This window comes from Limanda limanda, chromosome 19 (assembly GCF_963576545.1).
Source record: "Limanda limanda chromosome 19, fLimLim1.1, whole genome shotgun sequence".
Lineage (NCBI taxonomy): Eukaryota > Metazoa > Chordata > Actinopteri > Pleuronectiformes > Pleuronectidae > Limanda > Limanda limanda.
This window is the reverse complement of record NC_083654.1, coordinates 16,870,380-17,008,927: the sequence shown is the minus strand read 5'-3', so window position 1 is coordinate 17,008,927 and position 138,548 is coordinate 16,870,380. Positions and strand designations below refer to the sequence as shown.

Sequence of the window (138,548 nt, the reverse complement as noted above, 5' to 3'; positions counted from 1 at the left end):
CACACAATAAAAAAAAGTGCTTCCATTTCATTTGCTTGTTTAGTCAACTTTCTTTGAGAAATTCTATCCACCGAACTCCAGAAACTTGCATCTGGGTCACAAAGCAGCTGCCTAGAGGAGGGTATTGTTGTCAATTTCTCCCTCAGAAATCTTTCCCCCAGAGCAACCTGACCAACAAAGGCAGATTCAAACCCTCTGGCCACGAGTAGAGGAAGATGTAAAACCATAGTCTGCAATTATCTCCATTTGTGAATCACTGTTCTGGCAAAAACAACTATTTAAGAAAAGGCCTCGTGGGCTAAAGGTCAGTTATTGTCTCAGGTCTTCACCTTAAAGTGTATAAAGCAGCCGGGATTTGAAAAGAGTTCCAAAGAGAGGGTGTGGTTGGAAACATGAGACCATAACAACGGAGCATAGGGGCTCCTGAAGGCAAATAAGGAACACAATAGCCCCAAAACACAACAGCAGAAGAACAGATGTCCCTTATTGTGTGCCCAGTCTGCAGAGTGCTCTGTCTAGGTGGAATTTGGGACATGGGCACAGCCTCCACTGTTAGAAGGTGAGGAATTTATCATGTAATGGCTGGCAAGTCGGGACATGATTCAGTCTTTTAATAATGTCTGGAAAAAAAACAAAAAAGAACGTCCTTGTGCCACAAACAGGCTGCCTCACCCCAACCTGTAATAACAGCATTACAGTTGAGCCTGGGATGTGCACAGAGGGTAAACACACCAAAGCCCTGTTTTCTGCTTTTGTCATCTGTGGGAAACAGTAACTCATACTGGGTTGTGTTGGATCTCATCTTTCCTTTCCAAGGGTGTGACTTCAAATGTCTACTTTTATCAATCCAAACAGCTCAAAAAGCTAAAAATTATTCAGTGTATTGTCCCAGTATGATGAAGACAAAAAACCATCAAATCATCACATTATAAGATAGAATCTGACATTGTTTTTTATTTAAATTGGTTGATCGATTGAACACTTTTCTGTCGACAGATTAATTAACTAAATGGATTAAGTTCTGACTGATTTAGTGACACATCTTGTTTCAATCCATAAGACTCGTTTTTCAACTGTTTATCCATAACATTTAACCAACGTTAACCTCAATCAACCAGATATGCAAGAATGCGGGCCAACATTTTAACTCCCTACTAATTTTAGTTAGCTAAACTAGCTGTTTATCCATGATATTTATTAAACTGTTTTACCTGTTCTCCCACAATCATTTTAAGCCAATTAAATTAACAGCTTAACAAAGACATTTAGCTAACTATTTTTAAACTTTAACTAACTGAATTAACTGTTTATCCGTGATATTTAGCTAACCTGTTTAATCAATAACGCCATGTTCAAATAACATGTGATGCTATGGGTAGAGCTTTAAAATGTATTATCTCAGGAAACATTCAAATGAGTTAAAGTTGTATCGGTTAAACTGGTTGGTGAAACAAGGAAGATTTAGCTTATCCCTGGTTTTGTGTGTTTGCAGTATGCTACAGATCCTGAAGCACATTTTATTTGCAACTCTCACATCCCTGGGTTTGTCCTCAGACATCGGAGTGAACACACCCAGTCCAGACAACAGGAGCCATGTGCAAACACATGCAGAGTTCAATATTATGTCAAACAGGATCTCATCGAGACGAGGAGTTGAAAAAATAGTTTGGGAATCTAGAAAAATTTCATGATTTCAAACTTTTCGAAAGAGAAATGCCACAACTTCTTCCCCGAGGCACTTTAAAAACACACACACAAACACCAAACTCCATGTACAAAAAAACGGATTTAGTCATCTGTTCTCACACATGTCGTTTTAAGGGTGAAGTTTCAACAAGTGTGGTTTTAAATTAAAGCGGAACATTCAATTTCCAATTGTATAAATTACAATTTTAAGTTCTAACTCACCGATGGCGAAGCAGAATGCCACTGCGACGAGCTGGAGGATAACTCTGTTCATGTTGGCGGATGTGAAGCGTTCGACTCAGACCGTTAGAACTCAAAAAGCGCTGCTTCTCCTCCACCCGCATTTTTATAAGCTTCCACCTCCCAAATGACGTCCCCGTGAACCAATCACAGCGAGACCACTTGTTTTTTTCCATCCCAATCTCTCCCACCTGAGCGTCATTCTTCTCCAGCTGGGACAATGTCTTTTTTTTTGGAAGTACTTTTTTTTTCAGGGGTTAAAGTGTGTGTGTGTGTGTTTAATTCCTCATCGTGTTTTATAATATTCATACACAGGGTTTTTAAATGTGCTTAAAAGAGATTTAATAATAATGTTGTTGTGTTTGATTCCCCATTTGTTTCATTATAATATTCATGGATAGCGTTGTTTCTATGTGATTTGATAATCATGCTGTTGTTCTTATAGTAATAATAATAATGCTTTATTTAGATAGCATGTTTCAAAACACAATTACACAGTTTACCTTCAAGTATAGTGTCTGTGTGTTGTTTAAATGTGATTTTACACTCAGGTTGTGTTTGATTCCTCATTGGGTCATTAAAATATCCATATGCAGTATTTTGTTGATGATTAAAAGTGATTTATAGAAATGTACAATATTCATGTATTGTTTTCTAGTGTTGCCACTCATCTGTAATCCACAGACATACCTATAGTACTCTGGTAATGTAGCTTCTTGTAGTTTTTGTCCTTCAGTGTAATTTTTATAAAGATCCTATTGTGCTTAAGTTTATCTCACATGTGGTAGGAAACTATAATTTCCTGGGACACTGCCTTGGTTTCTCAGAATAACATTCCTGATTGGTTCAGAAAACATAGACTAAATAAACCATAAAAGCAGTATGAGATTATTAAACTGAAACTTGTTTTTCTACTTCATTCAAGTTTGATTTGATTTGATCTAACTATGGTCCTACAAAACACACCAATCAAACCAATAAACCAATAATCAGTCTTAAGACAATAAAAACTCACACCTTACATGCAATTTTATAATATTTATATATTACTTTGGTTTGCAATGAGGAAGCTGTGACTTCCAAAATGTAAATTTATTCAAAGAGCTTTTTCAAGGAGAATGAATGTTAGAGGCAGAGTTTAAAAAAAACAACAAGTCTGCTCATTTTCATATTTTCCACACTGACAGGTGCTCGCTGAAAGAGGAGAAACACATTTCCTGAAAGAGAAGGCGATTCCTCTTTTGTTTACTGTAAACCTGGAAAAAAATCCCATCTCCTTGCTGAGGATTATTGTTTCTTTAAAATAATAAAACCACAAAAACACCAATGGAGATGACTCCAGCAAAATGTCTTTTTGCTCGTGAATTACTGGATAACCTTTACATCTTTAAGTCCTTGACAAATACTGAACTACTCCGGGAGGTTGAAATCACTCTTAGTCTTAACAACCTGTAGACATAACTTCTTCTTTGGTATTTAGCGGCCCCCACCTTAACTATATTGGTCATTGTCTTTGTGATCACTGTCATCTTTCATCTTCGTTCTTCTGTGTGTTTCCAGGTGACTGACGAAAACTCAAACACAAACCACGTCACGAAAGTAAATAACTCCTGCGAAGCATCTGAGATCAAACTCAAAGGGACACAGTCACCACTTAGTCAAACATTTGATATCCTTAGTATAATAATGTACTGCACCTGATAAACAGGTAAGTGTGAGCTCTGTGGAAAAAGCCCTGAGACGTCACACTCTAATTTTCGGCTGGCTTCATTTCAGCTTTTGAATATCATCCCCATCATCTGCAGGTTTTCCTCGAGGCGAAATGTCAGCGTGCCTGCACCTGAAGCCACAACACGACAAACACCACAACTGTATGAAGGCATCTGACAATATCTGTGCTAATGAGAATGCGTGGTCATTTACAAAGATAGCCCTTTTAGATATACTACAAATGTGTACAGGACAGTGCTGGTGCATTTTTACCAGTTGGTACTTTTGTCGTGTTTGTCCTTCTTGACCAACTTTTAGATCACTTCTCTTTTACTTTAAAGGGACGATACATTACACAGAACTGAGTTGAGATATAAATATTCCTGTCTGATGTTCTTCAGCTGCTTGAAAGTGATGTGAACATGCTCTCTATAATATTCGTAAATTGAATCATGAAATTAAAAAGCCCTTTCAAGTGAAAGAGCTCAATTCTTTCTTGTTCCAATCAATGACCTTCATTTGTGTGAAGAGTCTGAAAGTGTTGCTGACGTCTGTTTTGTCCCGATTAGAATCTTGAGTCTATGTAAAGTCCAGACTTAGTATTTGGACAGTGAACATGTGTTTGTTCGTCATTCTCTGACCTTCAGCACATTGCAAAGAATTAGAGTGCCTAGTCCACGTTTTTGTTTTATTAGGTCAACATAAAAAGAACAAAGTGGGAGATTTAACTGCGATGGTTGAAAGTGTGGTGCTGTTTACGTGCTCTGTTTGTCCATATGGGTGTTACATCTAAGTACCACACCACTCAAAGCAACTAAGGCCAAATGAGAGCTGCATTGTTCACACGCCTCAATAGGAAAATCACAATAGAATTCAATAGAGCACAAACCTCGACTAATCCCTATATATTTACTCAAGCTGCACCACATTTCACAAAGAGGTATCAGTTCAATCAAGGCCCATGAATTATTCCCTGGAAAATGAGTATCGAGAAACACCTTCTTCTCACAATGGTAAAGACACTGATGTAAGACATGGAAGGATCTGACCCCAAAAGGTGAAAGGGTTCCTTTCTGGCCCGTGTCCCATCCTCCTGAGTTTCATAGAAACACCTTCAGTAGCTTGCAATCCAGCTGACTAACAAACAAACAATCAGACGGGTGGAAACATCTCCTCCTTGGCTGAAGTTAATAGGCTCAGATTAGGCCTGGTGAGATTTTGGGCTTGTCAGCATGAATCAGCTAAAGAATCAGATATTTCCCCCAGGAGTCGGTAGAGAAGAATATATAAAGATAAAATGGGTAAAAATTGGATTTCAACTCTCTCCGTTGAATGATAATGTTTTTTGTTTTGTTCTTTAACTAGCAGAGATGTATAAATAAGCAACTGTTTGCATGTGGTATGCAAATGTTCTAAAATGTAAATGTGTGTGTCAACAGCACAGCTTAAACTCCTCCGTGTTATATCAACAAGATTACGAAGAAATTACAAAACAGATTACCAAGAAACTTGGTGTGAGGAAGCGGTTTGCATCAGGCGAGAATCATTTTGGTGCAGATCTTGATCAGGAATCCTTTAATTTTTGCCAGATGGGATGTTTTTTCAACGTTTTCATTAATTTCTTATGAAATGATTCATGGTTTTTGGGACTGACATCTATATAGGTTCTTTGGTGCAGATCAAAAATAAATATCTAGGTTGTGAATCATTTAAATGTGGTTTCCCGAGGAGAAGGTGGAGGTATGCGGTCTAGACTGAGTGATAATTATAACTGTGTCTGTTTCCCCTTTTTGTTGTTTCATTAAAACTAGACTCGTCTCTACTTTGCTTTGAAACCGAGGAGTGATGCATCTCAAAGAGGAAAAACGAGCAAAGTGTTGCCTCAAAACAGTAAATAAACACGAGCAGAGACTGAGCAGAGATTTCCTCAGTGATGCAAACACCGTGTGTCCTCAGGCATAACAATGCAGCTGGATGAGAACAAGTGTGTCTGTTTGCTGATGTCAGAGTTTGTTGTAGTTGGAGGTTATTGCTGCGAGCGACAGGGCATGTTTCTGCAGGTCCTGTCTCTCCTCCTGTGGCCTGGAGACGCTGTGAAGAAACAATCTCACCTTACCCCGTTTCTACAGGGCAGCTCTTGCACGAATTACATTATTCGCACGAGCGTGTCCCGTCATGCCCACAGTTTTTTCTCTGTTGGACTCCTGAGTGTTTGCAATCCACCTTGGAGTGAGACGACAAAGACGTTCAGTGAATGAGTGACTGAAGCCATTACTGGGCGAAGCCATCACTGAGTTTGTTTTTCCACATCAGTCACAAAGACAGACGTTTTCAGTGAGGCATGTTTGCTGTCTGTGTGTGAGCTCTTTAATGGTTATCTCTGCCTTTTAAAAGGGGGGGGGGCCGTGCTTCGGTTTCCCGCTGGAGGGGTGGGGGGGCGGTTTTGCAATGGCATCTTCGGAGTCATGGTTTTGAAATACTTTGCAGAGAGGGAGGAGGTCTGTGGTGCGGCCGGTGGAATGCCTCTATTGTTTTGCCCACAGATTCTGTGTGTTTCCCAACTGCTGTCACTCTGGAAGAGGGCGTGGGGGGGGGAGAACTGAGCTCAACTAATCCCAGTTTGATCAGTCACAGCTCAGTCAGCAGGAAACACACAGAGACAACCAGGGCGAGCAACAGTGGGAGAGTTAGATTGGCTACAAACAGTTGACGTTTACACTGATGAACACAAAAATAACATTTAATGATCAAACAAAAGCTGATACAGATATATAAAATACAAAATGCTGTACCTGTTTTTAAGTATTCAAAGTATGCATTAAGTATTAATCATTACAGGTGCAGTCAGTTGGTTTATGAAGGCGCAGGATTTGTTGAATGAGGTTTACTTGCATTTAAAAGGGACATTAACAAGTGCTACACCTGATTGTTTTCTACCCGAGCATCACGGTCTTTTCATAAATACCTGGGATCCATTAACAGCTTCACCAAACTACATCTGATAAACTGAGCTATTTTAGTTTAGACCACAGTGATGGAACAACCCCTGGACCTCAACATCACATCTGGGACCCAGTTTCCCTGCAGGCCTGTTGGAAACTCTAAAATCAGCTGAAGTGGGTTTATTTTATTTTTAGTCTGATGAGACCATGTGTTGATCTTTTTGACCAAACACAGCACATCGTCATCATAGTGGGGAATTCCCTGTTTCCCAGTGTGAACTCAGTGGTGGTGGCGTCATGCTGTGGGGATGTTTCTCTGCAGGGGGACTCCTCGGGGGGGAAACAAACAAGCTTGAGGCTAAAACAAACAAAAAGAAAAAAAAAGCAGGGAGGTCCCTCGGGCAAAAAAATCATCTGCAAAATACCTGCCACTTTTTTTTCAAGGAAGTCAGTGAACAAAGCCTGAAGCCGACGCTACACAGGAATGTCAGAGTCGAGATCTCAACCCAAACATAGAATCTGTGGCTGCTCACACGTGATCCCTGTGAAACCTGACGGAGCCGGAGCAGCCCCACACAGAGGAATGAGGAATCAGCAGCAACTTGCCTTGTCAAGTCAGAGTTGATGCTAATCTGAGAGTATAAAGCCTCTCAAAGCAGATTGTCTCGCACCAGCACTTCATTTAAAGGGCTGTGTTTTTGCATGTGAACTCCAGAGTACTGTAGTATCTGTTGTCGAGAGGAGCATCCCAACAAAACAGTCTCTGAGAGGAAGATGGTGTTATGTTCCCTCTGGGTGTGGCGACGTGTTTCACATGACTGCAGGATGAGCAGCTCAACTGAAGAGATTGGAATTCTGGAAAATCCAGAATCCAACACAGAGAACTCATCTTCCTGCTGACCATTAGAGGTTGAACTCCTACAAGGACTCTAAGGTCCAGGGTGTATGATCTGGGCAGAAGGTATCCATTGGTAAAAATTGAGCATAAAATAATCCTACTGATGTTTTCCCTCGTGTGTTTCACCCAGATTGTAAAAAGAGATTGTTTACCCTAGAATGAGCAGGTCCTCTCTATGGAGGCTGCCATGTTTTCATGGGGGGGGGGGGGGTTATTCAGCTGCAGCATGAAACTTCACCACTAAACATCGATGCAACATTACCTTCAGGGTAAACTCGGCTGATTCCTCCTCACTGAGCTGTAAGGAGTTGCTGAAACATGGGGAGGAGGTGGAGCGGAGAAGGGCAGGTCCCGAGCTGTGGTTTGAGGTTATCCTGAGTCACGAGGGATCCTCCTCTTCTCCCCTGTGGAAAAACTGACAGGGCACGGCCACATGAAGACAGCTCAGGCCTGCCAGTCATTTTTCCACATACAGGGAAGGAGGGAAGGAGCTGTTTTTATGAGTCATACCAAAAGAAGCCATATACCATAGTGCGTCGAGTCACAAGGTGTTTTCGGGGCTTAAACTGGATTAAAGGGCCGCATATTTCCAGTTTGAAAATGTGTTATCCAAATTTTTCCATTTTCGTTGTGCTTCTTTTATTTTATATCAAATGCCAAATGGACGCCCAATATTGAATTTAAAAATAATTGCGGATGCATGACTTAGATCTTGTGATTCAGTGTGTGCACTTCAGTGGAGCACGTTTGTTTTTGTGAGGGTGCGTGTTTGCGATTGCTGTTACTCGGAGTCATGTGAAATGTCACTGCGGCCACACCCAGGAGTCAGACAACTGTAGTTCCCCTGGTTACTGCGGTAACCTTCCTCTAAACTCCAAAACACACACACAAACACGCAACAATGCAGGTAGAGCTGTGTGTTTTGCATAAGTTCTTTTTGTGATTATAAATTTGAATCCTACTGCTCAGCGAGGTTTCTCAGAATATGAAGACAGAAAAAGTAGCACTCTCTACTGACACCATGTGCCAAGTGAGCAGAAATGCAGCCGTCAAGAAAATGGTACGAAAAGAGTATGAAAAGAAAATAGAAGTTTATTGAGAATTCTGAATCCTGCTCACCCACAGTCGCAGAAAGACGACGATAACACAAGCAAACTTCAGTTAAAACCATCTGGACACATAAATACATTTCCTCTTGTATCATGGAATCCAAAAAAAACAGAAAATTAAATCTATTCCAGTCACACAAAAGTAAAAGAGGAGAGAGAGAGTGAGTCAAGAGAGGCAGCTGAGCATCCCCCCCCCCCCCCCCCCCCCCACTGCTTCAGAAACAAAAACTGGCGGCTGGTGATCGGTCGGTCTCGAAACGTGAACATAAATAATGAGACGGCTGTGGAGAGACACCAGGAGGATGGATCAGTGCAGTGGTGGAGTGAGCGGAAGGATTCAGATTGTCTAAATTCCTCTTTCTCTGAGTCTCCTGCTTGATCTTTACACAACTAGTTTGACATTTTGGGAAAGCTTCTGTTTTTTTTTGGGGGGGGGGGGGGGGGGGGAGTTGGATGTGAAGACTGAGTCCACTCGGATCTGTCCCTTAAATCTGAAACCACCACCAGCAGCAAGTTGATTGAGCTTAGCTTTAAAACTGGAAACTGCTCGTCTCGGTTTAATTATTAAGGATAATAAAATCCAGCCAACACCTCTATAGCTCCATATAATTATTATATAATATATAATTATTATACAATATATAATAATTACAAGGGTTGCATCCTGTTAGTTTAATCTGAACTTTCACGGTTATTTCCCACAGAAGAGAAGTCAACTCTTTAAGTTTACTCACTTAAACAAGCTTAACCACCTGTAGACAGAAATTTGTCATTTGGGGTTTTGTACAAATTTGCTAAACATAAGGATGAGTTTTAAATCCCACTATTCAACACTTATTTAAAAACAACTAGCCTCACAAACGCTAACTGACAAATAGCTGATCTACGTTTTTTTGTTAATGTTAAACAACCGAGATGTAAAGAGTTAGCTGGTGAGCTTTAGAGGTTCTGACAGAGGGATTCTCAATCTATGCTAACTGGCCACTAGCTTCATATTTACCGCACAGACACAAGTGGTGTTGATCTTGTGTATATTCCCCAAAGGTCAAACTATAGGGAGGGTGGGAGGGAGGGTAACGATGCAAACACCGGCAATTCTGCTGCTGGAGAGTGAGGGGGGGCGTTTCTCGAAAAACAACTTCATCGCAGGTTATATTCACACTTCGGTAACAATACAGACAGTTGTTTGACACGCGTACAGACAGCTGGCGAAATGATTATTATTACTATTCAGAAAATCATATTTGCTAAATCTATTTCTACCCCACCTCCTCTGACAGCAGAACAAATTAAAAACTGCTTGTGCCTCTGGTAAAGCAAAAACAATCCGGGTGTTTTCTCTGCACCTTAAGGCAAATTTAACAATGTTTTGTGCACCAACACCACAAAACATCAGACAAATCAAATTTCACAAACGACCTTCTGAGAAAAAAACACCCGGTAGCACGGTCCAAACTGTCTGTGTGGGAGCCCGCCTGAGTGTACATGCATCGGGGGACTAATGGGGAGGAGGCTTTGAATGACAGAGGGTTTACCACCACAACCACCACCCTTTACCAAACTGTGCCAAATACAGAAAAAAAAAACACAAAACGGAGTCAGAGGTGAAAACTGACTCAGCCATTGCACTTTTGCAGCTTTCTGTCAAAAAACCCAGAACACAAAAACTTCTTCAACAGGGAAAAGTTCCCTGCAGAGCCACCCACGGATCAATTCTATCATGTTCTCCTCAGTGTGCTGCAGAGTGAGTGATGGGGTGCAGCGACGTGGAGCCCCTGAACTGTTCAGCTTCATCTTCCTTCACCTCCTGTTTTGGCACTGCTGAGTTTGGAAAGGTACGTGTATGGAATCCCAGGTGTGTGGTTGTATTTATTTTCTTACATGTTTGTGTGTGTGTGTGTGTGGCTGTGTGTGTATATTTGTTATTATGATCGTAGCTGTGCGTTGTTTATGTCTCGCTCACACTCAAAAAAATCTTTACACTTTGTTTTCATTTGCCCTAATCTAAACCAAAATAATACAGTCTTCAGGGTGGGGAGGGGACATCTGAAGAGCTCTAAAATACAGGTGACCCCCCTGCTCTTCGGACGATTATTCTTTGCTGTCATCTCCCTCTTCCTCTATGAAGGTTCCTCCTCTTCCTCCTCCTCTGTCGTTGACACACTAGCGGATGGCCTTGACAGGGCTCTTGAAACTGGAGGCGGCTTGCAGCTGCAGCTGATAGGCCATGGGGTGGATCTTGAAGCCGTAGAGTCTGGAGAGAGAAGAACATGACATAGACATGAGCGTATGTATAGGTGTATCACTGTTTATTTAATTTCAAAAACAGACTAGATGCAACACAAACATGCACAGTGAGACTAGTGAGCTTGTTGACACTGTTTAAGTGATGCATTTGCTCTCAGGGAAACCTTATCTGACCATCTTTTAATCTTTTGTTTCTCAAATGAGGTCCACTGCTGTTATCACCCAGATCAAGACAGACTGTGCTCTCCTAATTAAAATAAATGTATTGCTCTATTGATGAGCTGTTCTCAGTGTTGAAGCTTGATCAGTATAATACTTGAGGGAACGATCCACTGGGTTTTATTTCAGTTCTCTGTTCTGATGCCGAGACAAATCCACTGGAGATCAGTCAGATTCTGGCATTAGAGCAAGAGTTGTGAATGTGAAGAATCAATACCACACCGACTTTGTTATCCAAAACTGTGACTGAAATTAATACCCTCATTACAGCAACAGCTTAAAATGGTCAGTCATGCCTTTAAGATACAGCAGCTGAACAAACCTGGGGACAAACTGGTTGGCGGGCCTCTTCGGCCTGTACTCAGGGTGAACCATGAAGAGCATGTGGGGGAAGCCAGTGCCAAAATAAGCTCCATCTGTGTGGTGGTGCCTGGAGGATTTAGGTGTGTAGACATCCATGCATTTAGGGCAGTACAGCTTCACCATGGCCTCACCTGGGATATCCGACAGACCTGCGGAGGAGAAGAAACAAAAGGATGGGGAAAAAAAGATTAGATATGAATCTGCTTTACCCAAGATAAAGACTGTAGTAACACTTCTGGGATATTTCTCGTTCCTTCTTGGTATTTTCTATGTAAATTCGGATTTGAATAGTGAAACATTATTTCATGTGGAGGTTATTTACATGCATCAAACAATGCATGCATGCAAACATGCATCAAACAATGCATGCATGCAAACATGCTTCAACAAATTTTGATCCACTGATAAAACAAATAAATGTTTTACATATACAAAGACATGGACTGCGTGCAGTTGAATTCCTCTTTGGGACCATGTGACCACAACGGGAACTGAACATCTTTTACTGTCACATAAAACCACAGAATGTTAATACTCACCAATAGGAAGCATGGGCTGATTCTCACAGTAAACACGAGGGCAATAGCCGAAGTCTCCCTGCTGATACTTCTCCAACTGCAGGGAAGAAATAAGAATAAAAAAAATTAAGTATGGTGTCAAACCTTATTCAAGCCCTTCAAATACTCTGAAAAACTGTGCATCTGCAGCTGGAAAACGGACAATTTATGGGAAAATATCCTTCTTGATGGAAACCAGAGCAGTGGATTTTGCAGACGCAGTTGCTGCTTACCATCTGTGCGATGCCTCGGTTAGTGAGGATGTAGCGTGCGTGGATGAGGCCATACAGCATCTCTGCTGCCTGCTCGATCAGGTCACTCTGGTTGGGATTGTCCTCCAGCTCCTCGTCTAAACACAGAAGCCATAGAGGGGAGAGTTAAGAGATGAGAATCAAAAAGATAGGAAGCGCCGACAATAGAATCATCAATGTATATTTTAAAGAGCATAGACAACTCAAGCTTTATTGTGATCAAAAATAAACAGTACTGTTAGTTAGTGTGTGTAATAATCTGAAATTTAGAGAAGCAACCTGCAGTTGAATTGAAAAAAAAAGGCTATTTTCAGGCTAAACAGATGTCAAATTAACAGATGGCTCAAATCTCACTTGTGCAACAGAGCACAGAACAACTGATTAAAAGTGCAGCACACCTTATGGTCATGAAACGCCTGCAGCTCCAATAATACTTCATCTATGTTGAACGTTAGCTGATAAATAAGGATGAAATACATAAGTAGTCCCAATATACATGTTTTTAAAGCGGTTTAAAGTGTCTGTGTTTATGTTTGGGATGATTCTCTCTCATCTATCGACAATTATTCTCAGTGAAAAATACTGAATACACAGTTACTGATACTACGGACCTGGTTCGAGGTCCAGGATCATGTCCAGGGCCTGGCGATAGTGAGGAACCTGTTCATTGAGTCCTGTCAGGTTGAACTTGTCCTGGATGTAGTCTTCATCCACCTGTCAACAGAGAATGTAAACCTGATTACCTATTATGGAATTTGTGTCATATGATTGAGTTTTTCAACCGTGTGTATGTATAAATGCATAATAAAAGGGTTACTAAGCCATTTCTTTCATCATTTCTCCTGTGCATATATACACAATGAGAAAAAATACGCAATTCAAGTGGAAGAGAACAGTCATAAATCACAGTCACATACTGGAGCCACCCTATGCCAATATAAACTGAATGAATCGTTTGAAGTACTGAAATGAAATCACATTCCTGAACATACAAATATCTGACGCATGAATCCACATACAACTGATTGTAGGTTGAAAGCATAAACTCATTGGATGGTAATAAATGTTTAAAGAAACCTGTGGATTCTGACCCTAATCCTTTCTATTGACCGTCATCAATAGAAATGTGACTGTGGAGTGCAATACATCATAAGTTAGTATTAAGTTTGCTGTTAACTCACCTCACAGAAAAATTCATTCCCCCTCAGTCCACAGAACCAGGAGATCCATGACACTTCCTCTGAACTGCTCATGTCTGAACACCTACGACAGAAAAAGCAGAAATATGAGGATATGATCCAGGAATTAGTCAAAAACATCACAGCTGAAATGCAACTATAGACAGACGAGCATTCACTTAGCATGTGACAAATGAAAAGTACATATAAAATAGGGTGTCTATGAACAAATCCAAGGGGAAATACACCTGTGTATCGATTTTTGTGTAGATCAGTCAATGTGAACACGTTCCGGGGGTTTCGGGGGCACCGTTGAGCCATTTTGAAACGCCCATCGAAAATTCCTCCAGAATAGGTAAATTTTAACCACTTTCTTACTTTCTGCAAATTTTGGTACGAATTTGAGCATTGTAAAGCCCTCAAAAAGCCAATTAATTTGCCTGAATAAAATATCCTTACAATTTCCATACCTCACCTGCCAGTGACTGTCAGTGCTCGGGCCCTAATTATCAATTTAGTAAAGTAATCTGATGAATTTAGATGTGTGAATATAGAATAACATAATAACAAGTCTTGTTTTCATAATAAGGGATTTGTTTGGCTCCAAATATTACTGCAGGTTGTTTGATTGGCAAAATACGGATCTTATTTGCGAAAATACTCGTTATAGTTTTAATGTGTTTCTTACTTTTTTACCAAAATCACATTTGTTTATCAACAAACCTTATTTTCACATACAAGGGAATAAATTGCAGTTTTCACGTTGGTAGGGGGGGTTCTTTAGTGTCGTTGGTTAACGTGTGAATAATAGTCAGATTCATAAAACGTCTAGTTAGCAGCAGAATGAAATAGTTGCTAAACAGACCTTATGACGGCTAGGCTAGGCTAATTAGCTCGCTAGCGGTGTCCTCGCTACGCTGCTAGTTCACGTTGTCTCGACACACCGCGAACTACCACGGGTCCGACACGTTGGTTTTATACGCTAAATTATAAATAGTCTTCATAGCATGCGGCCACACACGACGACACACAGCTAATCGCATGTAACCGCAGCTAGCTAGCAGGGCTAACCTAGCTAACCCCTGCTAGCCGCTGCTAACGGCTAGCAGGAGATCCAATATGGCGCATCGGGGGGGGGAGCAGGCCCCCTGGGCAGAGACGGTGTCATGTTACAGCTCCGTGCGGTTCCGGGTTCGAACACACACACTCGGGTTCGAGGCTGATTCCGAAAACTCACCGACTTTTAACTCCTGAGCTCCAGCAAACCCCGACAGATGAAAGTGTAGCAGCTTCACCGGTGTAAATAAAATGGACTCCAGCCCCGGTTCACCCCGCAGCTTCTTCCTCTTCCTCCGCTCGGCTGCAGGGGTACCGGGCTGGCTGCCTGACTGCCGCCACCTACCGGTGACTCTCTGTTATATATACATGTTATTCTTAAAATGAATTCAACAGATTTTAATGATTTGTTCTTCCAAATAAAAACGTTTAACACTTCTATTGTATTTCTAATATAACGTGTGTTCTCGAGTTAGATTTGAAGCACTTTATCTGACTTCTTAAACTATTTTACATGCAAAACTTTAAGAGCTCTTAAATGTTGCTGTTTCATCACAGAGCAGTGGCCTTTATAGTCAGAGTGTCATAGTGTTTGGTTGCTTGACAGAAATTTAACTCTTTCCCGCATAATGCCAAATATTACATGGTTAATGGTTTTCATATGAGGAATATACTTTTATTTCAATTCCTAACTATTTTCAGAATGTTCACAATTTAAAATGGATTAATCAGGGTAATTAATAATTTAGGTTACTAGTAATCATTTGCAGTGATGTAAAAAGACTGTGATGGAACCATTAAACTACATTTTTAAATAGGACTTCAGATTTTGCTGAACTTCTAGCTGACACTAGACTGCAACATATTTTAGCTTCTGACTCTGTTTTGTTGTGGTGATAATTCTGTGTAGTTTGTGGTACAGTAACAGTGCAAAAGCTAATACTGAAAGCAGATCTGTATTTCAGAGCTGCAATGGTCCGTCGATGAACAGAAAATATTCAACACTCATTCTGACAATCTTAGCGGTCTGTCAGCAGCTTCTCATATGTGAGGAGTTGATGCTTTTCCGTCTCGTACGTGACTGTAAAGTAGATATTTTATGGTTTTAGGTTTCGAAAAAACATTTTTTTTTTCACGTTTTTACATTTCAAGTACAAAATCTACTTTTTCCAACTTATTTGTCCTTTTTCTTTTAAATCATTGTGACTTGTCTTTTGTATTTACATGACAATATCATGGTATATGCAGCAATCCTGAGATGAAATTCAATACTTTTCAAGACCTTTTTCAAGACCCTTCTAATATTTTTCAAGACCCCAGCGCCACTAGGAGCTGTAATCGGTTACATCTACATATAGTGGAATCCATCTGGATGCTGGATCATGATCTTGCTGGCTGCTGACCAGAGACTATGATTGCAGCAGGACTGCTTGACATATAGTATCGAAGTTATCGTTCAAAATGTTAACCCTCATCAATGCTGCTAAAAACTTTAATCCCGATGATGTTTTCCTACACTTGACATCTATTGCACTTCTGTCCGTCCTGGGAGAGGGATCCTCACATGTGTCTCTGAGGTTTCTACGTGTTTTTACACCTTGTTAAAGCCCTATGAGACAACTGTGATTTGTGAATATGGGCTATACAAAAATAAAATTTGATTGATTGATTGATTGACATTGGCGACACAATTGAGTTTGAGATTGCAAAATTAAATTAAGTTTGCCAGAACTTCTATGTAGCACTGTATCAACACAACAGAATTAATATAGGCCGGGAGGGAATAAATCTCAAAACAATAAATTGAGTTATTAAGCCAAAAGGCATAATTTATTTAAAACAATAACATGCTCACTCACTCACTCAAACATACAAACAACAGTGTCTCACAGGATTTGTAGAGATCATGGTGGATGGACCCTGGACCCCCACAAAGTGTTTAACTGACATACACAGGAAAACTAGTCTGGTATCTCACCTTAAGGAAATTACAATCTGCGCCATTCTCCCAGTATTGTGATATAATAATAGAACTCAGAAATGTACGCGTGTAAACTTTGAACATGGACAAAACTAACTGAGCTGTGGTAGTGCTCACTCCTTACAATTATGATTCATTGGACGTGAGAGAGAGGTGTTTTACTGTGTTTTACGCTTCTGCGCGCAGCGGTGGCGTGGCGACGTCACTCTGACGTCTGTACAAGTTTCAGCGGCGACAACTGAGTTAACGTTAGCAACGTGTCACGACCACCCAGCTCACAGTAGCCACGACACAGGGAAGACAGACACCGTCGGGCAACGTTCAACAATAACTCAAGTTTATTTAACAAATTAGATACAAACGACAGTCTCAAGACATGGTGCAGGCAGCCTTCCGGCGTCAGGCCAGAGCAGGGAAAAGAGAGGGCTTGGAGGTTCCGGGACACCGTTTAAATCAGTGGTTCTTAACCTGGGTTCGATCGAACCCCAGGGGTTCGGTGAGGCACTCTCAGGGGTTCGGCAGGGGTCAAGGCACACACAGTATAGCTCGGTTCACACTGGCAATATCTGGCCGTTTTTTTCGGCCGTCAAAAAATTGGCTGCAGACAATTTGGCAACACACAATTTTTCTTCGCTGTGTCAGATTGCAAATATTTTGTTGCTTAGTAAAAATTAGTTACACAAAAGAAATTCAGCCCACTCGTATTATTCGTGAAGTCCCCCTCCGCTTGGCTGTCATTGGCTGCAGCTGATCACGCCACATTGCTTAGCTTTGATATCTGTGCTGCAGGGAACTTGGTGCGCTCAGTAGTCAACTTGTGGCTGTTGTGATTGTAGGGTTGCAAAGGGGCGGTAAATTTCCGGAAACTTTCCGGAAACTTGCCATGGGAAGTTTAGCTTGGGAATTTTGGGAATTTTGAAAAATAAAAAAAAAATAAGCAAATTAAACGCTGAGCAATAAAAACATCATTCAAAACTCTATTTTAAAGATGTATGGAATGCAGCACACGCTGCACATTGAGTTTCAACCCTCCACTGTGCATTCTTCCATCACATGCACAGATAACTCCCAGCATACTTCACTCTACAGCAGGGCTATTGAGGCAGAATGCCACGTGCACTATCTCATGTGTGGAGACATTTCACCCCATCCAATGTAGAAGGAAAGGCTGTGTGCATTTGCAAATACTGTGCAAAGACCTATGTTAAGAATGACACAAAGATGCAGAAGCATATAGTCAAGTGCCCAAAGTTTCCTCAGGGCTCAAATCAGCCTATGACAAAACAAAATGTTTATTTTGTATATGACAAGGTAAATACACTTAGTATAAATCACCGACAACATTTCCAGTTTATTCCCTTTAATTCCCGTTAATTCCTGTATATTCCCGTTAATTCCCGTTAATTCCCGTATATTCCCGTTAATTCCCGTTAATTCCCGTTAATTCCCATGGAAAGTTTCCAACTTTGAATATTCCCGGAATTTTGCAACCCTAATTGTACGTCATTCAGCAGAGCCAGCTTCAACAGCAACTCTTCAGAACAACAACGCTCTAAACGTTTTGGTGATCCTTGAGATACTCACACCGTTTGTTACAACTTATTTTTGCGAGCGATGCTTTTCGGGGATGGTAGACATGAAAATTAAGAAAAGGAACAGACTTTGTTGTGAAAATGATATAAGAGTCGCACTTGCCAAGATGAAGCCGGGCATTTCTGACACTGTATCTGTAAGGCAACAGCAAAAGTCGCTAGTTGCAATAAATATTATTTATTATATTAGTTATGTTTTTGTGTGAAATTCCTGTTTGTTGGTTTTGTTCTTTGAACACAGTGATTTTGTGTGCACCTGATGCATGGTTAATTTTGTGCACTAACAAAATATATACCTATGTTTTAAAGAAATAATATTTTATTTGTCCAATTACGAAGGGTTCGGTGAATGGACTGATGAAGCTTGCAGGGTTCAGTACCTCCAATAAGGTTAAGAACCACTGGTTTAAATAGTGATGGCCATCACTTCGTGGCCATCACCTGGAGCCCCGCCCCTCATTACCAGGATCATTCCTGACTAGAGAAAGTTTGGTCCAACAAAGGCATATAGGCTACAACTAACTCCACAGTGAGATGTCAATGCTGGGGATAATTTCATTCTACACCCAGCACAGTCATGTCATATGGGATATTATGTTATATCAAGGCTGGGGAATTACGATAAGATAAGATACACTTCATTGATCCACACACTGGGGAAATTCAGTTGTTACAGCAGCAGGTCAGAATGAGGTAGACAAGAGAATAAATATCAACAACCCACTTAGAACAGGAAATAAAAATCAACCCTCGACAATAGCGTCATTAAATAAAATAGCTTACAATTATAATGCTGATATTATTTCAGTATATAAATATCAGGCACCTTTTAGGCATGTATATCACAAAACAGGCAGAACAAGAGATATATTTAATTGCTCAAAAAAAGTTACGATGGTTCGTTAATGGTTAGTCTATGCATACACCTCGAACTAGCTGACGTTATTGCTAATGTTAGCGCACTCAAATATGTTATAACTTAGGTGCAAGCTAAATTGAGATTTTACAGTTAAACATTATGCATTTTACAAGTAGGCCTAACTGACGCCAGCTAGATTTTACTTTACATTCTATTATGCTCTTATATTAGATTACATTCATCAAACAGTTGATAAATAAAGGGGGAGAGCACCTTGGCTGCATGCTTACAGTATTAAATGTTTATTATTTTTTCGGTATAAGATTCTTTGTTTGAATATTTTCATTTTGGACTTTACTTGAATGTGTGTTTTAGTTGTTCTACATAGTGTGTTTACAAAGTTAAGTAAAATTGTGTGAATTTTCTGCTTCTAAATCTTTTCTTTATTGAAGAAGATTGCTAACTTGTATACTTCTGCTTTTAAGTTTGTATTTATGGATGACTATTTAATTTCTACGAAGATTTTGCACATCCCAATACTTGTGTGTATGTATGTTTTGGCTGTTCTGTGTACTGTGTTTACAAAGTAGGTTTTCCTTTTTCGTTTAATAAAATGTTAAACTGGCAGAAACAAATTTTTTTTTTCTCGGGGGGGGGGGCATCATAAAGGAGTTAAAGAAAGAAAGTTAAAGAAAGAAACCCACAAATCACAAAGACTATTGAAAAAAAGACAATTCGTGGATGTTAAGTAGTAATAACATGATTATTACAAAAACAATTCATGGATGTAGAAAACTCAAATAAAAACATGTAATTTGATATGTGAGTTAAAACAATCAAAGTTTATCGATATACGAAATTCGTTCAAAGTCACAATTTTATTTTAAATAGAATATAAATACATAAATATATCACTACATGCAATAAAATATATTCATAGAAACACGGTATCATGAATGATAATATATATAAATACGTTTATTTTAATTCAGTTATAGAATTAAAGGATCACAGTGTAATAGACAAGGGGGAGGAGTCTGTGAGAGGCAGCCTATAAATAGAGGAGCCCTCAAGGCCAATTTATGCCTCTACTTCTTTTCTAAAACGGATAGATAAGACCGCCCTATCCGTCATGGAACGCCCTCTCCGAGCGCCTCGGAGAGCTTTTCGTGCACCTCTGATTTTTCTAACTGTCTGTGTTTATCTCGGAGACCCAACGGACAGACCTTGGCTGTGATTGGTCCGCGAACGACATCATTTCCGTATGACATCATTTCCGTATTTCACATTTCCGGACCTCAAACTTCCTGCTTCCTTCCCTGTCCCAAAAACCCAAACACAACTATGATTCTACGATTAATGTGACGCGTGTGTTAAGCCAGAGGAGTTGTCCGGCTGACGGTGGCTCGTTAGAGCACTGACGGCATGTGTGCACGGTCACATACGGTTATAACGAGCTTTCATAACGGCGCTAGCGTGCTAGGCTAGCGGGCTAGCCACCATGCTAACTGCGGTGGTAACGGTGCAAAAACCCGCCGTCACGACTTTAATTCCACTACTATCATGACACTGTTTCTATAATACCGTCAGGTTAGAAGCAAACACTGAATAGTAGTAGTTAGTGTCGGGAGTCCCTGCTGACTGTGTGTGGATGCTGGGGGGAGCTAGCTGGGAGGGGAGCTAGCTAGCTCCGTGTAGCCTCAAGCAGATTCAAGCTGTGGAATCAGCAACACAGTTCGGAAACAAGACCTGGGAACCGCTGCGCTAAGAAACGATAACAACAGCATTTTGACCCGCTGGGTGTCACTTTATTTAGTTCTTTTAGTTGCCATGGTTCAGTGTGTGGGAGGCCAGCCAACAGAGGTAAACAAACACACGTGGACTTCTTCTTCCGAGAAATGGGGTAGGCTTCTCTGAGCTCGTCTTCCGTTGCGCTACCTATGGGTTTGGCGGTGAATTGTTTTCAACGTACAGTCGTCGGAGAGGTAAAAATCAAAAAGACTCTCCGCTCTCCGTGCAACCCTCTCCGAGAAACGGAAACGTAGAAGCATACTGGAGCCTTCAGCCTCCTCACTCACTCTTGCTCCGAACGTTGTAGTGGAAGGACCTCACAGCTCAAGATAGAAATATTTAGCTTTTTAACATGCCTAATAAGACCTATTGGAGACATTCTTCGTGCTGGGTTTCTGGTTGTCGTCCTTGTCTGAGCGACCGTGTTCACTTGCACCATTCTCACTGCCAGTCTCTGAACCTCGCACCCTCCGTCTCTTTGGGATTTCCTCATACTCTGAACCCTCAGTCCGTGTTTCACTTCGGTTCCTGGCCCTGGCTGGATTATGGTGGGAACGATCCTGACAGTGCCTGCCACCAGGCCCCTCACCCTTGGACTCCTGGTGGTGGCTCTGACATTTTGAAAGATCTGACTTCTGGCGGGAAAACAGTTTACAAATAAACGCAGCTACTCGCGAGATGTGCTGTTCCCGTGTTGCGTTTACGTATAACCTTAACCCTTCGGAGAAAATACAGAGTATGTTTACTAAGGATCATTCCTGACTAGAGAATGTTTGGTCCAACAAAGGCATATAGGCTACAACTAACTCCACAGTGAGATGTCAATGCTGGGGATCATTTCATTCTACACCCAGCACAGTCATGTCATATGGGATATTATGTTATATCAAGGCCTCCTCACTCACTCTTACTCGGGGGGTTGTAGTGGAAGGACCTCACAGCTCAAGATAGAAATATTTAGCTTTTTAACATGCCTAATAAGACCTGAAGAAGACCCAAGAGGGTCGAAATGTCGTGACACGTCACATGTTTTCAGTTTGTTTCTTTGAGTTTTTGTGTTTTGATTTAATTTCGTGCAAAAAACAATAGTTCCAAGTTGCATTCTGCGACTTCTCAAGTATTCTCCTCACAACCCCCAAGGTTTTTTTTCCTTCGAGCAGGCAGCGCTTTCAGTTGTGATACCGACGCACATGTCCCACTGAACTAAAATACAAGTCCACGGAGCTGAAAATGTCTTCTGCAGTCGTAGTATTAGGGAGCTCTCTTGTGCAGAGAAATTATTCCTGCAAGTCACCGTCCCACACATGTTTCACGTATACAAGGTGAATTAATTGCAGAATAAACTGTAAAAGTTAATTTAAAGCTTTATTTTATATTTTATATAAATTTATATGTAACCTACAATAATAATAATGCTCATGTCTGACAGATGGAATAGTTTGGATGTGCATTTAAAACAAATTTCCATGACTTCTCAAAAAAAACTGACTAAAAGACAGCTGAAAACAGACGTTTATTCTCAGATGAAAACTGGTTTTATTATAAAATAGCACAACTTCAAAAAAGCGCACTATTTGAAGCTAGCTGTCCTCTACATGGAAGATTCAACAGCGACAAGCGCTACGGTCTCGCGCTCTGACAGACGTTGTCTGTGTAGTTCCTGCTATAAGCAAGGTGTTGGTTGGGACTCTTGTTTTGAAGTGTGAAGGAAATAAACGGTTGCGATGTCCCGATTCAATAACCGTCTCTCGTGTCATTCTTCGGCTGAGGCCTGACAGTAAAAGAGGAAAAAACCATCAGCTACACAAGAGTCTTGAATTTGAAAAAGATTCAAGACTTTTTAAGGGTCTTGATTTTCCCTAAATTTATATATCAACTTTTAATACTTTTCAAGACCCCGCGGATACCCTGAATATAAATGTAAGGATTTGATGCTATTCATTTGGCTAAAAATAACGAAAACTGAACAGGTTCAGTCTGTTGCTTAGACATTTAAAGACATTACATTGGGCTGTTGGAAATCTTTACAGGAATCTTTCACCATTTTATAGCCAAAACACTGAATGGATTTATCTGGAAGACAATCAGAAAGATCAATTAGTAACACTTGTTTTGTTGCAGCTACATTGTATTTACTTTAAAAGATAAATGTGAGGACAAAGCTCAATAGATTTCTTCACTTGAAAACATTTGGTCAAATAAAGGTATCACCCAATTAACGTTAATCATAGGTCGTTATACGTAGGTGTGCCACTGACTCCACCTGGTTTACACCTACAAAGAATTAAACCGTATATATAAGTTGAACTTGTTTCTAGACCTGCTGTGACAAGTGAAAACATGCAGTGCTAAAAGTTCACAATGTTCTACTTCACCTGCTGGAGAAGAATGAGACGTGCAAATTACATTTTCCATTAAATCAAAAGTAGTTTATTTAACATTGCCTTCTCTGTATAACTTTATTATAATAAGACACTTCTCTGCTTGTACATTGCTCCCTTGAACTAAAAATGGCAACATTTGTTTGTGGGAATGTAAGTTGGGGTAGACAAACTTAGATACATACCAATATACATACATGTGTGTATATTACAGTTCCATTAATAAAACCATAAATGCTAAAAACAGTTTGAACCACTCCAGGTACCTTGGTAATGCTGGAAACAAAGTACAATCTTTGAGTAATCTTTCTGGAATACACTACTTTTGTTTTCTTTTAACATGGGAACATACAATAATGCGCACATCAACATTAAGAGTTAAGGAGGGATGAAGGACTCTTTGAGCCAGTGTTAAGTGTACAGCTATCAATGTATAAACCAGTAACAGGCAAGGCAAGCTGCACCCATGGGTGTGTGTTCATGCTTAGAAGTCATAGTGAAAAATAAAATATGTCCAACTTCACTTGCCTGCTGAAGAATGTGCTTAAATTCTACAAAAAACTGGTGAAGTTCTCTACTGCGTGTTTTTCATTTGGATGAACATATACACACAGCTGAATGTATATATATGTGGATGTATTTAAGAAACGGCAGAATATCTTAATAATATTGGCCAAATCAAGTGGGGGCAAACAAGGCAGAAAGTGCTTGCCATTCATGTTAACCCTCTGGTCCCCACCCCATCCCGAGTAATTACACAGACACTGGAAAATGCACACATGCCGCGCACATGCCACACACATACACACTAGCACGCGCACACATATCATCAAATGCCCAACTCACAACATCCCAGAGACGACCTCTAAACTGTTGTCAGTAAACAAACAAACCCCAACTTACAGCAGTGTATAGAATTGGTACAGATGAGTTATTGATTTATTACACCTTGAATGTTGTCTCCGGTCTTTCTTTTTTTTGCCATTTTACGTCTTTTATGTGTGATGCAAACTATGTTTACACGTGTAATCCTACATCAATCCAATATTCCCTCAACACTCCAGGTTGGCAATTTTTCTTTGAAAACAGTGTGGTGAACAGCAGAAGGTGACACGTAGGTCGCCCTTTCAGCAAAGTCCTGAATTCAATTGGTCTGAGCTACTGGTTGCCACCGTGTACTGAGACAGAAATCCCGAGAACACACACTTCGAAAAATACTTCCACAGACAAGGTAGTCTTCCTCCTTGATGTGAGGAGTCTCCACTTAAGCACAGAGAGTGCGACCGGGCACGAGCAGAGGGGGTTGTAAAAGTACAATACTCAGCTTGGCTCTGTACTCTGGGCCCAGACAGAGTACCTGTCTTGTTGCATCACATGTAACTTGCCCAAAAACATTAAACACAAAGAAAAAGGAGGAAAAAAACCCAGCAACCATGGATTTTTTTTTTTTTATACTAAGGAGTGCTTATTAGAACATGATCAATTATCTACTGAAGCAAAAACAAATTCATGAAAAGTCAAACTTTTTTTAATGTATTCTATCAGGACCTACATTTTCATTAAACTCATTTCGCCCCCTGAAAAGATCAGATATTAAACTAAGAAAGGGGGAAATAACTGTTTCCATAAAAAAAATGTAAGTTACTGAGGAAATAATGGTTGTTAAAACAAAGCCATCACACTGTTAATAGTCTTCACAGGTTAAACAAAACTCATGAATGAGAGAGAGTAAAACCATTTCCCTGGGGGGGAGAGGTTGACTTTTGCAGACGCAGAAATTCTGCAGGCTGGGACGATGCTACGATGAGGCCCCGAAAAAAAAAGTCCCACCCAAAAAAAACGGACCCACCAATAACAGCTAATGAAATATGAGAGCAGGTCAAAAACTTGAAGGGGGAAAATAATTCACACCATCTTTTTTGAACAAGCAGCAGAGACATAGATATTATAGACAAATCAATACAGGTGTAAGTGAGCACTGAGCAGTAGTTATTCATGGGTCTTATCACAGTAATCAGACATACTTTACAGGAGACCAAAAAGTCTCCCAGAGGAGGAATAGGGGAATTTTGTAAAAAGGTTTTTTTTAATGACCTGCTTTGCTGAAGAAAAAACACACACCCCTGCCGTTTGCCAGAGGTTGAAGCTCGACCGACACGAGGACAAAGGGGAAAAAAAAAAATACTCGGAAACGAAACCTCTTATGGTACATTGTTCTTAAAAGGTGAAGCTGCACTCTTTCCCTTTGTGAGGCAAGTGATGCAGGACTGCACTACCAAATACCACCCAAGGCCAAAGTGTGGTAGAAATACACACATGTACATAAATATAAAAATTAGCCTGTTCCGAATCCATTTTGCCAATTTAATCCCACATTTTCTTTTTGCACCCACAGGACTGCATGTGTTCCATGTTTTTTTATTTTGTTTTTACGATGTCATATTTGTGCTTGTTTATGTGAGTATGTGTGGAGATCAGTGTGAACGTCTTTTGTCAAAACGACATGCACCTCCATCTCAGAACCTCATGCTCATTAAATCCAACTTCGGTGAGACTCTTGAGGGAGGGATGGGGGGTTGGGGGGGGCAAGACGGAAGAAACGGAGAAATTTACAATAACGGACGGTAAATAGTTGATTGATGCAAAAGGAAAAGAGATGACAGGGGAAGGTGGAGGGCAGCTAAAGTGAAGGTGAATACCATCTCCATGTACTGTACAATACACTAATGTGTTTAGGGAAGCCAACAGATAAACCATCAAATAATGATCAAAAGGGTTCGGGATGTAGGATGGTGGGTTTCAAGGTGGGTGGGATACGTCTGAAATGTTTTGAATTAATCCATCATTTCCTATTTTTCGGGGAGGGCCAGTTGCCGCGCCTCTCCCCGCGGTTGCCACCTCCGTTACCAGGCCCGCCTCCTCCACCGCCACCAGGTGGGCCACGTGGGCCTCTGCCGCCGCCTCCTCCACCTCCAGGGTTGACCCTCCGGTTCTGTCGCTCCATGCCAGGACGCTGGCTGGAGAAGCTTCTTTTATTCGCTGCAGGCTCTTTTCCCGCCATATCTCGATCGACCACAGCTCCTCCTCCGCTGCCCCCTCCTCCCCTTCCCATGTGGTGGTGATGGTGAGAGGAAAATGACTTCCCTCCTCCTCCCTCCCTGTCTCTGAACTCGGTGAAGTCGCTGCTCTCGGAGGCGGTCTCCCACTCCTCGTTGGCCTGGTCGGAGTTCTGGTTGGTGAAGTCAGGGGACTTTGCTCCATGGCTGTGGTGGTGCTGGGGGTGGGTTGTGCCAGCATTGCCCTGGTTGTAGTGGTGATGGTGGTGACTGTTTGAATTACCAATATGCCCTCCACCACTGTTATTGTTGGGTGTTACTGTGGCATTGTGGTTAGCATTTTGGGAATTGCCCGTTATGGGAGCTGAGACAGGGGCTCCATTACTGTCCTGAACTGAATTCAGGGAAGGCGATGAGGGCCTTCCACCACCGATGACCCCAACTCCTCCGTTGATTCGTGCAGCATTCTCTCGCTCCTTCAGTTTCCGGAAGCGAGGCGGCTTGTCCTGCTGATGCTGTGAGCGACCATGACGGCGGCGTCTAGGGGGTCGCTCAAACCCACTGGGAGGGAACCCACGGTTATCAGGAGGAGGGAGCGCATTTGGCCCACCAGGGTTTGATGTAGGGTTGGTTGAAGCTTGTGGAGCCACAACCCCTCCATTTTCAGCGGAACTTAATGTGGCAGGAGTTGTGGCAGGTAAAGATGGCTGAGGGGGATTGGTCCCCTGAGTTTGAGCTTGACTTGCATCAGCTATCTTGTCCTTCTTTTCTCCACCATTTCCTCCCCGGCCCAGGTCTTTGGGCCCAGAGCTTTGCGGCGGACCTTGCTGTTTCCGGCCTGGAGCTGATGGCTTTGAAGACCCACCATGAGAACCCGTGCTGTGTCCAACTCTGTGTCCTCCTGGTGGTCCTCCAACATTGCCACTACCTCTGTAGATGTTTCCTCCTCCACTACCTCCACCCCTGCCCCTCCTAGAGGGTACACCCCTGGGGGTGAAGACCCGGGCCTGTGAACCTCTGGGGGGTGCAGATGACATGGGGCCGCTTCCAGGGGTGTTGGCCTTATTGGAGCCATTCTTGGTGCTGGGTTTCTGGTGTTCGTCCTTGTCTGAGTGACCGTGTTCACTTGCACCACTCTCACTGCCAGTCTCTGAACCTCGCTCCCTCCGCCTCTTTGGGATTTCCTCATACTCTGAACCCTCACTCCGTGTTTCACTACGGTTCCTGGCCCTGGCTGGATTATGGTGGGAACGATCCTGACCATGCCTGCCACCAGGCCCCTCACCCTTGGACTCCTGGTGGTGGCCGCCACCACCAACAGATGGGCGGTAGTCTCTGCCGCTCCTGCCGCTCATTCTTCCACGACTGGCAGCAGTGGGCCCAGCACTGGCCGTGTAGGTGCCACGGAAACCACGTCCACGCCCGTAGAACTCTCCCCCTCGTCCGCGACCAGCTCTGTTGCCTTTAGCAGGAATTCCATGGTGATGGGGGGCGTTTCCTCCTTGTTCAAAGGAGCGGTCTCTGTCCCTTCTTGAAGACCCTGAAAATCCTGAGGAGTTGATATCTGCATCTTTGGGCCCTCTGCCCGACCCTCCTCCACCTCCTCCTGTGGATCGTTCTTTTCCTACATTCCTGGGTTTGGCTGTTTGGACAGTCTCGTCCTTAGAGGAAGCTGATGTGTTCTGGGAGGCTTCCTGCTTAATGGAGGACAGTTGTCCGCCATCTTGCTCTTTATCTTTCGTAAAGCCTGGGTTTGTTTTTTCTCCTCCATCAACTTCCCCTCCCTCTCTCTTGGTTTCTTTCAGCACCGGCTTCTTGATGGGGCCAGCTCTCTTGTTGCCCCCTGTCTGATTGGAGGATTTGTGGTCTGAGGGAATGTGGGAGGAGTCGTCCCCTCCACGGGAGTGGTTCCCACCTCCCGCATGATTGGCCCTCCTGCCATGATTGGAGCCCCCACCCATACTGCCGCCACCTGGCCGTGGTCCCCACTGGGTCTCTGTCTTATGCTCTCGTCCCCCTCTTTGGTTTGCTTTAGGATGTGGATGGTGCTGCTGCTGCTGCTGCTGGTGGTGGTGTTGCTGCTGCTGCTGGTGCTGCTGGTGGTGCTGCTGCGTATGACTGCCGTGATGAGCAGGAGGTGAACTGGAGGCCACTGAGGAATGAGGAGCATATGCTGGGCCTGATTTCTCCTGTTTCACATGGCTGCTACTACCAGCATTACCACTGTTGCTTCTTTCACTAAGACTGTGCCCGATGCCAGCCTCACCCTCTCTCTGAGATGGGTGATGATGCAGAGCAGCTTTCACACTCCCATCTTCCCTTACAGAAGTGGAGGAAGATGAAGAAGAGCAGGAAGATGAGATGGAAGGTTGTTGGAGAGGGGGAGATGAGTCCGTTTTCTTAGCAGTGGTCTCAACAACCCGGTCACGGTTGCTCTCAAGCTTATGGGGGTTGAGGGGGAAGTGAGGCTGCTGAGGGTGGTGGCCGTGATGGTGGTGGAGGTGAGAGTTGCTTTCAACAGGAGGGAGGTCTGCACGACCATTGCGATCATAATGCGGGTGTTGGGCTCCCCATCCCTGCTGAGATCCACGGTGATGCCCCTCATCCTGGTGGGTGAAGCCATGTGGCTGGCTTCCCCTCTCACTCGCCCTCTGTTGCTGTTGGTGGGGAGGAATCCTTGCACCCTGGTCAGCAAAGTTGCTATAATTGCCCCGGGCACCCATGTAGTGATGAGGATGGTGGCTGCCTCCTTGGTTGCCCACTTGAGCGCTGACAGGAGGAGGAGTCTGATTGGATGTCCCAGAGTTGGAGCTGGGCTGCTGGATGGGTCCCAACCCACCCTCTCGTATGCGGTGCGGAGGAGTGTCACTCCTACGACAAAAAAAGACAACAAAAAAAATCTAATAAATTCAAGTTCAACTGAAAACAGTTTTCCTCTTATACTTTAAAACTATGGTTTTACCCAATATATAATTGCAGCAAGTTTGTGTTTTCATACCTGGGACCTTTGGCCACATCATCTTCCTCCAAAGCCTGCTTCTGCCTCAGTGGGGAGGTTAGCCCACGACCTTCCACTGCGCCAGGGAATACCTCTGGCCCCCAGGCCAGTTTGGGATCCATAGGGGGGGTCCCCCGGTGAGGGTGCCCTGGATGCTGCTGTTGCCTGTCAAAGGGTTCTGAACCAGATCCCCCTGAATCAGACCGCTCCCGCGCAATGAGCCCTGTGACAGTGAAGGAGGTTTTTTGTAATGAATATATATATATATATATATATATAAACAGATATTTTACACATTATATGTTTGATCTAAATTATGTTAATGTGGAATTCATCAATAATATTAAATTTTTCAATCACCAAGTTTAAATTGTTTTTATCTCAAAACATTATTTTATTTCAAAGTGATAATGCCACTTCTACTGACCAGATGGATGCATGCCCGCTGAATAGTAGTCCATGGGTGGAGGGCGACCCTGCATCATGCGTGGGTCCATATATGGCATCATCATCCACCGAGGGTCAAAATTCATTGGCAGGGGTGGAGGTCGAACCATATTGGTGGGCTGATACATGGGTCCACCCTGCTTGGGTCCAGGTCCTGGCTGCGGAGTTGAACCTGGTGAAGGACCCTGTGGAGGCTGCGGCTGAGGAGACAGCTGGCTTTGTGACGCCTGGCTATGCTGCTGCTGCTGCTGCCACTGCTGCTGCTGCTTCAGGAGCTGTTCCTAAAGAGAAAAACATAGATTTAAAGGTCGGGAGCACAGGTGACCACATACATAGCTCCTTTATCTACCTCAATACAACATTTAAACCAAATAATGTCGAATTCAACAACTGATGTGTTGTAGGTACAAATCCCAACCTGCTGCTGCCTCTGAAATCGAGGTGGAAGAGACTTCTGGTACTTTGAGTAACCCTGACCAGTAGGACCACCAGCTTGACGACCTGCTGTCCCTCCGGTATTCTCAATCTTCACTGGGTCAATTCCTCTTTCACTTCCAGTTCCTGCACGAATGTGAGGAACACCAATGCTCTCTTCCTTACTCTCTACTGGCAAAGGTACGTCCAGTGTGGGCTGCTGAGGCTGTGACACAGCTGGCTGTGGACACGGTTGTGCATCTAAACAAAGAAAAAAAAGGTTGTGAGTTTGAATCAAGGGTCATGATACCTTGTCAAGCACAACTGGTGTTAAGAAAGCATCATTGATCAAGTGTGCTTGCGTAATTCACCTGCATTGGAGTCATAGCTGCTGTTGCTGCTGGCTCGCTGTCTCTCACCGACTCCGGGACTGGACACTGGTTGGACAACCAGCACTGGAGCCTCCTCAGGGTCCACACAAGGGGACGGTGGCTGGCTGATGTTGGGGGAGGAGGCAGATGCTGAAATAGATGGACATGGGCTGCCTGCTGTGGCAGCGGTTGAGTTTTCATCAAGGCTGGGGGTTTGACTGCTGCTACCACCACCTCCCGTGTTGCTTCCTTGCTGCTGTTGCTGCTTCTCATCCAGCCTCTTAAGCTTCTCGGCACAGGCTGCACGTCTCTCTTCCTCCATCCTACGCTCTTCCTCATCACGTCGGCGACGTGCTCGCTCTACAGCAGCAGAGATCTCAGAGGAGGACTGCTTTCTGCGCTGACGCCATGTCTCATCTTCATCCTCGCCCTGGGCGGATGGCTGGGAAGGAGGAGTCGGGCCCCCTGCTGCAGGCTGATGCTGGGTGGTGCCAGGTTTCCCAAGGCCTACAGGAGCACCGTGGTTTTGGGTCCGGTCCTGAACATTTAGACAATACATGATGTTCAATTAAACGTATTCAACTCAAGGTTAGATGAGACAAATACAATCTTGTTGAGGAAAATGCAGTCGAATGATAACACCTACTGAAGTAAAACTCAAACGCAAAAAGAGAACGTAAACCTAAAGATGACGATTCTACTAGACTTTGTGGGCGGTGGATGAGATAATGATATAAATGATTTGTCTATGAGGCCCTGTCCGGATGTCTACCTGTCGGTAAAAGGAGTAGGGCCCTTGTCCGAGGAGCGGCCCAGGTGGGGGGGAGGGCTGCTCCCGGAGACCACCCAATCCAGGCCTGCGCCCCTATATACAGGCAGACACTATTAGCCATGTTCCACCACAATTATCTACACTGACAAAACACACACACACACAAATGTCTTCCCACAAATAAGCTGAGTTGACAAGATTCAACTTTCTACTTGACAGAGCGTGAGTCTGTCTAGACAACACCTTTTATACTAGTTTTCAACACACTACCTGGTAGTTGGAGGGCGCTCCCTGGCCACCGTAGCCACTGCCTCCCTCCTCGGCCCTTCCTGGCTTGCCGGAGGGAGGTTGGGGGCCATTGTCTCCTCCACTGTCCGAGGATCGAGAGGTTGCAGAGGGACCTTCCTCGGACCTCGACAGCTCACTGAGGTAAATACAGAAAAAATATTTTATAACAAATGAAAATACTGCTTGACATATGCCACATTTTAAGCCAGAACCGCATTTTTGGAATGTATTCACTCTAATTATACCACATACCATTGGTCGTTCTTGCCCTCAGTTCCCTCCTCTTCTGCCTCTTCTTCGCCTTCGTCATCACTAAACTTCAACTTGGCAGAGTAATCAATTTCCTCATGGGCTCCTGATGAAGCAAAAGAGGCAAGAAAACATCAGAACCATGATTGTACTACACATCCTACATGGATGTGCATTAGTGCATTTATTTATTCAATAAAAATGAACCTCCTCTGAGGTGGTTGCAAAACCTGGAAATAGTTTGTTTGTATGGGCAGGAAACATTATAGGCAAAAACAACAGCAACATAAGAATGGATCAATTGCACTCACTACCACTATTATCAGCTCCTCGGTGATTTAAAATGTACAAGCACTAAATGTACTTGCAATGCATTGGGATGGTTAGACTATCAGATTGTAATGGGGCCAAAGACGCACATGTACAACAACGAAGAAAGTGGAAGTCTCTTCAGCACAAGCTTATTATAACTGTGCTCTAAATCAACTGACAATGTTAAACCCATAAGCAAAATGTAGATTTGTTCAATCGACATGCCAAATATGGAAAAACACAACTAAATGAGGGTAAAATGATTATTTCTTCCTAATTCTGTTGCATTATACTATCAAATGAGGTTAAAACTTTAATTAGCATCTTCTGACCTGCCCAGCCCTCATCTCCGTCGTGGTCCAGCTCGTCAAGCTCCTTCAGGTCATCCTGCTTAAGGATGGGTGGTCGCTTCACCACATCTCCACCTTGTTCTCGTTGACCACCTTGGCGCTGAGCGAACCTGAAAGAGGGGAGAAGGGTCTTTGTGAGTGATGTGATGAAGATTCAGAAGAGCCTCGTCTCATTCCCACTTTGACAATAGGCCTACTTGTGAAAGAGGTAGATACAACTTTGACAAATTATTGTAGCTGAAATCATACCTTGGAGGCCCTTCCCCAGGTTGCGGGTACCTGTAGGGCCCTTGAGGGCCATAAGGGCCTGGGAAGGGCATATATGGAGGATACATCTTGAGAGAAAGAAAAAAAGAAGCACAAAATTCAGATACCGTTTCTTTTACATTCTGGGCAGAAGAAGAGAGAAAACAGGAGGAAACTTACGTAGGGAGGCATGATCCCTCGATATTGGGGGAACCCAGGCCCCACACCGGGCTGGGGCAGAGGCAAGGCGGGGTTGCCTGAAGGGTTCCTAGGTGGCCCAAGGGTCCCATCCATCAGCAAAGCCCCACCAGTGCCACCCTCCGCTGCCCCCTCCCCACCCAGGGCTCGGCCCCCACCGTCCCGCCAGCTTGTAACGTCTGGATAAAGTGAACACAAAAGAGGACAGTGGTCAGTATAGCTTATGAGCCTTAATAGAATAAATTCACCACCGACTTTTCAAATGACTGGCTGATCAAGTCCAAGCAACACTCACTCGGGGGGCGGAGGTTTGGTCCGGGCCCACACCACTGATCTGCAGTGCCCTGTTCTTTGCCAGCTTTGTCCTGGTCGCCAGCCGCCTGCAGGGTGGGAAATTCCTCGCGAGAGAATGGCGACTGTTGGTTTAATACCCTTCCACCTACAAGAAGAATAAGGTTAGACGGGGTGAATATGATTTTACACTCAAGGTAGATAGGTAACACGAAAAACTCAATCCAAGAAAGGTATGAGAGACACAAAAAGGAAGACTCACCATCCCCTTGTGTTCCAAGTGTAACACTGGCCTGTGCCCAGGACCTTGCCCCTACGGCCTGGGTTGAAGCTGGGGCCAGAGCCTGAGAAAGAGAGTTGGAGGGAAAAACAAAAATATAAGAAAATATTCTTTGGGATACTCGTCAGCTATGAATGCTACAACGTTTTTCTTTTGTTGTTACGGTGACTGTCGGTACCTCTGAAGCTGGCGGGGTTCTCGGGCGGGTCGGTGCAGGTGTCTGTGAATCCACAGGCTGCGGCGATTCCGGCTGCGGTGCTGACAAGGCATCGGTACTGAAGGAAAGAAAAAGATATTTGAAAAAGGGACAAACAACAGAACAGCAGAGAGCAACGAAGAGAAAACTGGTCGAAAACCTTCTGCTGTCCTACTGTGTGGATAACTTCTAAGAGGTGAAAGTCTAAAGATGATGTTGGACTCAAATTACTAACCTCTTTGGGTCTGCTTGTTCCTGTTTGCTTGCCCATCCTGTGCCGTCTTTGGGAACGAGCGAGACGTTTGGGTCGTTGCCTTTGTTCTCTGCCTTCAGACTGGGCAGGTTGGCAGGGGGTGGCATACGCCGTGCGGAGGCAACTTTACCAAGAGATTGCAAGCCATGGCGGGGGGGAACTGACGTGGGTAGGAGAGAAGAGGTCATTAGCACAGATGGAAACTTGACACAAGTCAAATCTACTTGGTGTACAGAGCAACTAGAAATGGCATTTGTAGCTTGCCTCACTGAAAAATACAATTAGGGACGCATGAATAATGAGTAAGAAACAATTCTAGATGTTAACACCCATCAGCAAGCCCACTTCAATTAAATTTCATCAAGAACGAGAAAGAGACGTGACCTTTGCAAGACATAAAGTTTCCTTTGATCTAGGAAGACTGACACTGCAGGAGTGGAGTTGTTTGTTTGCGGCTCAGCATCAAAGGATTCATGGTCCATGTATGTCCCCGTTACAGAACATCGTGTTTTAATGGCGTGTAATCAAATTTTGACGCCACGTCCGTCACCAAAAATCCGTCAGTCAGTTTTTATCTCCATCTTGTTGTGATGACACTCATCTCAATTTGAAGTTGATCCGATGAAAACCCTGGTACAAGTACATCAAAGTAAAAATGTTGAATATGTCCAAAATGGCCACTAAATGCAAAATAGCAGGCTTCCTGTTGTGTTTTTCCAATTGCACCTGATGACTTTTTTGTTTGTCTGGTCATGATACACCTGTATATCGATTTTCGTGAAGACCAGTCAATGTGATCACCTTCCGGGGGTCTCGGGGGGCACCGTTGAGCCATTTTGCGATGCCCATTGAAAATTCCTTCAGAATACGTAAATTTTCACCACTTTCTAACTTTCTGCAAATTTTGGTAAGAAGTTGAGCATGGTAAAGCCCTCAAAAAGCCAATTAATTTGCCTGAATAATAATAATAATAACAAGATAAATAGGTAGATAAGGTGCAGTGGCAAGATGATGTAATAGTACTGATGATATGATGGTAATGTTATTGTTAGACAGTATATAAAAATAGTACAGTATATATAGTATATAATATAACATAATATATGATAGTAATTATACCAATATAATAGCAGTATATAGTAATAATGGCAGCAACAGTATATATAATAATAATAATAATAATAAATACACCTGTATATCGATTTTTGTGAAGACCGGTCAATGTGAACACGTTCCAGGGGTCTCGGGTGTCTCGGGGGGCACCGTTGAGCCATTTTGGTAAGAAGTTGAGCATGGTAAAGCCCTCAAAAAGCCAATTCGTTTGCCTGAATAATATTAATAATAAATAATCCTTACAATTTCAATAGGGTCTCACCTGACACCTTTGATGTCAGTGCTCGGGCCCTAAAAAAATAAAGTTTCCTTTGATCTAGGAAGACTGACACTGCAGGAGTGGAGTTGTTTGTTTGCGGCTCAGCATCAAAGGATTAATGGTCCATGTATGTCGCGTTACAGAACATCGTGTTTTAATGGCTTGTAATCAAACTTTGACGCCACGTCACGGACACACCGTGTGACTAAAAAAAAATCCGTCAGTCAGTTTTTATCTCCATCTTGTTGTGATGACACTCTTCTCAATTTGAAGTTGATCCGATGAAAACCCTGGTACAAGTACATCAAAGTAGAAATGTGGAATATGTCCAAAATGGCCACTAAATGCAAAATAGCAGGCTTCCTGTTGTGTTTTTCCAATTGCACCTAAGACTTTTTTGTTTGTCTGGTCATGATACACCTGTATATCGATTTTTGTGAAGACCGGTCAATTTGAACACGTTCCAGGGGTCTCGGGGGGCACCGTTGAGCCATTTTGCGACGCCCATTCAAAATTCCTTCAGAATACGTACATTTTCACCACTTTCTAACTTTCTGCAAATTTTGGTAAAAATTTGAGCATAATAATAATAATAACAAGATAAATAGGTAGATAAGGTGCAGTGGCAAGATGATGGTAATAGTACTGATGATATGATGGTAATGTTATTGTTAGACAGTATATAAAAATAGTACAGTATGTATAGTATATAATATAAAATAATATATATTTATATATGATAGTAATTATACCAATACAATTTCAATAGGGTCTCACCTGACACCTTTGATGTCAGTGCTCTGGCCCTAATAATCCTTACAATTTCAATAGGGTCTCACCTGACCTTTGATCAGTGCTCGGGCCCTAATAATTGGGATATTGATGAACAAAAAATGTGAACGCGTCTTCCAATTCTGAAAAGTAAAGCTGCACTGAATATCAGAACGTCTTTGAGGCTTAGAGAAACCACAGCGGTGCATGGCTTCACTGTGTGGGAGGGGGAAGTCTGTAGTTTGGAAACGGGGACAGCTGCTTAGATCTCGTGGGGAGCTTCTGAATAAAACATATACAGAAGTCAAACAGCGTCCACAAGTAAGCCTCTGTCTCAGGTCAGGCCCAGAAGCTCGGAGGCTCAGCTGATATGTCAACGCTCGAGAGCCAGTCACCCTCCAGGCTGTGCATTTTCCTTCATGTATGGCTTCACAGACAGTGTTTTATTTCTCCAAGACACAGGTGTAAACGCCTTAAAATACGGACGTTAAACCTCCCCGATTCCTGAATAATATTACTAGTACCAGCAAAAACGGGTTGGCAGGCAGTCGAGCGATACTGCAGATCATGCATTTGCTTTATTAGAAGTCAGCACCAGAGCTATTAGGGAGACAGTAGGCTACTGCCCAAAGTTGCAGTACTTGGTGGCAGACCCTGAGGAAAAGACAGACACTGAACCATTACACTGGATGCATGTGGTGACAGTGAAAGTTTGGATGTAACCGAACCGAGGTACTCACCAACAGGCTTTTGTGTTTCAAGGCTCTTTCCTTTGTATGTATCAAACAGGTTGAGAGACGCATACTTGGTTTTGCCTTCCTTCCCCTTTGCAGTTTGCCCAGAGCGCTCTGACATTGCGCTGTCCGCTCATTGAGTATGGTGAGCCCTGAGACTGGGAGAGAAGGAGAGGAAGAGATTTTTAGTAAAAATGCTGATTGTATGGTGTGCATTAAAAAAGAAATTGTCTCACACATCAAAAATGTATATTGAACACAGGATTCAATGACAATATTCTGTTCAACAACAGAATCACAAGACAGGCGAGTCTGTGAAACATGAAATTCTGCAACCACTATTCACCACAACTATTTAAAATGCAAGCATATTTAAAACATTTAACTGAGGCATCAGAAGATGATCTCCAGCATTTCAGTAAAACTGAAACCTAGGTGAAATAACCAGGTAAGTTTTTCTTTATTCAATTATGGACGAGATACACAGGAAAGGCAGAGGAGAGCCAGAGAGGACATATGCAGCAGAGGGCCTGTGATGGCTTTGAACACAGGCTGCTGCAGAAGCAAGGACTTAGCCTGGACACATGGTGCACATCTAGGTAAACTACCTGCGTTCAACTTTATCCTGGCTCTATATTCTTTTTTTTTTCTCAGCCAATCCATAGTATTTTTTGTTTTGGTGTGGCATCGATAGGGTCTGACTTGTGATGTTAGTGGGACAATCTCGTCAAAATATCAGAAACATTACATGAATTTGATTTGTTACATGTATGAGTACAAAGTGGCTCACTGAATTGTTTATATTTCCACAAATTGAAATGGAATGCCTTCTTCCAAAATAGCAACTCAGCATGTGAAATTAAAACATTGGAGTATATTGAATAGTTATGTTAATGTCCCCAGGTATCAACCTAAGGGCTATTTTAGTAGACAGGGCTGACTTGTTGCACAAAGCCATTTATTACACCCATGTACATTGTTTACCTAAAACTGTATCATTCTGATTCCATGATTATTACAGGCACACAGTAAAATGCTCATTGTAGTCTGTACGGGCGGCGATCATGGCAGTCGCACAAACATTTGTGCATTTTTGTACTAAATAAGTTATGGTTCTCCTACAGCTTCACATGTATTTTGTTGGCCATTCTTTTAAAAAGGCCTGTTATCTTTACGCTTATTGTAGCTGGGGCAAATTCAGCATTATGTCATTATAAATACAGTTAAATGTGAGCAGCCCCAGTGCAGTGCATGACTAAACACCTCATCACTGAGAACATGGTACAATAGAAGGGAAAAAGCTGAGCTGCGGTTTCTATGGCAACACATTATAAATTATATTCCTCTATGCTTTGCCTTGAGACAGTGTTGGCTCCATGGAAACTACCAGGGCCTTTGGCTTGAACTCATCACACCAATAAAATACACTGCACTGACATCTGTCCAGTTTAGAATAATTTGGCTGCCCCCCCCCCCCCCCACACACACACACAACTCCACCCAAATCCCATTACACACAATTACTGAGGAGAGGATTTATCTAAAATTGTTGTGCTACAAATAACAATTTCATTCAGCGGCTTTGAGTGAAGTAATGAAACGATGTGGGCCAATTTGTGTGTGTGTGTACGGTCTTTGACTAGAAGTATGTACATGAACTATAGAGCTCAACAAAAGACCTCTCTCACAACAGCCCTGTGTTACAGCTTCTCGTGTTGTAGTGATGCGTGTCCACACACATTAATATCTGGACACAGAAAGTATTGATGTACTCCCGAGTTGTGTCCGCTCCATTATACTCCAGTACATCTAAATAACAAATGAGGCGAGTACAGTCGTGTGGATGTGATGCCCTCCCAGGAAAGGGGCATGAAACCACAAATCAAAAACGATGAAATGTTAATACCAAAAAGCAAATGTGCATTGCATTGATGTGTGAGCTGCACACATTTCTGCAGAAGCTGAGCTGCTTCACATGGGGACAGCCGGGCAGCAGCAGCAGAACTGTGCCTCAACAGCCAGATGAGATTAGAAAATTAGGTCGTGGGACGGTTGATCAGCTTCATGTTGTATATGGGGGATTAACTGGGGACCAGCAGCTCCACTGCCAAACCACTACTGCAGCAGCAGCGTCCACCACAAAGGGGGCCACCCTGGCACAGCTACTGGTGATGATGGGCACCAAGCAACCCCACGGCTAGCTGCGTGCTAATGTTGCAGTAAAATCATTAATGGTGTGAAAGCAGCAGATGCAAGGAGGGCATTGAATAAAGATAAGTTCCAAGCTGCAGACTGAGGCTCCTCTGCTGGGGTGCTAGCTAGGCAGCAGGGGGCTAGCGCCGGGCCTCGGACTGCGATGGATTCCATAACGCATCTCTGTTCACTTATGTGAGTTTGGCTTAGCATGTAGCTCCTTTAACGTAACCCGCTGTGAATCTCTATATAAAGATGTGTAATGGCGGGTTGGGTGCCCTGTCCCTACATCCGAGCTGCGGAGCTGTGGCTTCGGGACATCGCAGGAGGAAAAAAAGGAGATTTTTATAGGAGAGGACAAAACAAAATGGCGCTGGACACAGGCCCCGTGCCCCTTCACGCTAGCACAACCCGGTTGTGTAGCACTGGAGCCCGCACGGCCACACACAGCTGATATTTACAAACTCCAGCAAGTAGAGGCCAAGTGGAGATCAAAGCTGTGACGTTTAGAAATCCAAATATACGACATTAGCGAGCAGCGTGTGTGAAACTGACGCTGGAAGCTAACGCGACTAGCCTCCATGCTAACGCTTAGTGTGTAGCGTTATTCACACACACCAAGCAACCATATGTTATAAGGGCGATTTAAACCACAAGCTAACTCAGAAAGGCTTACATCACAAAAAAAACACAACACATGAGGTTATCCGCGTTACAATTACCACTACATCCCTAAGCAGACAGCTAGCCCAGGCTAGGCTAACAAGCTAGGCAAGCCCCTAACGTTAGCTATAGCAACAACAGGCGAAACAAAAATAACACAGCCCGTCCTCAAAACCCATCATCTCCAGTTCGGCTAAACCAGGGTCCACTGGCCGAGGGTACTGGTAATAATTTGAATTTTGGAGAAAAAAATATGGAGTGGAACTGGTCGGTGTTCAACAAAAAGCATCCCGGGCACTGACCTGGTCTTGTCCCGACTTGTCTCGAGGTTATACCGCAGAGTGAGCTTAGCTTATGCTAGCACGTAGCTTTCTAGCGAGTGACCCAGCTCTAGCTAGGCAGCGTTATCCTGCTGCATGGCCGAACAACACAACACAACACGGTCATTACGGTAACAAACACACACAATAACACACACAAAAGAAGCCCCCCCACACGTCACGACCACGGGGGTTCACACAGGAGAAGGGGATCCACTTACTTGCTGCTCCCGTTGCTTTCGTTATCCCCCAGAAAAATAAATGAAAAGTGGGGAAAAGTAAATTGTGATCCTCGACTCGATCCGTCACCTGAAGAGCCGTCACCGGCTACTGAGGAGTTCCGTGGGGTGGGGGGGCCCTGTGGGACCGCTGCTGCACGAATAAAGCCATTTAATATTATAAATTAATATATATATAAAGTCACAAAAACAGTCTGGATTAAAGCCTCAACATCCACTGCATTGAAAGGTGACTGTGATTTAAAAAGAAATCCCACTTTATCTACTGTATTTGCACACCAGTCATAAATATATATTGTTTTTTAATAATACAAATTAATTATGTTTTGCACATTTTATGATCAGGAAAGAAAAACTCATGTAAACACAGCAGGGATTTTTTTCTTTATATGATTTGTCTTTTTTAAATAGACCAAGAGATCATCTCAGGTCACATGAGCTGCACTGTACAATATATGTCTGTTCTGAAAACGAGAGAATTCAAGGGAAACTGTAATTGATTTTATCCAAATTTATAGGTTCTAACATCAGTGTTGTGCAAAATCCCAAGGCACTAAAAATAAATCCATGATAAATAGTATAAGTATTTCATTTGTGAATTGAGGAAAATGCAATTATGGCCCTAGTGCTTTTTAAAGACGTTGCCCTACTTAGCTCAATGCATCTTTGTTGTGTTGTTTTCACAGATGATTGTCAGTACCAGTACACGTCTGCAACTTATTACTATAACAAGTTGTCTTCAGGATTAATACAGTTGCAGCGTACTGTATTGTGTATTAGATCTGTATTCATATTACTCATGTTTTTATTTTTCAGTGAACTTTATGCTAAATGAGATTCACAATAAAAGTAGACAAATGCGATGTTATTACCCTATGACTTCACATTAGCATTAGGTCTCCTAGTTACACAACTTTTCATGGTTCTCAGTTGGTTGTCAGCGAACTTATCACATTCAAGCGGCCTCAGTTCACATAGTCCCAGACCGACTCAGTGATCTTAAAGCCAGGGCTCTGGGGAGGCCTCTGTGTTCTTCTAGTCCCTGGAGACACCTCATTATGACTTTGGCTGTTTGTTGTGCTGCTGTAAAAATGAATTTGACACTGATCAGACTGTAAAATCGGAAGGCCTCATGAAATTATAGCAGAGTGACATGTAAGGAAAAGAGGCTGCAACAGTGAAGTTAAGTAAAGTATAAGTGAGATTTTTGTATTCTTCCCTCCCTTGGTATTTCACCTCTTTTCTAACAAAACATATCCTGGGAGGTCTTCTCCGTTTCTCATCATCTGTCCAGAAACAACGACACTACAAATATGTCTCAGATGAGAAATGTTGTGAGTGTTGATGTGGTCTTTATTGCACTGTCACTGCTCATTAACATCATTAGACTCCTTTGCCTGAAGCATCAATGGCAAGAGGCTCATTACAAAACATCCGAATACACTGGAGTGCAGAAGAGGATACATTATGTACTTTCCCATTCACTCCCGCATTAAGTCAGACACACAAGTGTAGTCTCAAACACACGCAAAAATTATTTTAGCAACAACAGAACCAGTTAGAGTCAGAATGTCTTCATTACACACTCACATCTACAACATTTTTAATTTCCCATGATTAAAAGCACATACCCACATATAATTTGATTTTGATTGATTGGATTTCTTAAGGAGAAAACTGTATTATGTGAGAAAATAGGAATCATTTCACACCAGAACCAAGGAACGAGTAACACTTTCAATTCATAAGTAACAGATGATCCATCCCAGAGATGTTTAAAAACAATTTCAGAGTAGCGTCACTATCCATGTTATTAGACCATGAAGATCAAACACTTTGTCAAAAGTATAACTGCATGGAAAACTGGTGAAAGAGTTACTATAGGTATTGTGCAATATTTAAAATGAAGCTTCAAAACAGACAAAAGTTACACTATTGTCTGAATTATGTATACACTGGTGTTTTTTGGTCTGTACATTATTTTTACAAATCTATCCCTTTATCGTTATTTCCCCTTTGTCTTGAAAGAGGGAACTCAAACCGTGATATAATCAACCGTGGGAATATTGCAGTATGGAAAAAGAAGGCATTTTCAGAGTTCATCATGTTAGACATTCGTAGTACATAGTACAGATTGTATATTAAGATTGACGACATGACATCTCCCTGAAAGTGAAGCCAAACTGAAACCTGGCTGCAGTGCACGTCATTAGTCCCACCTCCTCTATGTTAGCAGATAGGACACGGACCAAATAGATTAAAAATACAGGTCAAAAACATTTTAGTATGATGGATAAACACATTGTTCCATTAAATTTGGCTTTAATTAGTTAATTGATGCTATAAAAATGGGATGAAATGTAGTGATTGGTCCGGCGCATTTATTGCCACTACAGCTCCATCCCCTGATCACTACTGCACAAACTCTGGTTTGTTTCTATCCGGGACATTTTGGCTTCATTTCTGGATAGTGAAGATGCATCGTCCATCTTTCGATACATTAATTTAACTTCATAATCAGAGTCTTAAACGTCTACTCTTTTCTTCCTGAGAGATTCGCAGGAGCAGACAACCTCTTTCTGTTTCCTTTTCCCTTCAGTGTTTGAATTTGAGAGACAAAGGAAAGATGTGAAAGTTAAACACTTGTGTAAAAAACACATCAGAAATGCATTTTTCACCCAAATCAAATCAAGAGTAACTAAATCAGTCTTAATTTGTTGCACCTCATGCTTGATTTCTAAAGTTGACATCCTTACCTCCTATTCACAAACTTTACAGGCCACCGTACAGGTGGATCTTGGCGAACGAGATAGTCTCGTCAATGTCTTTGTGGCCTTTCTCGTAGATGACGAAGATGTACTTCTTGTCCTCGACAGAACCGCTGTCCAGCGAGGTCATGCAGGAGTAGCCGCTCGGCCCCTGCCATATCTGGAATGAATTTCTCTCCCAAGAGTTCCCATCAGTCAGCGACCAACGCAAGGTTAGGTTAACTCCTGAGGGGGGAGTCAATCAAGAAGACATTAGAGCTGAAACGATGACTCAATTGATTGATAAATTAAAAAAACACCTACTACAACTTTGTATCCAAAAATCCAAAATAAACATTCTGATCCCTAAAATGTGCTTTTCTTGGTTATGTGTCATTGTAAACTCAGTATTTTTCTTAAAACCTAGTGTCAAACAACATTTTTACATAATGGTACTACGCCACTTTGAATTAAGTAAAAGACACGAGTGCTTCTGGGCTTGAGGAAGAGATCCAGAGTCTCGGTATCAGTGATTCTTACTGTGGTGCTCGCTGGACGGGTTGACGAAGAACATCACTCCCTCCTTCAGCAGCGCCGCGGCTGCCACGGCAGGATCCACCAGTTCGTAGTCGAAGTACATATCGTCGATGGGCAGGGTCATTCCCCCGTCACGGCTGCGCGCCACTATGCGACACCTGCAGTGGTAGTTGTTCTGGTTCCGCACGTTGATGACGATGCTGCCGTCCTGCATCTCCACCGGCTGCAGGAGCACGGAGAGGGAGGAGAATCTTTAGTTTGATAGTGTCTGACATGGGAGTAATAATCCGTTTTTTTCAAAGATATTTTTGGGCACGTTGGCATTTTTTGATAGGACAGAATTAAAGCGTGAATTGGGGGGGGGGAAGAGCGGGGGAGACATGCAGCAAAGGGCGGGTGGAAATCAAACAGCTGCTGTAGAACTTTGTTTTAAACGGTAGGATTGATAAAAACACACACTGACTGATATTTGAGGTATCATAACTGCTAGATGTTTTGAAATATCAGATCTGATTTTTATTTTTCGGCCACTAGAGAGCACAAGAGCTCCACAACAGGCTGACAGATAAAACAGCCAAAATGAAAAGGTATCACATCAGAAACGATGCTTGAGTATCAAATTAAAGTTTGATACTCACTTAACTTTTTTCTTACACAGCTATTGGAAACTCTTTCTAAAGTTTCTTGTAAACTCCAGCTACTACTGAGCAAAGGTTAACCAGTGACATCAGAGCAGCAGGAGAGAAAGGTTATTCTGGTTTTAAGAGTGATGCCACTCACACAACTTCTTCATTTCAGCATGTCGGGAAATTTAATCATCTATTTGTATTGTACAAACGAGTGCAGCCACATTAATAGAACAGAAAAATATATTAATTCTCATTTTATGCTGCTGGAATAACTGGAGTATTACTGTTTTGACAAGCGAAAAAGCTTTAACTCGATTTGGAATTGCTTCTCAGTCATGATTGAGCTGGAATCTTATTGTCTGTGTGACTATGGAGAGAAGTGGCCGTGAGAGTTGATGGATGGTCCTGAATGTTAGATGAAGCCAAAGGATGAAGTATATTGTAATTCCTTGGAGCTTTGTAAACAAATCTTAATTTTTTCTTTTCCTTCATGAAGGAATCAAGACTGTTACCATCACCACATGGTTAACGAGCCCTTTTCCCACACGGTACCTGGCACTCGTCAGGGTTGAAGTCCTGCGGCCTCTTGGGCTGGTTGAAGGGGATGCTTTTCAGCGCGGCACCGTTGGTCCAGTTCTTTCCATGGTTGTCACTCAGGATGCAGAAAACGCCGTCACCCTCTATTGATCCGTGACCACAAACCACCAACCGGCCTTTCATTGGCTCACGACGCTTCTGTACAGAGAACGACACAAAAGGGACAAAGAACTTAAAAAACTACAGAAACAGCAAAAACAAGGGCATGATTAAGTAAGAGCAGCATTTCAATGGATGGGATTGTGGGATGTCTAAGTTTGATTCTGATCCAAATCTTACCCTCTCCTATCAATATCCTTGTCATCATTCACACAAAAAAAATCTAGATATATCACCCACTGCCACGACTTTTCCCTCCTGAGAATCACATCACTCTCTCACCTGGAGGCCGGTTCCTGGCCCGGGAGCAAAGTTCGTGACTCCGATCTGGACCGAGAGGTTTTTGGGCGAGCCCCAGCTCAGGCCATCGTCCTTGCTCTCCACCATCATGGTGCTGGCGGGGCTGCAGCGGTACAGGTGGAAGCAGACGGTGTAGATCAGGATGACTGTGCGCGCCTCCTCGTCCACCACCACGGAGCCGAGGTTCAGGCCGTCCAGGTCGGATCCATCGTCTATGATGAACGACATCGGGGACCAGGTGGCTCCTGGAGAGACGATTCAGGACGAAGAGAGAAGGAAGAGGAGGAGGATTAAACATTAAACCAGCTTTAACGCTAACTACAAACTGCTTATTGTTAAATGTAATGTGAATATTTCTCTGTAGACATGTAATTAAACCACTCTGCCTGCGTTGTGTGTGCAAATCAAACAGTTTCTGATTGTCGCTGCCTCCAGGGTCGACCTGCCTTTGTCTGTGGAGCGCTTCATCGCGATGAACTTTGACCCGTAATCGCTAGCTGATGCTTTCCTGCCCTCAGCGAAGGCCAGCAGGCTTCCCTTGGGGGTGAAGGTGAGCAGCGGGATCCTGAAGGTAGACACGGAATCCTGGCCACTCACCCACAGCACCTGCTCGTCCACCGCCAAGGGGTCGATCTGGACGGAGACATGGAGAGAGAGGGGAGATGATGACTAATGGAAGTTGTTTACCGCTGTTTTCAAACTTCCCCATGTTACTTAAAACCTCACGTTTCTGTTCCTTCTTTTGCCACGACTGTTATTCAAGCCGTTTACGTCACAGCAGTAAATACATATATATATATATTATATACTGTATACATATCTACAGTGGAGTAAGTCTTGTCAAGCAGCTTTGTCCCAATTGAGTAACTTTATTGACAGGACGAAACAAACACTGAAGGTGTCAGCACTTCCTGTATCGTCACAAACCAAACAATCAGCTGATCAATCAATATATTATACTATACTATTATTTTAACAGATGTAAAACATGTACGCAGGTTAAAAACAACACATACTAAAAGGTGCTTGAACTTACGTGAACCTGATAATAATATATGACGATGTTTACAAACAGCCTCGATGCAGGGCTTGTTACTCGTAATGGAGTACTTTTACAGATGAGTAGAAGTACTTTTACTTGATTCAAGGGTGTGAATACTTGTTGTGTGTGTGTGTGTGTTAGTGTGTTGTGGTACTTTACCTTGACAGCGGCACAGGGAAGCAGAGGAGCAGAGAGAAGAAGTAAGAAGAGAGCAGCCATGTTTCATCTGCTCTTCTCTTCTTCTTCTCGCACCGCAGCGAAGACAAGAGCTGCTGAAATAAAACCGACTGAAACCGAAACAAACCGACTAAAAACCCGGAAACGCGACTAAAAACGACCAAGAGTAAAAGACGAAACAAACACAACAATGTTTTTACTGCAACATCAGCATCTGGCTCAGGTCACGTGACCGGCCATCTTCGGTCACGTGACCTGAGCACCGCTCCTTACCAAAATAAAAGACTATAAACAACGGAAAAGAAGCATTCACAATAAAAGGACTAAAAACTGACATAGAAATATTAAAATTCACAGCCACACTTTGATTTGTATTAAACGAAATTTATGCCTTACAAATATGTCAAGAATATTGTTTTCTATTTATTAAATATTTTTATTGATAATTTCTCCAGAGCAAAAAAAGAAGAGAAAACTACATTACAAGAAAAGTGACTGAGAAACCAATATTGGACAACTAAGAGCAAATACATTTCTATTAAATATAAACGTTGAGACAATTAAAATAGCATGTATGTAGGTGTTCCCTCTTTGAGAAACATGTTTAGACTTATTTTAGTGAGTAAGACATTTTAGAAATTGTATTTTATAGTTGGTACTTTCCAGGGTTGAGCAATTCTGGTTTTAAATGTTTCACCACACTAGCAGGCTTTATTCATGTTTACAAGCTTTATCATGGTTTAACCAAATGCTACATTGCTGTTGTCATTTTTTTATATTTTTCAATTCAAATTCAGATCAATCCACTTCAAAAACGTTGTGCTTTGATGGTCCAGGCCACATAATGCAAACAACAGTCTTTTGATCATTTGATGTCACATTTACAACTCTAAATTCCAGATCACAGCCAAGAAACACAATTTGAGCAGAATCAGACTCAACATGTATTAGTAGACGACAGCTACACAGGAATCTTCTCAACGACAAAGTCCTTAAACCGCTATAGACAACCGTTGGGAGACCAGCGCTTCACAGTAAAAATACTTCAATACTACAACTTTGTTACAATGGATCACCTGCGTTCATCCAACACGAAGAGGACCAACAGAGAACAATAACATTAATAAGCTTACAGACTGTATCCACACGGAGGCAGACTTTTCCTACAACAACACCCCAGCCACCCACATCACTGCTGTACACACTCCTGCTCACTAGCATTTTGTTTTCATGACCGTGCCTGACTTTAATCTTGCTGGGAGCCATTTCCACTGTGGAATTTCACAAAATTAAATCTCCACCTTAGAGACGTTTGAATTAAACTCTGAATAACATTACCTGTGATAAAGAACAGTCAAAACAGAGTTTTAGTATTTTACTCTACTTAATTCAAAAAAATGTGATAATTGTTCTGGGAAGTTCTTGCTCAATCCAGAGCCTTTATAAAAACAGTAAGACAAGCGTATATGTAAAAGTTCAAGTCCTTTGTTTGACCCCCCCTGATTCAGAACTACTCTTTGACTTAACAAGTAATAGCTAACGTGTAACAGTAGTAAGTAAAGTAAATCTGTGACTTGAAAACGAACTCTATAAATGTCAATAAAATATAATTTCATCCGCCATAAAACATTTTCACTGCAAACATGCACCTATAACCCAAAGTTTAACCTCGAACACTCACTCAAAATGACTAAACAAGGATAAATAGGATTTCATAATGAACCTCGGCATATAAAAACTGTTTGAACTGACAATGTCCTGCCCTCTCTGTCTCTATCTCTCTATCTCTCTCTCTCTCTCTCTCTCTCGTGTTATGTGTCGAGCTGAGAACCACAAACCACATTCCTGCAGTCATGAGGCCGAGCTGATCTGAGTCACACGCTTTAGAGAGAGAGAGAGAGAGAAAGAGAGAGAAGCAGAAGCAGGGAGGAGATATTAGCAGATACATACGCCACAGTCTGTGAAGGCTGCAACACAGCATATGTCGATGCTTTCAAGACAACAACTGTTTATGTGGAAATGTTCCCTGGAGACACGTGCTGCACAGGGACCACTGAGGGAACGCAGGCATCACAGCTCTGTTGACAAGATGGTTTTTCATCTGAAAAGCAGGTGAGGATGTGTTTAATCGTGTAAATGTATGAAGTTATTACTCTCTTGTGTTGGTTTTGGCTTCACTGCATCACAACCTCACTGGTGAGTCACATGGAGACACAGAAGTTAGTTTTCTTTCAGGGACTTTTTGGCTTCCCCTCTGTTCTCTATTATATCCAATAAGAACTTTTTTTCAAACACTTGTGTGGTTGATCCGTGGTGAATCTGGCATCACTGCTCAAAATGCCTCAGTTCAGTCTAATACAGACAAACTACAGTTACAAGTCAAATTTACAATTAAGTGTGCAGCAGTGGGCATGAAGGTGGCATTTCATGATAACAGACTGTGAGTTGTTTCTTTCTGATAAGCTGACACACACACACACACACACACACGCACACACACACACACACAACTAAACATAATAATTTCTTGCAGGTGCAGTTCTTGTGAGTATAGGCCTGCAGGGATGAATTGCACCACTTTATTTACAGGAAGAGAAGTGAAAGCAGCAGCTGATAGATAACAGCAGAGGGAGAGTATTGTGTAAGAGAGAGAGACTCAAGAGAGAGGCTGAGACATCATGACTGCAGCGAGGGGTTTTCACACTCTGGTGCTGGCTCTGTCGCACGTAGACAGGCGGGTGTGAGGTGGAGAAGAAGTCTGTATATGTGCTGCATGTGAGCTCCTGCTCAAGTGCATAGTGACACAACAATGTAAACCCACATGTACTTTATTCCATTAGAGACTAGCAGCCTCAATGACTAAGCCATCGCAATCACCTTCCCTTTCATTTCAGTGAAGCCCTGAAAACAGGAGTGATGTTGCTTCCTGCATATTTTCAGACATTTCTGCAGCCATTTCGATAACGCCCCTGTTAATTATAGAGATAAAGGGTGTGGTGTATTTGAAAGGGTTTCTACAGGGAGATCACACTCGTCCAATATGAATATTCTGTTTCCTCAACTGTGACACGACCAACAACTCTTCAAGGAAACATACACATATAATCCTGTCAGATACAATGTACCCTCACTGGCCCCAGACACAATGTCCAAAATTTGCTCCTCTATATGAATCATAAACTTAAAACCATATTGTTACAGCTTCCATAACTGAGTTGGCTGTGTTGCTGCCGTCTGGTTTGCATTGTCACTATGAATTGGCTTAGTCATTTGTTATTTAATCGTCATGACCTCAGGCTGCTCCTTGTTTGGAAATCTTGCGAAACACAATAATCGATATGTGTAAACATCTATTTTATTTTATAATAAGGTGGAGACGTGCTGTGTCACTTGCCAAACATTTATAATCTCAACTTGCCATGTCACAGTCACATGAGAAATTATTTTGTGTGAAGTCATGAGCTCTTGTCGGTCATTAGATCCTCTTTTGACCATTGGTGCTGTTATAATTGCAAAGTGATGCGAGACAGCTGTCACATGCCAGCGGATCCTCTTTCGTTCTGATGTAATTACAGAATTTTTAGATTTTACTTTAACATTTTCACCAGCACTGGACTGAGGAGAACTGAAACTGTCAATCTGAGCAATTCAAGTACCTACATAAAAGTATTGGTGTGATATAAACTGTGCTGGTACAGAGTTAGTACAAAACATCACACCCTAATTTGATCTAAAGTGTTATCTAGTCATGAATTGTTCTCGTGCAGCCACTTCCTAATTTGTCAGTTTTATTACCACAATGGCTGTTTTTGAATGAAATTGTTCTCGGTGCTGTAACACGATGAACTGATCTTCTCCAGGGTTTGGTGACCTGTGAAGCGATGGAGGACAAAACACAAGGTTGTCCGGTGACGGAGGAGAATGAGGTGGACGTCCAGATCGGACAAACTAAACCTCCACCACAAGAAAACAACAACAGACCAAGCTGGTCAAACGGTAATATCCTCACACATATTACTGCTCTGTGTCACATTTTTGACACGATCAACTGAGCTGTGGTTCGAACGTGGCTCTTTAATACATAATCCCCTACTAATATGCATTACATTATATAATGAGCTGTTTTTCAAGTATTCATGCACAATTCCCTAGACTTTGTTTGTACTGGGAAAGACTGCTTGCTTATTTTACACATATCCCTTTTGTTAACAGTTGGTTGTTAATGGCTGCGTATCGTTTTACATGTATTTGCATCTGCCTGTTTGCCCGTCTGAAGTTTTACATGGACTACACAAACCTCTTGTCAACACAGTCCACAAAGTGTTTAACACACTCTTTCTTTCACTCGTTTATCCTCAGGCCAGTGTGTTCTGTCCGTGTCGAGCTGCTCATCGTTAAACCCCAGTTTTGATCTGTCTCAGTGTCGCGCCAAACTGGAGAACACTGGCTTCCAGGTCAACACCCCCACACACACACACACCTGCACACATATCCCAGTAGTTGCTAAAATAAGGTTACTAGAGAACTATATCTGACCCTGAGGTTAATTTGGATTTTTTACTTTATTTCCCTTTTTCATTCTGTTAGATTCCAGTGGCTGACATGGAAGATCCACTGAGAACAGCTCTGGATGTTCCCTCAGTCAGGAGATACATGGTTTTTAACTCTGCTTACTTTCATTTCATGATGGCACCGGTACGAACGTCCGGCTCTCTACCTCCACCTTCTGACAATTATTTTCTTCTCTTCTTCTGCAGTTCTTACTCTCACACTACACGTCAGTGTTTTAACATTGTACTTCCCTAAAATTTGTGGACAGTTATAAAAAAGAATATCCAGTCTCTAGTTCCTAAGGTTGTGTAAATCCCCAAAATTCTGTTTGGCCATTTGTACTGACTTTGAACCTTGTATAACCAAGTTATAGCTAGTTTTACAATCGGGGGGTTATTTTCTCACACTGTAGAAGACATGACGTAAATGTTACTTAAAAGGCAAAATTTATGATAAAACAAAAGTATGATTGTGTTCTGCTATGAAAAGGTGTTGCCAAACATCAGTAACATGAATGTGTATTTACTGGATTGTCTCGATTGTGCTATTTAGAAAAATACATAAATGTTTCACATATTTACATTCCTGATGTAGCTGAATATTTTGTGCTTTTGCTCTCATGGTTGTTGTGACTGTTGACAGCCTCTTCTCCTCCTCCTCTTCCTCTTCCACCAGGTGCTGTATGTTGTGGTGTGGTGCGCCGTGTTCTCCACCCTCCACCTCTACATCACAGTCAGCGACTACTGGGTTCTCTGTCTCTGTGTCAGCTTGGTCTCCATCTTCCTCACCACTGCCATCATCTTCATCCTGCACCAGAGTAACAAGCAGGTACACAGGGATCTGTATCCACATGAATATTGGCCTTGTCATACACAATGTAAATGTGAGATTCTTTCAATTCTCCTCGAGTGGTTCCACTGTTGAAATAATTTATTTTAAAAAATATGCGTGTGTTTCTGTGTCAGATCAACTTGAATTTAGACGTGCGGTTAATCCAGGTGAATGAGAGGATGGTGAAACACAAGCTGCTGGTGGCCGTGGCCGACTGGGTCACGAGCTGCACCGGAAACATGCAGGTTGTTCTTCTAAATTCATCTGACACTGGGAGATTATCCTAGAGAGCAGCTCCAAAAATACATTTAAATAGTTTTACTCATTCTGTTTCCATCGCTCTGTAGTTGTACTTTGTGTACTGGGACATGACGCGCTGCCTGAGGGCCCTGACTGAGGCTTTAGAGGACCGCAGCTTTGAGGCGAATAACATCCAGGTGAGAGAGTCTGGAACATCCGTCGCTCTGTCTGCTCTCTTTGCTCATTTCACAGCTTTCATTGTCTGTGGAGGAAGTTAAAACAATTCCATCAATTTCACACTTTGACTAGAAAAAACTGAAGAGGAAAATGGGCCACCTCGTCCTCGTGACTGATGAGCCGGCTGTTGACCTGGAGGTCGGCGGCTCAGACGTGGAGCAGCAGGCCTCAGAGGAACAGAGGCCTCTGCTCACGCCTGACGACCAGGACGCGGGATGCAGTACCTCATCCAGCCAGCGGGACGGCACCAGAGTCACCATCAACTACAGCCTCATCCCAGACCCATCGTTACCTGCTCAGGTGAGAGAGACGCGATACTGTGGCTAAGACTAGAGCCAGAAGTGGGAGGACTTGACTGTTTTATGTTTAGTTTAGCTTTATTCTAAAAATGAATACTTAAAAATAACAGTAATACACCTAATAAGCACCCAAAAATACTTTAATAAAAATAACTTTACGATAGTATGTAATACAGATTGTATCTTCACCAAGCAGCTTTGGTTTACTCATGGTATTAAATGTTATGTTGTCATTCCGTACACTTTCTTTTTTATTGCAGGCTAAAGCCAACCAGCTTCTGATGACGTACAGCGCAGCCTATGTGAAGCTGCTGGTGTCCGAGAGGTTGTCGGGACCGTCACACCACCGCCTGCGCTCCCGGAGGAATCACTGCAACCTCGCCCCTCTCTGCCTCTGCCAGTTCATCAAGAAGAAGATCCTTCAGTAGCAGAGCGGACCTCAAACCACACACCAAAGACTCTTGATCTGATAAACTGTGACTTCTTCCGGAGCAAACATGGCTGAAAGACACTCTGTACTCGTGATTCCTCTCTTCTAAAAGTCTGGCTTCTGTGGCCTGTGGGCTGCTGGGCCTGTGCCGCTGTCTTCACGCCAGCTCTGTGTTGGCACCAGCTGGATATTTGTCCATTTGCAACCTGCCAAATGGCGTCACACTGAGAACACATGCAGATCAATCCAGCTGCTGTAAAGCAATATTTGTACTCTTGTATACCCAACAAAAAGAGGCACTGGGTACTTCTGTTTAAATCACTTCCATGAACAATTAATAGATTATTGTGATTTGCAGTAGATTCTACAGCATCTGTCTTTATGATTGACTTGGGGGGAGTGGTAGAATAAAACTCTTAAGAATAAACTGTGTATAAAGATGGAGGACATGCTCGTTTGTACTTTATACTTCTATCATTCCCTCTAAAATGCTGTAAAGTAGATGTACCTACAAATTGTACTTAAATGCAGTAGTTGTGTGGATGTACTTAATTTCACTTCACCACCATGATTTGAGTAGTTTTTCCACCTCTGCTTGGAGGGATGACAAGTGATTAAGAGTCAATGGAAGGATGAAGGGAAATAAAGGAGATCCCCTCGATGCAGGTGTGTAATGACGCTGAAACAACGGGTGACGTGGATCATTGGCTTTAGTTTCCTGCCCCCATGACCTCAAATCCCAGGGAATCGTCTGCGTTTGCTTTGGCAGTTTCACACCTTTGGTTTTCACGTGTGCAGGTTAATTGGTTACCGGTGCATTAGAGTTTGCAGGAGGCCGGATATGTATTTCCCAGCGATCCTAACAGTGCAGCCAAGACGACGGCCCAGTGAGGGATCCGCCGGATGACGCAAACACACACAGCGAGACCACCGGCGTGCCCGAACCACGGGGAAGTTGGGCTCTGTGTGATGGAGGCGAGAGGCGTGCATTGTGAGGCCAAGTTCAATGATCTGAGAGACGCTGGCTCTCCTTGGGAGGCTAAATGGCCATCTGTGATCCTGCTCACTCAGACTGGCTCCGCTCCCACCGTAAGGTTCTCAATCCAACCTGCTCTCCGCTGGCCTGACTGTCTGGGTCCATACTTCACCTGGTGACATTTAAAACTGGCTGTAAGGGGGGAAAAAACTACAATATCTGTACTTTTTAAAAGTCTTGATAATAGACCGTTAAAAGCAGCTAATGTGTACATAACAGAAAGAGAGAGAGATAATATATTGTTATTTATAGGGGGAATATATGAGGAGGCTCAGCTTGTAATTTAACTTATAATATTCATTATTGTGCATCAATTGGATTTTTTTTTCATTCAGATGGTTCTGCTATAATTAAACATTTAAATATTTAAATTGGAAAAATTATAATTGTACAATTGTATAAATCAAAACGTTTTTTTACAATAATGATATAACAGTTTTAGAAGAAAAGGTTTTAAGCTGGTTCAAACTTATTGAAATTAAGTTGGGCTTGAAATTTCTAAATTTACTGCAGGAATTTTGAGTTTTTCTGTTGTGAAAATGTGAAGGCTTAAAAACAAGTGTCACCATAATGTGGAGAAAAGAAAACACAAACCTGTGAGACCTTCTGTGATTCAACACAAGATAGTGAGAGATGCTGCAGTTCACGTTCTGACAGACAGAGGAATGAAGAGAGAGAGAGAGAAGAGAGAGAGAGAGAGAGAGAGAGAAAGAGAGAGACAGATAGACAGAGAGATACAGAGAGAGAGGGAGAGAGAGAGAGACAGAGTGGGAGAAAACCAGGGCAACTATAAATAGCCCTTCAGTGATGAGTGGAGAGAGAGAGGCCACAGAGAGACGGAGAGGATGGAGAGAAGCTGAGAGGTGAAACACAGATCAGAGGAATGAGACGCCGCCGTCGCCGCCATGTCGTTCACAACCCAGAATGATTCTTTATTCATTACAACTGAAGTCAGAAACAACCAACGCATGTGCAAACACAGCCATGAACATAATCAGAATAATGAACCCCAAGAGAACCACACGTACACAGGTAAGTAGGTTTTGGCTCTTTGAAGCAACCCGTCGCATTGACTGTACAAGCTGGAAAACTCAAAAGAAGAGGAAACGAGAAGAGAATTAGAAGTTGTGTCAGAAAGCACACAGGGAGACACAGGCTGAGGATAAACTGAGCAGGACTCTGTTCCGCAGACTCACTGACACAACCTTCTGTACAATAATAATAATAATACTAAACAGCACAGTGCTTCATTTACTCCTATAACACTGAAATATCAACGTGTCGATCATACGGGGGCAGGACCTGTATTTATCAAACGGCTTAATGTGAAAATTGGGCTTAATTTAGATGATCAAAGTACAAATTCACTTTGACTTCTGCTAACAAACCTAAAAAAAATACTTCTTTCCCAGTCAACTTAGTTTAGCACCAGGGGGAGACAACAAACCTGGTTCAATTCAGATCTGTAGCATCTCTAAAGCTCACTGTATATATACTGTATATGTTCACAGTACTCACTGTATATACATGTTTGTATATATTGTGCACAACTGCTAAGCCAAACCGACTTTTTCCCACTGTAGGTTCATGTTTAATCAAAGATATTGGAATGGTGTCAAACTTCTCATCCAACCCTTTGCAAAAAAAAGTAAAGAAGCAGTTTTCCTAAAATGTCAAACTATTGATTTGATAATAAAATGTTACCAAACTCATTTTCTCTTAAAGTTTGAGCCCTACAGAGTTTTCTTTACATACTCGATGTCTGTATGACTTATTTATATATCAGGCAATAAAACCTGTTCAGGAACAAGGTCATCTTCATGTTCTCCCAGTTGCTTCCTGCTGTATCCAGTTTGGTTTGTTACATCAATATTTATATACACAGTAATATAAATATTTTAGATTGTCGTTACTTTAAAGATATTAAAGCTGAAAAGAATCAGACGAAAGGAAAATGTACAGAAAAAAAAACAAAATTGTGTGTTATTTGCTGCAACTGATGTGACAGTTGAGTGACAGCAAATCTTCTTCTGAGCAAACATGTCATCAATCGAGTGATCGACTGAGAGTTATTCTTAGATTCTCTTCAATGTCTCGTTCTTTGCACCTTATGACTGAACATCCTTCTTACCTATAAAAGTTTGATAAATAAAAACCTGGATGTGTTCAATGTACTTTTATACATCACTAATTAACAATGACGTAATAATAATAAATATATGTTAAAGAATAAACTGTGACTGTATTCATACCGTCTCTAGTTATGTTCACTGTCAACAAACGTAATCTTTTCAATATACTGTATATGTATAGTTATTTTAAAAATAGCATTATCATAGGGAGCAGACAGAGGAAAGGGAGGATGAGAAGAGATATGTCAATAGGTCCAATAACTCATGTGGACAGGGAGAAAGACGGAAAGAGAGAGAAAAGGAACCAGGGGAAAGATTTCATCGAGCAGAAAGTGCTACAATACAATATCAGGCATTAGTATTTTCTCTCTCTCTCTTTTTGGAAACATTCATGTTCAGTTCTCCCCCGACCCCCTGAAACCTCACCAAACAGTTCATACTGTGACACCGCTGGCTCAAACAAATAGAGCAACGCTATGGAAACTGTGCTCGTACAGGAGGGGGGGGGGGGCCAGACGAGGTCACGTGATCTCACGGCCGCACATCCAGCCTCAATATTCGGGACAAAACGGAAACAAACGAAGGATGACATGCAGGGTTATGTTGCCTCAAAGAGTCTAATGTTGCACTAAAGTCTCACACACTGTGTCGGAGATTGAAAAAGCAAAGAGATGTGCAACACAAAATAGGCCGACACACTTCTAAACTACTATTTTCCATCCCAAGAGTCAAATATTTGTCATCTAAATCGTCTCTTTTTCTCCTTTTGAAAGTTCAACACTTTGAAAAATACTGTACCACACACTAATATAAACTTTTAAGAAATATTCCCAACAACAGCAGCCGGGAGACAAGCTTTTTCTTTTTTTTCTTTTGCACCGAAAGCCCATTAGCCTAAATTTATATTGATCATGCACTATGAGAGCTATGAATCTAAGCAGCTGTGTCATCTCGGTTACTATAAAGTGCAACATCAACATCATAAGATATCAAATCTAAGCCAAATCAAACATGTAGCTGCAGAGAACAGTCAGTGTGCGGGTAGATATTGAATAAGTTAATAAATAAAAGCTTTTAAATAAATGAACAGACACAGAAGTCATAAGTTATGCATGATATCATCCAGCTTAAATGTCCACACAGACGACAAATGCAAAATAAATACTGTGTGTGGTCAGCGAGTCACTTTGCGAGTCCATTTGTTGTGTTGAATGTGTATTGATCAGCCCGGCTGACGCTTTAAATCCATTTGACAGTCTCTAGTTGTATCAGCGACAATAACACTACTCGGGAAAACAACACTACTTCAACATGGCACTTTTTTTTTCGTTTTTAAGAGGACAACATGTGTAGTGACTTGTGTGTATTTATCCTAAAACACCTCTTTGAGTGTGTTGTCTTCTCCTGTCGAGGCTCAGGGCAGAAACACGCAGTGGCCTGTCCGCTCGTCTTACTTACATCAGGCCCTAGAAATTAAATAGCGTCAAATGAATTGTTAATACAAGGAGCTTCGTTTCCCTCCTGCAGCTCATGTCAGCGGCTGCACACAATGTGGGCCTCGGCTGACAGCTGCTTGTGTTTGGTTTGAATGTCAACTGTGATTGGTCGTTTTTATTTGGTCGTTAGGTGTGTGTTTGACGGCAGCAGGTTAAGTCAGAGCTATGTGTGTGTGTATATGTGTGTGTGTGTGTGTGTGTAGCTGTACACAGAGGGCCAGCGAAGCTTTAGCAGTTTTGAGTGCATTTTTCAGAGCTCCTATATTCCACCAGACAATTAAGAGTAGTCAGCTATAGCTAATTTGATGCCACGATTCCCCCTCGTGAGTTCTACGGCTCCCAGTCGTCGTCGTGGTGCTGGGAGGCGATGATCACCACCACGGTGAGGATGGTGCACAGCACGATGGAGGCGATGCCCACGGCCAGGCTGATGAAGGAGAAGTTGCGTGCCTCTCGAGAGGCTATCTCCGCCGTCACCATGTCCCCTCTGGCTATCGCCGTACGCACCTATAAGGGATGCAGGGAGGGAGGGAGGGAGGATGGGGGGGAGACAATTAGATACTGTGTTACACAACAGGAAGATGCAGTGGGGGGGGCAGGAGAGAGTCTGAAACGTGAATGGATCGATTCCACTGCGGCGCAGGCCCGAATGTGGGGAGGACGGAGCCCAGAGATCCTAACAGGCCATAACAGCCTACATGTCCAGTCTGTGATAACAACTCGTCCACGGCTCGGCCCGGTGCGTCCACACCCTGTCAGCTCGGCTCAGCTCAAAGCCAGCTGAGAGCGCCCAGAGCAGAAAATCCATTCTGTCCCGCTGCACCCACAGTGGAGCGGTTACATAACGTGCTGTGTGTCATGTGCATGTTGGTGAGTTGCAGCCTGTCACTGCAGAGGTAAACAGCAGAACACACGAAGGTTGAGAGACACCAGACTGAGCTTTCTATCATCATCCTCCACTTCAGTAAAGGGCTTGTGCTCGAGAACACTCTGCAGCCGCGGTGGAAATGCAGGAACTCCGGGTGTAATGATGCTGCAGCTGCAATTCTTTTCTTTTTTTGCACGTCTAATCGAAATCCTGACGCTCGCAGATTTTGCACTTTCCCTCTAAACTGTTCCCCTGATTCTGCATAATTTAAAAAAGGTGGTTCATTCACAGTTCATCTACAGCAGATTCAACTGTAAACAAGCAACTCGTTCGCTTATTTCACAGATATTTTCTAGTCTTTGTTGACAGAGATGGAAAAAAAAGAAAAGAGAAACCTGTCACATCCTGTTTCCACACTCGCTTTCAGGGATGAACGATCTTTCCGAGCATCACATCATTCACATGCAAGTCTGTGGGTTTGTTTACGACCGTGAATATCTGCTGTGTTTCTTAATTGACATTTATATAACGCAGGGGTCCGTTTAAATAAGAATAATCTCTTTAATTTACCTGACGTCTATTTATTCACTTCCCCTGAGTTCATCTTGATGATGTGACTAAATTTATACTGTGGGTCAGCAGCAAATAAAATGACACCAGGGTCATTTGGATGCATTTGTTTTGGACCTGCCACTCGACAGAAGCTGCATCAACCCGTGCACTCCAATTCAGAAAATGGGGAACATGAATGATTGGAGTAAAGCTTTAGGAAAAACATCCAAGAAGACACTTCACTCAAAACAAACACTGTGAACCTCATGGTGGCGCTAGAGGAAAGGATGTGTGATCATCAAAGTCACAGGGAATTATCCTCTGGGGACCATGAATGTACAAAATGTGAAATTTCAGTCTGGAAGTACAGTGAATCAACAAACACAATTTTTTGCTTGATATTTAGCTGGATAAAAGTGTATTTATTCTATGTCATATCATAACATAACTTTAAGATGCGTTCACATCACAATCTGTGATAAAATGCGAAACATTATGATCTCTGCCTGGGAGGTTATGTTTTCATGTGTTTGTTTGTTTGTTTGTTAGCAACATTACACAAAAACTCCCGACCAGATGTGGTACATTTTTTATCCCTTTCTTTGACATTGTGAGATGGTTTGTGTTTTGATCTGGCATATTTAGAGAACTGATATATATGAGCAGGAGCAGTTTGATGCAGCTTGATTTGATTTTCAAAGAACAAACAGATCAAGCATGTACCTGCACAGCTTTGATGATCGCGATGATGCCTGTCGGCCAGAAGCAGCAGACGGTGGTGAGCACGGCGATGGGCAGGTAGTCGTGTGGCGGCCGGCGGTCCATCAGAGTGATGCCGGGGGGCATTTGCATGGGATGAATCTGGCCCGGTTGGATTCCTGGGTGGCCTCCTCCTGCTGGCATGTAGGGCTGACCCTGAACGGAGAGAGAGAGAGAGAGAGAGAGAAAAGAAGACAGAGATCATAAGTACATCAGCAGATTAGAAAACACTACACAACACAAGAAGAAGGTGATGAGGAAGAGGGCGGTGGGATCAACCTGCAGAGCTCAGACGTGGCCACCATCTTACGTTGTGTTAGTATCTCGTGAACGCTCATGGTTGAAATTATTGTTAATTGCCAGACTCGGGAGGAGAAATCTGAACTTGCATTCTTACCACAATCCCGTAAGAATATATGTGCATGAACATTAAATATATATATTGCCAGGAAATGAATTTCATTAAAATAAATTAAGACTTATAATCACCTCTGGTCTTTAAATGAGGACACATGTTTGCACTAAAGCAGTTACACTTTAATTAGTTCGATGACTCACATTCACTTTCCTGTGCCTAATTTTACCACTTTACTTTTACTCTAGGCTACAGTCGTGTAAACACATGATTCAGAATGAACAATATGCAGAAAATGAAGGGAACAAAAGATGAACTGATCCTTTCTGCCGAAGCGATACCTCCTCTTTGTTCAGCAAAAGGCTGATAATGATTGAATTGTTTCAGTCATTGTTTTGGGGATTGTTTCCCTCTGATGGATGTGACGAGAGAGAGAGACAGGGACCATCATTCAACACATTTCCCACAAGTCAGATGTGAACTGGGGATTGTGCAGTTTTTGATCGGTGCGTTAATCCCTTAATGACCTAATGATCTCATTTTAATAGTTTTTAAACCCAGAGTGGGAAAACTCTGTCATACACAAGCATAGATTTGAGAAAAGTAAAAAATCAACACTCTTTCAATGCAGCAGAAGCATCTGTCTAGTAAATTATTATAAAACTATGTTCCCCGTAAAATAGTGTTAAATAAATAAATAAAAAACTCCATCCATCAGACCTGAGAGGTAACAGCTATTATCTGTGATGTGCAATGTACAGGATGCTGACTGTCTAAACAGAGACTGGTGCAATCCTGCAGCAAACTGATGTCAGACCTGGGAAATAGTTTGAAAAACTTGTCAGTGACTCACCGACGCCATCGGGTAGATGGGTACATAAGCTGTGCACGGCTGCAGCTGCATCGGGTAGCCCGGGTGGAGGTATCCGACGGGCGGGTGGGACATGGGGCCTCCGGGTCCCTGGGTCTGCACGGTGTAGCCCTGTGGGGCCCCGTGAGGCCCCATCGGGCCGCAGTGGAACTGAGTTTCCTGGAGGTAGCCCTCTGAGCCCGGGGGAGGGGGTGGCGGAGGGTAGCTGGGCTGGGTGCCAGGCGCTGGAGGCATGTTGGGGTGCTGGGGTAGGTTGGGGTCCTGCGGGCCGGAGAGGTACGGAGGAGGCTGCATGGTCTGACGGCCAGAGTCATCGAGACCTGAGCCAAGAAGAAGAAGAAGAAGAAGAAGAAGCAGGTAGGAGAGGAATCAGAAATAGAGCAGAGGAAGAACAATCAAAGACAGAGAGGAGGACATGTTATCTAACGCGAGTGCGGCCACACGTTTGTCCGCATGCTGGATGTTCTATGTCTCATCTCACTGTTGAGAAGGAGGAGATTACACAATAACACAGACCACAGCTCCTCAGCAAGACTTCAAAAGACAACCAGAGGGGAAAAAAATCATATTTTCCAGCCTGTGTGCTAGTGATGACAGTGATTGACGTTTTCACTTCAAAAGAGAAAGAGGAGGAAGAGGCCTTTTTCTCTTTTTGTCTCCCTTCAACACAATCTTCATTACCGCTGAAGAACTTCCACTGATGGTCCGATCTGCTGCTGGACGTCCCGGCAGTTTGTTCAACACTGAAAATGACTGATGGAGGCGTCGTGTTTTCACGATGGGGATGCGGTGCAGGGAGCGGTGATCCATTCTGACAGGGACATGAGGAGGGCGGAGGGAGGAAGATGGAGATAGATGGAGGTGAGCATGAAATGAGAGAGCGGAGAAGGAGAGCAGGAGGCGGTCATGAGAGCGGAGCGGCTGACTGATGAGGGCTGACGACTTGTGCTCCGGGAGCGGCTTTACGTAACAGAACCCGACTCCGTCACGAGCAGGAAGTGGACCAGAACAGGCAGAGAGGGGAGGAGTGAGCACAAGGGGAAGGGGACACCTTTAAAATGTTATAACAACAGGACGGGCAGCTTGACAAACATGAGACAACGTTAATATGGAGTGAGTGACCTGGTAGTTTCAACCCAGTGGCCATGATACACTTTATATTTACATTTGGAGAAGTGTTTTCATTGAAAGTGGAATAAAGATAATTAGATATGGATTAATACTGAGGAAAGAAATGATGGTTTAGAGGCTTTTCAGGTGAATCCTGATCCAAATGAGATATTTTGATATTTGATTTTAATTCACTAATGAGAAAAAGCACCAAATTATATAAAGAAATAGCTCACTGAAGTATTTCCAACCTAAAGGGCGGCCAATTACGAATACGATTGAAACCACTTCAATCAGCCCCTTTTTAATTTAGCAGCTTGAATCACAAAGTTGTTTTAAATCCAACATTTTTACACCTCTGACGACATTATGTTTACTAATCTTAATCCAGATTGAACTGGAAATCCAACTTTCCTCTGCTTCATCTCATCTTTATTCATTTATTAGTTCCTCGGTCGAGAGTGAACATCAAATCTAGAAGCGGTGAGATGACAAGACAAGATGCGTCTTCCGTCTTCAGAGGTTTATTTTTGTTCTTGTGAATAATTTAATATTATTACATTTGGACGAGTGCAGCCACTGATGATGGGTCAGACGTAGATATTACTTTGTTTTATGGAGCCAAAGCGTTTTGTAACCATAGATCTTGTTGTTGGGTTTGACAAACTGAATGTGGATAAACAGGAGGGAAATGGACAGATTAGATAAGAGAAGATAAGAGAAGATAAGATGATTGCGAGAGTATGTAAAAACTGTGTTTGTACATACATTGGGATAAACGGAAGGATAGATAGATAGATAGATAGATAGATAGATAGATAGATAGATAGATAGATAGATAGATAGATAGATAGATAGATAGATAGATAGATAGATAGATAGATAGATAGATAGATAGATAGATAGATAGATAGATAGATAGATAGATAGATAGATAGATAGATAGATAGATAGATAGATAGATAGATAGATAGATAGATAGATAGATAGATAGATAGATAGATAGATAGATAGATAGATAGATAGATAGATAGATAGATAGATAGATAGATAGATAGATAGATAGATAGATAGATAGATAGATAGATAGATAGATAGATAGATAGATAGATAGATAAAATTGGTGGATCAAATTATATATACTTTATATATATATTATATATGTATATAACCATAATGTTATTCCACATTTCCACTGAATACTAACTACATAATAGTTTTATTCCAATTCAAGGTATCAACATTATCGTAAATATTTTTTTATTACTGCAATTTATCATAAAGTGACCTTTTTAATGGTGGAATAAGACTGTATTTATTTGGTTTATCTAACAACAGTGTTTACAGTAAATGTTTTGCACCAGATAAATCAAGTTGCTAATTTCCATCTGGTGTCCTCGGGCGTAATGGAATCAGATTAACGACGAGATTAGTGAATGTTCTGCTCCATCCGGTCAATTCACTGCACTGCAGCACTGGATCAACTTTAATTAATGTGTATCAATATATTAAATCTTAACTTTGACAAATGATCCTCAGAGGTGTGTTGATGTGTGTGTTGATGTGTCTCAGGGTATTTTCAGATGTGAGGAGCAGGGACTTAAATGATTAATGAAGATTAGGATTAAAAACCCGATGTTGAAGATGAGTGACCAGTGTGGACATTTAAAGAACATACTGGCGCCATTTAAGGGCCTTTACTCCTAATTCTTCAGGTTTTCTGTCTCACCAGATACTCAGCTGCACTCAGGATGATCTGCAGGTGTAAATTCCCTGTACCACAGAATACAGTCAGTACACAACAACTACAATTTAACTTAAATTCTACGATCGATGATGTACAGGCGACATCATGGTCCAAAAACTTCATATGCCTGCTGCACACTGGACGATTATGATTATTTAAATGTGGGACACCGCTAACATGACAACCTTTTATTATCGTGAGACACACGAGACAATCCAGTCGAGACGCAGGACCGGACACTTGGTTTCTAAACAACTTCTAAGCTGCCGCTCCACAGACTTCAAACTCACGTGGTCCTCAGATCTCAAACATTGAGGTGGACTGTCGGCGTCATCATCTGGTTTAGCTTAATGTCTGTAAGTCTTGTTGGACACATTGAACAAACGCTCACGCTGCTGCCACTATTCCACAAGTTTGTCCACCGGCCACAGGAGACAAAACTCTGATCCATTGGGGACACGAGCTCCCTCTTTTTCACTATTGTTGGTTTCTGCTAACTCTCCCAAACGCTGTTCCCTTTTCTGTCCAGGACGTAAATATACAGGAGCTTTTGGCAAGATAATCGGAATAATCAAATTACCCTGTACTGTGCAGCAGGCATAACGAGACACAGTGTCTTAAGCTATCTGCCAATACCTTTGATTTTAGTCCAGATTGAACTGGAAATCCAACTTTCCTCTGCTCCATCTCATCTATATTAATTTAAAAGTTCCTCGGTCGAGAGTGAACATCAAATCTAGAAGCGGTGAGATGACAAGACAAGATGCGTCTTCCGGTTTCAGAGGTTCATTTTTGTTCTTGTGAATAATTTAATATTATTACATTTGGACGAGTGCAGCCACTGATGATGGGTCAGACGTAGATATTACTTTGTTTTATGGAGCCAAAGCGTTTTGTAACCATAGATCTTGGTGTTGGGTTTGAAAACTGAATGTGGATAAACAGGAGGGAAATGGACGGATTAGATAAGAGAAGATAAGAGAAGATAGGATGATTGCGAGAGTACGTAAAAACTGTGTTTGTACATACATTGGGATAAACGGAAGGATAGATAGATAGATAGATAGATAGATAGATAGATAGATAGATAGATAGATAGATAGATAGATAGATAGATAGATAGATAGATAGATAGATAGATAGATAGATAGATAGATAGATAGATAGATAGATAGATAGATAGATAGAAAGACAGACAGACAGACAGACAGACAGACAGACAGACAGACAGACAGACAGACAGACAGACAGACAGACAGACAGACAGACAGACAGACAGACAGACAGACAGACAGACAGACAGACAGACAGACAGACAGACAGACAGACAGACAGACAGACAGACAGACAGACAGACAGACAGATAGACAGATAGATAGATAGATAGATAGATAGATAGATAGATAGATAGATAGATAGATAGATAGATAGATAGATAGATAGATAGATAGATAGATAGATAGATAGATACAATTGGTGGATCAAATTATATATACTTTATATATTATATATGTTTTTAACCATAATGTTATTCAACATTTACACTGAATACTAACTACATAATAGTTTTATTCAAATTTAAGGTATCAACATTCTTGAGTCTTGAGCTATCTGCCAATACCTTTGATTTTAGAGATTAGAAATTAAAGGGTGTGGGGTTGGGTGGGGTGGGGGGGGGGGGGAGTCCCTGTTGCCTGGGGCCCCAAAGTCCCTTGCAGCGCCCCTGGGCTCATTAACATCCCAACACACATCTCATCAGGGAATCAGACACTTTCCAGTTTGAATAGTGACAGTCTGAAACACGTGATGTCATTCTTATTCTTATTATTATAGGCTGTTAAACACGCGCACAGTGGGGGGTCGTGCACGCGCAAAAAAGGACACCCACACTAACGTCAGGAGAGATGTGCGTGGGCTCGTGCACGTAATGATGATGATGATGAGGCACATGGAGAAAAAAGAAAAAAGCTATGATAAATTTAACATAAAATGGCTGTAGTTTGAATTCCAGATGTGAGTGTTTTACATGTTATTCAGACAATATGTGTTATGATGAATGGAATACACAATTAGAGATTAATGACAGATATGGAAAGTGTGAAGGTGTGAGTGTATTGTTGTGGATGAGAGGCCCTGTGGTGGCTTCTCTCTGCGGGCTGCACCCACACACACAGCGGCGCTTCGTCCTATAGGAGCAGCGCTGCTGTGCGGATGGAGCCGGAGGTTGATGCAGATGACAGACACACACACACACACACACACACACACACACACACACACACAGACACACACACTCACAAAACAAGGATCTGATGTGAATGCACGAACCAAACAGATGGAATCAAACTAGAACCCATTTCCACAGATTCTTCCCATGCAGAACCCACCGTGTTTTTCTGATGACATGATCTTCTCTCCTCCTCCTGTGAGCGGATGTTTTTTTTTTTTTTTTTTACTCCAGCTGATGGATACAACAATCCTCCTCTCGCTCGGTGATGCAGACTCTTACTCCAAACAATCCATCCTCAGCACGTCTTCATCTTTTAAAAAAAAATTAAAAAAACACCCCCCCTGTTCATTATAGGCTAATAATACTGATCATAAAGCAGCGGCTCCAGGTGTTATTCGTGCGTAAATCCAGATGTTGTGCAGCGGCTCAGTCTCCTCCGGCTTCCTCCAGCAAGGCTTCTCCACTAACGCGTCGCCTGTACATTGAATTAATCAGACACAAAGCTACCGTTGTCTTAAAGCGACAGATTCACTGACTGACTGAGGGAGGGAGGAGAGGACGGACACACACACACACACACACACACACAAGCGGAGGCTGGAACATCACTGCTCCAACACAACAAAGAAAGAGGCAGCCTCTCCTTCTCATCTTCCCTTCGCCTGACGTGTCACCACCTCTGGTTTATTCATGTTGTCCTGACATGGCTATTTTCCTGCACAGGTCAGACACCTTAAAGGGAAGACACTGGGGATGATGCATGTTTTTTTTTTTTTTTTTTTTATCTCTTATGATTTAAATATAGACATAAACCATATACGCCTGGGAGAAGAGAAGAAAAAGCTAATTAACGAGTCAATTTAGTATCTGATCATTTCATATTTGACTTAAAATCTAAGGAAGAGATGGGCCAAATGCATCAACATGAGAAAGAAATAATAAATGTATTCAAATTTCTCAGGATAACCCAGAATCACCTCCCTGTGTTTGTATGCCTCCGTTAACCAGTGCAGATTCAGTTTACATAACTTTTTTCCAGGCTCATATGAGGACACAGTGACCTGCTAACCTCTGAAATCAAGATTTGAAGAAATTCCCATGGGATGTCAGGTTCAAGAGGCTAAACTCATGTTCTGTGAGGCTACCACAACCTTGACCTTTGACCTCCAGAATCAGTTCATCCTCGAGTCGAACTTAATGTTTGTACCAAATTCGATAGTATTCGAGTCCCTTGTGGTTTTGCTGAGATATCGTGTCCACAAGGTTAAAAAGAACAACGCTTTATGAGCTCACAGCGACCACGGCCTTTGACGACCAAATTCTTATCAGTTCATCCTTGAATCAAACTGAATGTTTCTACCTAGTTTGAAGAAATCCCCTCAAAGTGTTCTTAAGATATCATGTTCACAAGGAATGGACAGACGGACAACCTGAAAACAAAATGTCTCCTCCCAGTGGCCGTCAGCGCAGAGACATAAAGAAAACAACACATCATATGAAGTTTTGTTTAATACAGATTTTACTACTGTACAATAAATTACAATCCAGGGTTTCATTCCTCGTGTCATCTGGCCTGTTGGTTAAAAATCATTCATTTCTTCCTGGTAAGAAATTTGTAATGTAAACATCAGCATGTATTGTAGGCACACACACAAACACAGCACGTGTCAGCAGAAACATGATAAGACACACGCCACCTCCTCACACCTCCCACATTAAGACACATCCGTCCTCGCTCTCACCCGCCTCCCTCCCTCCTCTCAGTGGGTGTAGAGGGAGGCGGTGAAGACGATGTCCCTGCGGATGGCCAGCGAGGCCTTCTCCATCTTGCTGCCCAGGACGGAGTCTCCCACGATGCGGGCGGCCTGGCGCACCTCCTTCAGCACCTCGTCCAGGCGCTGGATGCAGCGGACCACCGTGCCCTCCTGGACGTCGGTGAGCAGGGCGATCTCTGCGAACGGCTGGTGGGGGGGGGGCGAGCGGCAGCAGGACGGGACCATGTGATGTAACACAAGAGGGTTGTGCAGAGGAGGAGGTTAGGATCCGTAGCATTATGTACTTTCAGAAGAAAATTTGAAAGAACTTGAGATTTTGTCATGATTTAAATTTTGCTACTGGGTCCAAACAGAATTTAAGACTGACATTTTATCGACTAAGCAATTGAACGATTAATCGACGGTTGCAGTCTTAATCCTTAAACTACCCGATTACCTGAATAATAATATCTGATCACAAGCCTTTTCATTTAAATCTGGTATTAAAAAGCTTCTCTGGGATGTAGTCTCTGTCTGCTTTGTTATCAGACCGGAAAATGGAGGCAGAGCTGGACTAGAACAAACATGGTGTCTCCCGTGTGAAGAGAAGTGAGGGCTACAGATTCATTTGGATGATGAAACATAGAATATCCAGACGCAGGTGCAACGCAGGACTCGCCCGTGTGCGTTGGAGAGGTGGCAGCTGGTGTGTTCATCTGAGTGTGAATTTACTTCTATTTCACAAATCGTCACCGTCAAGTGTTAACGCGTACGTGCGAGTCCAGCGAACACGGGGTCAAAATCAGGTGACACATAGCATCAAACCTCACCATGCCTCTGGCCCAGCAGTACACCACCTCTGTCAGACCAAACTTCAACTGGCCTACGAACTCCTCGGCCGTCTGCGTTATCCCACATTCCCTCTGCAGCTCTCCGATCCGCTGGGCCACTGCAAGCACCCGACCGATTCCCTGAAAAACAAGCAGATAGAGAGAGAGGCAGGGGCAGTGGGTCAGACTTTACTTGAACAAGTTGCCCTTAAATGCATCACTCACGCCCTCTTGGTTTGAGCAGGAAATCTGTTTCACCGAACGTGCCGTGATGCGTCCGGGCTTCTAGGACTCAGCTCGGCTCATCACTAATGCAAAACCTCATAAAGCACTTCCATGTATCAGGAGGCGTTTTGAGCACGCACTTACACAACACCGACGGATTTAACAGAGACAAGATAATTAATAAGTAAGTGACAGTTTGGATTTTGTTGGGATTGAGTGCCATTGTCCTTTCTGCAGGGCGAGGATGTTATACATCAAATCTGCACAATGTAATACGATGTGAGCGTGTGTTTGTGTGTGTGAGTCACCAGTGGGGGAGGCAAGAGTGTCAGGACACACACATCATGCTCACTGCTGCTTTAATATCTGTGTTTTTATTTTATACAACACAAGAAAACACCAGCTCCTCCTCACCTCCTGCAGCGTGGTGGTAATGTGCGGCTCCACCTGCGTCTTCTGTGAGAAGATCAGACAGGACAGCAGGGCGGCGCTCTCCTCGGGCGCCAGCGGGCTCAGGACGTTCTCGAACAGCAGCTCGGTCAGCAGCAGCTCGTGGCTGCTGATCTGACAAGCCACGCGGCCTTTCAGCTGCACCGCCCCGCTGCTGTCCACGTACTGGAGGGACTGAAGCACCTGGGGGGGGGGGGGCAGCGGTGAGAGGTACGTCACACACGTGCAAGTCACAAGCGAGTGGGAAGTTAATGTGGCGAGAACATAGACTGCAAATAAAGATGGACGAAATGATGGCTCCCCAAAAAGTGAAGCCAAAGCGTCTCGACCTGGTGGCGGGCTGCAGTATGGCTCATGAACCCCTCCTCCTCCATGTGAGTGGAAGGGACATGGGCCAAAATAAACAGTCAAATTAGATGGTTTCTATCATTTTAGGTGGTTCTCATCACACAGATGTATGTTTAAGGGTTAATTTCCCAGTAAGGTAGTTATATATTATATTTGATGCCACAAAAATGCGGTAAAACGTCATGATTGACAGCCGAGACTGACTCGTGATTGGTCGGCGAGACCTTGCACCCGGATCTGGGAAACTTTGGCTTCACTTCTGGGTAGTGGGAGAAAGAGGAGACCATCTTTACCCACAGTCTATCCGCAAGATTCATTCTGTCAACAAGTCCCAACACAGATTTTTCAATTTAAAATCACAGAAGACTGGGAAGGTTTGAATGGAACCAGATCATTTTAGTATTGTCCCTCAAAATCAAAATACTGTATTAGTAAAACAATACACAGATGTTGCTGGATCTCGACTGCAGCTCTGGAGGTGACCTGGCTTTAAAAAATACAAAAAATGCCCAGACAGAAAAAGATCATGACAGTGAGTCAGACGTCTGATCCAAACCTTGATCCTCTGGTGGTATTCAGGCAGCAGAGACAGAGACTGGTCTGACGTCAGGAACAGGAGCCGGTCCAGCTCCTCCTGCACACTCATCCTCGCCGTAACCCGAGCGAACTGAAAACACACACACACAAACACACACAAGCCGTGATCACCTAACTCGAGTATACAAACAGCAGCACCGCAGCGCTTGACCTGATTTCAAAGCAACGCTGCAATTATGGCGAGGGAAAGGAAAACGCTCTCTATTGTATTCCCATTGTCAGCATAGGGGAGTCTCTGTCTCTATTTGTTACATAAACCCACTGAGGCCTATTACTGTAAACTAACAGCTTGAACTGAGGAATGTACGGCTCCAACCATCACGTTCCACGACCTACAGAGCTGTGAAGAGACAACGTAAAGCCACGGCTACGAGAGGAGACTGTGATACAGCAAGGAAAACCTTGTCTTGCAAGATAATGAGCTTGTGTGAGTGTGTGTGTCTGTGTGTGTTGGCTCAAGTGACATGCTGTTTCCTGTGAGAAATTGATGAGCTGCACCTATGAGCCTATACGGGTAATTATAGAAACAGCCGGCTGTGATTCTTGCATCTTCTCTCCTAAACGAGGCTGCCGGGAAGACGGCGTACACGACGCAGAAATCCTGTGGCTGAGTTTGATGTTATTATTGTGATAGTAAAGGAGAAATGATGGAAGGATAAAAGGAATCTGAGGGAGAAATGAGAGGAGGCATCAAAAGGGGGCCGATTGCAAAGGAAGTGTCTTGTGTAGGGGGGTGAAGTTAATTAGCTGCATGAATAATGTGCCACCAGCCACACAAAGGAATGTGCGTCTTTTATAACAAACAGTGAAATGAAACACCTTCTTCATCATTAATCTGCACAGCACGCCTCAAAAACATATAAATAACTCCCCCAAGAATTCAAAAGTGCAATTATTCTGTCGACAATTAACAACAAACACACACCTGCTCTGCGAACGTGGGCGTGTGGATGCAGTTGAAATCTTTGAGGCTCCCCTGCAGCACGCGCAGCCTCAGTGTGTCCTCCACCACGTGCACGCTCTTCAGCTTGAGGTCGTTCACGGGGTCCAGGGTAGCTAAGCCACCAGGGCTGGCCTCGGCCAATCGCAGGAGCTCCTGGGTCGCCGTGGAGATGGCTTGGCCGGGAGGGTCGAGTCTAAGGGACAAGGCGGAGTGATGAAGACACAGAGAGAGATGTTTGAGGAAGAGAGCAAGAGAGATGACCTCCTTTTATACTGTGAGAGAGCTGACTGGTCTGATTCAATGACAGTTAAAGTTTTATGATAAACATAATGGACAAGAAACGGTTTTAATAAAGCTTGACTGTAGAACTGAAAAAGAAATACACAAAGCTAAATTATTAATAATCAGAGGATGATGATCACAAGAATCCAGGGTAAGAATATACACAATCCCATAATATAGTTGGTTGGGTTTGTGTATATAGTATTATACATGGATTTATAAATGCTTTTTTAATCCCTAAGGAAACTTACACACCCAGTACCCAACAATAAAAAAGTATAGTTCAATACAAACCAGTGGAAATTTCTTCTGAACAAACAAAAGTGGATTTATAATGTAGAATTTCTGCATTTCCTTCGCTTTGAATCCAGCAGTGTTTACATCAGTGTAAACAAGCTCCAGTTGTTTTCATTCACATGTAGTTTGTTTTGAACCATTTTACTGCCACCACCTGTCAGTCTGTAGAACAGCATTGGTCGTACAGTATGTGAATCATACATGTTTTCATGCATGTGTTTTTTGCGAACCCATTCAACTCACACCGGGTGGTGCACTAGATTTTAATACCAACTTTCAGCTGATTCCCACACACCTGAATCGTGGTTGTTGCCTCTTGCTGTAGTTGTCGATGATCCTGTCGGGAATCACTTTGAGAGTTTTCACTGTGATGGCTGAAATGTCCAGGAACTTCAGCTTCTGCACCGTGTGGCTACAGGGACCTTAGGGAAACAGAAAGCAATTGTTAGTTGCTCTAATAATCGCAAACTGCTCTGTGGAAACATCATGTGTGTGGGTGGTTTTCCTGAGTGTGCAATTAACTGAAAATTGACCAACCTTCAGGTATAAAAAGAGCTGTGTTGTAGAGGTGGGGTAAAGGGCTGCCACTGTTGCCTTCTCCTTCCTCGTTGCCTTTCTCACAGATGATGAGAGCTGTGAAGGTGCGATTCACAGAGTCATTGGACACCTGACACGGAGACAAGACCGGACAGACGAGTCAAAAAGACAGACCAAGAGAAAGAACAAGGGGAAACAGTCGCACAATCATCGTGGATGGTGTCATTCAATCTCTGAATTAAAAGCAGTTCTTCTATTAAAACAAGCTGAAGACAATAGATTAACTTGAAACATTCCTGAACAATTGAAAGATCTAGCACAGTGGGCCCTACAACATATTTTCACATTGCAAACCTACCTGTAGCAGAACTCCCAACGCGTTGAGATGCTGTTTGTTGTTCACCACCACGACCCGACCCACAGCCAGAGCTTTCAGACCATTCACAGACTCCAGAATCGCTTGCTGCCACCAGAGGGGAAATGGATGATAAAGCAGCAGCGGATAAAAGCTGAATGCGCTTGCAGCTCATTGTGTCTGCTTCCGTACCTGCAGGGCTTCGGTGGTGGTTCGCAGCTCCGTCACTGTGTGGTAGTAAGGCATCAGGTCGGACAGCTGGCCCTCCGTGTCCAGGGGAGGCAGAGAGGACAGCGTCTGCTTCAGCTGGACGATCCTTTTCTCTTGGGTCTGGAACGGGAGGAAGAGAAGAAGAGGAAAGGAAACACAAAAACACAGTTGTCAGTTGTCGTGACTCTGAAACAACACAAGTGAAATGCGCAAAGAGGAAGAGGAGGACAGGAAGAGAGGCTTTTCATTTCTTGTTCTCTAGTCTGAGTTATTTTTAACTGCATGCAGTGTTTCTTTGTAGTGTTCTTAACTTAATTCCACTGTTCTATGACAGATCTTCAGAATACAGCTAAGCATTTATAATCAGATCTGTTTTGCTGGGGTCAGTGTGTTTACCTGAGTGTCTCTGTGGTTTTCAGAGAAGCTCCTCCTCATCATGTCAGTCACTCGGAGCGCTTCCACTCGCAGCAGGTTGAGGATCATAGTGTAGGTCAATCTGAACTGCGACTGGAGGACAGTAGGTTTACCCTGAACCAGACAGAGAGGATGAGGACAATTACTTTACAATATTGCTATTGCAGGTGTTTTCCTTTTCTTTGAAAATGATGATGAACATAAAGACTGCTAGAGATATCAGAGTACAGATAAAACAACAAATTCCTATCGGGGATAAAAAGAGGTTTAATTCTGTGGAAGGGCTCGTTTAAATTAAAGTGCTCCTCTGGAAACAGCCACAGAGGGAGAATGAGTTAAAATAGCTCACTCAACTGTGTAATTAAATGCTAAATGAATATACCGATGTGCAACTCCCACCTTACAACACAAAGATTTAATATCAAACCGGCTGAGCTATAAACATGTGGCAGGTGGATGTTACAGTTCAAACATGGCGGGCCTCACCAGCATCATGACATGCAGGTCTGCCATATCATGGACACCAGATTTACACAGAATGATGACGGTGCCTGTGGCGTCCAGTCCTCTCCTCCCGGCTCTGCCCGCCATCTGAATATACTCCCCTGAAAGAAGAGTTAAAAAGAATAAAAACAGTCAGATGTTTTTTTCTGATGTTTTACTCGACGCTAATTGATCCACAGCGATGAAAGAGCATAATAAATGAGGATTCTGATGAAAGAGAGGAAACACAGACAGAAACACGGGGGAGAGCAACAAACCTGGCAGCAGATTCCTGAAGCCGGTGCCATCGTGTTTTCGGATGCTGTCGAACACCACGGTCCTGGCGGGCATATTCACTCCCATTGCAAATGTCTCAGTGGCAAACAGCACCTGGGAGAAGTAGGGAAGATGCATTAGACTAGTTTTATCACCAAAGTAATGGTGCATTTGCAGAATGAAGCTTAAAAGTGGTGAATGGAAACATCTGACTGACTTTGACGAGCCCTCGTGAGAAGAGCATCTCGATGACCTCCTTCAGTATCGGCAGGATCCCGCTGTGATGGACTGCTATGCCTCTCTTCAACAGGCCCCTCATGAGCAGGATCTAAACACGGCATTTTGTGTTAACGTCACATATTGTGGTTGATTTACATACTGACATGTCTGGAGATCATGAAAGAAGAAGAGTGTCCAAGCCGTTCTTTACCTGAGGCAGCTGCCTGTCTCCTCCTCGCAGGCGACTCACGCTCTTCTGGAAAAAAGAGTGGATCTCTGCCTTCTCTATGGACGTGGTCATGTCCATGGAGTCCAGAGAGCGGGCGTTCTCGTCACAGCGCGTCCGAGAGAAGGTGAACGCCACCACCGGCGTCTGCTGCCGCTGGGACAGGAAGTGCAGGAGGGTGAGCCACACCGCTCGGTCCTGGAGGGGGAAACGCAGAGAGGAGGAATGAAAAGAAGACACACAAGTTCATGATGTTAGGGGAGAAAAACTCATCTAAAAGCTGTGAGGAGATAAAAAGAAGGGATTACCTGACTGGATGAAGTGTTTTGAGAAGTATTTTTTGAGCCAAATGATTGGGCGTGTTTGCTGGTTCGCTCCTTCTTGGCCTCAATGGCTGTATAGTACCTGAAAAACAAATACACGTCTTTGTCAGTAAAGAAAAGACATCTACTAATTCTCCAAACAGCTGCGGATAGTAAAATTGTGGTACCCTTTGGTGAGGAAGTTTCCTACAGCATCCATCAGCAGGAACATCTCTTTCTGAGTCTTGGTGCTGTTTCCTGTGTACAGATAATGCTCCAGAGGCACAGGTCTCTTCATTGTGCTGATCACGTAAATATGTTTCTTCTTAATACGACTGGAGACAAAAGTTTGAGAGGGAAGAAAGAGAAATGTTCAAAGAATACACAAATGCATTTGTTATTCAATTGCGAGCTTCAGAACAGATACACAAGATGGAGACAGGTGCTTCACAAAGGGCTCTTTAATATTCATTGCTTCGGGAACCTACCCGATCCACTCGCTAAACTCGAGAGCATTTGGCACCGTGGCGCTGAGCAGAATGATACTGACGTGATCAGGAAGCATAATCAAAACCTCCTCCCACACGACCCCTCTCTGGGAAAAACAAAGAGATGATGAAAGAGGAGAGAACGGTTGTTATTCTTTATTCTAGCAGCTTTACAGATTATTTAGGATTAAGCAGCAGGGACTGTTCCTGACCTCGGCGTCGTTGATGTAGTGAACCTCGTCGAAGATCACCCACTCCAGGTCTCTGATGACCTCTGAGCCGTTGTAAAGCATCGACCTGAGCGAGGAGACAAAGACTTTAGAAGCTCGCTCGTCTTGATTTCAAAAACACAAACTTGTGACATTTGTTGCGTATCGGCCTCGTACCTGAGGATCTCAGTGGTCATGATGAGACACGAGGATTCAGGACTGAGCTGGACGTCACCCGTCAGGAGTCCGACGTCTTTGAAGGTGGCTTTAAAGTCTCTGAACTTCTGATTGGACAGAGCTTTAATAGGGGACGTGTAGATGGTCCTATCAGAAGACGGTCAGAATATGATTGATGCACACAAACTAGATTTCCCACAATCACATAAAAAACTTAATAATTTTTATATTGTGCTTTCTGTCTGTCTGATTGCTAGCTAGTGCATCGCTAAAATAACTTTCTCAGAACCATTAATTCACTGTTTTTCTAACATTTCATGTTTTGACTCTATGAGAGTGTTTAGTAAATTACTTATTGATCTGTCCTTTCTATTGGAACTTGTTCTTTACAGGTGGCATAAGAAATAAGGAAATGTTGACTGATAGTTTTCTAAATCCAGATTTCTTGTTAATGTATTCATTCTTGTTTTTTCTTGTACAGTTCTGTTGGGTATAGAAAACTCTTGTTTATATCATCTCATCACAGTTGTTGTGCCTGATCCAGAGCTGTTTAACAAACCTGTGTGGCCGCACACGCCTACATGCACAGCCAGCGCAGACTAAATGAACTTGTACCAGCCAATACACACCTTGTCATGTGTTTCTGGGAGAGAGCGATGGCGTACTCGGCCACCACTGTTTTTCCAGCTGACGTGTGTGCAGCTACAAACACAGAGTCGTGAGCCTCCAGCCGGAGCACAGCCTGCTTCTGGAAGACGTCCAGCTCGAACGGCCACTGGAGCAGAGGACGGCAGCGAGACAGATTAGTGGGAGCTCCGACACCGTGAAAAGTGATTTTCATGTAATAATTCATCACACAGAAACACAGAGAGTTAGAGGGACAGAGAGGTAGAGTTTGTTAACAGAGGAACGACACCCACATCGAATGCTGGGTTGGGGATGCGCTTATGGAAATCTTCACACGGTGAAGTGATGTCGACAGGGATCGCCCATTTCTTATTTTCCTCCGGCTTCTCTTTTGGCTTTGATTTGCCATCTTGTCCTTTCTGTGAGGGAGTGGAGGATGACTCAGCGTCCTGAGGACGGAGGAAGAAAACCAGCTCTAAACATCCTTGGAATTTAGATCACACACAAAACAGCAGGGATACGACACTGGGTTTCAAATGTGTTGGGAGATAATAACAGGAATAATATCTAGATGAAAAACAAATCTCCTGTTTACGGACGTATTTCTTTATGTAACATTTCTGTCTCTTAAAATAAAAATAGAGGACTGCACTATATTAAACCTGTTTGCATGATGAAAACATGTAGAAGTATATTGTATTTTTATTGTAAAGGCAGGGTTATTAACTCCTACTGACTTAATGACACATTTTAAAAGGTATGTTCTCTTTTTTCTGTCTTTTTCACTCAACCACAAATATAATAATTTAAATACCTTGATGCCTAGGTCTTCAAGACTGTTAGTTCGGGGGAGTTTAGGAGCCTCTTCACCTCCTTTTCCTTCCGCCTTCTCCTCTGCCTCAGGTTGCCAGTCAGCAATGCCATCAAATGTGGACAGGAGGGACAGTAGGTTGACCTCTGGCTTTGCCTTTTTGGCATCTTGATGAAAGAAATTCCCAAAATAAATAATAAGGAATCATATTTTGAACCTTGTAAGATATTTCACCACAGGACAACATGATATCTAACCTTTGTCAGTGAAGTCCATCCCAGCTTTAAGACCGGGTGGAACTCTGAGAAGATCTGTGAGGGAAAAATGAGAAACAAGACCATAAAGAGTTGAAAAATCAAGAAAAATGTGGATATACTTTTACAAGATTTCAAATAAAAATTAAAAAATCACCATTTTCAAAGTCAATGTCCTCCTCCAGCTCAGATTTCTTCTTGATTTGGTCCAGTGTCAGCTCCTCCATTCCTCCTGTGGAGAAGATCAACATAAAAAATATATTGCTACATAATAAGGTGTGTTGCTGAGGAACAAAGGAAGTAAAGTGTTAACTTTCAGGTTTTTTGGAGAAGCGATTATCATAAAAATCTACAGAAAATGTAATGAGATTCCTCCATTTATTTCATCATGGTATCAATGATTTCTTATTGACCCCCTTTGATGATATTATCTCTGCAATCCCACTCAGGCTTGATGGACACAGCACCAGTTTGTAAGAATCTCTTCTACAGAAGCAAAACTTTAATTACTGAAGAGAAATCTCACCGGGAAGGAAGGGGTAGTTGGTGTTGCTTCCTCGAAGGCTCTCTGACAGAGGCCCGGGTTGGCGTTGAAATGACAGTGAGTTTTTTGCTGAGAGACCGGTGTTCTCCAGTAGAACCTAAAAGTGAATTACAGATCATATCTAAGTGGTAGTTGAATAAGCATTTGCTTGCAGGTTTACTATTTCAATGTGACACTGTTCATAACCAAGATTTTCAGATAAATAACATGTAAAACTTGGAAAATCTGATATCTCCACATTTGAGAAGCTTAGAGAAATTACATTTTCCAGTTTTTCTTCATAAATAACTATTTGTTTCAGTTCTAGATGACATTATGCTTCTTTAACAGTTATAATAACAGCAAAGTGGCAACAGAGGACGAGTGTGTTTGTGAGATACCTCTGTGAAGTCCTGTAGCATCCCTGTGGTGGGATCTCTGACAACAGAGAGACCAGAGTGAAGCGGAGACTGAGCGCACTTGAGTAGAGAATCAACGTTAGAGTCTCTCTGAGTCACCCTGTAGAAGAAGATACATCGTTAGATACATGTGATTATCAATTCAGTTCAATAACAACGATAGCTTATCATTATCTAAATATAAGTAGAGGAATCTCTGTCTGTATTTTTGATTTTCTCCACAATAAACAAGTTGAGGTACGTTATTGTGGCTTTTTCGAACAGTAATAACAACATCATAGACAAATACGTACTTCAGGAACTTCTGGAAGGCGAAGTCTGTGTCGTGTATAGGAAGCCAGGAAGGGTCCCGTAAAAACAGTTTCTCCACTTCTGTCTCCAGGTTCAGGCTGGTGGGGGGGAGCCCATGAGGCAGCTGAGGAGGCAAAGAGGAGATATTCATAAACTGAGGCAAAGAGGCTGAGCATGAAAACCAACATCAGTTCAGTTCCTCCTGCTTTCCCCAGTAATTACTCTCAATCATCTATTTAATGTAAAATGCACGAAAAAGGAATTAAAATGTGTCTAAAATAGAACAGTTTAGAGAAAATATATCTGAGTAACACTGGTGGACAGTGTTTTGTATAAACAAGTTCTGAATAGGATATGTACTATGTAAATAATGATATCTTGCTCTGCCAAATTACACAAGACAGGTTTAACAGTCTATATTCTTCATTTAACCAGGAAGGTCCCATTGAGACAAGATGGGCCAGTTAAAAAGTTTCATGTGTAAATACAAGCAGGGACAAATAACACACAAACACTGCCAACAGATCATGAACATAGATGGGAAACGTATCAGGAATCAGTGGCATAGAAATGAACCATGTAAAATAAAACTCACACATCAAAAATTACTGATAATGTACCATTAAATCTGATTTCTAAAGATTGTTTTAAATGTGGCGATGGAGGGTTTAGATTCCATTCTTGTCACAAATCACAGTTTTGTGTCACAAATTACAGTTTGTGACACAAAGTGAAAGCACACACTGACCGTGCTGTGTGGGGGGAGAGGCTGCCCGGGGAGGGGGTGCGTGAGGAGCTCGAACCTGCCGGAACAGCCCATCTCCAGCAGGGACAGCGGCAGGTCCATGGGGCCCGGGGGGGGCACGTCTGCAGGGGACAACAAAGACACACACACACAACGGCAACACAATGAGTTTGAATGGACACACAACCCGGACGCTGCACAGTGAGAGACACTAACGCAGCCAGTGGTTAATTAGATAAACATTAAACCTATTAGACATTAAATTGAATGTGGTAAAGATGAGTGGAGCAACAACACAACACTGTGCTCACCACACAAGTGCAAGAACACAATAAAGGCCCTCGCCATTATATTACACCATTGTATAAACATGTGTGTGTGTGTGTGTGTGTGTGTCTGTGTGTGTGTGTCTGTGTGTAGTGTGTAGTGAAGGACTGATGTGTATTCATTCACAACAACTCACTGATTCTGTCCATGTCCCTGCTCGAAACCGGAAGTGAAAAGTTGCCACAAACTAACGGGGGGAACCTGACGTCGCAGCGGAAGTTGTCAAAATCGAGAAAAAAAAAAGCGGAAGTCAGCAGTAAGAAAACTGAAAAACATTAATAAATAAACATTTCAAATGTTTTTTTTTAGATTTTTGGGGAATTATGTTTAAAATGTGTAATAAACTGTTGTTCTAAAAATCGATATTGTTTTGTGTGCGATTGTAAAATGGGGGGGAATAAGTTGATGTAGTCAGTAGATCTGACGTCATATTCAAGCGTCGGTGTTGTCGCCGTGCTGCAGCGTTTGGTAAGTGAATTGAATTAAAAGCTTATAACTATTTAATTAAATGAATTTAACAGGATATATTGTTTCATTGTGACAAGCTGGTGATTTACTATGTGTGTGGTCGCGTCCCTTTGGTTTCCTTCCGGGATGCAAACCCATGTTTGGTCTCTGGCTAGCTAGCTAGTTAGCTTATCTGGGCTAGCAGCATCTGGAAGTAAATAAAAGAAGCTCTACTGGTGTTTGTTTAAGTGGGAAATAGAATGTAGTGGTTTCCAGTTGTTGATGCAGTTTTCTGTGTTGCAGCGGTTCGCATCATGGTGGTTTTTCCGAGTTCACTGACGGAGGAAGAAGAGGCCCTGCAAAAGAAATATGCAAAACTGAAGAAGAAGGTAAAGAAGCTGAAATACAAGTAAAATGGAAAATACATTGATCATTGAATTAAAGTGGTTTTCAGAGACGTTGAACTATGGGATTCTTTAATTGAGGGCAACAGTAGAATTACAGAAATTAATGAAATCATAATGGATTAATATTATTTTATGAATTTTTTTTCCATGCCCTATTCGTTCCATGCTTGAGATTCAATAGTTTATTATCATATGCACAACAATAACATTAAGCCGTCGCTGTCAATGAAATGCTTGAGTCACAGGCTGTCTTCTAACAATGCTCAAGTAATTCCAACCGAAAAAATAAAATAATAATAGTATAAAATAGAATAAAATAGAATATAAAAAATTTAAAATAGAAAATAAAATATATATATCTAAATATATATATATATACAGCTGAAGAGAAAAAAACAATAGTGCAATAGTTCAAAATTGTGGGCAGTCATGTCTTTATGACCAATATACAAGTTTGGAGACAGTAGATGTGTCTCAAAAGACGTCAGTGGAGTGGGAGTGGGGTTGGGGGGGTGTAATTGTGAGAAGCAAACCATTCTGTGATAGTGCTTGATAATCTTTTGATTTTAAAACCAGTAAGAACAGCGATTAAGGCACACACACAACAGAGATCGGGACAGAGAAAGAGAGTTCATGTGGTACCAGTGAGGAACTTTGCTGCTACATTTAGAAATACTTTGTGTATTATTATTATATTACTTGTTTTTTCATTTGTGGCTGTTTCATTTTCTCTTAAGAAAAAGGCGCTGCTCGCCTTGAAGAAGCAAAGTTCCACCAACCAGACAAACCAGGGTGGCTTGAAACGAAGTAAGTTCATTCGACTTGACTCAACACAAACTAAACATAACCTACCTTTATACAGCATATATACTTGTTGAGACTGACCTTTTGTCTAGATGTGTCACGATTACAATAATTTAACAGCATGTGTGTTATGAATTGCTCTTTAAACTGCTTCATTCTACTCATAAACAAGGTGTAGTAAACATTTATTAACATGGCGTGTACAAAACATCTTGCTCCCTGATTTCTTTCACTCCTTTCTTCATCACAGCATTGTCAGACCAGCCCGTCGTTGATACTGCGACAGCGACAGAACAAGCAAAGAGGCTCATCAAGTCAGGAGCCATCAGCGCCATCAAATCAGAGAACAAGAACTCGGGCTTCAAACGCTCTCGAATGCTGGAGATTAAACTAAAGGTAGAATGTGGTTCAAAAGCAAAAAAAAAGTGTTGATGTTAAATATTTTCCTTGCTTTGTTTTGGCGTTTTTGTAATTATTGCTCTTTATTTGGCACAGGACCCTGAGAAAGGCCAAGTTCCTGCTTTCTTACCATTCCAGAGGAGTTTCTCTGCGGATGAAGAGCCACCTGAGGTAAAGTATCCATTTAAAATTATATAACATGATCAGGAAATGCCTGTAAGGGTTGAGGAAAAGTCTGTACAGCTGTATTGAGCAGACACCAAAGGTATAGCTTATTAATGATATCTTATTTGTGCTTACTCTAGGCTGGGAAGAGATCCCACAGGAAATCTCTCTACGAGAGGTAATGTGCAAAATCCACGATTAATACAAAAAAGGACCAGTCATTATACTGACAGTGAGTATATTTGAGTGTAACATCATTTCTCCATATGTCCCTGCAGCTTTGTCTCTCCAAAAGAGCGATACCGGGATGAAGAAGAGGGAGGCGGCAGTTCAGCCAGCCGCGATGTGGACAGAGACAGAGATAGAGACAGAGATAGAGATAGAGACAGAGATCGAGACAGAGAGCGAGACCGCGAAAGAGAACTGGACAAAGAGCGAGACAAAGACAAAGAGCGAGACAAAGACAAAGTCAAACAGAAAGAGAAGGATAATGACAAAGAGAAGGAGAAGGAGAAAGACATAGAAATAGAAATAGACAAAGACAAAGACAAGGACACTGTCTCAGACCAGGAAAGGGACAAGGAGAGGGAGAGGGAGAGGGATAGGGATAGGGAGAGGGAGAGGGATAGGGATAGGGAGAGGGAGAGGGAGAGGGAGAGAGACAGGGAGAGAGACAGAGATGGAGACAGGGACAGGGACAGAGACAGAGAGGGAGACCGGGACAGAGAAAGAGACAGAAGCAGAGACAGGGATCGAGATAGGGAGAGAGAGAGAGATGGACCATTTAGACGTGAGTAAACAATTTTGCAGATATCTCTACTGGGAGAACGTGGGTGTAGTGTGGTGGATGTCGAAGTCGTGCCAGGACACACACATGATTTCTCCCTGCCTCCCATGCTTTCACCCTCAGGGTCCGACTCGTACCCAGAGCGGAGAGGAGTGCGGAAGGGGAACACGGTTTATGTTTACGGCTCTGCACTCGTCGAGGACAGCCTGCGCTCAGCCTTCTCTCAACAAGGAAACATCATCGACCTCTCCATGGACAACCCGCGCAAGTATGAACCCATTAAACAAATCTGTGTGCACACACAGACCATCTATCAACCTATCTGCTGTTCTGATGAGGATAATGTTTATAGTATATACAGTATAACAATACATCATTCCACAGTGTGATTATATAAGATAATGTTCTTCTCTCTTTCTGTTTCTAGTTGTGCATTTATCACATTTGAGAAGATGGAGTCTGCAGACCAGGCTGTAGCAGAGGTTTGTTCTCACCCATTCAATATGAGAAGAAACTGACAATTACACATTTCTCCTCCCTCTATAAACAATGTTTAATTTTCTAAAACAAAGCAACAACCAAAATCTGAATCCGTTCAGACAGATTCAGATTTAAAAAAAAAATGAAACAGTGGAAATAAATGTATAAAAGTGAGACACTGCATTAAGCATTTCAATATAACCTCATTTCATGTCATAAAACCTTCAGACACAGCTCAGTACAGTACAGAACTTAAATGAGCAGATATTTTTAGGTTCTCAATCTGTTACATTAACCTTTTGCTGTGAATCTTTCTTAGTTTAATTTATATCAGTGCTTTTTGCTGGTTTTGTTCAGAGAATATGCAACACCTCATTTTTTTTCATATGGTCTGAATTCAGTCATTAATGTATATCATATTAGTTTCTGTGATACTTTTACGCACCAAACAGTAGAATTTATGATTTAGTTTTTATTTTATTATATGTACATTATATATTTTAAGTTATATATTATGTTAAAATTAAAGTGAGTAATTAGTAATTATACATTAAATACCCAAGGACACTAAATTTACATTCACATTAATATTATTAAATGTATATTTTACACCAAAAATATTTTTTTAATAGTCCCAGTTTAGAATGAACTTTCATGCCCAAGTCATTTTTTCCATTGAATTTATAAGCATTCATGAAGTCCATTTATAATAATATTGATTTAGTTTTACTGTAGTTTTGAGGAAGCTCAGCTCATCTCGACTGTATATGAAATCAACCTCCCTGTTTTCATCTCACAGTTGAACGGAAGCACGGTTGGAGACGTTCACATCAAAGTCAGCATCGCCAGGAAGCAGCCCATGCTGGACGCTGCCACCGGCAAATCCGTGTGGGCTTCGCTGGGTAAGAGCCACACTGTTATTGTTTGTTTGGACATCGATCAGACTGCACAGCCTGAACTAACTTCACCACTGCTCTCTCCTTTCACAGCTGTGCAGAACAGCACAAAGGGCTCCTACAGGGACAAGAGGAACCAAGTCGTGTACAGTGAGGATTTCCTCTGATGAAGAAGAGAAAAGATTTGTTTTTGTATTTTGGCAAGTTTCTTTTAACAAACTGTTTCTGAGTTGTTTATGGTGCTAGTTGTCGGGAAAATACAAATCGCCTGTAGCCTGTTGGAGAATAAAAGTGTATTTCACATGATTTGTATGTAATGCGGTTTGTGACAGCTTTGGTCTTAAAACCCAAGATATTGATATGGAGCAAAATAAATAGTATCCATACACCGATACCGAAATGAGAATTCCATTCATTATCAAAAAAAACAGTCAAAGTGGGAAATATATCCAACATCAATTCCTAATACATTGTTTTCAAAACCTCTAATGCACAAACAAGCGTCCAGATATTTACGGCTACTGTAAATTACAATAACCATAGGCAGCATGGTAGAGTACAGTGTTAATTGTAGGAAGGAGCTGCAGATAAATACAGGTTATGTGTAAATACACAATAAAAAATAAAAAACGCACAGTTCGTCCCAGTGATTTTCTTTTTTTAAGGCAAGTTTAAAACAAGAGTTGGGCTCAGTCTGATTGACTGTATACAGATCTTGTGGCTGTCAACAGTTGCTAAGAAAACAAAAAACAATCACAGCATTTTCATTGTTTTTGATGGAAACAGGCACAACATGAGACATTAACCTTCTAACAAGTTATGTCCCAAAGGAAACATTTAGCTTTTTAAGTTGTCGGGGTCACTACTAAAAAAATCAAATAACCACAGAAAATTAGACTGGTCTGTTCCTTTTGACATGTGGATATGAAAGTGTAAACTGCCATGGGGGGGAGCAGGTACGTGTATATGGCTTTAACTGACAGCTATATGGTCCTGTGCTTACCAGACTAAAATCCATAGAACCTACGAGCATATAAAATATACTCCAAATGAAACCATCAGACGGTTCATGACTGTATTTTTTTCCAACATCATCTAAGAAAAGCACATGAGATACTGTTTGACATTGTAGAAATAACGATGGTGTTAACCGTCCTGCCCCCCCCTCAGGCACAAACGACAAAGTCTGTCGACCACAGTCACAGTTTTGATAAGATGTCTAATCAGGCATCTTTAAGTGGAAACACGTGTGGGAGGACTGTGGCTGTGTAGCTGCTTTCATGTGCACTGGGCCATGCCAGGAAATTATACATGTGAGTAATATCAACATCTAACGAAGAAGAGATATGTGAATTAATGTATCTACACTCCTCTAACAGTGTAGATACATCAGTGCCCACAAACACTGTTGTTCACAAACACTAATGTTCAACTGAGATTCAAGTTTAAGATCATATTCTGAATTTATCTATTCTTACAAAGATTAAAATGAGTGGGCACACTATGAAATGTCACAGAAGGAAACGCAGTTTAATGAAACTGAGAGCAGCTGGATTCCATTTCTCTTTTCAGTTTCAGGCTCATTTTACAGTTCATGTTGACTCAGAGCCGCTACTACTCTCATACCACCTGTACTTTTCCTACAATAATGATCCTGCTCTGCTTTGGCTCGGTGTAAACCCACGTCTATCACCTTAAACATTTCATGTAATAGGTTCTTTCATTGTCACAGTCTGTGATTTTAAAAGGCCTCAGAGTCAGTGATTTCTCCACTGGACAGCACCTTAGTTGAGACAATTTACTGTGTTTAAAAAATTTGGCCTATGACGCCTGTTCAGTCACCAGACATTCTTGTTCCTCCTCCCGTATTCTCCCAGCCGCACCTCTCTCCCTCTCGATCTCCTCCTGCTCATACAGGGAGTTCTGCCCGGTGGTTTTTCCGTGTTGCTCCTTCAGGTGGCGCCGCAGAGCGGGCTTGTGAGCGAAGCGGGCGTGGCAGTAGGCGCAGTGGTGTGGGCGCTCGCCACTGTGGAGGTTCATGTGATCTATGAGTGTGGATTTCTGAGTGAAAGTCTTGTAACACAGGGGGCACTGGTGGGTTTTGCCGGCGCCCCGGTGCACGGCCATGTGCCGGGTGAAGTTGGCCGAGTGGTGGAAGTGTTTGCCGCAGCAGGGGCAGACGTACAGCAGGTGCGTGGAGCGGGAGTGGACGGCAAGGGAGTGAGCGGAGGGGAAGGTCATGCCGCAGTGCTCACAGATCACAGGCCCTGACACGCTGGACGTGGACCCCACAACTGCCACGGACTCGTCCCCTCCTTCATTCGTCAGCCCTGAACTCCCCTCACCGGCGCCACTGCTCGACTCCTCCAGAGAATACTGGTTCAAACTGCTGCCGGCCAGTGGTGAAACCTTTTCTCCCTGAGTGTCGCCCACACTGAAGTCTAACTGTGGGAGGTCGACTGGTAAGTAACCTCCTGTCTTCAGCCCTTCCTGGTTGTAGTCCAGCCCCATGCCCCCTTCGAGTCCAGCCGTGGCCAGGTACCACAGATCCTGTTGGTGAGCCATGCCCAGAGGTCTTTTCTCTTGAGACGACGCCCACTTTCTCCTCTTTAAACCCCTCCCTCTGCCACCCCCTCTGCCTCGTCCATTTTTAGGGTCGGCCAGTCTGCGTCTGAAAGCACGGAGACCCTCCATCGAAAGGCCCCCAGTGCTGAGATCCACTTTGGTATGATCCAATTCGTATTCACTGCCTTCTCCTCCGATCACGCCACCATCTGTCTCTGGGAAACAAGCATCTTGAGTTCCATCGGAGGGAGCTCCCGTCTCCTCCTCCCTGTTTCTGTTCATCTGCTCCTCTTCGGAGATATACACTCTGAACATATCAAAGTCCCCGGGTCTGGCCTCCTCCTCCTCGTCTGATCCATTAACCTGGAACAGAGTTGAAGAGTCAAGACTGTTAAACATCTAAAAACAGAGCACAAGGCGACATCTCCTAGTAACTTGTTGTGTCAGACCGACAACAATATGTTAAAACAGCAAATCTTTGCACTTTTTTAAAGATACATTACTTCCAAAGGTTAATAGCTTAAAAAAATGATTAACCCAATTTTTTGATGCACAAGCAACTGGGGATTCTAGAGGTGCTCGGACAGGACACCGGCCAGAAGCTTCTTAAAGTAACATAACACAGAACTGAGAACTAAATATTCACTTCTCTGAATAATGAGATAAAGAACCGACCAAATTCTGGTTTTCTTTCTCACACACCTTAATACACGGGTCATCCAGAACAGGGCTGTCTTCGCGGTGTTGACTGCTGCCCTGAGCGGACCTGTCACCGCTGTTGTCCTCCATCGACCGTCCTGCTGGACTGTGTGGGTCCACGGGGGAGGGACGGCTGGTGGGGGGGGATGACATAGTATAAATGCTGCCACTGACGATCACTGGTTGAGACAGACTCTCCTCTGCAGTCGCCTAGAGGATGGAATGGGAAATCATGTCAAGACTTCTCCAAGCCAACAACAGCATAGATGCATCACTTAAAGCTATGAGAGTGTAAATACACAAATTCTTTAAAGATTGGTGATGAACTGCTTATGTACAACTTGAGCAAACACATTTATTTCCCGGCACTGTACAACTACTGTAGATCCTGTTCTGGGTTACTGACCCTTGGTGGACTGGGGTTCTTTAACTGGATGTACTTCTTCAGAGCCCCTCGGCAGTGCTCCACAATATGCTCCATCTGCAGATAGCTGGCAGCCGTCAGGTAGTTCACGATCTCCTCTGGGTTGAACTGCAGTGTGCCAGTGTAGCAGGACTGGAGCAGATCACACACAACCCGAGCGCTATACAGCATCGACACCTGGAGAAAAAAAACAAAACACAAACACATAAGCGCCTGAAATGTTGAAGAGAGACACAATTATGACAGCATTGACAGTAAGTGCTTGACACATCTGCTGACCTGAAGCCTCGGGGACGGGTTGAGGAGGAACTGGTCCCTCAGGAAAGGCGAGCAGGCAGCAAGCACCACCTTGTGTCCTTTGAAGGTCTGGTTGTTGCTGGCCACAATGGTGATGTCACAGAATTGCTGGCGGAACCTCAGGGAGTTCATGTGCTTCAGGGTCTTGTCCCCGTGACCCGGCAACCGGAAGCAAAGCGTCTCCATCTTACCTGGGGAGAAATGGGGATTTGTGTCAAAAAGTATAAGATTAAAAGCAAACACAGTAATCTGATTGAAGTTAGTTCCTGTCTGCCTTCTGTCTGGCCTCACATGAACTCAAGATTGCACTGAAGCAGAACCCTTTTTACATCAAGGCAGTTCCAGGGCTGGTTCGGAGCCAGTGCCTCAACTCAAATCAGTTATTTGTGTTTTTAAAGCCAAACAACTGATTCCCGGACAGAAACATAAACAGTCTAGTAATGACTGGAATAATAAACAGGCTCCTAAAAACTTTGAACCAAATCCAAAGCAGCTCTGCACCAGGTTCACTTTGGGCTAACACAGTTGATATGAAACAGTGCAAATAACATAATTATAAGGTATAAATAATTTGTGATAGTTAGTTTATAGAGGTGTTTCAAAGTATGTGTTGGATGTTTTTCATATATTTTGTTTTCTCTATACTAGGCAGTTGCTCAATCTGAAGATCTCATCCGGTTTTGCAACTTGAAAAACCACAAACAGTCACAATCAAGATCCAACAAGTGCCTAGCAGAATGAGGACAAACTGTGGAAACAGGAACCAGGGGTTTGCCAATTTGAATCTGTTAGCCTCGTAACAAGAGAGAAAGGATATAAACTAATCAGAAACAATTTGGGTAATCAATCATTCTGATTTATATCTATATAATCTAGACTTTCAATAATGAGCTGTAGAACAAGACATTATTCTGGGTTCAGAAAACATCACCAGTTTAGCAACAACAACACACAAACACCAACTCTGTCTATTGTTTATCAAAGGCCTGGAAAGAAAAGTTTCAAAAAAGAAAGAGGTTGTTGGCCAATTGGAATAAAAGTTAAAATTTGTGAGTGATAACACGCTCGTTAAAAGAGTGAAATGATATCAACGAATCAGAAACCATTTGGCGAATCACAAAACCACAAGAACAAGCTTTTGCAACTATGAGAGTAAGAGTAGACACATATGAAGTCTTAAAAATTGTAATCCAGATATTAGATGGTATGCACAATAAAGTAAGATAAACCTTTCTTAGGATTTGAAATACTACAGCAGCAAGAATCAAAAATATGCATAACTAAGTCATACTAAGTGTAAGGATAATAACAGTGTAGCCTCACTGTACCACGTTTTTTTAAAAGTTAGCATACGTCTGCTAACAACAAACGTGTTTCAACACAAGTGGCGCCCATAATAATAATAACAATAATAATAACAATAATAATAATAAACAAACTAACACGATGCTCTTTAGCAGATAGGGATGAATGTAAGAAGATAATAATCCATCGTCACACAGACGACTCTTCTCCTTGTGGCCTAGCGAGCCCACTGGTCAGAAGCTAACAACGTCACTAACTAGTTAGCTAGTTACTGACCTAACTGACCCACCGTGTCCTCCCTGTGTTGTCGTTAGATGTCTTCCAAAAGGGGGACGAGTCTGTCTCTGTGTCTCCGGGGGACGGGGACAGTCGTCAAGCTGCTTCCTGTTGTCTCATCCCTGTCGCCACTAGCTTGTCCCTCCTCGCCGTGTGTTTACTTTTTGTGTTGGCCTCTTTGTGAAACCCGGAAGTAAAGGAACTGATGGAAGGGGAGAGTGTGTGTGTGCCTATGGTGTGTGCAGGGGAGGGGGCGGGGCTTTGTACCATGACGCTGGCACGTTATTTACGTCGTGACCGCTCGTCGGGAAACATGTCGGCACCTGAGACAACGACAAAGGTAGAAAACGCATCACTGCGACACGAAGCTGCGGGTTCACGAACCCGGGCGGGAATCGAACCCTTCACTACGCAGCGGGTGACGTGGTGCTAACCCCGCTAGCTAACCTGCGCGATGCTACATGCTCCAAACAGCCTCGTTTGTCGCCTGGGAGAGCTCTTTGTTGCTAGCTGTGCTAACACTGGCTAGCCCGCATTAGCATTTCACAGTTTTAAATTGTTTTCTCTCCTCGTAGTTTGGGGTCTTCACTCGTTTTTCGCGATTCTTCTGAGGTTTGCGTTCGCTGCTCCTCCGCCATCAATCAATCAATCAATCATATTTTATTCGTATAGCCCATATTCACAAATCACAATTTGTCTCATAGGGCTTTAACATGGTGAGACATCCTCTGTCCTTAACAGTCTGCAAGAGTAAGGAAAAACTATTAAAACCCTTTAAACAGGGTAATAATACGTAGCCCCTAAACCTAGTACAATAGATGTCAAATGTAGGAAAACATCAAGATAAAGGTTTTAGCAGCATTGATGAGGGTAAACATTTTGAAGGATAACTTCAATACTATATTTCAAGCTATATGTGATTCATGAGCCATTGGTTTGCAGCCTCCAGCAGAAAAAGAAGCTGCTTTATACTTGTTAATTGCATGAGTGGATAATCAGATGGGTTTGAGATCGATTTAAAAGACATCCAACAGGAGTGTCACGCATAAGATGTCATGCAAATGTGGTTTGTTGTTGTTGAATTGTGTATTTCTTCTTGACAAGCCAGTGAGAAAACAGTAAATTAGCTATAACAGAGATTTGAGCTAAGCATGATGTTTGACCAGTTATATATTGTGTAGGTTTCCTATGAGTTCCATGTACTTCTTAAATAAAGTAGATCACAGTTCTGAAGTTTGTGTTTTACTCTGAAAAGATTACACATCTTAAACAGCAGCTCTATTAAAGGCTGGATGATATTATATCCAAAACTGATATAAAAATAAAACATTTTATGTCAGTCTCGATTTGGACAATTGTAACATAACTGTCACTTATCATTTCTTTCCTGAATGAAAGTTGACTTTTTAAACTCCACTTTATGAGCAGAGAATGTCAAACACTTAATAAACAGCAAAATATTTAATACATCTGACACATTGCATAAGAATTACATCTTTATATATTGAACCAGTGTTATATTGCTTTTGATGAAAATTATATTGAGATAATTGTTAATTTAGTTTTATTGCCTAGGCCTAGCTTAACTGTCTCACATTCTTGTTTGCTGGAACTTGAACTGCAGAAAATCAGATTACATTTTGTATCCTTTTATTATATATATTAAAATATTCAGCTGTCTGTAGCCCTGACTATCAGATACCATTTAAAATAATTGATGAATATTTCCTGACATGTTTCCCTGTTGCGTCTCCACCAGGAGCCTCCTGAAGGAAATGACTCTGAATCACCAGCAGAGTCGTTAGCTGGACCAAGTCAAGTCAAGGAAGGTGCGTCAACGTCTCATGCATAAGGGTTAATACTGATGTTTACAATATGTATATTTCATGGTGCTGGTCTTCAAAAGTCATGTAGAAACTTAAATGTTTCACAGATAATGCAGCTTCCACCACAGCTGCTGTCACAAAGAGGACAGAGCACATGGGTGGTTTGTTTTCGACGATGTCATCATCACAACTGCAGAGTAAGGACGCCTCCCTGAACAAACCTGCTGCTGGTGAGACTTCCCATTTAGCGTTTTATTGATGTTGCAGAACTTGTGTCTCTCTGAGTCACCTGATCTAATGTCATTGGCTATTTTGACCTCCCTTCTTCAGGCCACGCAGCAAAGTCTCTTCTTTCTACGTCCTCCTCTTCGTTGTCCTCCTCTCCCTCTACGTCATCAGCGCTGTCCCCTGGCCGAGCAAAGATGAGCGTTTCTGGACCCGGTAGCAGTAAATCCCTCCTGCCACCTGCGCCCTCCCCCTCCTCTTCCTCCCCCTCCTCTTCCTCCTCTGCCACAGCCTCCTCGTCTCCCTCCGTCTCCCCGGCCCCAACCAAGATCCACCGAGCCCGCAAGACCATGAACAGGCCAGGACCAGGACAGGTTAGCCTCTTTCATCTCCAGCATCTAGCTTGCATTTCCATTGGACAGGTTAATAAATATGGTAATTTGTTTAGATTTCTCTTTTAGCCATCATCTGACATTGCATCACCCCAATGTCTTGATTCTTGAACCGAGCAACACTCTTGAAGGTGTGTTGCTGTTAGAAAACCCTTCAGTCACTGACAGAACGCACAGTAATGCAGTGGTTCAGGTTTTGTCTCTAAACTTTTTCATTATCTTTTGAGTTGATTATTGTTTTTATTCCACAGATGAGTCATGGTGAAGCACCTGCTGCATCTGTTGCACCTTCGGGATCCTCTGCCTGCCTTCCCTCTGACTCTGAAATAGGTCAGTAGCTTGAGAACATTCATATCAACTAATATCTGCCTGTGTAAAATAACCCCATTGCTGTGAATTAAAATGACTCAGAGAACCTTGTTTGTATTAGAACTCACACTGTCATGGTTCATGGTGCTTTGTGGTGTTTCCAGTCACTGCAAAAAGGAGAAAACTGGATCATTTATCGGAGAGCATCGCTGAGAAGTCTGAGAACATTCCTGAAAACACTCAAACTTTGGTAAGAGGATGTTTTTTCAGGTGTATAACTTACACTCTATAAGATTTGTTTTCGGTTGTTAATCTCGGCTTTTGCTGGTGTATGTTCTTATTTCTTTGACCTAGGAGGAAACGACATTCCTTAAAAAGGTAGAGTCCGTTGCCAAGAGTACACCAGTGAAGAGCAACGGCAACGTGGAGAAGTCTGAGGAGGAAGCAGGAGCCAAGAAGATGCAGATTTCCACTCTGTCCACACGAGATTCAGAAAAGGTGTGGAACTTAATTTACATATTGTCCCTTAAAACAGATAACACCTTATCAACACAACGTGCCTGTTGTTTAGCATTATTTTGTATTTTAAAAAGTAAAACTCATTATTAGATTTGTTTATTTTATAGTTTGAAGATGTTGGGGGAGAAGAAAGGCAGCACACTACAGACATAGAGGGGTCAATGAACTTGTCAGATCATGTGAGTGATTCTATCTTTTTACTACCATGATAATTACTTTCTTATCTCTTACTTATTTATTTTGTTAACACATCACGCACTGTTTACACCTGTAGATGTCACTCTCCACCACCCTTCTACTAGGCCCGTAACTGGATCATCTCACACTTGTTTAAAAACACATATCACATGTTTATATTCACACACAGACGTCTTCCCTTACAGAGTTCAGAGTCTGAAACACAGAGAGCTCTCCGGAGAAGAAATGGGAACGAGGAGTCTTCATGGACACGGTTGGACCAGGACAAAGAGAGAAACAGTGCTGATGTGGACGTGGTGGAGACAGTGGGGGGTGTAGGGAGGGCTGCAGAGTACACAGAGGTTCCCTTGGGTGCCCTGGACATCGCTGCTGCCGACAGTCTGACTCTCTCTCCTCATCATGGTACGTTAATGACATAGTTTAAAAGAAATGGATGGGACATTTCTATTTACTTGAATTAGTGTGATTTTAGAAATTGAATGATTCGTTGATCGACTGAAAAATAATCTCTAAATTAGCAAATTATTTACAGTTTCATTTTATTTCAGGAAAAAAGCCAAAAATTTTGATTTCAGCTTCTCTAATGTGCAGATTTGCTGCTTTTCGAATTTGATTTGTAACAGCGACCTGGAGTTAACCTTGATTGTTGGTTTAAAGGAATACAATTTAAAGTTGATCAAATAAAAAAAGGCATTTGTTTATCTCATTCAGTCTCAAATCAACAGCTGCCCTAAGAACACAAAGTAATCCCATGAGAGATGTAACTGTCCTGCTCCCTCTGCAGACGGCAGCGAGGCAGGAGACACGGAGCGGCTGGAGGAGCTTCCTCTGTGCAGCTGCAGGATGGAGGCTCCACGGGTCGACAGCTCCAGCCACCGAGTCAGCCGACAGTGCAGAGCAACCGAGAGCATCAACGGAGAGGTGTGTCCTCTTGTGTATAAGTATCTGCTCTGAAAGTGGCCTTTTGAATTAGGAAACATGACATGCATCGTGTGTTTTGATGGTTTTTGAAGATAATCAAATGGTGAAGATTTAGATTTGCATTGCAAAACATTTTTTTCACCTTTAACAGCTCAACATGTTTTGTCCACCTTTGTTACTCTCACCATTCTGATGGAGATATATGTACATTACTGATTACTGCAGTAAAGTATTCTCCTAATAATATATCAGAGGCTGGAGTATCACAGTTGTTCCAACACTGCCTTTGTACAGACAGAGGGGTTGTAAGTAATATCAAGCTTCAAAGCATAATTTATTTTCATTGCTTCAGGAGAGCTGGGAGTGTTTAACTATTGCTTCATCCCTGAAAGGTTTAGTCTGAAACTCAGTGTGATGTCTTTTATTTCCAATGTCCAACCGTGTAATGTTTTCTCTCTTGTTCTCTGTTTGCCAGCTGAGGGCTTGTACCAGTCACACTGTTAAAGGGGAGACCATGCGTCCATCCAGTCGAGTGCCCCTCATGGTGCTTTGTGACGTTCATCGTTCACACATGGTCAAACACCACTGCTGTCCCGGCTGTGGATACTTCTGCATAGCGGTGAGAGTTAAAACCACCTGCTGTCATTATCAAAAATACTCAGCGCCGTGTGTCTATCCTTCTGTCATTGTCTCTTTTATCCTACTTTATTCTCCTCATTATCCCACCTTCAAATCCCAAATCTTTCCCTCCTCCAGGGTACGTTTCTCGAGTGCTGCCCGGATCAGCGTATCGCTCACCGCTTCCACCGGGGCTGTGTGACGGTGCTGAGCGGCGGGCGCAGCAGGTCCAACGGTGGCGGTATGCTCTTCTGTCCCCACTGCGGTGAAGACGCCTCAGAAGCCCAGGAGATCACCATCCCCTCCTTCAGCTCGTCCACTGCCTCTGCAACCACCGTGGTCACCATGTTGGCGTCCTCCACCACCACCCCGTCCCTGCCGCCGTCTGTCCCCATGGCCCCCTCCCTCACAGCCTCCACCGGGGGGATGAAGGACGGGAAAATGCCCGAACGACCTGTCAGGTTAGGATTCAGTGACTCATGAGAGAATTATTGACTCCATTAAGCTGTAAACGTTTTAATTAGCTAAACCTTTCCCTCATTCGTTGCCTCCTCTAGTGCTCGTATGCGTAGCAACGGTTTGGTGACGCTGGCAGTGGAGCAGCAGCAGCCTCCACAGCCTGTCGCCTCAGCAGCCACCGTGGCCACCGTCCCCCCAGCAGAGGAGGGAGTGGACAGCGTGGGGCCGTCTCTCTGTATGCCAAATGGGAAACCCATCAGCCCCAGTGCACTTCCACCTGGGCCCAGCAGGGCGTCGCTGCAGAAGGCCATCCTAACACAGGACACAGAGAGGTAGGAGTTCAGATTTGTGTAAATATTTCTGCTGTTTGCTTTAGCTCTTCCAACTGAAAGGACATGTTTGGATCAGATGTTTGGATCAAAGGGAGATGATCGGACTATTTCAAATAAAAATGTTGTTGCTTTTGATTCGCCAGGAAGAAGAAACTTCGGTTCCACCCTCGCCAGCTCTACCCCGCTGCCAAGCAAGGAGAGGTGCAGAGAGTTCTGCTGATGCTGAGTGAGTGCTGGGCTATGACCTGTACTTTTCTTCTGCTGAGCGGCACCTGAATGTATCAAAGAGTGTTTTTGTGATGCGTGTTTGCGTGTGTGTCAGTGGAGGGTATAGATCCAACGTACCAGCCTGACTCTCAGAACAGACGCTCTGCTCTACACGCTGCTGCGCAAAGAGGTCTGCTGGAAGTCTGCTACATGCTGGTGCAGGTGAGAAGTTCTGTGTATCATGAGAAGAAAGTCTTTCATATTATTATTAGTCATTATTTTTTGTCACGAGGCTGCAAACAACATATATTTGGTTTATTGAGAAACACTTTCTCAGACTCCAGGGTGAGATTCTTATTTTGTGTGACCATCACAATATCTCAAGCTTTTGATCGAAGATGACTTTTAATTCTGTCCTGACAGGCCGGAGCTCAGATCGATGCCCAGGACAAAGACATGAGGACTCCTCTTGTGGAAGCGATCATCAATAATCACATCGAAGTGGCTCGCTACCTGGTCCAGAACAGTGCCTGCGTCTATCACGTTGTGAGTGTCTGAGTAGTGCACAAATTAAAACAAAACGAGTGTGAACTTGTAGATAGGTTTCAGTCTTTTGTTAATGTCATTAATTCATCAGGAGGAGGATGGATACACGGGACTCCACCACGCAGCCAAACAGGGAAACCTAGAAATGGTCAGCATGCTGCTGGAGACGGGGCAGGTGGATGTGAATGCACAGGTAAAGGAAAAAAGATTATCGGAAGCAGAGATCACACCGACTGATGAGAGGCAAGCGTTGCCTAATCTAGATTTCTTTGTGGTTTTCAGGATACTGGTGGGTGGACGCCGATCATTTGGGCCGCAGAGCACAAACATCTTGATGTGATCAAAGTGCTGCTCAACAGAGGAGCTGACGTCACCATCAATGATAAGGTAATATGATAGTCCACACTGTAGACTGTTAAGATGAGCATGCCTACTAATATACACTAACCAGAGAAACTCCAAAAGCTATGTAGACTGCAAGGGTTGTCCCTGTTGTCTTGTAGTGATGGAGACAAAATGGATGTAGGTGTATGAAAATATTTCAGGTTATTACTTTAAACAGTCCCCGCTTTCCCTCCAGGAGCTGAACGTGTGTCTCCACTGGGCGGCGTACGCGGGGAACGTGGACATCGCGGAGCTGGTGTTGAACGCTGGTTGTTCCCTCGCGTCTGTTAACATGCACGGAGACTCGCCGCTCCACATCGCCGCCAGAGAGGGATACTTAGAATGTGTCACGTGAGTCAATCACAAGCTGTACAACTAATTAATGTTGCAGTTTTCATTATTTTTACCCTCACTTCAGTGCCAAACTAATACGGTTATGTCTGTTTGTTTCTGCAGGTTGTTCCTCTCCAGAGGTGCAGATATCGACGTCATGAACAGGGAAGGAGACACGCCTCTCACCCTGGCACGGGTGGATACACCAGTGTGGGTCGCGCTCCAGATCAACAGGAAGCTGCGGAGGGGAATAACCAATCGCATGCTTCGGACTGAAAGAATCATCTGCAGGTAGGCTGTGTTGTGTTTGCAATAATGGCATCGTGCTATGTAACCAGATTTGTTCCCTCTTCTTGTTTCTCTGATATTTTCTGAATTGAACTCCTGTTTTTTTTTGTCCCAGTGATGTTGCCCAGGGCTACGAGAACGTACCGATTCCCTGTGTGAATGCAGTGGATGATGAGGGCTGTCCTTCAGACTACAAATATGTTTCAGAAAACTGTGAAACGTCAGCAATGAACATAGACCGCAACATTACACACTTACAGGTAAAATCCAAGTCTTGATTGAACCTCACTATCCTGTTTTAACACAAACAAACGCCATAAATAATGTTCTGTAAAAATTCCATCTTGTGTATTCGATTATCTTTTCTTCAGCACTGTAGCTGCACAGACGACTGCTCTTCTAGTAACTGCCTTTGTGGACAGCTCAGCATCCGGTGCTGGTACGACAAGGTAAATAAAGATGTTGTTTTAAATCCGTTTACTTCGAAAACCTGTAGGATTGCATTTGAGGATTTTTGTGTTAGGCCTGAAACAGCAGAGTAAAGTCTGATATCTGAGGGGCCTAAAAAGTGGAATTAATCTCAACCTGCTTTTTCCTTCTTTCTGTTCCCAGGACCAACGGCTGCTCCAAGAGTTCAACAAAATCGAACCTCCTCTCATATTCGAATGCAACATGGCGTGTTCCTGTTATCGGACATGCAAGAACCGGGTGGTGCAGGCCGGCATCAAGTAAGCACATCTCATGTAACATAATGGTCATCAGCCATGTGCCATATAAGGTTAAGATATTCATGCTCTGTTGTTATTATCAGCAGCAGGTTTAACTGTTTATTCTTGACTCCTTTTTCCCTCAGAGTGCGTCTTCAGCTCTACAGGACAGAGAAGATGGGATGGGGGGTCCGAGCTCTGCAGGATATTCCCCAGGGAAGCTTCATCTGCGAGTGAGAAAAACAAATCCACTACAGGTTGCTTTTTTATGTGGAAGGTCTGAGGTTAAAAGTTTCTGTCCTCTCTCCACACAGATACGTTGGGGAGCTGATCTCTGATGCAGAGGCAGACGTCAGAGAAGACGACTCGTACCTGTTCGACCTGGACAACAAGGTGATGACACAGAAAACCGTTGAGGAGCTCGAGGAGTCAGCATATTTCCTGTATAACCAGTAAAGACTAACCAAACCAGACCTGATCCTGGGGAGTCGACTAAAAGATGAACATGTTTAGTCTTGATGCTCAATTACCAGATGATATAAAATGCTTTTTTCCAATATGTTACTCTGACATGACAGAAAAAGCAGACATCAGGATGTGTATGTTTTTTCTGACAGGTTTTTGCTTTTTTCTGTGTTTTTTTTCTGTGCAGGACGGGGAAGTGTATTGTATCGATGCCCGTTACTACGGCAACATCAGCCGCTTCATCAACCACCTGTGTGACCCCAACCTCATCCCAGTGCGTGTGTTCATGCTGCACCAGGACCTGAGATTCCCCCGCATCGCCTTCTTCAGCTCCAGAGACATCCTCAGCGGACAAGAGCTCGGGTGAGAAGTCGTGACATTTATGATCAACATATTATCATCTGCATATTCTTTTATTCTTCTTTAATTTCATATCCATCCCTTTTTCCTTTTCTTCATCATTTACATTTGCGTTGAATTGTGGAAACGTTGCATGTAAAGTTGTATTTGTTCTGAAACATAATTCCCCTGGAGTCTAATCTGTGTTGACTGCTCTTGTCTGTCCCATTAGGTTTGACTATGGAGATCGCTTCTGGGACATTAAGAGCAAGTACTTCACCTGTCAGTGTGGATCAGAGAAATGCAAACACTCGGCGGAGGCCATCGCCCTGGAGCAGAGCAGGCTGGCCCGGCTGGAGGCCTGCCCAGACTCGGGGGCTGACTGTGGGATGTCCTTTCTGGGACACTCTTAAAACACTCAACCACGGGCCCTTTGGATTGGCCTCTTCATCTTTTTTCTTGCGCACATTGGCAGTGAAAAAACACCATTATGTTTTTTTCACGTTTAAAATTCTGTATTTGATGCATGGTGCTGTTTTTTCGACTCATGATATTTCGGTTGAGGACATGCGCCTGAACCTTTTTAACGTTGTGTGTTTTATGTCTGAAGAAATCAAGGAGGTCTCGTGATTCTGTACGTACAGAATTTTTACTGTATCTCACTCAACAACAACATTTGCCTTGACACAAAGTTTGTCCATTAGGAATCCGCCATCAAATAACATGTATTTTCTGTTGTGCCAACGAACACACAGTTTTCTTGCCACAGTACAGTGATGAGTCGGCCTCCAGCTCGTACCGGACTCAATGAGGACCTGAGAGATGGTGTTGTTTTGGATGACTGTGTTAGCTATATTTTCTTTATTTTTATATATTTGTTCCTTTTGTCACATCTAGTGTAATAAATTAGCTCATGAGTTGATCTTTGGGCTCTTGTAATAAGTGTGTAAGAAGTGACGGTTCTTCTTTCCTTCAACACAGCTGCCATATGATTTGAACGGTATTTAAAAATTCACCTTATGCTGTGTAATATTTATGTTTTATATATCATCAGGGTTTAAAATATATTTTGCCTGCAACTTTCTGTAATTATATGATACCATAATAATAATAATGGTGTTATCATATGATGCCACCAACAGGGGGCGTGTAAAGGCCTCAATCACAGCAAGAGGAGAGGGAAGATGCACTGCCCTCTGTCAGAGATCCAAGTAAAAGGAAGAGGTCTCACTCTGCTAGTGTTTATATCATAGTCGAATATAAAGATGGACGAAAAAGCGGGTCCCAAAAGGGAAGCCAAAACGTCTCAATCGTCCTGAATTTTCATCAGGATTAATAAAGTTCTATTTTATCTTACAATAGGCTTTGTTATAAAAACTGTTTGGGTGTATAATAACTAATATATGCTAGAATGATATAGATGGGTTGAAGGAGTAAAATTAAACGGATGGAAACATGTCAAATAATGAACTGAAAATAGAATACAGTACAATAATGATATGACCTTAGAATTAAGAAAAAGCCATTTGTGAATATTTTCATTCTGGATTTAATAACTGCCATATACAACATTCACAAATGCCTCCAGTAATTTGTAACAAATGTTACTGCACCTTTTGGCTGTATATAGTTTTATTAGGGCCCGAGCACTGACATCAAAGGTCAGATGAGACCCTATTGAAATTGTAAGGATTATTTATTATTAATATTATTCAGGCAAATTAATTGGCTTTTTGAGGGCTTTACCATGCTCAACTTCTTACCAAAATTTGTAGAAAGTGGTGAAAATGTATGCATTCTGAAGGAATTTTCAATGGGTTGGGCAAAATGGCTCAACGGTGCCCCCCAGGACCCCTGGAACGTGTTCACATTGACCGGTCTTCACAAAAATCGATACACAGGTGTATCATGACCAGACAAACAAAAAAGTCTCTAGGTGCAATTGGAAAAACGCAACAGGAAGCCTACTATTTTGCATTTAGTGGCCATTTTGGCCATATTCCACATTTTTACTTTGATGTACTTTTCTATTGAATTTGACTTCTTTATACTAAGTTGCACTATTGAGCTGAGCAGTTCCTTCTTGTCCAAAACCTTTTCATTATAGGCTACTTATGACCCACTTGAATATGACAAATAAATCCAAACTTGAGTATATATATAAGTATCGTTTGATATTTCAAGACTTTATTTGTCATGTGCACGACAATTACATACAGACTTCCTCTCACCATGCTCCAAAATATTTAGAAAGCAAAATCAAAAGGAGAACATGTAAGTAATACTGTTGTTGGTATGTTGGCAAGTATTACAAGGTAGTATTTATAGAAGACCTTAGTATTTTGGGGGTTAAAATAAACTGATCATTTCATCCACGAGTGACTCCTCTCGCCGGGGGACGATCTCCGGTTCAGGTGCACGTCCCTCGGCAGGTAGGTGCTCGGGTGACGTCACTGCCTAGTAACGCGAGTGGGGGTTAAACCAGAAAGATTCTCTCTCTCCTCCCTTAGTTACGATGCATCCGGAGTTCGCTTCAGTCTGAGGTGCGAGGTCCTGACGGAGGAACAGGTGGAGGCAACATGGGCAAGAAGCAGGAGAAGAGCCCGGAGCCAGAGTACGGTGAGTTCCCCGGTGACTCAACAACAACACAACACAACTAACTCACAACAAAATCTCTGTGTTGTGCCACTTTGAGTGTTGTCAGACGAACTGTGTTGATGTTTGTGTTGATGTTTGATTTAAAGTGTTCTTTAGGTTAACTGTCATCGCTACATTAGGTCACATTTAATTGAATTTAATGCTAAGTCATTTTAACTTGATGTAAACACAGTGACAAAGTGTCCATGGCTAAAATAAAAGATTCAATTCAGTTCAATTTAGTTTAATTTTAAACACCAAGTCATAACATATATAGGTAATCTATAATTAGTATTTGATTTATAAAAACACCCAACACAATTCATGTAATAACCAGCTTATTGAAATCTACATTGATTACACCACTGGTTTAATGTTAGCAATTTTTTTTACATCGCAGAGACACAAAAATGACAATAACCGCAAATAAAAATGGGCGCAGATGGAGATAGTAGATTAAGAACGAGTCACTGGCCTCAGGCACAAAGTCCAGTATCTTCATCAACCATTTCCATTTTTCACGTATTTAAAGGTTCAGTGTGTAGAATTTAGTGACACCTAGAGGTGAAGTTGCGTCTTGCAGCTGAATACCCCTCACCCCTAAATTAACGTTCAAAAAGACAATCACAGTGACACAAGATGGTAACGATTGATATTTGCTTATTTTCACATTGGTTTTATCATTTTCAGTCATTCCATTTTTCGTTTTCAGCTTCTTAAATATGAATATTTCTGTTTTCCACTGCCAGAAGATGCCACCTTGGCCTTTGGCCTTTTTCACTATTTTCTGACATGATAAAACAAATATTGGTTGCAACTTGTTAAATTCCTTTAAGTATTTCATATTCTGCCGAGTTTATGTCATAAATGACCTTCACGGTTTCCCACAGTCGAGGTTCTTGGACAGTCATGAAGCTGTCACCACAGAATTTCTTTTTTTATTGTTTGATGAATCAGTACTGAGTAGTGTCTTATTAATTTTCCATAATGAATCAATCAGTACATAAAATGTAAGAAAACCTGCCAGAAGGTTCATGTATTTTTTGCTTTGTACATCACTTTAATGATTATCTGAAGAGTTGCCGATTGATTTTGTGTAAATCATTATTCACCTCTTGTTTTGCCTCAGAATCCCAGAGGTTTTGAATAGTTGCTGCTGTGATATACACAGATTACTTCTTATTTCACATCATGCTGGTATAAGTACAAGTTTCCCACTGGGATAGAGAACACCAGTAACATGTGGAACAGATCACTTCCACTTGTAGTTCTGTGACCGGTGCCACTGGTGATGCTGAGACGTTTCAGTTGCTTCTGTGAAGATTTAGTGTCGTGTGTACAGCAGATCCCTGTTGGCTCTCTGTGCTGTTTGTGTATCGATGAAGTCTATTGACCGTCTGGGAGGGTTCACAAGGCCACAGATAACAAACCCTCCCTGGGAGTAAATATCAAGTCGGATTTCACGTCTCCTCAAATAACTTATGAAAGCTCCTTGGAACTAAGGCGATGACAAGTGTCAGAGTGGACTGTTTGCTAATCGTGGCCAAACTGTGACAATTGAACCTCTGTTATTTTTTAACGTAAATTCACCGTCTCCTTTAGCGCATCGTATGTTTTCTGATTAGGAATCTGCTTCCTCTCTACCAGCCTTCATGAGGAAGTCAAAATCCCTTTAAATGACGCGTGTTTGGAGCAGTTACACATTTCAAACCTTTTGTTTTTCCTGTTTTGTTAGTTAGTGTCGACACTGAGCATCAGGAAAGGACTGAGGTTGTGTTTGTTGCAGCAAATCATTGACCAGAGAATTTGGTAAAAAGCTGATTCAGGCCTAAGGGGACGGGTCTGATGTTTAAAACACAGGCTTGTTAATAAAGCTAATAAACCACGGGAACTCGTAGACAGTTTACTGCATACATGAACAGACTCTACTTCTATTTAGAGATGAATCAGCTAATGTTTGTCGAGATGTTTTGACAAACTTTTCTTGGTTGTTGCTTTTTCTTTCTGTCACATATGCTCATAATCTGAATATTTTGGTTTAGGAGATTTTGAAAACAACGTCTTGAGAATGAAATGGTGTTAGTAACATTTTTAGCTTTAGTTGCAGCTCCGTGTTATCTGAATGTTTACAGTGATAAGAAATCCTTTCTGCTGCTGTCAGGCCTGTTGACGTGTTAAACACAAACAGAGTCACAGAAAAGCTTCAGGAGTCAGATCACTCACGCCTCTCAATGAATGTGCCCCTTACCCTCATATACTTTAAACGACTGGCTTTATTTCTTTGCTTCAGTACTAATTAACTAGGTTGTCATTTCTTTTTACAGACGTATGAGAAAGGGTGTGGTTTGTCCATAAACCTCACGGTCGTCACAATATTCGATCCATTACGTTTTCAGTCTTGGACCTGTTTCTCTGCTTTCTGTCACAAATGACTCGGACAAAAGAAAACCTGTTCCCTCTCCTGTGTCCCTCCTCTGTAGCCAAGGTCACCTGATGACCTTCACCACCCCCCGCTGTCATGTAGGAGCTTTTGCAAATCCCAGTAATAAAAGCAAACCTTTGTAGGGTTCAAGGTTTAAACTTTTGATGAGAGCATAAAAACAGAGAAGTGCTTTATTTGTCCTGCACAGTGAGGCATTTTTTACAGCGGTTTCCTAGCAGAGCTGAAATCCGACACTGGCGTCATAACATGTCTCTGGTCACTTTGTTGTTTTTATACTTACTACCTACTTCCTTATGGCTCTGTCCACTGGTTCCTACTCTCCTCCAAATTAACCACTTTTTATACACACATCCAATTCTCCTACTGCACCACTGCTCCATGTAAGCAGAGTCTGGTTTGATCTGTGTCGGAGTTCTTTGGTGCTAAGTTTGTGTACCAGCCTGCATGTGGGACTGTGTGAGTCTAAGGACACAGACTCTCTGCATCCTGTTTGTATCCTGATGTGAGAGTCGGCTCGCAGTGTTGACACAGCTTACATTTGCTCTTATTCAAATTACAGCCGGTCCAGATAACTCCGCTCCAGCCTCAGTGAGAAATGATTATAGTCGGTGAGCTGCCTGGATAAATGTGCGTTCCTGTGAACAAATAAAATGAACGGAGCACGTTCCAAATATGAAAGAAATATTATTTTCCTCTCGTCATACTGAAGAGCCAATGTAAATGTGTTGCTGTACTATTAAACATAAATGAGAAACAGTATTCATAGACTTACCACCTCTAGATCAAAAGAATAATCACAAGTACAGTAAAACACATTCTACATTACAATGATTTGACAATTTCAAACCAAAAGTAGCAGTAGAAGTGTTCGTTAAAACGTTTGTGGATGTAAATCAGAATTGTCAGATTTCTTTTTGATGTGATTGATTCGGCTGTGTTCTTCCTGTCTGTCGGGATAATTCACTGGAGGCTGGTTGAGCCTCAATGATCCGACTACAGGAATGTGGTCAGTTGACAATCTCTTCTGAACAAGGTTTTCTAATTGGCACACAGTTTTTCCAATTCGTGTCTCTCCCTCGTCTTAAAGGCAATTCTTTGAATTCAAATTTCATTCAAATATCACTGAGCCACCAGTGAAATCCTGCTCCTCCACTCGCATCCTCTGTACCTTCGTCACTCAGAGAACGCACATATCCACCACGGCCGCTGAATCACCACAGTGCACGTGTATCGAGGTCAGATACATGGAGATCATTATGCAAATCTGCACCTGATTAAACCTGTCCTGAGGTATGAGCAGTGGACACAGGCCTGATCTCTGCATTATGTTTCAGCTCATTCCCCAGCCTTCCAGCAAGTTTCAAGAGAATTGGAGCACCTTGTTGTGTTACTGGATTTCATTGTTTGTTCTTCTGGTTTCTTGAAACTCTCTGTTCCAGGAGACAATAGGGAGTCATTTCTTTCCTGTAATGTAGCCGCCTCTGACATACTTATTATATTGTAAAGCTCCGGTGAGCAGCCAACCCATAAAAAAATACATGGCTCCTTCTCTTAAAATGTCTTGTCATTAAATCACTGTTCATTAACTCCAATAAGATTCTTTATTGCTTAGAAACAACCTGTCTTTGTTGACAGATTTTTCACCTAGTTCTTTTTTATTCAACATTTTAAGGAGTCCCTGTTTTCCTGAAGTTTTACATTTTTGATTTAATACCACCAACATATCTACCCTTTTCTTGAGGGGAAATTCCAGTGAGGCAAACCCAAGTGATTAACTTAAGTGTCCCTGACGATTAAATAAAAAATAAACACGCCAGTTACCTATTGATGACGCACCCCTAGTCAGTCAAGGTCACAGTATGGTTGAGATTAAAAGAGTTTTATGAGTCTGAATAAAGTTGTTTCTTTTCTTTCCCCAGGAGAACCTGCAGAGTTTGACCCGGGCTTCAATGGACCCATTCAGAAAAGGTGAGCGAGCCTCGTTGGCCACTCGCCCAAATCAATCCCAAATCCTTCTGGCTCTCGGGTTTCTGATGCCCTTGCTTCTGTCTTTGAGTTTCCACAGCTCGACATTGTGTTTGCTAAATCTCTGTTGACGGATGGAATCAGGTTTGTCGCCCCCGAGGCAAACCTCCCTGCAAAGCTCAGGCAGCTCACTGACACCTGCTGCTGTCTCTGTTTCTCTCCATCAGAGGATGCACCGACATCGTCTGCTGCGTCCTGTTCATGCTCGTCCTCCTCGGCTACATAGCGGTCGGGATATTAGGTAAGACACTCTTGCTCAGCATTTAGGGAAACAAGGTTTGTTGTTTGCCAATCCGGTTGCTCCATTAAAACCTCAGACAGCGTGAGGTTTCTTTGACCTCACGCTGTGGCCTGGTTGATACTGGACACTTCTCCCCCTCTTTCTCTTTCTCGCAATCCCTGTACTCAGAATTTAAACATGTCCATTTTACCTGTTGATTAGATTACAGGTTTCAAGTTTCTACATTCGTGTCTTTAATTGAACGAAGCCGTCACTGCTGTAAGTTGTGTACAAACAGCTGATTTTCCGGCGAGCTCTTTATTGCCTTGTTATCAAACTCATTCCATCACTCGGAGCACTGGCTCTTATCTTGGGTCAACAGACGGCTGATATGCGAGGGAGTAATGTGGAAGAGTTGAAGAGTAACAATCAGCTATTTCCTCTTGTGGAGGTCGATCAAAACCACCGGCTGGCAGTGGATTAGTTGTGGTTGAGTGGAGGAGTCTACTAAGGTTCTGGATTTATTCCTCGTTAGCAAATGTTATAAATAAATGTGTAACGAGGAAATAGTTAAGAAAAAAAATATATACTGCTTGATTTATCACTTTAATGTGACAGAGGCTTGTGTTCCACTGCAGAGAGCAACAGGTGTGTGTAAACCAAACTGCTTAGAAACATGAGAGGTGTCACTTGTTGTGCCCTCTTGTGGTCAGACTGAGATGTGGTTTTTATAATTTTAAACTGTGAATTGTCAGTGTTGCATCAAATTGTGTGAACAGAATAGTTATTAACTATATTTAAAACTGCAAATATTTGTATCACATACTTTATTTTGACAAAAGTTAAACATTTGGCAACCGTTTGACAACCGATGGAAATTATACTGCTTATTTTTTGTTAGTATGTTGATAATGTGGGAAACAAATATCTGAATAATATTAAGAAAAGAAAAGAAATTGATGTTTTAAAAACTGGTACATGGAATTAAAACTAAATACAAATAGACACAAATGTAGTTGTATTTCAGCTACAGTTCAGTGAGAAGTTCCCAGAGTTTCATCTTTAACGTCATTGTCTTTTGTTCTTCGCTTCTTATCACGTGTTTGTTTTCTGTCTTTATCAGCTTGGCTCTATGGCGACCCCAGGCACGTTCTTTATCCCAGAAACTCAACGGGCTGGTTCTGTGGCATCGGGCCAAATAAGTAATTAAATCCCGCTCTTACCTTTTCATATGATTTCATTTTTTTTTTTAACAAATGTTAGATGGAATAAATATGCCTATGTCTGACTCTGTGTTCCCCCTTTAGAGACAAACCCAACTTGTTCTACTTTAACATCCTCAATTGTGCCACATCTCTCAATGTCATGGCAACTGCTCTCAATGGTTTCCAGTGTCCGACCACACAGGTAGAGGAGGCTGCTGGATTTTCAAGTTTGAAATTACATTGAACAATTTACTGGTCTCTCTCAGCGTGACAGAAGTTATCTTTTTTGTGTCATTGCACATAGGTTTGTGTGGAGGAATGTCCCAACGAGTTCTGGGCTGTGCCGATAGGGTCGTATCTTCCACATGTACCAGCAGCAACTGTCTTCAATCAGAGCCTCTGTGTGCCATCTTTAGATCTGGCAAATACTTCCCTGGTGAGTCCCATTCTGCTGCAATTCTACACTCTGTGTCTCTGAAAGTCCTTAAAGCAACACTGTGTATCTCTTACTGAGTAACGGCGCCCTCTGCTGCCTCATGTGTTGATTTAGTCGGATTTAATCTGTGGTTTTCATGTAGAGAAAAGCCTCTGAATGTGTTGACAGCTGCTCTGACTGCATAGTCCCACTCACTGAACTCAAACACAACTGAGCGGTGGATATTACCCACGATCCCGGCTTCCTGAATCAGAAGAGCTGCTGCTGTAATGAATCCACCAAATCCTGCTTAAAATTCTTAATATTTAAAAGTTTCCTGCTAAATATTGGAGATATATGCTGTTTTTTAATGACTTCTATGTCTTTTTAACTCAGCCACTGTTCAATATTACTCTTGAACTTGCTGGACTAGATTCTGCTGCAGACAGTTACACAAATCTCACAGGAGATTGTTTCCGCTCACTAAACGTTATATAGATGTTTTTTTGTTCCTGATATAAAAGCTGATAATTTTAACATGATGATTTAACATTTTTACAGAGTGTTCAAGCCATCGTGGACCAGGAGTTGTGTCCATACTTCTCCATGCCTACGACCTCTGGTGATTGCATCTGCTCACACACACTAAAATGAAAACACTTTTTATTTTAGTCTATTAACTGCTGCTGAACATGAGATCTATTGCTGATTAATTATTATAACCACTGATTGAAGTTTTTGCTTGTTTTCTCTGCTCCTAGTTCTGGGAAGGTGTTTGCCTGATATCACCAAACTGGCCGATATCCCTGGGGAATTTTCTAATATTCCAGGTTTGCCCTCCTCAGTTAACGACACTATCAACCTCATCAAGAACGGCACTGGGTAAGATGCAGCGGATCCAGACCTCTTCATATTCAATAAAAAATTACTTCTGCACTTCAACAACTCGTATAAATAATCTAGTTACTTTCTTCTCCTCTTCACCAGCGCACGGTCAGTAGCTTTGTGAGTTTTTGTGATTCCCTGTAGTGTAGCCGCTGGTTGTAGTTGCTCCCAGATGTCCTGCTTCCTGTGTGTAATTCAGATGCTGTGTGAAGCTTTTTCTTTGGACTTGCAGTGTTAGAATAGTTGTGGTAGTAGTACTAGTCCTAGTCCCAGTAGTAGTAGAAGTAGTAGTAGTACATGAATGTGTAGTTAACTTCTCCCTCTTTCTGTGCCTGGGGTTATATTTATCTTTATGGTCCGCATGTGAGCTGGAGTGGAGAGAAAATTAATTTTTGGTAGTTGTTATAGTCGTTGATGTTGTTGTTTACTGTGTGATGACCACGTGTTGCCGTTTTTGTTAAACTCCCATTTTCTTTACTAGTACATTTAATTTGGTAGCTTCCAACAATAGAACTTATTTAAAGATGAACGACGCGTCTCCCCTTCCTCCCACTATCCAGAAATGAAGCCGAAACATATGCGTTATGATATCATGTGAATTTTGACTGTTAACATGGAGGAGGTGGGTTTTGTGACCTATACTGCAGCCAGCCACCAGGGGGTGATCGAGACACTTTGGCTTCACTATTGGGGAACCGTCATTTCGTCCATCTTCATATACGCTCTCTGTTTTTAACTAAAGAGTTTTTCTTAGTTTTTGTTTCTTTGCACTTGAACTGTTTGGATGGAAAACCGTCACAGCTCACTTCGGCTTGTGTGTTCTCATCAGGGACATTGTGAACGGCTTCAACGCCCGAGAAGTCGGTGTCCGGATCTTTGAGGACTTTGCATCCTCGTGGCCGTGGATCCTCCTGTGAGTTGCCTTCCAGAACTACACCTCACACTGCCCCCTACTGACAAACACACAAATAGGAATTAGAAAAGGCTCATAGATTACTATAGGCTCTTATTTTCAAAGTACATTCACCTTTCATTTGTAGCATTTGACCTACGCTTCTGTCATTTGTGGAACTTTAACCATATTATTTGATCCTGTCTTATTGTGTATTTTTGCATAACTTGTCCATCCTCCTCTTGTCCACCTTCTTGTCTTCCTTCTCCTCTCTCCTCTCAGTGGTCTGGTCATAGCCATGTTTGTCAGTCTGCTGTTTCTGCTGCTGCTGAGATTCACTGCTCCCGTCATGGTGTGGGTGCTCATCGTAGGAGTCCTGGCAGCTGGAGCTTATGGTAAACTTATCCACCGGAGAACTTTGAACTGTTTCCCACATTCAAGCGTTATGGTTTTTTTTCGGACAAGCGTTGTTGTGCTGTTTGTTGAAGCCTGAGTCTTTGTCTTGTAGGGATTTGGCACTGCTACTGGGAGTATGATAACTACAAGAAAATCTCCGCCACCATCTCTGACATCGGTTTCACCACCAACTTCAACGTTTACCTACAAGTCCAAGAAACCTGGCTGGCATTCTGTGAGTTCAAAATGCTTTCAATACAATTGGACTTAAGCTGAGTGGCATTTAAAAAACATATATATATATATAAAAAAATATGCATTAGAACAAAGATGCTGTACTTTTGAGGTTTTTTCCACAGTTGAACTGCATGTGAGTTTGGTGCGTGGTTAAATATGACATTCTCCTCCTCCTCCTCCTCCTCCTCCTCCTCCTCCTCCTCCTCCTCCTCCTCCTCCTCCTCCTCCTCCTCCTCCTCCTCCTCCTCCTCCTCCTCCTCCTCAGTGATAATCGTATCTGTGATGGAGGCGATCATCCTCTTGACGCTCATCTTCCTGCGAAACCGAATCCGTATTGCCATCGCCCTCATCCAGGAGTCCAGCAAGTGAGTGAAACTATATCTGTTAAATGAATACACACTTCAGAACTCAAGCTCTCAATCTTGATCTTGAATACGTACTTAATCGTTAAAGGGAAGTTTTTTTTTATTATATTAAGAAGAACCAACAATCATTGGCACTTATTTATTATTTGTCATTATTACCCTCAGATTGATTTGTATCTTGAAGATGATGTATGACGTCATGCTGTGTGTGTCCCCAGGGCGATCAGTCACATGATGTCCGCACTGCTGTACCCTCTGGTCACCTTTGTCCTCCTAGTGGTGTGTGTTATTTACTGGGGCTCCACTGCTTTGTATCCTTTAGTGTGTTTGTTTGTATATTTGTGTACGCACTGTTGATAAAACACCATTCAATCGCCTCAATAATCAAAAGTATCAGTTCTTCCCTTTACAAACTAATGTATGTAGATATTTGGCCACGTCAGGAAGTCCAATCTACAGAGTTGTGGCTCTCAACTCCTCAATGAGTGACTGTAAGAGTGTAAATGGCACAGAGGACTGTAACCCTCAGGTGAGACTACAGAACATGAGACAAAGTGATAATATCTAGATTTTCCTCTCATGAAAAACTGATTTATAGCTGTGAAAATGTGTGTGTGTCCAATCACCTTAGCTAAGAAGTTCTGAGTTGCTCACTTTTCCATCTCCTGCCCTCAGAACTTCACCTTGTCAGATTACCCAGGCTGCCCCTCAGCCAGCTGCATCTTCATCAAATACAACAACGAGGGTCTCTTGCAGAGGAACCTCTTCAACCTGCAGATCTACAACGCGGTGGCTTTTCTCTGGTGTGTGAACTTCGTCATCGCCCTGGGGCAGTGCACGCTGGCTGGGGCCTTCGCCTCCTACTACTGGGCCTTCAGCAAACCAAACGATATCCCCATGTTCCCTGTGTGGGGGGGCTTTATACGCTCACTCAGGTAGGTTCACGTGTTGCCGACACATCAGACACAATCCACCATTTTTTAAGCTGTCTCGTCCAATTCTCCTAATGACTTGATTATCCCACATAAGGTAAATACAGAAAATATAAACTGTTTTGATCATTTATGCATTTGGACTGTACTGATATCAACTTCTTTGCTTGTGTTTTGTGTTTCAAAACCTGTAGCTATTTAAATGTTTCACCCAAAAGACATACACAATAAGTTACAGGATGTGATGGCTGACTGCAGTTCCCTCCCTATCTACTAGGGGGCACTATAGACCTGCAGTTTACAGTTTACACAGCAGTTTGGGAACCAGACTCACTGACTCACATATATAACTGTCTTTTTATATGTCAGGTACCATGTTGGCTCTTTGGCATTCGGAGCCTTGATCCTGACCCTGGTGCAGGTAGTGAGGATGCTTCTGGAATATATTGACCACAAAACAAAAGGTAAAGCTGACGGACCTCGTTTTAATAAGACGATGTTTGAAGTCAACTGGTAATCCAATGAATTATGAATTATTATTAAACATGATGACACCCTTGTCCTCCAGCGGCGCAGAATCCAGTTGCACGTTTCATATTGTGCTGCATGAAGTGTTGCTTCTGGTGTCTGGAGAAGTGCATCAAATTCCTCAACAGGAACGCTTACATCATGGTGAACACACTCATATTATTCCTCTCTACATGTTTTAAGTAAAATGACAAACAAAAAACATGCTCCTCTATAACTTAAGGATGACTTTCTCTCCCCTAAAGAAAATACATCACAAATGTACCTTCTACTGTAACTGTATTAAATCACATACTGTATATACAATGTATATTATTTGTGTGATGAGGAGCGTTTCCTAACACCAGGTGATTGGTTCTTTTCTCGACAGATCGCCATTTATGGGAAAAACTTCTGTGTTTCTGCCAGAAACGCTTTCATGCTGCTCTTGAGGAACATAATAAGGTTTGTGCTGGAGTCATGTTTACTGCCAGCTGCCTCTCTCTGTGTCAGGACAGTTTAAATAAAAATAGAACAGCCGTATAGAAGTGTTTGTGTGACTCTGGTTGTGTGTCTTCTCAGGGTCGTGGTGCTCGATAAGGTGACGGACGTGCTGTTGTTCTTCGGGAAGCTCCTGGTGGTTGGAGGCGTGGGTAAGGATGGGGAGAGGATGTTATGAAAACTACAGAGAAGCATGTGTAGGGATTTAGAAGATATTCTTTGTGTCTTTTACGCCTGAATCAACAGGATATGAATAATCCGGCTGCTGCAGGAAGACTCAAGAGGAAAGAATAACTGAAACAGCACTAACACGTCTCCTTCTCCTTTTCTTTTTTCCAGGTGCTCTGTCTTTCTTCTTCTTCTCCGGACGAATTCCACTCCCGGGCAACACCTTCAGCCATCTAAACCTCAACTACTACTGGATGCCGATTATTGTGAGTGAAATTCAGATTTGTCAGACGAACGGAAAGTTGCTTTGACTCACACGTTGGTTTCTTTCAGACCGTGGTGTTCGGTAGCTACTTCATCGCCCATGGATTCTTCAGTGTGTACAACATGGCTGTTGACACACTCTTCCTCTGCTTCTGTGAGTTTAAGAAAGACCTAAATGTTCACACACATGAAGAGTAAGGACAGAAGGCTCAGTCTGTCCATAGATCTGACGTTGAGCAGAAATTAACCTTAACGTGACAATGTAAAGCTAATAGACGAGACACTAATAATAATTCTCCAAGAAACTAAATGTCAGGGTCTGTTCAATCTTTCAACAACTTGTCCTCCTCACAGTGGAGGACCTGGAGCGGCACGACGGATCTCTGCAGAAGCCGTACTTCATGTCCAAAAACCTCATGCAAATCCTCAACAAATCCAACAAGGAACCGAAGAGGGCTAAAGGAAAAGACTAAAGATGTTTTCCTTCTCTTCGCCTCAAGAAACCACATCAACACTGAGTCCAGATCAGTTCAGGATCTTTACATTTGTCACTGTAGTTTTAACTTGTCAACCTGATCTCCTGATTTTGCACTTTTTAATTCAGCATATGAATGTTTAATTTTACATTTTATATTTCTTAAGCAGTTCATGATTTCGTTCAATATGTTGAACATAACTTGATTCTGTTCATAGTTCTGTGGAAATGTTAGACCGAGTGGTGACTCATCTGTTGACCCAGTTCAACAGCTTTGATGGTTTGTTTTAGTCTTTTACCGACAACTCTTAACATGTGATATGTTCAGATAAAATCTTTATAGAAATATTGTTTTACGTTTATATATTTTTAAGTATTTGTAAAAAGAGTTGTGTAAGCACAAACATTTTTGTTAACATGTTCTATTGTTCATATTAAAATATATTGTAATACATTTGTAAACATGACATCATTTGTAACCTTTGCACGTCACGTCAGCGCTTTTTCACTAGGGCCTGGAGTTGCATTCTGGGTAATGTAGTAACCAGGTTTTGACACAATGTGTTTCGCTGCATTGATTTTCGATTCTGTAACCGTCCGTGGTACCAACAGTGTGGAAATGTGATGATAAATGTGATGATAAATCAGTGTAGTTCCCAAATTTTTCTTTTGGGAAAGTCAGATCTGAATATTGTCCCATCAAAGCAACACTATGCAACTTTATAACCTTAAAATGGGAAAATGTCTCCCTTTTTCAAATCAGTGAACCATCAACCACCTCGTCACCCTGAACGTCTGGTGAGCAGATCTCCTGTGAGAAATGTGGGACTGACTGATAGTCACAGATTTAATTGTTTAGTCAGGTCCATTAGATCAGTTACCATAGTTTATAAAATATCATAAACAGTTGCAGCAGCAGCTCTTCTGCTTTTACTGAGAGCGTCCTGATGTACACTGTGAAATAGAAGAGGAACAATGAACTGAACCACTCACATTGAAGGGGAGGCACAAACTTTTTTTTGCTCTTGTCATTAACATTTATTTAACATTTTGAGAGAACAGGTTTTTAACTTTTTTCATTTTATTTTCCAATAAAACACAGGAGTTATGGAAATCAGGAACCCGATGATTTCTCGCTTTACAAAAGCATCTTGAGACCTACTCGCCCTCCGTGGCTGGTCGTCCAGTCAAAACACGTAAAAACAGCATTTACAATATTCATATATACAAATATATAATGTACACATACTCACTCGGACACATACAGTCAGAGAAAATCATAATAACTAAGTGTGACAGAAGTGTTTGACATATTAGAATCACACTGGGGCTCAGTTAACTGTTGCTCTTTCACCTCCACGACTCAAATGGTTTCTCCCTACTTCTCACACTGACTCTTCTTCTTCTTCTTGCCGACATCTGCAGCTTCTCATCAAACTACTTCACGATCCACTGCTTTTCTCTCCTGTCAGATTTGTTTTAAAGTCGCTCAAATAGATGCAAAAAAATTTAAATAAAAAAAAATCTCCCAGACTGGCCCTCGGTCGGTAAACACACCCATGTGCGCACAGCTCTGTGGGGAGAGGAGCAACACGTGGTCGAGCACCAGCACTCCCGAACTTTAAGACAGCTCCAACTACAAATGACTTCACAGTGCAATGGCAGTTATATTTGTTTTTTGTTAAGACATAAGTATATAAAAATGCATCCATCCATCTGTGCTATTTCTTGTCAGCATGATTTTTTTAAGAGCAGGTTGCAAATGCTAGAACTTGTTCACCTCATGATCCAATTACACTTTTCACCCTCTGACATCGTGTGCGACTGATGCGCGACTCTTTGGCCTTTTAGGGAGTGAGAAACGGTTGCTATAGCAACAACGATGCGTTCTCATTCCCCCCCCTCTGGTCCCCCCCTTTGACTGAAACTTTCCAAAACATGCCTCCCTCTTGGTGTTAATGGGATTTGAACCAAAACAATGAATCACTAACTTTACTTTTCCTTCATCCCCCCCCACCTGTGTGAGTTTAACACACACACTCAAAAAAACTTTCCATAACCCACTCTGGTCACGTAATACTGTCCCTTAGTGTCCAACTTAGTGTTGTGTACTGTTCTGTGTGCATATCTCTACAGGTGTGTGTGGAGAGAGCTCACATGATGATTTGGGCTTTCTTGCATAAACGATATAAGAAGCAGGTGGTTGGGGCCGAGCTCCTTAAACAAATTCACCTTTTCCAGGAGGAGAAAAACTAATTTCCCGTAGTTGTCGTCTCATTTTGGGATCAAACACACTGCTACACTCTCCTCCAAGTTCAACACCTGCTAGAAAATGTAACACAAGTGTGTGTGTGTGTGTCTGTGGTTCAAGCTAAGTGTGTGTTTTGTCATTTTTGCACTCCTCCCTCCCATTGATCCACTCTTCTGTCCATCCATCCTCTCTCCATCACACGCTCAGCAGCCAGAAGAAGAAGAAGATGGCCACGAACAAGAAGAGGGAGTCTTGCCAGTTGTTATTGCCGTTGTTGAGGTTCGGATTTGCCGGCTGTTCACCTGTATACGGATCTGAAGGAAGAGGAGAAGAAGGATGTATTTACTGCCCTGAGTTTGCATCTGGGCCAAAAGGAAACAGCTGGCCACTCTGCACCTCAGTTAGAGAAAATAAAAAAGGAAGAAAGAGTAATGAGGAAAAGACAATTTGTTTGATTTTGTCTCACGTAGCCACAAGCTGGTGCGTTTACCTGCTCTCTGAAAGGGGTCGTTGGTGTTGAAGACTGTGGTGAAGAAGCCAAAGGGGAAAGCACCAATGCCAAACGACATGTGAAAGCCAGTGTCCCCGAACCCCTGGAACATCTGTGCAAAGAGAATGTATTTATGAGCAGTGAGAAACGTCTTGATTCACTTCTGGAGCGTCATCAGTGAAGAGAAACCGACTCACCCCCCCTCTGCTCTCTGGCTCTGTTCTCTGTCCCTGAGGCCGAGGTGGAGTTTTCAACCTGAGCGACGACAGAAACGGTTCATTCACATAGAAACCGCAGAGCTAGCACGTGAACACACAGAGGAAACAATGTAGTCCGTGTACCTGGGGTCCTCCTGGCTGGAGCTCCCTCTGCCGTACAGCGGGATCACTTTCTCTCTGCTGATACCGGCTTTACACACAGGACACTGCTGCCTGTTGGGCCTTGTCTCCAGCCACTGAGAGAGAGAGAGAGAGAGAGAGAGAAAAGGTTAAGAATACAGATCCGATCGACCTCTTTCTATTAAGTTCTTTCAGGAAACTGAGCTTTACTGTCTGAATACCAGTGTGTGATGAGAAATACCTAAAATTAGGGATGGGAATCGGCAGGGACCTCCCGATACGATACTATCACGATACTAAGGTGGCGATACGATATGTATTGCGATTCTGTAAGTATTGCGATTCGATATTACAATTTCCTGGGATTTCTTTTGGTTATTTATTTTTTTTTAAATACTGGACCATGGAAAAATGTTGAATCATACCTTCAAATACAACACAGTCAAATTCACTTCGCTTTACAAGTTTTATTTCAAATATTAACATTAACTTAAAGACTGCCGGGCAGCCAATAGAGAAAATAAATAAAAATGTGCCCTATTATTGTATAGCCCCTGTCAACTGCATACAAACTGACAGATTAAGAAATGTACGCCACTTAGGCTACTTTTAAACAATAAATAACAGGTAAATTAAATAGAATGAATAAAAGTTTACTTAAAATATAAACTTTGAAATAAACAAAAAGTAGGCTATTGTTGTCTGCATGTAGGCGATGCAAAGCTGGTGCTTGGGTATGTTTAGATTCTTGTGCAAAAACAAGAGCTGGTCAACATGCTCTGGGGTGATGCTGCTCGCCGTATAAACCAATACATTTTTTTTTTTTTTTTAAATCGATTTGGGAGGCAGCATGGCGATTTAAAATGGTCATTCACAAGATTTCCCCCCCCATCCCTACCTAAAATGTCAGAAAACGTCTTTGAAGAAGATTAATTTTAACATGTACTTCACTTTTTAGTTTGGCCCAGCCACTAACATGGATGAACATTTAGCACCGAGATCTTTTATAATGACATTTTAATGTATGAGTGAATCTACACAGTTCTTGTGCTGCTGCCTCACAGAGCAAAGTGCAGCTCCACTGGACTCAGGGCCGAGGAGCAGAGGGAGCTGTGGTAAACAGGTATTAAGTACATTAGCATGTTTAAGCTGCAGTAAATCAGCTGACAGGTGCGGTTCCTGCGCCGCGCTTACATCACGTCCCTCGGGTTACACTCGAGTTAATTGAGCTCGAGGGGTCGAGTCTGCAACAACCTACTGACAGACCCTGACTCGCTCACACTCCTGTTGTGTCCTCGGTTTCCAATCGACCGACAATACAACTTCACAGGTTGGCATTAAAACCAAGTGTTTCAGACAGAGGCTGAAAAGAAGAGCTGCAGCAATGGACGGTTTGAGGATACGTATGTGTTTTCTGAACATTAGAGCATGAAAACCTTTTCAAGTAAGAACCTAAATTGAAGTCATGAACCTGAATATGAGCAGAATGTGTCTCCTTTAATGAAATTTACAAAGAAGAAGAAGAACTGAGAGGATACTCACTTGATGAAGACAGTGCCAGCTGCAGGGAGACAAAGAGACAAAGAGGAAAGATTAATTTACATTCTCTTCAAATGTCAGCTCAGAAACTAAATTTAATGAATCTCAGAGGATACAATAGAAATCTCTCGGTGTCGGATTTTCCTCATCATCACTCCACAGTCCACCTGGTTAGAAACACCAGTGGCTGATTAATCTGATTCCTGCTCCCCATCATTTCTAGTAATTGGCTCCATCTGTTGCCTGAGCGGCCGCAGGCCCAGGCCAAGCTGCTGCTGTTGCATTGTGGGAGGTGGCGGAAACACAGGAGACGGACAACGACACGGGGAATGTTCCTGCATCCTAGACCGTTAGAATTTTTGCCGAAATATAACTAAATTGGCTCCGGGTGAGTTTACGTCTCTCACATTTGTGTGTTTTGTAGCTTTTAATTTAACCAAACTTACATGCAAGTCTGAAAGCTCTCTCTATATTACTGAGCATTAATTTGCTCTGGGGAAGATGCCATTACCCTGTCGCCATTGTTTGAAGTTTGAAGTCGGGAAAAACTCAAAGGCGTATTTGCTTATGTGTTTTACTTATGTAAACAACACTTAGACGCCTCTTTCCAGTATTTCCATACATTTTCCAAGTTGTTTTTGCTGGAAATGAACTTGTTTGATTATTCTGATGCCACATGAACGGTCAATTATTCCTGCACCAAGGCCACGTAATCGCTTTTGCATTTTATCTGTTTCATTTTGCCCAATCACCTCAGTTTTTTCTCTGCAGCAATGTACAGCTGCCCTGAGGTAAAGTTTGCATATCTACATCAAACAAAGCGTGTACCTGTCATGAAAGTGTTTTTGTCTGAAAAGGATTAAATCCATAAATGGTTCTTGTAACTGCTGAAATCGATTATTTCAGATGTTTCATTTTCTTTGACTTCGCCTCCTTCTTCTTCTGCTGCAGAACAGGTGATGCAGAGGAACAGGCGCGACTCGTTTCTCAGACACTTTCATCAGACACTCAAAACCCAAAATAACCAGCCGAGCCAGCACACACAGCAAAACTACACCTCATGACAATCTGCAGGCTGTGATACACACACACACACACACACAGTTAGTAGTGCCAAGAACACACACAAACACACATTTCAGGCTGTACAGCGTGACAGCATCTATCAGAGAATGACATTCCTGTGGATTCAAAGAGCCGGACAAAGCGCAGGGCCTAAGTTAACCAAACACATTCAGCTCGGATTAAACATGTGTCCACACGTACATCACAGCTCCTGTGACCTGAACACAACTGCTTAGTTTCCAATAAGTGGCTCGAGCGCTGTTAAGCTCAGCCAGACTGCGGCGAGCCGAGCACGCCTCCTTAGCGTTATCACGGATTCGACACCACAAGTCTCACGCTTATTATTATACTATCATCTGCCTCCTGATGTTTAAGTGTAAATGTTTTACAGACAGACGGCCGTGGAGCGAACTTATCTGAAATGTCAACAGCAGAGAGGTGTGTACGTTTTGTCCTCAGTTCTTCAGGAACATTTTTCTATAGTTTTTAAAAGGGTCAAACTTCACCAGACGAAGGTGAAGTTCAGAAATGTCTCATAAGGACGATATGGTCAAAAAATCCAGATAGAATCAGTCTATGATATAGATAATTATCTGGATAAATGTCACATGAGGTTGATGAATTGTGTTTTACACCTTATTGTTTATGTTGCTATGCAATAGATTCAAATTTGATTGCGATGATTATTGATATGGTTTTACAGCCCGGCCCTCGATGACTGTTGTTGCTCAGGCATCGTCACGTGACCCAGGTCTGAGATAACGACGACGCAGAAATGTGGCAAAGCTCATAACATCTGTCTCGTGTGGATTTGGCTGATGAAGACCATGAGCTGTGGTTAAATGTGATCAATAATAAGTCATCAACTGTTTTCATAACCGTTTTTTTCCATTGGTCGAGCCGTCTCTTTCTTACAGTCTGGTTATGAACAATGTCATTTAGCCCCTGGTGAAGAATCCTCAGCTGCAGCCTCTGTGCGTCCGACACACACAGGTCTGCTCCGGAGGATTGTGAAGATGTCACACACTCATTAACCTCAAAGTATTAAAGTCACTTTAATGTCTCTTCTACACAAATCCTCCCGCCGGACTCTGCACTCTATTAAACCGTTTTCAGACATGAACTCTGGAGAAATGTCCAGTTGTTTTAAGTTCAGTTAACCGTGGCAGCTTCTGAGGTACTGGGATTAAAAATGTATTCTACTCTATATTTATTCCTGTACATTTTTCTAATTAAGTTGTGATTGTGAGGCAGCAGGTGAACCCGACACTTCGACCCTTTTCTCTCTTGCCGACAATTTCATCATCAGGGTTTCGTCACATTGCACAAACGTCGAGAGAGACAGCGACACGTGGGTAACATGGCGACTACATTACATCAGCCCCTAACGAGGGAGCTGCAATGTATGGTTGTGTAGCAACAGGATTTTAACAGAAACACACAACTTCCCTTAACAAAACCTTGAAAACATAACCAGACAATATTGTGATTCATGCACTGGAGATGAAGTTTTACCAAGAAACTAAAAGTCAAATTCCCTGTGGGAGTGAATCACTTGGTGGAGAACATTTTTTATAACAGTTCATTTCTGTGGTTTAACACTTCACGTCGAGTCACTTGTCTTCTCCTCTCCCTCATTCCTTTCCTTCTTCTCTGCACGATTTCAACTTGAGATTCCTTGAGAGCCGACAATAACCCTTAAAACCTTCCCGCAGAACAATCATTTAAAGAATCATTATGTGGAGCTGAGTCCTTATTTTTAAAAGTTCCACATTTAAGACCAAAACAGCCCAAAAGTAACAAGATTGTCTCCAAATAAAATCTAAAATCTTTGGTATAATAAAAGTTTTATGCTCTTATGCTGATAAGGGTATTATCTTTGCTTCTTCTGTGTTTTTGCTAAAAAGAAATTCTCCTTTGAATAAAAGTTAATTGCACCCATAAAGGAAAACTGATTACAAACGACACCAGAAGTATTTCCTTCCTACCAATAAAAGCAGGTTCTGGAACATAGACTGTATATAAAGATGGACGACATGACAGCTACCGAGGGTTAAGCCAAAGGCCACTCGATCCCCCCCTTGTGGCTTCATCTCTGGATGGTGGGAGGGAGAGGAGAGGCGTCGGCCATCTTTATTTACAGTCTCTGGTCCACACCCACTCGGACCATTGTCATTTTAAACTGTTGTTGTGTGGCAACAACCGATTCAGTCACATCTTCTCCTGACTCTCACAGTAGTGACGACTACAGGTTTGACTCCAGGTCGGCCCTGATCTCACGTTAACCTCGACCTGGGAAACGAGCACGGCCGCCAGTCCACACCCCCGACTCATCAATGACACACAACACACACACACACACACACACGTCATGTGAACGTTCTCAACACAAAGTGGTTTGAAGGTTGAGGTTTGCGCCAGACCTCACCAACACCCCCGATAAGAGAAAGGACTAGAATCCAAGGTTAAGAGCGGCCTCAGGTTACACTGAGCTGTTCGGTTCATGATTGATTCATCTGTTTAACTAATGAGCGGGACAGTTGAAAAATAAACATGTCAGCGCTGCCTGGGGGACAAACACTAGGATCACTGAACCAGGGCAAACATTTCTTTGGCAGTTTGTCTTTTGGTAAGTTTGCATGATAACTTAAACACTACTGGACAGATTTCCATGAAACTTGGCTGGTTATGCATCAGGAAACCTATTAAAATCAGAAGGCAGATCCAGGAAATGTGTCTAATTTCTTTAACATTGTAAAATAAATTATCCTCAGAGCTATTATTTTCATTTCTAATTAACCTGTTCATGTTTTTTGATTCACATATCTCAAGTTCCCAGTGTGACATATTCTGATTTCCTCACATCTGAGAGACCAGAGACCATTTAGTGCTTTTCTTATAGGTATTAAATTTATCAAATTAATAGTTTCAGCTGTTCTGCAAACCTGGTGAAACAACCTGTGTGGAGATCAGTCGCTGCTGTGAGAGACTGAAGAGTGAGCTGATGTGTGAACACTGCAAATGATCGACACCCTGGAACAGGAAGATTAATGTGTGACAGAGCTGTGTGTGTGTGTGTGTGTTTCTGCAGCCGTGACCTCTGACCTACATCAGACAGGGTGACCTGGGTCATTAAATTCCTCACAACACCAGAGCAGATCTCATGTGATGTTAAATATGATCACCCACCCCCCCACAGCACAATCACATGTTATATCAACCTGTTTAGTTAATATTCATCCATGTGCTGTGAGTTGTTTAACTTAATCTGTCTGTTTTCACCCCGTTAAGATGAGTCCAAGTGGCGGCAGCAGGAGGCCGATCACACGGCTACACAACCCCCGGACCCTCGGTGCTGGAACACGAACAACCACCCCCACCCAGCGGTTCTCTTTCCCCGGCTCGTACCAGAACAAGTGGCCGCACATGCTGATGACAGCGTCCCGGGCGGTGTCCAGACATATGTTGCACTCGAAGGTGGCCTGGTTCCCCTCTCCTTCCCCGCTGCTGCTAGCTCCCTCTCCGCCGCCTCCTCCACCGCCGCCGCCGCCGCTGCTCTCCCCGGCCGAGAATCCTGCTCTGCTGGCCGGCCCGCCATCACTCGAGGACCGGGGATCCGCGGCCTCCATACTGTCCACCACCGGAGGGTAAAGCGCCGACCTGAGGGCAACACACACGGGCCCGAGCCGACCGGAGCTGCCGCTGGATCCGAGGCAACGACGAGTGTCACCGGAGCGACCGGAGGCGCTGCTGCTGCGGATCTGCCCCGAAACAAGGCTTCCGCTTCCGGGGAAAACAAGAGGCGAGCACCGGTGACGACACAAGCACCCACCGTATTATACTATGGGTACTTCTAATAATACTAATACTAATACTACTGCTGTTAATACTTCTACAACTTTACTGCAAAATTATTACAGATACTGATCATAATAATATTAATAGTTTCAGCCTCTGACAATATTATTATTGTTGTTCAGATTTTTGTGAAGCGTGTATCGAGGCTTGTGTTGATGACGTATGTGGTTATGTTCAAAGCCTCGCTATCCATCTGTACCACGTGACTGAGGCAGGAAAATATATAACTTAATATGACTCTTACCTATAAAGTAAGCCTTTATAAAATGTAATATTTTCTTACAAATAAGTTTTCATATAAAAACACATTGAAACAAATTTATATACATTCTTAATGAAACCAAATCTGACATACCAAATCTTACTGTTACCTATAAAGTAAGCCTTTATAAAATATAATATTTTCTTACAAATAACATTACGTATCACTACATATAAAAACCCATTAAAACTATAATATTAAGCCTTTATAAAATATAATATTTTCTTACAAATAACATAACGTATCACTACATATAAAAACCCATTAAAACTACAATATTAAGCCTTTATAAAATATAATATTTTCTTACAAATAATATTACGTATCACTACGTATAAAAATCCATTCAAACAAATGTATATACATTCTTAATGAAACCAAATCGGACATACCAAATCTTACTATTACCTTTGAAGTAAGCCTTTATAAAACATAATATTTTCTTACAAATAACATTACGTATAACTAGATAGATAGATAGATAGAGTACTTTATTCATCCCCGAAGGGAAATTAAGTTGTCATAGCAGCCGGTATATTTGAATACAATTAAATACAATACAATACAATAGAATAAAATTAAAAGGTAGAAAGAATAAAAAAACAGAAGCACAAGATAAAAATACAATAAAATAGGTAGATAAGGTGCATTGGCAAGATGATGGTAAAAGTACTGATGATATGATGGTAATGGTATTGTTAGACAGTATATAAGTATAGTACAGTATATATAGTATATAATATAACATAATATATATTTATATATGATAGTAATTATACCAATATAAAAGCAGTATATGGTAATAATGGCAGCAACAGTATATATAATAATAATAGTAATGGTGATATAATAATAGTAATTATAACATGTACACATAAATAAATATGTGTATATAGACTTATGTAAACAAGAATATACAGAGAGTATGATATGATACATAGTAGAAGTATGAATATGAATATAAGTATTTGACTATACAATAGGTAATATAATATACTATGAATCTAAGAATATGTATACAGAGTGTGCAAAAGACAATATTATTGTATAAAATGATATATAATATCAATATGGTTTATATGCACACATATCACATATGATGTGAAGTAAGTGTATAAGGAGCGGTTGTACAGGTACACAGTGCAGGAGACATGTTTAGTGCAGTTCTGTGATGGTGGCTCTGACAGAGGTAGATGAGTTGAACAGTCTTATTGCAGTTGGGAGGAATGATTTCCTGTATCGTTCCTTAGAGCAGCGGGGTTGAATGAGTCTGTGGCTGAAGCTGCTCCTTAGCTTGTCCAGTGTTTTGTAGAGGGGGTGAGAGGGATTGTCCATGATTGCCAGCAGTTTTGCCAGCATCCTGTCCTCCACCACCTCCTCCAGGGTGACCAGCTTAGAGCCAACCACAGACTCTGCCTTCCTGATGAGTTTTCTCAGTCTGTTGGCGTCCTTTGCCTTGATGCCCGCACCCCAGGACACCACAGCAAAGAAGATGGTGCTCGCCACAACAGACTGATAGAACATCTGCAGCATCTTGTTGCAGACGTGGAAGGACCTGAGCCTCCTCAGGAAGTAAAGCCGGCTCAGGCCCTTCTTGTAGACGGCCTGTGTGTTGGTGGACCAGTCCAGTTTATTGTCCAGAGTGACACCCAGGTACTTGTATGCAGACACCACCTCCACATCCGTCACACCGATGCAGACAGGAGAGGGCAGGGGCTTGTTCCTCCTGAAGTCCACCACCATCTCCCTCGTCTTCGCCACGTTGAGCTGCATGCAGTTCTCCCCACACCACTTCACAAAGCGGTCAACCAGGTCCCTGTACTCAGCCTCCCCCCCGCCCTCAACACACCCCACAATGGCCGTGTCATCAGAGAACTTCTGTAGATGACACGACTCAGTGCAGTGCTGAAAGTCAGCAGTGTATGTGGTGAAGAGGAAGGGGGACAGTACAGTTCCCTGGGGGGCCCCGATGTTGCTGATCAGACGACCAGACACACAGTTCTGTAATCTCACAAACTGCGGTCTGCCCGTCAGATAGTCATCGACCCAAGTGATGAGGGGAGCACTCACCTGCGTGCCCTCCAGTTTGGCCTTCAGCAGTCTGGGCTGGATGGTGTTGAAGGCGCTGGAGAAGTCGAAGAACATGATCCGGACTGAGGTGTTGGGTCTGTCCAGGGAGGAATAAGCCTTCTGCAGCAGGTAGATGATAGCATCATCAACCCCAACATGGGGCTGATATGCAAACTGCAGGGGGTCTTGTGATGGGAACACCAGCGGCCTGAGGTGTGCCAGGACCAGTCTCTCCATGACCTTCATGATGTGAGAGGTCAGTGCCACCGGCCTGTAGTCCTCCAGTGCAGCAGGACGTCCTTTTTTGGGCACTGGGACCAGGCAGGATGTTTTCCAGAGCACTGGCACTCTCTGAAGTTGTAGGCTCAGGTTGAAGAGGTGCTGGAGAACTCCACAGAGCTGGCTGGAGCATCCCTTCAGCACACGAGGGCTGATGCGGTCAGGTCCTGCAGCTTTCCTCTGTTTGAGCCTGTCCAGCTCTCTCCTCACCTGGCTGGCTGTGAAGTGGAGTCCAGACTCGGGGGTGGGGGGCTGTGGGTGATGTGAGGATGTCCTGGGGGTGGGAGGTGTGGGAAGGTCTGTGGTGAAGGCCAGCGGGGGGATGGGGGGAGGTGGTGACGGGGGGTAGGGGGTGATGGGTGGAGGTGGGGGGTTGTTGTTCGGAGAAGTAGAGGAGGCAGTGAAGGGTCCGCTGGGGGTGGGGGGGTTGGAGTTGAACCTGTTGAAGAATGTGTTCAGCTCGTTCGCACGTCCCTCATCCCCCGCTGCTCCCCCCCCTCTCCTCTGGAAGCCGGTGATCTCCTTCATCCCACTCCAGACGTCCCTGGTGTTATTGTCTTCCAGTTTGTGCTCCAGTTTTCTCCTGAAGTTGTCCTTGCTCTCCCTGATGCTGCGTTTGAGCTCCCTTTGTACACGTTTGAGCTCTGCACTGTCCCGTGATCTAAAGGCCCTCTTCTTCTCGTTCAGAAGGGCCTTCAGGTCGCTGGTTACCCACGGCTTGTTATTTGGGTAACAGCGAACCTCTTTAGTGGGAATGGTGTTGTCAATGCAGAACCCAATGTACTCAGAGACACAGTCAGTCATGCCATCAATGTCCTCACCATGTGGCTCATACAGAGCAGCCCAGTCTGTGGCCTCCAGGGCTCCACGCAGTGTTTCCATGGCCTCAGGAGACCATTTCCTCACAGTCCTCACTGTGACTGGGTGCTGCTGAACCACAGGCTTGTAAGATGGTGAGAGCAGGACAAGGTTGTGGTCTGACCTGCCCAGTGGTGGCAGGGCAGTGCAGCTGTATGCATCCTTCACATTTGCATACAGCAGGTCCAAAGTCTTATTATCACGTGTTGCACATTTCACAAACTGGAAGAAGGTAGGGAGTGTGGATGAGAGGGAGGCATGGTTGAAGTCACCTGTGATGAAGATGAAGGCCCCGGGGTGTTGTGTCTGTAATCCCGCAGTCACAGTGTGGATGACGTCACACGCTGCTTCCGCGTTCCCGGATGGAGGAATGTAAACAGTGATGGCGAAAACACTGGTAAACTCCCTCGGCAGATAATACGGACGAAGTCCGACGGCGACGAGCTCGATGTCCGGGCTGCAGACACGCTGTTTAACCGTGACGTGCCCGGGGTGACACCACCGGTTGTTTACGAGCACGGCGAGGCCCCCTCCTTTCTTCTTGCCGCTCGCGGTGGTGTCTCTGTCGGCTCGGACCGTCTGGAAGCCGGGGATGGTGACGTTGGAGTCCAGTATCTGTTCGTGCAGCCACGTTTCCGTGAGACACACAACACTGGACTCCCTGTACTCCCGCTGCGTCCTGATGAGCGCTTCCAGCTCGTCCACCTTATTCGCCAGGGATCTCACGTTACCAGTGATGACTGCAGGGATGAAGGGCTTAAACTTTCTCTTCTCCATCCTCAGTTTAAGTCCCGCTCTGCAGCCTCGCCATCTCCTCTTTAACTCCTCCGGGATGGTGGGTCTCTCTCCGGCCAAGAGGGCTGTGTGCCTCAGGGCCATCAGCTGGTCGCGGGTGTAAACAAAGCCGGCGTGTGTAGCCGGCATGCTCCCAGTGATCCGAAGAGACCGAAGTGCAGTTAAAAGTTGTAAAAAGTGTAAAAATCAGTAGTAAAAGCACCTCGTCCTTGTGCGGTACGACGATGCTTAGAGCAGTGCAAAAATAAATATAAAAAACAAACAGCAAACCTAATAAAAACACAATAAACCGACGGTACAACTACATATAAAAACCCATTAAAACTATAATATTAAGCCTTTATAAAATATAATATTTTCTTACAAATAATATTACGTATCACTACGTATAAAAATCCATTAAAACAAATGTATATACATTCTAAATGAAACCAAATCTGACTTCATAAAATAAAACAGAAATGACTGGATGGTAGGACTATTTCTTGAAACAGCCGGAACCTTTGTCGTGCAATGTGTTTCCGGTCGGAGACATGAGGGTGTAACTACGGCATGCATGTTGTGTACACCAGGAAAAAAAAACCCACGCTGAGAGAAGTTAGCGGCTTTTAGAAACGACATCATGAAGATCAAGAGACAGAAAGCAGCCAAGAAAACCATCAGCTTCTACAAGTACAACTTCAGCTTCCGGGAACCGTTCCAGATCCTCCTGGACGGGACCTTCTGCCAGGCGGCCCTGAAGAACAAGATCCAGATCAAGGAGCAGATGCCCAAGTACCTGATGGGGGAAGTTCAGCTGTGCACCACCAAGTGAGTGCACTTAAGTATTACATGTTAATTAGTACTTACTACCTATTTATTTTAAGTATTGCTGCTGTAATAAAGGATTATCTTAACTTATCCATTGACTCCAAATCACATCAGATATTGTTGTTGCCCTGTACAACCAGGATATACCCCGTTTTATTAGATTTGAGTGTTTTCTGTTATCCATGCTGTGTGGCCCACTGATATAGAAATAATAATCTACTAGAAACTAGGCTTTGGATTACAATTTAAGAATAGGGTTGGAATCCGTGGGTCACATGTCATAGACGTGACTGAAAAGATTGCAGTCATCTCCTATTAACATGCAGATTTACTGATAAGTGAAAGTCCTGTGATCTGAATACTCTGTGGAATATCCAACCTTAAATGTACTTCACTATCGTCCTCCCATCTAATGTCCTGTGTCTCTCTGTTTCTGTGTCTCAGCTGTGCACTGAAAGAGCTGGAGACTCTGGGGAAGGAGCTGTACGGAGCCAAACTCATCCTGCAGAGGTATCAGGTCAGGAACTGTGCACACTTCAAGGACCCAGTTCCTGCATCCGAGTGTCTGCTGTCCATGCTGGGGGAGACCAACCAACACCACTACTTTGTAGCCACACAGGTGAATACTACACGAATACTATGAGACCCTACACACACTCAAACACCATCCAAAGGAGATCTTATACTTATATATATATATGTTTATGTAAATATAAATTCATCCATTGCAATAAAATAATGAGATGCCGCTGCAATACCAAGACTAACCTGTGTAAAAGTGACTTCCTCTCACACAAGTCTGTTGTATTATGTGTGTCGTCTCCAGGACCACACTCTGACCGCAGGCCTGAAGAAGATCTCGGGCTGTCCTCTGTTCTACATCATCTCCAACACCATCGTCCTGGACAAGCCCAGCCAGGTGTCTCTCGATCAGGTCCAGGCCGTCTCGCTGGGGGAGCTGGTGAGCCCGGCCCAGCAGCAGAGCATCCGCAGCCTGAAGGAGGAGCAGGGCATCGGCCAGGTGGAAGGAGAGAGACGAGGGAAGAAGAGGAGGAGGAAACAAAGCCATCCTAACCCTCTGAGCTGCCTGAAGAAAAAGAAGAAAGGACCGACACCGCCCCTGAAGAAGAAGACGGAGGAGGGGGAGAAGAAGAGAAATCGACAGAAGAAGCAGAAGACGGAGGAAGTGCCTGCTCCTGCAATAACAAATACATAATGTGGCAGGAAGACAGACACTCGAGCCATTTTGTTGCTTACAAAAATAACATTTGAAGATGGCAAATAATTTCATGTTTAATATAAAACCAGAACTTCTGCTCTGTTCATCTGATGTCACCACATTGAACATGTTCATGTTTATTACACACGATGCAATTTTAAAATCTCCAGTATTTATTTTAATTTGAAAGGTTCTGCAACAGTTTCCAGGACTCAGACAGAAACATAACAATATTTTCAAGATTCAGAGGATTTGTCTCTGGCTTTTATACAAAATATAAAAGCAGGTTTACAGGCACATAGTTCAAGATAGAAGCTGCATTGGACATTACATGACGTACAGTTCACATGAGAGTGGATTTTAAAAACCATGCATTCAGCCGTCGTTTGCAGAAGCATGAGGAAGAAGTGTGACCACAATGAGTTGTTGGTCTGCTTGCTTTTACACTGTGTGATTTGTTATCTCTGCTGGATTCAGTCTGTAGTAAGAGTCCAAACAGTGACACACATTCTCAGTATGTCCATTCAGACCTCACTTGGTCATGTTCATTGTTTCCAAGTTGATTACTTATTAGTTTAACTTATAGATTAAAAAACAAACTATTCATTCTCTATTACTCTTGTATATTACAACATTGATTATTGAGTATGAGCATCAAATAGATTATCTACTTCATGTCAAAGGTAACAGCTGAATTGTTTTCTTTATCAGAATACTACAACATTACTGTAGAACTGCTTTCAGACAGGCACTGACCTCCAAATGTTTTCCTGACATTTTCCAGATATGGAAACACAAGTCAGTTCCTGCCAGTCAGGAAAATATCTGCAAGCGTGTGGGCGCGTTGTGACGCCTCTATGCCATTTTAAAATCAAAAATAAAAGTTGAATAATATAAAAGATGCTGATAAAACTGTTTGTCAACATTACTGCTTCGCTGACCATCTTCAATGTGCTCTAAACAGAAACACTGTTTTCTGCAGTGAATTGTATACGTGATGTTCTGGAAATGTTCCAGTTGTTGTGAACACGTCTGACTTGGACCATCTCCTGCCGCGTGCTGGAAAGTGTCAGGACATTATCCGGAGTTCACGTGAAAACAATACGTCACCCACTTGTAAATCAATAATTTTCCATTCATAAAAGGGACATTGGATTAAATGAGTTTGTGTCATTTCAAGAGTAAAAGAGCAAGACGGCAATAGAATGTCATTTCGGCAGCAATTCCACTCTAATGAGATGATTCCGCACAGAGCATGCACACATAGCAGCACATCTATGTTTACATACAGGTTAAAGGTCTCTAGATATTTTTTATCAGCTGTGCCCCAAATCTATACTAAAAATGAATTATGTTTAGAATATATACTTATGTTTATAGTTATTTCCTTTAGAGGAAACCAGCATACTGAAATGTATTGTAAGAGAATAGTGTACGACAACAGCACCTTCAAAGTTCTACTGTTTGTTTTTGTCTACTTTATTTTGTCTAGTTCAAGCAAACATCCTATTATAATTCTGCTTGTACAGATGTGGGACACAGCTCTGGCAAGCAGTGAGTTTGTAAAGTGCTACGCTACAGCTGTATAATGATTAATTGCTGGTTGAGTTTGCAAATCACTATTTTAGTAACTGTTTAATTGTACTCCTGCAGAAACTGGATAATGTGCATGCTCCTTTTGGGCTGATGTCTGCGTACGGGACAACACTGCAGAAGAGATCTTCTTCATGCAGCAGTGGGAGATTTGAGTCTCTCAGTAACATGGTTGATTGAGTCATAGGAGCACAAACACACACGTCGTCTTCCACTGCAAACAAATCTTAAAAAAGCAACTCCAAACAACAATCCTTCTGATTCACAAGATAGAATAAATAATGATAATAAAACAAAAATAGTGCATGTTTGGAGTTTCAATTCTCTCTCAATGATCCAACCATGGTATTCAGTCCTCTTTCCTCCCATCACTGCTCGACTTTAAAATATTTCAGACCGAAATAATTTAAATAGATACATATACATCACCAGTACACAAAGCAAAACCACATATTTCCCAAAAACAAAGGCGATAAACTCAAATTAATAAATAAATAAAGCTTTTGTGAACTTAACGCACAAATTGAATGTTAAGGAGCGTTTTCTAGATGATGTGGAAGCGAGGTCCGGGCGTGGCGACGATGTCACTGTAAGGCTCCTCCTGCACCAGCTCCACCGCCTGCTGCTTCTTCAGAACCAGGAAGCTGTAGAACTTGGCTGCCGCCTGCTTCCTGTTGTTGTTGCAGCACATGTCCAGCAGGCTGATCGACTGGGTGCCCGTTTTGTCCATCACCCTCTGAGCCACGACAAGAGAGAGAGAGAGAGTCAGGGGAGGGAAGGCTCAGGCTTTTGCATGTCGTCATTTACAAACTTTTTCCATAAGAACAATTAATTCTTCATCAAAGTATTTCTGACTAGTCATTAAAAAGTTGTAGCAGCAGGATGTCACGTCATGTTCTGCTTCTTCTAATAAGAAATGAACACAAACAAACCTGGAGACCATGGAGCATCTGCTGGGTTCTTTTGTTCCACCTCCTCTCCTCCTGGTCCTGGTCTCCCTGCACCTCCTCCTCCTGACACAGGGTTAGAAAACACATATGATGAAAACCAAAAAATGAAACTACAAGTTTTTCTGGATCTCTGACTGACCTCTTCATCAGAGTCGTCATCGTTCTTCTTCTTGTCAACGAGCAGGTCCAACTCCATCAGCTGGCTGAGGCTCGTGGTGGTCTCCTCTGGGGGCAAGTCCACATTGGATGGTGTCTCCAGCTGCTGCTGCTGCTGTTGTTGCTCGTCCAAAGCTCCCATCTGGAGAAGAGAGGTGAACAGAGATGGTGGAGGATGTGTTAGAACGGAGCAAAGAGAGGGCAGAGCAACCGATGGGGTTTACTGAGGCCCTGACATTACCTATGGGGTGAAATCAGTTGTGGACAGACACTTCTACTGAGGAGACATCTGTACTCACAGGCAGATCTGGCTCTGTGTCCTGGGATTTGCGTTTTATGCCTCGTTGGGAGAATGGTGGCGGCATCACTGACTCGTCCAGCGTGGTCCTGCTGCCCTCCACCGCTGCAGGCTGAAGCAGGCTGGCCTCCTCCATGATGGTTTGGTCTGGAAGGCAAACAGTTGAACATAAGAGTAAAACTGACATTGACAGACTGTCATTACTTTTGCCATTTTATGAATTTCGATCCATAACAAAGATCAGAAAACAATGTAATACAGGAAGTGTAGTTATCTACAGTCTCCAGCAGTTTCTCACCCATGATGTCTCTCTGCTGGGGACCTGTGGTTTCCTCTCTGGGGACCTCTGGATTCTCCAGATCTTTGAGGAACTCATCCAGACTGTCGGCCTCTCCACCTTTCCTCCTCTTCCTCAGCTCATCAGGCACCAGGGGCGTCAGACACCTTGTGAACATCTGGACAGAGAAAAGAAGAAGGTTATTTAATTCTGTAAGATCCTGTGACTTCCCTCCCTGAATAACTGTACATATCTCGTTACCTTGAGCAGCCTCATGTTCCAGAGCGACTGAGCTGGCAGGGAGAAGAGCTTCTCCACTCCCCCGGTCTCCTTCCACATCATCAGCTTCTTGGTGGGAGGCGCCAGGTCCAGCGTGGTGACGATGTCTGAGTAATCAGAGAGCTGTGCACGGATGGTTTTACTGTCCAACTCCTTCACGCTGTCCACAATCAACTTCCTCTTACGCTTTGCCTTGGTCTCCTTCACTGCAGAGGCCACAAGGAGACATGAGTCATGAAATAAACCAAACTTGAAAAATCTCTTATATTTCTATTCAGTATTTATCAAAACACATTTTTAATAGATTTTTAATTGAAGCTCATAAATTCACATAATCATTATTGAACTACAACCCATGTGATTGTCAGAATTTATGTTCAGGATGTTCAGATTTTCTTTTTGGAAAGTGGAGGCGATAAAGTGCAACTGTATCTAGTCGTGATTTCGAAATTTAGACCGAAATGTCAGTGTTGGTTCCTGCATCATTACCTGTGATGTCAATGGGCTCCAGGGCGAAGGTTTCCTCCTCGTTGTGAACCGGCGCCGTCTGTTCCGCCTGGTCGGCCATGACCGGCAGGGGCTCAGTGGGGCCTGAGTCTGGACTGTCTGGAGCTCCCGCTAACAACACACAATCACAGTCACTCACCACAAGGGACATACAGACAAATGTGCCATACTTTCAACAATTCGTTCAGGTTCCGGTGCTGAGATCATCTGTTGAACTGACCCGAGAGGGCGTCAAAGTCATCGTCATCATCTCCGTGGTCCTGAGGCATCATCACACTCGCTGGGATGGCGGGGGGGTCGTCAAAGATTCCACCTCCGTCCTCATTGCTAAGAAGCTTGTCCACTACACACAAAAGATGAGTCATTTCATAGTTTGAGCCACTAGTCTGACGAGAAACTGTTTCTATTTATTGCGTCTCTTTCCCCCAGGTGAGTGTGGCCTCTCACCCAGCATGCCTCCCTCACTGCTCTCCATGGGGTTGTCACCAAAGTCGTCCTTGTAGTGGTCGTCGTACTCCAGGTGGTTGGACTTGTCCACTATCGGGTTAGCCACGCCCTCCGCCTCCAGGAGCAGGTTGGAGGCCGACGTGGCCATGATGTCCACCTCGAACGCACTCTCCTCCCGCAGCATCTCGCGGTCCTCCATCCCGAAGTCAGCTGCACAAGAGAACTGTCTGTCCTTAGTGTTTAGGATGTAGAAACTCATTTAACTCAGTGTTTGTCCTTAAATCCTTCTGTGTAGCTTCTTATTTGTAATGTATTTGTAAAAGTATAAAGCTGTAGCATTACATAGAGGCTCCTGATGATTGAGACGTTACCAAGTAAAAGCATAGATAGGAAGGCTGCTCACCAAAGTCGTTGTCCTGCAGCAGGTTGAGGTTGCCCACCTCCTCCCTCATGGTGATCTCCTCCACTCTGCTCTGGTTCAAGTTGAACTGCTGAGCCACGTCAATGTCACTGAGGAAAACGACAAACCACACAGTCAATGCAAATGAAACAAAAATGTAAATTTCTTCTGCAAAGGTTCAAATTGGCGTATACTTGGTCAGTGAACATTAACGCTGATTCTGACGTGTCTGTGAAACGCTCAGACCGGCCGATATTATCTGTCGGGCTCTGACATTGAAGCTGATTGGTTTCTCTACCTCGTGTTCTAAAGGGAGACTGAGAGAGGACTCACTCGAGGTCTGGCAGTGGCTGGTCGAAGTCATGGAACTCCTCAGGAAGAGTGATGGCGTTGTAGGCTGCTTCTCTGTTCTCCTCCGGCAGATCCACCACACCTGAACAAACACGGTGGAGGGAAAGAGTCACAGCATGAGGCGGGTCTCAAGGGGCAAAGGAACCAGGATGAATATACACTTTTTACAGATGAAGCTTTCACATTAGTACAACTGGTTTCAATCTGACTGACGCTGCATGTATTTTAAGATAACAGTGACGTTAGTTCTCCTCTGACCTGGTCTAAAAGCCATCTTGATCTTGATGAAGGCCTCGTTGCAGTCGGCCAGCAGGTACTTGGCCTTCCTGTGGTAGATCCTCACCACCCCCAGCAGCAGGTGCCCGGAGGTCCGCAGAGCCATTTTCACCTGGGACCGAATGGACAAAAATTTGAACCCAAAAAATTACTTTAAAATAAATGTGCAGTGCCTTAACGACAATGTTCCTTTCAAAAGAGGATGTCAGATGTTTGGGGCTATTGTAAAATTAAATTTTGAGCATTGAGTCTGAAATCCAAATCCCCAAAATACACATTTACACAAACACACACCTTAAGTTTATAGGATGGATATGCATTCATGCAGGATTCACAAGAAACACAACATCAACACGTAATCTGCTTCGAAAGTGAAGGTGTGCAGGTGACGACCATGAGGAGCTACCTTGGGTGAGATGATGCTCTCCACGCTGCTCTCCAGATTGCACTCGAACACGTGGGCTTTGGTCAGCTTCTTGTCCCAGTGGGCCGCCAGCCAGATCTTGGCGAGCGGCCCACGCTTGCTGAGGACGAAGTGGGCGTAGAACATCGTCTCAGCGCCTTCTCAACACGAGGGGAAAGGGGAAGGGGGGGGAGGCTGTCAGGCCTGGAGAGAGGAAAGTGACACATTTCATATGATTAAATAATCGCCCCCAAATTGTCAATGAATAGAAAGATATGAATCAAACATCGCAAGACTAAAGATGTTTACACACCAGTTTCATATTTATTGTCTGGAAGAATTTTTTAAATGAATCATTATCATTGGCTGATGATAACGAATGAAGGAAAAATTTATTTTGTGATATTTATCTGTATTGTTTTATCTCCCTGCGCTGAACTTTTTGTTTTTCTATCTTTTATGTTTTGATTCTGTCTCAGATAAATCAAATAATGGAAGACACCTTCAGCCCCAGACCCCAGCTGGTCTTAGGAGCGCCCCTGGCTGAGATGCGGGTGCACAAGCTGCATGGTTTACATGTGATGAACCAACATGCCTGTTACATGCATGTGGAGGTTGAACCCCGGGACCCTCAGGTGGAGGAAACAACACTGAACCTGAACCTGCATAATATAATATTAGCTAATAAAGACACATGTTACACATCATCAAATAAACATGACGGATCCGCAGCGTAGCAGTTCATCATCTTTAATACATGTTCATTAAGCTGGAATGACCGTGACGTAACCGCATTAACAGCTGCACGTCTTAATTTCATATCAATAATGACGTGTGCGTGTGATGATCACGTTAATACACATGTCTTGATAAATCCACGTTTCACTTCCTCACCGTCACATTAAATATAAATGACTCACCGGTGCAGCCGTTCTGTGTTTTGGTGGTTATTCCTCCACCTCCTCCCCCTCTTCCTCCTCCTCCTCCTCTTCCTCCTCCTCCTCCTCCTCCTCCTCCTCCGACTCAAACAAGCAAGATGGCGCCCTGTCTCCCTCCTGCTGCACAGAGTGGGAGCATCAGCAGGATGAGTGGTGCTGATGGGGGAGACTGATGGAGACTGGGAGGAGAGAAGGTTTGTTACCTCATCCACCTGTGTGCTGAAGAAGTACATCCTCACATGTTACCAGGAGAAGAGCTGCACTCATTAGGCGACTTAATGTGAAATGTACTTTATGTTACAAAGGTAAAAGTACAGAGGAGTTATTAGAGCCCGATGTAAGAAAAAAATAGTTTTGCATTTGTTTAGAATAAAGTTGAAATGTCAAGAAAAGTCCAAAATGTCCAAAAGGTGACATTTCTAGAATGAAGTTGACAGAGAAACAGGTTAAAATGCCAAAGAAATAAGTTGAAATGTTGAAGAAAAAGTTTGGAAATGGATTTATAATAACTGGATTTTAAATTATTGCGAATCAAGAACAGTCAAAATGTCAAAAACACTCTTAATTACAAACAAACAAAGTTGAAATAAATCAGAGCATATTGTCCATTATATTGCATATTAAGAATAAATTCAAATTATAAAATGTTATTTCGAGAATAAAGTTGATTTGTGGGGAAAAAGTCAAATATGTCTCCTATGAAACATAATCTGCAGATAAGTAACTCTGGCTGTGTGATCGATGTAGTAGATGCAGAATTAACTTTCCTGTTTAAAGTAGAAAATAGATTTTTTCAAAAGTACTATATACAATAAGTTGTGTGTTTTGTCAGAACAGCACAGTGACATCTGGCCAGCAGCGATACGTGAACCTTTGCACATGTGACCCAGTTGGAGCTCAGCTGACGGAGGCCTGAGCGCTGCCGTCCCTCAGGCGTTGGGAGAACAGCTGCTTTAACCAAGAAGAGAAAATACAACTTAAAGCTGATTCTAAACATCTTGGTCTAATTTCAGGGTCCTATCTTCTTCTCTTCTTCCACCAAAGCCGATTATGTGCAGAAACTATTAAACAAATAAACAAGGAACCTAAAGCATGTTAAACTTTGTGAGGCTGGAAACATAAAAAGTCAAGAGAGTGGAGCAGTTTCCTTTTTACAGACACAGTTTATTTTATTGATGCTCAACCTGCTCGGGCTTTTGTTGGATACAAATAAATTGGATGAATTGACGCTGGCATGTTTAATGGAGAACAAGAGCAATGAAACATTTTTATGAAACTTAGTTTCCTCCTTTTGAACCAGAGTGTGTTGTGGATTTTTTAAAAGTAAGTAAAAGCACAAATAGATATAAAATACACAAACACATTCCAGTTCTTCTTAGACCATTCCTGTGATGGTTCGACGTAGCTGAAATAACCACCAGGGGGCAGCAAAGTTGTCTGAAAGCTATCACACATGTGATCCTGTGGATAAATGAAAGCTTTATAGTGCAGAGAAAAATCACCTGACTGCGGTTGACTTAGCTTTAAGACAATAAATATTTAATCACCATACTTTATTTATTTACTTAATTTTCCATCCGTGTAGTAACAATAATCTAATTTAAACAGTGGTGCTGAACCCTTCCGGCTCATTAATACAATTTATTTTTTAATTTAGCATTAAACCCTTTTTCATTTTCATTGTGCCTCTTCAAATGGAAACATAGACATCCTGTTATGCTCCAGGCGACTCGGAGAAGTACTAACAAATATTTGTCTGAACTCCGGATGCAGAAACCCCCTTCAGCTATTTTACATTTTCCACATGAACGGAAAGCTGGAGGGGAGATTATTATAAAACAAATACAACCATAGTTTACTTTGACCGAGGCTGTGTCTTGTTTCTTTACATGTTGTTTATTGATTTGTCATGTTACCAGTAAATTCCTACAGATATCAAAGCATGACCGTCACCCTTTTCTTCAAGATTTCATTTTTAAAAATACCATTAAATATCACTGTGCTTGGTTGATACCAGAACTGAAAGTGGAATATCGCAATTAGTAAAAAAAATAGTCAAACAGGGCTTGACCTTTGACCTTTGGCCACCAAAATCCAATCAGTTCATTGTCACGTTACGTTATCACTTGTCGCGCTTCTTCCTTGACCTTCAGGTCCGACGGCTCAGCTCCCTCCAGCCTCTCCTCACGCTTCACAGAGCTCTGCACAAATGGAGTCGTAGCTCACGTCTTACGAGCTCTGACAACCGAAGCTGTCCAACACGCTCGTCCTCCCGTCTTCACACACCGCTGCAGGACAGACAGACTTTTATTTAACGGTCAAAGTGTGGAGCAGTGAGTGTTTTGATAAAGCGTACGACATCACAAGGTCTCTCTCTCTCTCTCTCTCCTCTCTCTCTCTTTCCTTGTTTCCTACGACACAGCGCTGAAAAGGAGCAAAAGAAATACTCCCTCAAAGTAAAGAATTATCTTGGGAGCAAGCTGTGTTGATGAAAGCCTGATGTCCCCTCCCAGTGTGTCCTCTCACTTCTCTCAGCCAGACCCATAAGTCAGGTGGTAAATTAATACCCTGCACCCCTGTTGCATCTCTGCACAGAAGTCAGAGGGAGGAGGAGAAAAGCCTGCTCATCTCTGCCAGAAACTGTCCCCCAAACCCCAGAGGGAGTGGATTTATCCCGGGCACAAAGCCC

General features: G+C 42.8%; 14 protein-coding genes across 18 annotated transcripts in view; 5 read left to right on the top strand and 9 right to left on the bottom strand.

Moving 5' to 3' along the window:
* The window catches only part of LOC133026524 (lymphocyte antigen 6B-like), a 4,685-nt gene extending 2,725 nt beyond the window's left edge, over positions 1 to 1,960 (bottom strand). The window contains exon 1 of the mRNA XM_061093421.1: positions 1,909 to 1,960. Coding sequence (XP_060949404.1) covers positions 1,909 to 1,960 — 52 coding nt within the window. The remainder of the gene's footprint in view (positions 1 to 1,908) is intronic.
* Positions 1,961 to 9,485: 7,525 nt separating this feature from the next.
* On the bottom strand, positions 9,486 to 14,745 carry csnk2b (casein kinase 2, beta polypeptide). The gene is made up of 7 exons (XM_061092248.1): positions 14,638 to 14,745; positions 13,404 to 13,485; positions 12,834 to 12,936; positions 12,205 to 12,320; positions 11,954 to 12,029; positions 11,374 to 11,563; positions 9,486 to 10,839 (listed from the first exon to the last, which is right to left on the bottom strand). The coding sequence occupies exons 2-7, from the start codon at positions 13,473 to 13,475 to the stop codon at positions 10,749 to 10,751; spliced, it is 648 nt and encodes a 215-aa protein (XP_060948231.1). The 5' UTR covers positions 13,476 to 13,485; positions 14,638 to 14,745; the 3' UTR covers positions 9,486 to 10,748.
* Positions 14,746 to 25,626: 10,881 nt separating this feature from the next.
* Positions 25,627 to 40,148, bottom strand: prrc2a (proline-rich coiled-coil 2A). Of its 2 annotated transcripts, none has more exons than XM_061093416.1 (16): positions 40,056 to 40,148; positions 36,665 to 36,816; positions 33,764 to 33,941; positions 33,511 to 33,607; positions 33,315 to 33,396; positions 33,057 to 33,200; positions 32,744 to 32,940; positions 32,567 to 32,652; positions 32,300 to 32,427; positions 31,659 to 31,761; positions 31,389 to 31,542; positions 30,347 to 30,884; positions 29,980 to 30,236; positions 29,542 to 29,842; positions 29,115 to 29,337; positions 25,627 to 28,987 (listed from the first exon to the last, which is right to left on the bottom strand). In XM_061093416.1, the coding sequence occupies exons 2-16, from the start codon at positions 36,777 to 36,779 to the stop codon at positions 25,903 to 25,905; spliced, it is 5,688 nt and encodes a 1,895-aa protein (XP_060949399.1). In that variant the 5' UTR covers positions 36,780 to 36,816; positions 40,056 to 40,148; the 3' UTR covers positions 25,627 to 25,902. The 2 variants fall into 2 exon arrangements, with proteins under 2 accessions (XP_060949399.1, XP_060949397.1); XM_061093414.1 differs by lacking the exon at positions 40,056 to 40,148 and adding an exon at positions 39,817 to 39,876.
* A 1,257-nt stretch (positions 40,149 to 41,405) lies between these two features.
* Positions 41,406 to 46,445, bottom strand: neu1 (neuraminidase 1). The gene is made up of 6 exons (XM_061092461.1): positions 46,184 to 46,445; positions 45,429 to 45,615; positions 44,965 to 45,227; positions 44,539 to 44,721; positions 43,361 to 43,580; positions 41,406 to 43,066 (listed from the first exon to the last, which is right to left on the bottom strand). Exons 1-6 carry the CDS (start codon positions 46,241 to 46,243, stop codon positions 42,846 to 42,848), a joined length of 1,134 nt encoding a protein of 377 aa, XP_060948444.1. The 5' UTR covers positions 46,244 to 46,445; the 3' UTR covers positions 41,406 to 42,845.
* Positions 46,446 to 48,064: 1,619 nt separating this feature from the next.
* Positions 48,065 to 53,617, top strand: tmem268 (transmembrane protein 268). Its single transcript, XM_061092899.1, has 9 exons — positions 48,065 to 48,313; positions 50,062 to 50,197; positions 50,561 to 50,655; positions 50,789 to 50,896; positions 51,428 to 51,580; positions 51,718 to 51,828; positions 51,931 to 52,020; positions 52,133 to 52,360; positions 52,620 to 53,617. The coding sequence occupies exons 2-9, from the start codon at positions 50,083 to 50,085 to the stop codon at positions 52,785 to 52,787; spliced, it is 1,068 nt and encodes a 355-aa protein (XP_060948882.1). The 5' UTR covers positions 48,065 to 48,313; positions 50,062 to 50,082; the 3' UTR covers positions 52,788 to 53,617.
* A 4,166-nt stretch (positions 53,618 to 57,783) lies between these two features.
* prrt1 (proline-rich transmembrane protein 1) lies at positions 57,784 to 66,121 on the bottom strand. Its single transcript, XM_061093422.1, has 4 exons — positions 66,103 to 66,121; positions 60,841 to 61,178; positions 59,597 to 59,788; positions 57,784 to 57,960 (listed from the first exon to the last, which is right to left on the bottom strand). The coding sequence occupies exons 1-4, from the start codon at positions 66,119 to 66,121 to the stop codon at positions 57,784 to 57,786; spliced, it is 726 nt and encodes a 241-aa protein (XP_060949405.1).
* A 1,315-nt stretch (positions 66,122 to 67,436) lies between these two features.
* Positions 67,437 to 79,713, bottom strand: skic2 (SKI2 subunit of superkiller complex). The gene is made up of 29 exons (XM_061093140.1): positions 79,701 to 79,713; positions 79,241 to 79,359; positions 78,495 to 78,616; positions 78,184 to 78,301; positions 77,786 to 77,900; positions 77,417 to 77,491; positions 77,263 to 77,316; positions 77,009 to 77,172; positions 76,488 to 76,643; positions 76,197 to 76,342; positions 75,568 to 75,714; positions 75,394 to 75,478; positions 75,182 to 75,288; positions 74,882 to 75,028; positions 74,700 to 74,796; positions 74,377 to 74,589; positions 74,164 to 74,274; positions 73,949 to 74,060; positions 73,674 to 73,792; positions 73,170 to 73,301; positions 72,756 to 72,893; positions 72,567 to 72,671; positions 72,209 to 72,338; positions 71,967 to 72,093; positions 71,075 to 71,285; positions 70,109 to 70,219; positions 69,169 to 69,387; positions 68,530 to 68,670; positions 67,437 to 67,906 (listed from the first exon to the last, which is right to left on the bottom strand). The coding sequence occupies exons 1-29, from the start codon at positions 79,711 to 79,713 to the stop codon at positions 67,706 to 67,708; spliced, it is 3,735 nt and encodes a 1,244-aa protein (XP_060949123.1). The 3' UTR covers positions 67,437 to 67,705.
* Positions 79,714 to 79,989: 276 nt separating this feature from the next.
* On the top strand, positions 79,990 to 84,349 carry nelfe (negative elongation factor complex member E). The gene is made up of 12 exons (XM_061092805.1): positions 79,990 to 80,032; positions 80,315 to 80,400; positions 81,156 to 81,225; positions 81,473 to 81,618; positions 81,718 to 81,792; positions 81,927 to 81,964; positions 82,065 to 82,254; positions 82,369 to 82,576; positions 82,697 to 82,841; positions 83,001 to 83,055; positions 83,853 to 83,955; positions 84,043 to 84,349. The coding sequence occupies exons 2-12, from the start codon at positions 80,326 to 80,328 to the stop codon at positions 84,114 to 84,116; spliced, it is 1,179 nt and encodes a 392-aa protein (XP_060948788.1). The 5' UTR covers positions 79,990 to 80,032; positions 80,315 to 80,325; the 3' UTR covers positions 84,117 to 84,349.
* On the bottom strand, positions 83,113 to 89,690 carry LOC133025996 (zinc finger and BTB domain-containing protein 12-like). 2 transcript variants are annotated; one of them, XM_061092804.1, is made up of 5 exons: positions 89,516 to 89,690; positions 87,917 to 88,125; positions 87,620 to 87,814; positions 87,217 to 87,423; positions 83,113 to 86,877 (listed from the first exon to the last, which is right to left on the bottom strand). In XM_061092804.1, exons 2-5 carry the CDS (start codon positions 88,118 to 88,120, stop codon positions 85,771 to 85,773), a joined length of 1,713 nt encoding a protein of 570 aa, XP_060948787.1. In that variant the 5' UTR covers positions 88,121 to 88,125; positions 89,516 to 89,690; the 3' UTR covers positions 83,113 to 85,770. The 2 variants fall into 2 exon arrangements, with proteins under 2 accessions (XP_060948787.1, XP_060948786.1); XM_061092803.1 differs by having other exon boundaries at positions 89,529 to 89,690.
* Positions 89,691 to 89,816: 126 nt separating this feature from the next.
* ehmt2 (euchromatic histone-lysine N-methyltransferase 2) lies at positions 89,817 to 99,505 on the top strand. Of its 3 annotated transcripts, none has more exons than XM_061093152.1 (27): positions 89,817 to 89,855; positions 91,275 to 91,344; positions 91,449 to 91,571; positions 91,672 to 91,940; positions 92,210 to 92,288; positions 92,432 to 92,517; positions 92,622 to 92,765; positions 92,894 to 92,965; positions 93,170 to 93,386; positions 93,769 to 93,905; positions 94,381 to 94,524; positions 94,662 to 94,984; positions 95,081 to 95,314; positions 95,458 to 95,540; positions 95,637 to 95,743; positions 95,945 to 96,067; positions 96,159 to 96,260; positions 96,350 to 96,454; positions 96,648 to 96,802; positions 96,908 to 97,075; positions 97,188 to 97,332; positions 97,444 to 97,521; positions 97,685 to 97,800; positions 97,926 to 98,012; positions 98,094 to 98,172; positions 98,432 to 98,607; positions 98,816 to 99,505. In XM_061093152.1, the coding sequence occupies exons 1-27, from the start codon at positions 89,829 to 89,831 to the stop codon at positions 98,994 to 98,996; spliced, it is 3,630 nt and encodes a 1,209-aa protein (XP_060949135.1). In that variant the 5' UTR covers positions 89,817 to 89,828; the 3' UTR covers positions 98,997 to 99,505. The 3 variants fall into 3 exon arrangements, with proteins under 3 accessions (XP_060949135.1, XP_060949134.1, XP_060949136.1); XM_061093151.1 differs by having other exon boundaries at positions 96,630 to 96,802; XM_061093153.1 differs by lacking the exon at positions 92,894 to 92,965 and having other exon boundaries at positions 96,630 to 96,802.
* A 1,657-nt stretch (positions 99,506 to 101,162) lies between these two features.
* Positions 101,163 to 113,148, top strand: slc44a4 (solute carrier family 44 member 4). Its single transcript, XM_061093078.1, has 23 exons — positions 101,163 to 101,202; positions 105,583 to 105,631; positions 105,856 to 105,929; positions 107,032 to 107,110; positions 107,216 to 107,315; positions 107,418 to 107,549; positions 108,090 to 108,150; positions 108,290 to 108,410; positions 108,516 to 108,521; positions 109,243 to 109,326; positions 109,588 to 109,700; positions 109,814 to 109,936; positions 110,204 to 110,303; positions 110,522 to 110,614; positions 110,730 to 110,832; positions 110,979 to 111,238; positions 111,605 to 111,699; positions 111,804 to 111,907; positions 112,134 to 112,207; positions 112,325 to 112,395; positions 112,583 to 112,677; positions 112,745 to 112,829; positions 113,030 to 113,148. The coding sequence occupies exons 1-23, from the start codon at positions 101,163 to 101,165 to the stop codon at positions 113,146 to 113,148; spliced, it is 2,181 nt and encodes a 726-aa protein (XP_060949061.1).
* Positions 113,149 to 114,177: 1,029 nt separating this feature from the next.
* Positions 114,178 to 122,610, bottom strand: rnf5 (ring finger protein 5). Its single transcript, XM_061092658.1, has 6 exons — positions 122,242 to 122,610; positions 117,772 to 117,790; positions 116,233 to 116,345; positions 116,089 to 116,146; positions 115,892 to 116,003; positions 114,178 to 115,715 (listed from the first exon to the last, which is right to left on the bottom strand). The coding sequence occupies exons 1-6, from the start codon at positions 122,460 to 122,462 to the stop codon at positions 115,597 to 115,599; spliced, it is 642 nt and encodes a 213-aa protein (XP_060948641.1). The 5' UTR covers positions 122,463 to 122,610; the 3' UTR covers positions 114,178 to 115,596.
* A 4,895-nt stretch (positions 122,611 to 127,505) lies between these two features.
* On the top strand, positions 127,506 to 129,836 carry utp23 (UTP23 small subunit processome component). Its single transcript, XM_061093072.1, has 3 exons — positions 127,506 to 127,765; positions 128,210 to 128,384; positions 128,592 to 129,836. Exons 1-3 carry the CDS (start codon positions 127,578 to 127,580, stop codon positions 128,979 to 128,981), a joined length of 753 nt encoding a protein of 250 aa, XP_060949055.1. The 5' UTR covers positions 127,506 to 127,577; the 3' UTR covers positions 128,982 to 129,836.
* A 1,285-nt stretch (positions 129,837 to 131,121) lies between these two features.
* Positions 131,122 to 135,068, bottom strand: LOC133026334 (double-strand-break repair protein rad21 homolog A-like). The gene is made up of 13 exons (XM_061093213.1): positions 134,925 to 135,068; positions 134,501 to 134,630; positions 134,225 to 134,324; positions 133,895 to 134,001; positions 133,492 to 133,701; positions 133,265 to 133,387; positions 133,027 to 133,155; positions 132,520 to 132,743; positions 132,280 to 132,436; positions 131,971 to 132,128; positions 131,667 to 131,798; positions 131,510 to 131,590; positions 131,122 to 131,313 (listed from the first exon to the last, which is right to left on the bottom strand). The coding sequence occupies exons 1-13, from the start codon at positions 135,066 to 135,068 to the stop codon at positions 131,122 to 131,124; spliced, it is 1,887 nt and encodes a 628-aa protein (XP_060949196.1).
* Positions 135,069 to 138,548: the final 3,480 nt, after the last annotated feature.

Excerpts from the sequence above, each read along its gene's own strand:
- tmem268 (XM_061092899.1), top strand. The coding sequence starts at position 50,083 with ATGGAGGACAAAACACAAGGTTGTCCGGTGACGGAGGAGAATGAGGTG. Across the intron at positions 50,897-51,427 it reads TTCATTTCATGATGGCACCG|GTGCTGTATGTTGTGGTGTG; the intron begins GTACGAACGTCC and ends CTCTTCCACCAG. Across the intron at positions 52,361-52,619 it reads ACCCATCGTTACCTGCTCAG|GCTAAAGCCAACCAGCTTCT; the intron begins GTGAGAGAGACG and ends TTTTTATTGCAG.
- neu1 (XM_061092461.1), bottom strand. The coding sequence starts at position 46,243 with ATGGCTGCTCTCTTCTTACTTCTTCTCTCTGCTCCTCTGCTTCCCTGT. Across the intron at positions 44,722-44,964 it reads GGCCAGGAACCGGCCTCCAG|AAGCGTCGTGAGCCAATGAA; the intron begins GTGAGAGAGTGA and ends TTCTCTGTACAG. Across the intron at positions 43,067-43,360 it reads CCCGTCCAGCGAGCACCACA|GAGTTAACCTAACCTTGCGT; the intron begins GTAAGAATCACT and ends CTCCCCCCTCAG.
- skic2 (XM_061093140.1), bottom strand. Across the intron at positions 74,590-74,699 it reads AAAACACTTCATCCAGTCAG|GACCGAGCGGTGTGGCTCAC; the intron begins GTAATCCCTTCT and ends TTCCCCCTCCAG. Across the intron at positions 67,907-68,529 it reads ACTGCTGGGCCAGAGGCATG|CCGTTCGCAGAGATCGCCCT; the intron begins GTGAGGTTTGAT and ends CCCCCCCACCAG.
- slc44a4 (XM_061093078.1), top strand. The coding sequence starts at position 101,163 with ATGGGCAAGAAGCAGGAGAAGAGCCCGGAGCCAGAGTACG. Across the intron at positions 108,151-108,289 it reads CTCCATGCCTACGACCTCTG|TTCTGGGAAGGTGTTTGCCT; the intron begins GTGATTGCATCT and ends CTCTGCTCCTAG. Across the intron at positions 110,304-110,521 it reads CTCATCCAGGAGTCCAGCAA|GGCGATCAGTCACATGATGT; the intron begins GTGAGTGAAACT and ends GTGTGTCCCCAG.
- LOC133025996 (XM_061092804.1), bottom strand. The coding sequence starts at position 88,120 with ATGGAGACGCTTTGCTTCCGGTTGCCGGGTCACGGGGACAAGACCCTG. Across the intron at positions 87,815-87,916 it reads ACCCGTCCCCGAGGCTTCAG|GTGTCGATGCTGTATAGCGC; the intron begins GTCAGCAGATGT and ends TTTTTTCTCCAG. Across the intron at positions 86,878-87,216 it reads TGGATGACCCGTGTATTAAG|GTTAATGGATCAGACGAGGA; the intron begins GTGTGTGAGAAA and ends ACTCTGTTCCAG.
- ehmt2 (XM_061093151.1), top strand. The coding sequence starts at position 89,829 with ATGTCGGCACCTGAGACAACGACAAAG. Across the intron at positions 92,766-92,893 it reads CCACACGAGATTCAGAAAAG|TTTGAAGATGTTGGGGGAGA; the intron begins GTGTGGAACTTA and ends TTTATTTTATAG. Across the intron at positions 96,455-96,629 it reads ACGTCACCATCAATGATAAG|TCCCCGCTTTCCCTCCAGGA; the intron begins GTAATATGATAG and ends TACTTTAAACAG.
- rnf5 (XM_061092658.1), bottom strand. The coding sequence starts at position 122,462 with ATGGAGGCCGCGGATCCCCGGTCCTCGAGTGATGGCGGGCCGGCCAGC. Across the intron at positions 116,147-116,232 it reads TCCAGCCAGGAGGACCCCAG|GTTGAAAACTCCACCTCGGC; the intron begins GTACACGGACTA and ends GTCGTCGCTCAG. Across the intron at positions 115,716-115,891 it reads CGACCCCTTTCAGAGAGCAG|ATCCGTATACAGGTGAACAG; the intron begins GTAAACGCACCA and ends CTCTTCCTTCAG.
- LOC133026334 (XM_061093213.1), bottom strand. The coding sequence starts at position 135,068 with ATGTTCTACGCCCACTTCGTCCTCAGCAAGCGTGGGCCGCTCGCCAAG. Across the intron at positions 133,702-133,894 it reads GCTGCAGGACAACGACTTTG|CTGACTTCGGGATGGAGGAC; the intron begins GTGAGCAGCCTT and ends TCTCTTGTGCAG. Across the intron at positions 131,799-131,970 it reads ATCTGCCTGTGAGTACAGAT|CAGCAGCAGCAGCTGGAGAC; the intron begins GTCTCCTCAGTA and ends GAGCAACAACAG.
- utp23 (XM_061093072.1), top strand. The coding sequence starts at position 127,578 with ATGAAGATCAAGAGACAGAAAGCAGCCAAGAAAACCATCAGCTTCTAC. Across the intron at positions 127,766-128,209 it reads GTTCAGCTGTGCACCACCAA|CTGTGCACTGAAAGAGCTGG; the intron begins GTGAGTGCACTT and ends TCTGTGTCTCAG. Across the intron at positions 128,385-128,591 it reads ACTACTTTGTAGCCACACAG|GACCACACTCTGACCGCAGG; the intron begins GTGAATACTACA and ends TGTCGTCTCCAG.
- nelfe (XM_061092805.1), top strand. The coding sequence starts at position 80,326 with ATGGTGGTTTTTCCGAGTTCACTGACGGAGGAAGAAGAGGCCCTGCAA. Across the intron at positions 82,255-82,368 it reads AAGAGCGAGACAAAGACAAA|GAGAGGGAGAGGGAGAGGGA; the intron begins GTCAAACAGAAA and ends GAAAGGGACAAG. Across the intron at positions 82,577-82,696 it reads GAGAGATGGACCATTTAGAC|GGTCCGACTCGTACCCAGAG; the intron begins GTGAGTAAACAA and ends TTTCACCCTCAG.
- csnk2b (XM_061092248.1), bottom strand. The coding sequence starts at position 13,475 with ATGAGCAGTTCAGAGGAAGTGTCATGGATCTCCTGGTTCTGTGGACTG. Across the intron at positions 11,564-11,953 it reads TCAGCCCATGCTTCCTATTG|GTCTGTCGGATATCCCAGGT; the intron begins GTGAGTATTAAC and ends TCTCCTCCGCAG. Across the intron at positions 10,840-11,373 it reads GCCAACCAGTTTGTCCCCAG|ACTCTACGGCTTCAAGATCC; the intron begins GTTTGTTCAGCT and ends TTCTCTCTCCAG.
- prrc2a (XM_061093416.1), bottom strand. The coding sequence starts at position 36,779 with ATGTCAGAGCGCTCTGGGCAAACTGCAAAGGGGAAGGAAGGCAAAACC. Across the intron at positions 33,608-33,763 it reads GAACAAGCAGACCCAAAGAG|TACCGATGCCTTGTCAGCAC; the intron begins GTTAGTAATTTG and ends TCTTTCCTTCAG. Across the intron at positions 30,885-31,388 it reads GAGCGCCCTCCAACTACCAG|GACCGGACCCAAAACCACGG; the intron begins GTAGTGTGTTGA and ends CTAAATGTTCAG.
- prrt1 (XM_061093422.1), bottom strand. Across the intron at positions 59,789-60,840 it reads CCATCTACCCGATGGCGTCG|GGTCAGCCCTACATGCCAGC; the intron begins GTGAGTCACTGA and ends CTCTCCGTTCAG. Across the intron at positions 57,961-59,596 it reads CGATCATCAAAGCTGTGCAG|GTGCGTACGGCGATAGCCAG; the intron begins GTACATGCTTGA and ends CATCCCTTATAG.